The sequence below is a fragment of the Rattus norvegicus genome, chromosome 5 (genome assembly GCF_036323735.1).
Source record: "Rattus norvegicus strain BN/NHsdMcwi chromosome 5, GRCr8, whole genome shotgun sequence".
NCBI lineage: Eukaryota > Metazoa > Chordata > Mammalia > Rodentia > Muridae > Rattus > Rattus norvegicus.
The window spans coordinates 88,003,721-88,147,899 of record NC_086023.1 but is presented as its reverse complement, the minus strand read 5'-3'; positions in this window follow the sequence as shown (position 1 = coordinate 88,147,899).

The following is a 144,179-nucleotide window of genomic DNA, read 5'->3' as shown; positions in this document are numbered from 1 at the left end:
TTTGGTCTGAGGGGGCAGTGAAGTCTATAGATAAGGTAAAGCTAGTTCAGAGAGTCAACCAATGAGAGGCCTCATAGCCTCACACCTGTGAAACCTGAACTGCATTAAAATGCTTGATCCCTATGCTTTCCTTCTTTTATGCTTTTGCGTAATTTATTACATTCATTGTCTCCTTTTCTCCTTACAACTAGGGAATTCTTACGCACCTATCCTGATATGGTAGACTGTGTTCTCGCTCTTCTGTTGATGCAAGTATTCAGTGACTCTGAATGACTCATTTTCTCTCAAAAACTGTGCAGTCTCAGGGAAGGGGCACATGACTGACTCAGCTTTGATTTTGCACACAGACTGACATGTACTAGACACCTCAGTAACTATTTATTGATTAAATAAAGTAAAGGTCATCAAGATTACGTGCTCTCAAGCCTTTTAAAGTTATGTTAGCCTTCTTCCATGAAGACATAGTAAGGAAATGGTATAACAGTAAGGTGCTTTGGTTAAAACTGGGGCGTGAGTTCTAGATAATGTTTCTTCCAGCTAACATTCCTTTTTCTGGAACCTGTCTCTTGATCTTACCACCGTCATATAGCAATTCCAAGGCAGACCCAGGAAACACTTTTGTTTAAAGATCTCTGGTCTGTCAGCCTCATTTGAGGACTGAATTTTTACCCATTAGGCTCATGATTCTTAAACCTGGCTATGCAATAATGAGAAAGGTACAGATTATAAGAACCAATGTTAAGGATTCTGTAATTGAAGGGTCTGCATTGGGGCCTGAGAATATGCATTTCCAGTATTCTTACTAGAAGATGGATATGTTGATCTCCCCATTCTTGTAATCACATACACACACACACACACACACACACAGAGAGAGAGAGAGAGAGAGAGAGAGAGAGAGAGAGAGAGAGAGAGAGAGAGACATGCACACACACACCTCATGCTGTTCAATAAAAAGCAATTTTCAAAACTTTGACCTTTACCTTATAATAAGCATGGGAAATAATTCCAGATAGAGAGTAGAATATGTTAGAAAAAAATCTATCTCATAGGTAATTAAACCACAGAGGTAGGCTTTTTGTGCCTCTGCAGACATTCCCTATATGGAGATTACTTTCTCAAAAGCTGGCCTCATTCTTCTCTTGTAGCTTTTTATTTTTTTTTAAATTTTCTCTGATGATTAGTATGTTCTCATTGGTCTTAAAGTTGTCTTAGTTATAAACTTTTAGTATCCTCTGTGGTGCTTTGAAATTCACACATTCTAAAAATGATTACTTGGTTGGTTGAATCTTGACCATATGTTTAAATGGTATAGACCAGAAGGAAGGACATGGTTTCATTGGTTCTTACTTTGTTCTTTCCCATCTAGGAAATGAGATAGGTTTTCAGATTTGGCAGTAGATATGAAAACGCTGAACTCTATCTACCAACTCAAAGGGAGACCTCTATGGTGGCTATTTGTTAGCTCCACTACTTTCCCAAGGACTTTAGCTTCCTGTGACAGTTCAATTTCCCTTGAGGGCTAGAGAAAATGCTTCTAAGGGAGAAGATCCAGAAAGAAAGAGATTTCAGTCCAGAGGACCACTGCTTTTGGTCTCAGCTTCCTCTATTGTCTCCTCTTCCTCGTCTTCCTCCTCTCTATCCTCCCTCATAGTGTACAGTAAATACACTTATAACTGAGGGTATTTGGTACCCCAAAATTTTAGAACACTAAAGTGCTTCTGAATATATAATGACAAATATTAATTCAAAATAAGATATGTAATTAGCACAAGGTATTTTGGTACCATTTAACCACATTGTGACGTGTAAATTCATGGTGGCCTTGGTTTAGAATATAAATGTGTATTATATATGTCATCATGTCATGCAGTGTTAGTAAATACTACCTAGTATAAACTACCTGGGACCAGAATCAAACTAATATATGTCCTATATTGTACATTGCAATGTTTTTAGTGTGCAAAGTTTTCTGCTCTTATAAAAACAATATTTTCTCATCATCATACCTCAATATGGAAGTGAAAAATTATTATATTTGGGGATTATATTGTGTTAGGATGTCTGATTTAAAAAATTTCTGTTTATGTTGCTGAACTAAATGTCATGAGAATTATTAGAAAAAAATTTTCTTGGTATTAGGACAGCATTTTTAACAGTTTCTGAAATGGTTCTAAACTTACTTCAGCCATTTTGTTTCATGCATATACATAAAATAGCATCCTCAGGATTGCAAAATCAAATTATTGATCAACTGACGTAAAAAGCATTTAAGATGCTATACATCCTAAAGCAGCAGATATTAAGCCACAATTTTATTCTTTCTATGAAAATAGTATGCATGTGTTTTGTTAATAAACAAACTTGCTTTTGTTTTTAATAAATGATGAAATTTATATGTACATTGGAGATTGTTTTAAAATAATTCTCTTTGAAATTTTAAATTAGTAAATGCTTAATTTGTATGTCTACATTTTGAACGACAATAAAAAATTTTTCTGTCCATAATACAGATGGCTCAGCAGGTGAATGTGTTTGCTGATGCCCATCTGATAACAAGAGTTCAAGCCCCGAAACTCATGGAAAAAAGCTGTAAAGGTTGGATCCTATCTTTAATTTCTGTACTACCTCCATGAAATGGAAATGGGAGACAGATAACAGAAGAATAGCCTACAAACTCAGGGCCCACCTTGCTGTGCATACACTGGGGTGGGGGGCCGAAACAACAAGAGAAACCCTATTTAGACTGGAGAAAATTCACTCCTCAAAGTTTTCCTCTGACTTCCAAAGGCATACCAGTGTATATACATACCTACATGCTATGCACACATACATGCACATATACATTACTACTATTATAACAACAACTTCTCCTCCTCCTCCTCCTCCTCATAGTAGTAGTAGTAGTAGTAATAGTAGTGATAGTAGTAGTAGTAGTAGTAGTAGTAGTAGTAGAAGTAGTCATAGTCATAGTCATAGTAGTAATAATAAAACGTTAAAAAATTCTTTAGTCAAAAGGGATTCCATGTATAAAAACTTTTAAAAGCCCGTGTTTTGTTAACGTTGGGGGTTAGTGCTAATGAAATGGATTAGGAACTCTGTAGTTTAACTTGGAAACTAAGTTCTAGTTAAATTACTGGATGGTATCTTGGATACCAGTCTCTGCAGTTGAGTTAAAGTCTATCCAGAATAAGGACAGAAACTGCGAATAGGGACCCGAAGGTGGAAGTTACACACTGATCATACTGGAAGAACAAATACAAATAGCTAGGTCCTTGAGGCCTGCAGATTCAGAGCATAGGCTCCAGACCGACAAGTACATGAAAGAGAAAGAGAGGGGAGGTGCAGGGGTCTTCTTTCACATTTAAGTGGCTGTTATTTTAACTGTTACATTATGAGTCTGGCCAGTGCATTCTGTGCTAGATATAAGAAGTATCTTACGATACAATTTTCTATTTTCTTCTCTGTGAAATAAGGACAGATAGAGATATTATAAGCAGTAATAAATGTTGTATATATTCATTCCTGACATGGAACTGAGCACATAGAAAATCCTTTATACTTTTCTGATCTGTTTCATAGCTGTTAAAATTGTGTCAGGTGAGTAAAGCAAGACAAGAACCCAGATCTTTCCTCAAGTCTAAATGTTTTATTTAAGCCCTTTTATTTATTGTTTTAATGGTGTTGGGATTAATCTCATGTGCAGAATCAGGTATCTCTGAGCTATATCCACAGTCCTAAATATTGGTTACACTTTTTTTTGAGAATATAATGGAGGATATAGATGAAAGTAAGTGTATCAAGGTACATACAATGGCATCTATTTGTTACAAGTACTATGAGCCTGAGGCAACGGGAGCCTTGCAAATGTTTCTAGAAGAAAAGCAGGAAAATGTCATAGACCTGCGTCTGCATTTACCCAACAAGAAAGGCCTCTTAACCAAGTCTTGTCTTAGAGACCTGGCATGCTCAGAGAACTTCTGTTTGTCACTGGTTCTTTAAATTATCTGTCTATCTGTCTATCTATCTATCTATCTATCTATCTATCTATCTATCTATCTATGAATCTATCTACTATATATCTATCTATGTATCTATCTATCTTCTATCTATCTATCTATCTATCTATCTATCTATCGATCGATCTATCTATCTATCTGTTTATCTATCTATCTATCTATCTATCTATCTATCTATCTATCATCCGTCTGTTCCCATTTATACATCTGTCATCTGTGTGTATATCTGTTTTTGTGTGTGTTTAGGGTCATGTGGAGGTCACAGGATAATTTGGTTAAGATCCTCAGGTGCCATGTACCTTTGTGAAACTGTGTGTGTTCAGGCACACATGTATGTACAAACACACCTGGGTTGCTTTATAAATGTGGGTACTATGGATCAAATTGAGGCCCAGAGGATTGCAAAGCAAATACTTTATGGACTGAGCCTTCTCCGAAGGCTAGTGAATGGTTCCTAGTTCTGTCTCCTAAATGTTTTCCAAGACAGTATATGAATGATACACTAAAGCAGTTTCTTGGGCATGACCTACTTTTACAATTTGACTCTTTCCCGGTGATTATAACGAACCCTGAAATCAGACATTTCACCCTTGTTTGCACGATCAGGTGTAAATATACATTTTAATTATTTACATAATTAAGCCAGTGATTTGCTGCTGATCTGATATGTTTGACAATATTTCAGTGCCATCTGTTTCCTAATTGGACTTAATCTCCAAAATATGTTTCCAAAATAGCCACCAAATAATAACACACAAAAAAGTCAAGATATAAAACAAATCCTCCTCTCCTCTGTATTACACTTATGAATTCACAGACACACACACACACACACCATACATGCCACAATCTTTCTGTCATTGGCAGAGATTTTAGATAGTCTGTGAGTGTGGCCTAGTGGCTTGAATCATAATAAAGATGTCTCAGTTATAGAAGAAAAATAATCTATGTTGGTCCCAGGAGGGAGATTCAAGTATCGGTTTTCTGTGTGACCTCATTCAGGTTAATTTTCCTCTCTGGACATTAAATATAATATACATATAGCTCTTCTCTCCATCTGTTACATGAATGTCTTCATTGTGTCCTGGTTCTATCAAATGGATGCTACTTCTACTAGGCACCTTTTAAATTGATTGTGTTGCCCTGACAATGGCTAACTTTAATGTGAAACCTTGGGTGACCCCCTTCTCTTCATCAGGCCCGAGATTCATTATTACATTTAATGTAAAACATAACACCTAACACCGATTTTGGAACCTTGCTCTGTCAGAGTAACCTTGTTGCATGAAATAGGATTCTGAACCTAAAAGTGGGCTGGGAAATCAAACTTCCTGTTGGAATTTTGACTTAAGTGTTCCATAGCTTGAGGCCCTTAACAAAGTCTCCTCAACCCGTTTCTTCATGTGTAGAATGGGGTCAAGTTGCTACCTTCCTACTATGTATAAGTAAAAGAATGTCTAGCACACAGCAAAACCTTGCCTGAGGCTCATCGTCATTATTCTCAGGAGCTTGTAAGAGTTTCATGTAAAAACTTGCTTTGAAGAACCAGGAAAAATAATGGAATATTTTTATTTATTTCCCCGAGTAAGTGATAGGCATGCCTCTTTTCCTGCAGATATAAAACCATGCAACACAGACTCAAGGTGAGAAGAAAAAAGGAAAAAAAATGGAGGAAATGGTCAAAAAAGATCTAGCCATGCATAGTGGCTTCAGGAATTTTGATTTTGACTATAAACTAAGAAAGCTCCCGTGGTCTGTGAAAATGCCATTTTTGTGAGTAGAACATGTCATTCATGGGGTAGAGTTATCTACTGTGAGTAGCTCAAACAGAGAGCAGCAGAGTTCTGTTTCCCATATTCCCCAGTACACACACACACACACACACACACACACACACACACACACACACACACCTTAAATGAACACACACACACACACACACACACACACACACACACCTTAAATGATTCCTCTTGAACTCATCAGTATATTTAGTAGTTGGTGTGTACTAGGGTTTACAGTAAGAGGAAGAACCAAGCAATGTTCATGCTAATTAGTATCTGTCTCCATCTCTGTTTTGTAAGTGTTAATAGATATACCCAGGCCTCCACACGTTTTCTGTGCAACTTGATGTCTAATAGGAGGCAAGGCCATGGTGGTGAAACATATTTGTGGTTGCATTTCCCTCAAGACAGTAGGGAAGAACTTCGTGACAGGTCTGGTTGCAGAAACTTGATGGTAGCAAATGGATGCACACGTGGTATCAGCAACAGGGTACTTTCTGGTGAAGCCACAGCAAAAGCAAACTCCCTAAGGCTGGGTGCTTGCTTGTTTGTCTCACTTTCAGGGATACCAGGTGCTAGGACTTCAGTCTGTATTTGTTTTGTCTATTTGTGCTCACTGCTGATAATCATAGTGGCTTGGCTAATCATATTTCAACTCTCCTTTCATTTCTCATTAAGGCGAATCCAGTATGCAAGCATCTCTATGTAGTTATAATGTAGACATTAACAAAGGGTTGACTTGAGAAGACATCTGTGGTCAGACGCACTGAAGCAATACAGTATTAAAAAATGGACAAAATTTGCATAACGTCTCAGACCCTGTATTATATAGGTGAAAGGGCATTGGGGCTCTTCAAGAAAAGGAATGTAGCATATGGATTGTCTTTAGATTCCAGAACCTTAAAAAAACATAGGGGGTTGAGGTAAAGAAAAAATATGGGTGGCTGAAAAGTAGAGCTAAGACAGAAAGAGAGCAAGGAAGATGCTTTCATAAACAGCATCAACAAACTTTAGTCATCTACCTCCTAGAGGATGCTTCTGAAAACAGCATATCTGTTCACTATCAAATATACCACAAAGCAGATGAAATCCTGGATAAACTAAGATAAGGAATGAGGAAGCTAAATCTACCATAGATATGATTCTGTGTTGGCCTTGTTAACAAAATTTCTGTACTATAACATGTCAAGTGGCTTTGAGTCAGTCCTACTATGCTCCGTTTTCATTTGTTCTTTTCTTATAGTCATTGGAAGGTTGGTCCAGAGACCACGGTAGCCCACAAACATCACACATACTTCTTCATTTTATCCATCCCATGATCCCTTAGACATGAGAACATTCTTTCTTATTAGCAACAATAGTAATGGTAATTGCTAGGTAATAATGTTCTGCGTTTACAACACAAGATTCTTATTGTTGACTCTGAGCACTTTTTGTTTATGTATTTCTAACTATTGGGCAGGAGAGAAATTTCAGTAGATAGGATTGCTGATGTGTAAGCGAGCACACCTGACTTGGATCACTAGAACCCAAGTAAAGCTGGGTACTACAGAATATCTGTAATTTCAGCATGTTTATAGTGGAATGGGAGAAACAGGAAAATTCAGGCATTCTCACAGGCCAGATAGCCTCTCAAATAGGACAGAGAATCACAGAGACCTTTTATCTAACCAGGACCAAAATGTGAATTTTTCCTTTGAACTACACACAAACCATAGCATTCCTCCCCCATGTACACACACCTCAAAATGGCAGTGTATTTACAGGTATTTATTGAATATTAAAGACAGAAACAGTACAATACACAGGAATTGCATTTTCAGGTTTTTGAATATAGTAGAGAAGGAAGAATATACTGAGAACATCAAAAGATAAACAAGTAAAGGAACACAGTTGCTAACAGTAATGAATAATACACTGGTGTCTCACCATGGGCAGGTATTCCTGGTTCAATTATCATAGCCTACTTGTGAGGTGGACATTTATATTCTAATTACAGATAAATATATTCAGTGATTTTTGTTGTTGTTGTTGCTGTTTATAATTGCTAGAGATGAGACTAGACTCCAACTCTGACTTGAGAATTTGATATTTTTATCTGATCTGTGTTTCTTTTTGGTATTTTTAAACGAGTCCTGCCATTTGATGGGAGTGGGTGGTCTTCACATAGAGTGGTATTTGTTTTAAGCACTTTTCTAGAATGACTCTGAAGGCCTGTCTCCTTTCAGTAAGATAAAGGGTGCTTTAGATATTGAGATTCCCTCCCTCTACAACATCACACACATACACACACACACACACACACACACACACACACACACACACAAACACACACACACACAAGGGTATATGCCTCATGTCCCTCTGACTTAGGTCCTTCATTGTTCTGATCTAGTGACCTAATGCTAGATTAGATTTCTTCTTCATTGCATCATTGAAATGACAAATTACCTGTTAAAGCAAGACAAGGAAAAAAGGTTTCATTGTGACTCACAGTTTACGGATACAGTCCACCTTGTTAGGTTAGTCATGGCACCAAGAGTGTGCGGCTGCTCTTTATATTACCTCTGAAGTCAGCAAGAAGCACATGATAAATGTTGGGCTCAGCCTACTTCCTTCTTTTTATTCAGCTTTGAACAACAGTCTTTGGGAATCTTACCATCCACATTCAGGTGGACCTTCCTTCCTCAGTTCAACCTCTCTGCAAACCTTAAAGACAAACTTAGGGGCATGCTTCCATAGTGATCTAAATCCCGTCAAATAGACAATGAAAATAAACGTTCACATCAACTGTGAGATTTGCTACCACATACACTACAATTAGTTAATCTCCCTGCTAGGTTTGCAAGATTAGTAGTACAGGTGATAAGACATATGCTGGTATGTATCTTCAGGTTCCATTCTGGTTAAAAGGATGGGATTCAGATCATCAGTCCTCAAAGCCTCATATCTTCCTATTCCCCAGTAGTTCTTTCTTGGCTCTCTCTGGCCATTACTGATGGATCACAGTTGGTTTAAGGTAAATATAAAAGTGCAGTAGATGATTAAGTTTGCATGAAAAGAATTATAGCTATAACTGGGGCGGACTAAAATAGAATTGGAAAATATCTTAACATCATTTCTTATTTTCAATATAATCAATTTTTGCTGTAGTCAACAACAAAAACAACAGCAACAACAACAAAAATAATCAATAATTTTCAAATTCCTGCTATAAACCAGAAAGTATACCTTAGCTGGCAGATGTAATTTCATCTCAATGACATCTTTTAAAATCATGTCTAATTCGCACTGCCCATTTTGAGGAAAATAAAACTGAGTCTCAGCAGATTTCATTTAATCTTCAACACCCCGCCCCCCATCCCCGCCAGAAATTTCTGAGCTAGAATCGGAATGTAAGACTTCAGAGCTTGCGTCCTTCCCCAGTATGATCTATGACTCTATGGGTGGCAGTGTCAGAAATCGTCAGAATGAAGGGCTCCCTTTGGATATCTATTTTGGAATCCCAAAGCTCTTTGCTTATAAACATCTGCTCTGTGGTTCATGTAATACACAGCAGAGACTGTCAGAATCACAGAGCTGGTGGACTAGGATGAGTTGTGTCTAGCCAGACAGTCATGTGCCCACCTTACTCTGATTATAAATATAGCCTCTCAGCTAATGTGAACCCTGTCGTATTCCTCCACTTCCACAATTCTGACTTCAAATACATTTCCCTCCAGGCTGTCTGTCTTTCCTCAAACCCATATAAATCTTCAAACTTGTTTTTCTTCCCTGGATCTATTTTCCCCCACTTAGTATTGTTTTAAACAGGAACAAAACTGCTATTTTTCCCCTGTTAAATTCAGTTTAGTACCTCACTTAGACTTGCTGTGCCAATCAGAAAATAAAATACAACCACATCAGACAAACCTTTAAATTCAGCCCTGTCTTCATATTTTGCCATGTGAGTCTTGAAATTTACACAGCCCTGGCTCCCACTCTAATTGATTCTTCTAACCTGACTGTGACTTTTACCATCCTGTGGCTAGAACACTTGGCTGGCCTTATTTCTCCACTGTCAGAACATATATCACCTTTAAAGGGACCTACACTGTCAGGAAGTTTATGTCTCAAATTTAAGGTTTCTTGAATGAAACGGAACTGCTGAACAGTTTAGAGAGCTTAACATGAATAACAAAGCATTCAAACATCAGTCTTTCTCTTTCCAGAAAAGTTTAAAAATAAAAGGAAGACATTCACAGTTCTCTTTAGCATGGGCACAGCAAAGGCAACATACCTGTATCCCTTAGCCTTATGAAGCTTGTAACTACAGAATTTCCCCTGTCTTCAACAATTATGATACCACTAGACTTAGGCTTATAAAGAGTGACCCCCTGCCCTGCTTGTTCAAGGAATAAGAGATCGAATAAGATGAGCAAACCCTGAGAGATCGTAACTATTGTGGATAATGTGATTTGGGAAAAAGAAAAAAAAACACCCCAAAACAAACAAGTTCATGTGGCCCTGAAGAAAGATCTGCGGTCATTATGTGTGCAAATAATGTCCCAAATTGTAGAAATCCAGAGGCTTACTAGAACATACATCAGGATTGGACACTAGAATACGGGATTTTAGGTTCTCCTATGTCATTAGTTACACCATGTACTATGCAAGAATCACTCTTTTTTTTTAATTTATTTTTTTATTTTTTTATTAACTTGAGTATTTCTTATTTACATTTCGAATGTTATTCCCTTTCCCGGTTTCCGGGCAAACATCCCCCTAATCCCTCCCCCTCCCCTTCTTTATGGGTGTTCCCCTCCTTACCCTCCCCACATTGCCACCCTCCCCCCAACAATCACTTTCACTGGGGGTTCAGTCTTAGCAGGACCAAGGGCTTCCCCTTCCACTGGTGATCTTACTAGGATATTCATTGCTAAATATGAGGTCAGAGACCAGGGTCAGTCCATGTATAGTCTTTAGGTAGTGGCTTAGTCCCTGGAAGCTCTAGTTGCTTGGCATTGTTGTTCACAAGGGGTCTCGAGACCCTTCAAGCTCTTCCAGTTCTTTCTCTGATTCCTTCAACGGGGGTCCTATTCTCAGTTCAGTGGTTTGCTGCTGGCATTTGCCTCTGTATTTGCTGTTTTCTGGCTGTGTCTCTACATCTGGCGATCTACATCCGGCTTCTGTCGGCCTGCAATTCTTTGCTTCATCCATCTTGTCTAATTGGATGGCTGTATATGTATGGGCCACATGTGGGGCAGGCTCTGAATGGGTGTTCCTTCTGTCTCTGTTTTAATCTTTGCCTCTCTATTCCCTGCCAAGGGTATTCTTGTTCCCCCTTTTAAAGAACGAGTGGAGCATTCACATTTTGATCATCCGTCTTGATTTCATGTGTTCTATGCATCTAGGGTAATTCAAGCATTTGGGCTAATAGACACTTATCAATGAGTGCATACCATGTGTGTTTTTCTGTGATTGGGTTACCTCACTCAGGATGATATTTTCCAGTTCCAACCATTTGTCTATGAATTTCATAAAGGCATTGTTTTTGATAGCTGAGTAATATTCCATTGTGTAGATGTACCACATTTTCTGTATCCATTCCTCTGTTGAAGGGCATCTGGGTTCTTTCCAGCTTCTGACTATTATAAATAAGGCTGCGATGAACATAGTGGAGCACGTGTCTTTTTTATATGTTGGGGCATCTTTTGGGTATATGCCCAAGAGAGGTATAGCTGGATCCTCAGGCAGTTCAATGTCCAATTTTCTGAGGAACCTCCAGACTGATTTCCAGAATGGTTGTACCAGTCTGCAATCCCACCAACAATGGAGGAGTGTTCCTCTTTCTCCACATCCTTGCCAGCATTTGCTGTCCCCTGAGTTTTTGATCTTAGCCATTCTCACTGGTGTGAGGTGAAATCTCAGGGTTGTTTTGATTTGCATTTCCCTTATGACTAAAGATGTTGAACATTTCTTTAGGTGTTTCTCAGCCATTCGGCATTTCTCAGCTGTGAATTCTTTGTTTAGTTCTGAACCCCATTTTTTAATAGGGTTATTTGTCTCCCTGCGGTCTAACTTCTTGAGTTCTTTGTATATTTTGGATATAAGCCCTCTGTCTGTTGTAGGATTGGTAAAGATCTTTTCCCAATCGGTTGGTTGCCTTTTTGTCCTAACCACAGTGTCCTTTGCCTTACAGAAGCTTTGCAGTTTTATGAGATCCCATTTGTCGATTCTTGATCTTAGAGTATAAGCCATTGGTGTTTTGTTCAGGAAATTTTTTCCAGTGCCCATGTGTTCCAGATGCTTCCCTAGTTTTTCTTCTATTAGTTTGAGTGTGTCTGGTTTGATGTGGAGGTCCTTGATCCACTTGGACTTAAGCTTTGTACAGGGTGATAAGCATGGATCAATCTGCATTCTTCTACATGTTGACCTCAAGTTGAACCAGCACCATTTGCTGAAAATGCTATCCTTTTTCTGTTGAATGGCTTTGTCTCTTTTGTCAAAAATCAGGTGCCCATAGGTGTGTGGGTTCATTTCTGGGTCTTCAATTCTGTTCCATTTGTCTATCTGTCTGTCTCTGTACCAATACCATGCAGTTTTTATCACTATTGCTCTGTAATACTGCTTGAGTTCAGGGATAGTGATCCCCCCTGAAGTCCTTTTATTGTTGAGAATAGTTTTAGCTATCCTGGGTTTTTTGTTATTCCAGATGAATTTGCAAATTGTTCTGTCTAACTCTTTGAAGAATTGGATTGGTATTTTGATGGGCATTGCATTGAATCTGTAGATTGCTTTTGGTAAAATGGCCATTTTTACTATATTAATCCTGCCAATCCATGAGCATGGGAGATTTTTCCATCTTCTGAGGTCTTCATTAATTTCTTTCTTCAGAGTCTTTAAATTCTTATTGTACAGATCTTTTACTTGCTTGGTTAAAGTCACACTGAGGTACTTTATATTGTTTGGGTCTATTATGAAGGGTGTCGTTTCCCTAATTGCAAGAATCACTCTTAATCATGACTTAAATCTCAATATATGGATACTACTCCTCTGGTCTGATAATGAAATTAAACCCTTTAACGAAATGTTTTAGAAAACCCTCCTAAGGGCATGCATTAAGTAAATGTGGAGTTGGGGCTTGAGTCTGCCCTGTTAGCCTCACTTATTGTTTGGATATGGGATATGAATCATCTCTTTGAAGCATGATCCCAGAATTTGAATGTAAGGATGTAAAAGGATCTATACAAAGTAGAGCTTGCTAAAGGAGTGCTCGGAATTCTGTCCCCAGAATGCTGTTTCCTGTCGATTCAGTTCTCATGGGAACATGGAGAATGCTGTCTCCAAAAGTTGATGAAGTTCTCATGAGATCATGGGGGATAGAGTCCTGCGAAGGAATTGGTTCTTCACTTGGGACCATGGTGGGTCTGGCAAAAAAGTTGCTGTAAATGAATGATTCTGTTCCTCCGTTGGTTATTCTTAAGTTTCCTGTCTAGTTGAATCATTCCCAACTCCTGTGTACACTAGTGTCACTGTGATATTATTGCCCACAAAGTCTCACTGGAATCAAAAAGATATTGATACCATGAAGTTGAACATCTGAAACTGAACTAAAGACAAAACAAGACAAATATTTTATTTTTAAATATTTATTTATTATATATACATCATACAACTTTCTGCCTACATGTATGCCTGCAGGCAAGAAGAGGGCACAGAACCTCATTAGAGATTGTTGTGAGCCACCACATGGTTGGTGGGACGTGAACTCAGGACCACTGGAAGAGCACACAGTGCTCTTATACTCTGAGCCATCTCTTCAGCCCAAGATTTTTCTTTAGAAAGCACCTTGGATGCTTCATTATGATAGCAGAAAACAATATCACTGCTTCTACATTGGTTCATTGTGTTTACTTAACAAAACCAAGCCATTTCTCAACTGGGCATTAGCTTCCTTCTTCCTTGCGAAACTAAAGGAATTATGGATTTAGCTCAGTGGTAGAGCACTTCCCTAAGCAAGGAAAATGCACTCGGTTGGATCCTCCTCAGAGAAAATAAGGCAAAACAATACTAGAAAGACCTTGGGTTCCGGACCCCTTCGTTTAAGATTCAGAGTGCCATCAGGGGTTTTGTATTCTAGTGTAAGTTTTTTGTGATTTCTACATGTGCTAAATTGGATTAGACGTTTAACTCAAGATCAATGTTAATTGAATAGATGTGACTGTTGAGCATAATGAGGTGCTTACTTTTATTTGTAAAAAAATTATTACTGCAGGATGTAAATATGAAAATATTTGGTCATCTTATATTCTAGTTAAAAATATATGTGTATTCTAATGTGATATCAATTACCATTGATTAAAGCACTTAGACAAGAGGATCGAGGAGGTAAAGCTATCCATTCTGAGTGACATAAAGTTCAAGACTAACCTGGAAACCACGATCAAAGGGCTAAAATGTATATACTTCATACTTCTAGCTATTTCACAACTAGATGGTGGAGGAATATTGCAGAGTGAGTACAAACAGGAGAGTTCTTAAATCGTGAAGATCTATTGTTTACACCACTATTGGTAGTATCTTTTGGCAAGAAGCTCAACCTCTCTAAGATTCAGTGTCTCTTGGGAACCAGCGAGGTGATCACTTGTACTAGGTGTGAAACTGCCTGGAATATTAATGCCCATGAGTCACTTAGCATACTCCCTACCATACTGAACAGATGTTCAGTGCACACTGATTAGAGAGACAGAGGTTTTCTAGGTGATAGGTAGAGTTGCCTGGACTCTCATAGCTTACCTGTGTCTTGATCATAGGAAAGTAAGTTATCCCTTTAACATCCCAGTGTTCTTTGCTCACTTGACCTTTTCTGTCACCTTCCCAGCTGACAAAAAGATCAAGCATGTAAGAATTGAATCTTTCTGCTGGGAGGAACGAGGAAAAGGTACTCAGATGGAACAGAAACTAAATGATTTAAATGTCAAATTCATAGACCTTGCTTCACTATCTCTCATGCTCTGCCATGCCTTGAGTTGATATCAAGTGCAGTGTGCACCCAATTTACAGAAAGCTCCAGGTGTAAGGAAGTTAGCATTTATTTTTTATTGTGCCTTTAGAAATTTTTATAGCATCTACTTTGTGGCGGTTAACTACTTCTAGACATGGGCTTGTGCTAGAGAGTGGAATGGAATTTCTCTTTCCCAGCAGGTATTGGTTGCAAATAACTTTTTGTCTCACCCCAACCAAGAAGCTATTTGCAAAAGAAAGCTACGATTTTTTTAATCCTACTTGACAGTCCAGAAGACAGAGGTTCAGGGAAGATATTTGCACAAGAAAAGTCAAATAACCAATGTAGAAATGATAACAAAATGCATGCATTAAGAAATGCATATATATAATTTAAACATGTATTCAATTATGTATGCATTAATATTCATACATGAACACATTCATACAAACTTACATCACTTTTCTTCTTTGTCCAGTTTATTGTTCTAGCTTTTAAAATAAGGATTGATTGGGAAGCTATGATGCACAAAATGTTTGAAATGTTTGGAAGCCACACACTGGAACATATATTTAACATCTATAGTGCATTAAAGTTATACTTCTATATGTTAGTAAAATCTGATCTTTGTGTCTTCATTGTTTTTATCTATGTTTCGACAAACATCCTCAAGATGTTTATCTATAATGTTAGCCTGCCTGGAAAAAAGCTTCTGTATAAGACTACTGGGGTATCTTTTTCTTTTATCCACATACATTTTATTCTTTTCCAGTTTGCATTATGTATTTAAGAAATTTTAGTTGGGTTTGTCCCCATTACCTTTTCTCTCCCTCCAATCTCTCCTAGTGAAACGCTCTTCCTCTCTGCAAGTGTCTTTTTTATGTTCACATGTACATTTTCTGTATAAATTATGGGATTTCATTGCTTGCATGATCAAGGATAGAAGATTATTCCTTGCAACAGGGACAACTTATCACTGAAGAAAGTGACATCCTTTTTCCCAGCTGCCATTAAATTCCATTAGACCCTCACATGGAGGCCAGAAGCTCCTCTGCATCCAAAAAGAAGTATTTGCAGGTTCTATCTTTAGCAGATTTTGCACATGTGATCACAGCTGCAGTCAGTATAATTCAATGGGCTTCTCATATCCAGAAGATGTCTTTTTCGCTGTACATTCTTCTTCATTTAAGTCTTTTAATTCTTTCTGTTTTCTTTTCCTCAATGGTTTTGAACAGGGATGGAGTGATACAGATGTCTCATACAGAGCTAAAACCTTCCATTTCCACTTATTCTTAACATTTTAAATAGTTACAAGTTTCTGCATAGATTGCTGCCTGCTACAAGTAAAAGCATCATGAGGAAGGCCAACCTGATCAGCAATTGATGGACATAGAAATTAGTATTTGAAATATAGTTTGGAAATAGGATTATTAGCAAAATCATAGTAGAAGGTTTCTCACTAGAGCCTATGCCCTCCCAAGGGAAGGATAATGATTTAAGAGAGAAATTTATACTTTTTTTAATCCTTCTGGGAAATCTGCAATTTAGAAAGATTGAACCAACAGGATCATTTCTGTCTCCATCTGCACCCTGCAGCTAAGGCTTTCATACAGCCCTGGGTACCCAAATTCTGCCTGGAGAGAGCTGGTCTCCCAGGAGTGTTCTCATTTCTAAGACCATAGGTAAGACTAGTTTTTTTCCAATAACTGTCCAAAGAGGGACCCACTAGGAGCACAGAGGGCACAGGAACTGCAGAGCAGACTGGGACAGGACCCTCCCAGTCACCATCTGCAGCCCAGAGATAAGTCTGTCCCACAGTCCTCCATATCCTAATCCCACACAGAGTGAGTTTGTCTCCCAGGAGTGCTATGACTTCTAAGGTCACAGGCCCACCAGAAGGACAAGATCCAGCCAGAGACAGCAAGAACAACTAACACCAGAGATAACCAGATGGCAAGAGGCAAGCACAAAAAACTAAGCAACAGAAACCAAGGCTACTTGGCATAATCAGAGTCCAGTTCTCCCACCACAGAAAGTCCTGGATATCCCAACAAACTGGAAGAGCAAGATGTAGATTCAAAATCACATCTCATCATGATGATAGAGGATTTTAAGAAGGACATAAATAACTCGCTTAAAGAAATACAGGCGAACACAGATAAACAAGTAGAAGACCTTAAAGAGAAAACACACAAAAAAAAAATCCCTTAAAGAATTACAGAAAAACACAGACAAACAGGTGAAGAAATTGAACAAAGCAATCCAGGATCTAAAATGGAAATAGAAACAATAAGGAAATAAGAAAGGAAGACAACCCTGGAGATAGAAAGCCTAGGAAAGAGATCAGGAGTCACAGACTAAAGCATCACCAACAGAATACAAGAGATAAAGGAGAGAATCTCAGGTGTATAAGATATCATAGAAAACATTGACAAAACAGTCAAAGAAAATGCAAAATGCAAACAACAAGGAAATCCAAAACAAGATGAGAAGACCAAACTTAAAAATAATACTTATAGAAAAGAGCAAAGATTCGCAACATAAAGGGCCAGTAAATATCTTCAACAAAATTATAGACAAAAACTCACCTAACCTAAGGAAAGAGATGACCATGAACATACAAGAAGCCCACAGAACTCCAAATAGACTGGACCAAAAAACAATACAAAAAACCAACCAACCAACCAACCAACCAACCAACCAACCAACCAACCAACCAAAAAACAAAACAAAACAAAACAAAAAAAAAAACCCAACTCTTTATGTTACATAATAATCAAAACACAAAATGCAAAATGCAAAAAACCATATAGAAATATTAAAATCAGTAAGGGAAAAAGGTCAAATTACATATGAAGGCAGACCTATCTGAATTACACTAGACTTCTCACCAGAATCTATGAAAACCAGAAGATGCTAGGTAGATGTCATATAGACCCTAAGAAAACAAAAATGCCATACCATGCTACTGTATCCAACAAAACTCTCAAATAGCTGGAGTAAGTGGGATATTCCATGACAAAACCAAATGTACAAATATCTTTCTACAAATCCAGACCTACAAAGAATAATAACTGGAAAACTCCAAAATAAGCAGAGAAACTACACCCTAGGAAAAGCAAGGAAGTAATGGTCTTACAACAAACCCAAAAGCAGAAGCCACAGAAACATAATTCTACCTCTAACAACAAAAATAACAGCAAACTGCCATCACTTTTCCTTAATATCTTTTAACATCAATGGACTTAATTCCCCAAGAAAAAGACATAAACTAACAGACTGGACACATAAACAAGATCCAGAATTTTGTTGCTTACAGGAAATGCACCTCAGTGGCAAAGACAGATACTACCTCAGAGTAAAAGGCTAGAAAACAATTTTCCAAGCAAATAGTCCCAAGAAATAAGCTGGAATAGCCATTCTTATATTGAATGAAATCGACTCTCAACCAAAAGATATCAAAAAGGGTAAAAAAAAAGACACTTCATATTCATCAAAGGAAAACTCTATCAAAAATGACTTCTTAATTCTGAACATCTATGCTCCAAATGCCTGGGTATCCAAATTCATAAAAGAAACTTTACTAAAGCTAAAAGCATACATTGCACCACACTCAATAATAGTGGGAAACTTCAACATCCCACTCTCGTCAATGGACAGATCATGGAAACACAAACGAGGTCCCCAATATAGTGGTTAGAGAAAAAACTGTAGAAGTTGAAGTGGTTTGCAATTCATAGCAAGAACAACAATATAAAGCAAGTAGATACCCCAGATCTTCCAGGGACCCAACCACCAACCAAAGAGTACACATGGAGGGACCCATGACTCCAGCCACATATATAGCAGAGGATGACATTGTGTGACATCAATAGGAGGAGAAGCCCTTGGTCCTGTGAATGCTTGTTTCCTCAGTGTAGAGGAATACCAGGGTGATGAGGTGGGAGTGGGTGGTTTGTAGGGGGTGCATCCTTATATAAGCAGGGGGATAGGAGGGAAGGGAATCTGGAAAGAGGATAACATTTGAAATGTAAATACATAAAATATCCAATAAAAATCATTGAAAAAGGGGGAGGGATTAGGAGGATGTTTGCCCTGGAATAACAATAGAAATGTAAATAAGAAATACTCAAGTTAATAAAGATGGAAAAAATAATAAAAATAAAAAAATCATTGAAAAAATAGATCATACCAAAAAGATGCAGGTGGGTTGGAGTTAGAGAGTAGGATCATGATAGGAACTGGAGGGGTCTTTTGAAGCTGGATAGAGGGGAGGCTAATTTTTCCAGGAAAATCTCGCCTGGTTCATACCTTGCTTTTTAGGATAATAGTATCCACACTAGACTTCTGATGGTCAGATCTATAAAATAAACTTGTTTTTTTTTAAGTCACTAGATCTACTTAATTATAGCAGAAATTGATAAGTAATATATCTCTAATAATTGGTAGAACTTAGTTACCTCTAAATTAGTCTGTGTCTTTCTTCTATGTCACTCTTCCATAACCAGGAGGTTTATTTAAAATGTGAATCCACTAATGATCCTTAAGATTAAAACCTTCCACAGCTTTGTGTCATGAGTGGGGTAAATCTGAGACCCCCGGAATTAACATAACTTCTTGAAGAGAGGGACAGAGGCTAGCTGGCTTTTCCAATCATCCCTGAGGTAATAGAGAAAGATGAACCAGAACACCATGATCTGGCAAGGTCTCTTCTGCTATGTATAAAAAATTTTCATATGCTTTGATATGCATTAGTTTCTTATGAAGAAAAAAAATAAATAACTTTGTCTCTCAAATATGAGAGCAATTTTTCTACAGTGTCTGAAGTTTTTAGATGGAGGGCTGAAAGCATTTTTGGAAACTTTTCCTTCTTCTCAGAAACACACAAAGTACTGAAAAATCAATGACTCAAGGGAATTACCCAGGAAAAACAAGGACCCCTTAATACATAAATAGTAAGCGATGGTTAGCAAATAATATATGTACTTATTTATCCCTGGCTCTAAACATGAATGACTGCAGTAGCAGGCTAGAAAAATAGAGGTTTGAATACAGGACAAATGTCAGTAGATCTTCTGATTATCTAAGAAAAATTACAAATCCGGAGCTGTATGCAAAATACTAACTAAAAATTGCCAACAATAGATTGAAATGATTGTTTTAAGTGTGCAATGATCCAGTGAAATACTTCTGGGGGCTCAAAGGCCCAGGAAACTTTCCAGGATATCTCCCAACAGCTCTCCTGCAGCCACCTTTGCCAACCTGTAGATCTGGGCTCAGCTGTGGCTTCACTCTACTGCCATATCTTGTGTTCTTGTGTGTGCAGGGCTTTATGGTTTTGGAAAATACATTTATGTGGATGTCATGTATATTTGCACATGTATGGATGTGGAGGCCAGAGGTCTGTGTTAGCTGTTTAACTGTCTTCTGTCAAACGCTTCTTTATTTTTTGAGTCAGAACCTCTGACTGAACCTAGAACTCATCTGTTTGCTAGACAGTCAATGCCATAAGGTTCCTCCCTCTCTGCCCACTCTCAGTGCAAGGTTACAGAGGTTGCTGTGTGCTAAATTTCTGTTTGGGTACTGAGCCTCCAAATTCATATCCTTCGGGCTCCACAAGAAGTATTTTATGTGCTGAACTATCTTGCCAAGTGGGTTTCCAGATCATTATTCTAGCCAAGCTTTAGCCAGCAGAATGAATCTGTCAGGGAAGCTTACGTACAGGGCAGAGAACTCAGAACAAGTACTCAAGAACATAACCTTGAGATAGCTCGTGTTTGGATAAAGAGTAGTATGATATACGTTTGGGAAATGATGACAAAAAACGGTCTCTACCTTCAATCTAGTTAAGCCTGTATAGAGTTATTAGTGATCGAGAATTGATATTGATGATCAGTGAACTAAAAAGACATTGTTTAATGCAATGAGTACTTGGTGAGGGTTGTTTTGGTTCCAACACCCACAAACAAATATCCTTCATCATTTGGTCCATATTGAATGATTACTAATGGAATCAAATAAAAGTAACTATATGTGCTAGTTTTGTTTTGTTTGTTATTTTGTCTTCTTGACAAAGCTGGAGTCATCCTGAAACGGGCAACTTCAATTGGGAAAAAAAATCCCTATCAGATTGGCCCGTAGACAATGCTGTAAGACCTTTACTTAATTAGTGATTGATGTTGATGTAGAAGGGCTTAGCCTACTATGTGTGGTGGACTAACTACCCCTAGGTTGAAGTCCTCAGTTATATAAGAAAGCAGTCTGAGCAAGCCAATCATCATTTCCTCCATGGTCTCTGCTTCAGTTCCTGTCTCTAGACTCCTGCCTCCAGCTTCCTGCCCTGACTTTCATTAATGATGTCTTGGAAATATAAGCGGAATAAACCCTTTCTTCTGCAGCTTGCTTTTGATCATTATCAAACAGAGAAATAAGTATAGGGCAGGGTATATGAATCTGCCTGGGAATACTCTTCATCAAGGATGACTTCTTAGACAAAGTAACGAGAGGACAAATGTCCTCATGCTGTCTTCCTGATTTTGCACTGATCTTGGCTTGGACCTCGCCCCAGCAAGCATCTTGTGCTTAACTCTGGTTCTCTGATTCTGCTAAGAGGAAGAGTCCTCTCTGTTTCTTATGAAGTGGTCATGAATTATTTTCTGGGCATAGAAATGGTTCCTGTGTATAGTTTAGGGTTAGACACTGGAGGCTAGGCTATAGATGGTTTCTGTGCTCATGGCAATATGAGCCAATAGTGTGGGTCACAGTTTTCCAGGTTGAGCAGAAACAGAGAATAATAAATAATGAAGTTACCACCCTTTCTTCATGATCACTGCCCACTCAAGGATTCAAATCTGGCTAGCATCAGAATTTCTTTCTCCTCTCTTTATAACATTAAATTATTGTTTCCTGTTAAATCTTTTCACTGCATTTTCTCCCTTGAGACCTTCCCCAAAATACCATCTCCCTTGGGGTACCATTGTACTATTATGTTTTTGTTGTTGTTTTAACTAAATGGCATTTTGTGTCCTCTTTGGCCATTCTATGAAAAAACAGCTCAAAACTTTTTATTCCTCCTCTACTCTCTTTTCACTGGAATGCATCGAGCAAGCGTTTCTGATGTTTCATTTATTAATTCATCACAATACTTCCAACAGCACCTAAAACGAAGTTGGCAGTCCTTCACATTAATATTTACTGTGTCTGGTACTTAGGAGGTTCTAACTATGTGCCATTAACACTGTTTTTCTGTCACCTGAGTGTCAGTTACAACCTAAGGAAATAACTGCATATAGATCACTGCCACTAGGATGATGTACTATATTGAGGTTGCACTGTACATTTTTTTGTTCTATTAATTTATTTCCTTATTCACTTTTTACACCAATATCCAGAGCCCCTCTTTTTCTAGTTCCGTGCTCCCATAGCTCCTCCTTCCATTCCCCTTACTTTCACCTCTGGGAAGAGGAGGGCCTCCCCCCTGGGCATCACCCCACCTTTGCACAAAAAAAAAATCTCTGCAGGACTAGGTATATCCTCTCCCACTGAAGTCACACAAGGCAGCCCAATTAGGGCAATAGGATTCGCAGACAGAACATTTACAAACATTCCCGTCCCAGTTGTTGAAGGACCCCCATGAAAACTAAGCTTCAAATCTGCTACATATGTGCAGGCAGAGGGCCTAAATCTAGTCCAGGCTAGCTCTATTTTTTGTGGTCCCCAAGGATGAATGATAGCTGACTCTGTTGGTCCTCCTGTGAAGTGTTTATCCTCTTCATGTCCCCCATTCCTGCCTTCAACTCTTCCACAAGAAACCCTGAGCCCAATCTAATGTTTGGTTCTGGGTCTTTGCATCTGTTTCAATTGACTGCTTGGTGAAGGCTCTCAGAGGTGAGTATGCTAGGATCCTGTCTGCAAGCGTGCCACAATATCATTCATAGAGCCCCATGGGATGGGATTAATTTTGGGGCAGTGATTGGGTGGCCATTCCCTATGCTTTTGCTCCACCTTTGTCCCTGTGCATTTTGTAGTCTGGATTGAAGATTTATTTATTTAGGTATTTTATGTAAATGGATGTTTTGTCTGCACTCCAGAAGAGGTCATCAGGTCCCATAGGACTATAGCTACCGATAGTCGTGAGCCACCATGTAGGAGCTCAGAATTGAACTCAGGACTTCTGAAAGAGTAGCCAGTTCTGTTAGCCATTCACAACTCCTAACTATTTTTATTAAACTAATTAATCTACTCATGATAGTTCCTATTCTAGCTTGGAGAGGATTTCATATTAACATTGAGAAATTCCTTGCCTTATGTGTCTTTCCATCCATTCTCTGAAAATGTGGATTCTGTTTCTAATATCAGTCACTCATCTGCAATGATGCATTGAGATACTGAAAAAGGTAAGCTCTCTAGTCAAGTAAACATGGCTTCAAAACTCACTGTCTTGATTTACTGCCTCTGCAGGCATAGCTATCTCCCTTAATTTCTCTAAAACTTGCTTTCATGATTTTCAAGTTGAATGGAGCTGTCATGAGTCTTCTAGTGGCTTAGTCTAAATATTAAGTAAGGCTATACATTTCAAAAACACTAAGTATAGCAAATACTTAAAATAACAAATATTAATAGCATATGTTTTAAAAGTACTTGAAAGTTTTACTGTGTAATTCTAACACCTCCTACCCAATTTTTTCTGGGAGAGCATTTGCTTCCCTGTCAATAAATGTCCTGATATCAGTCTGACTTCAAAGTTGTATACTTTACCAGGGAAATGTTTATTGCAGATGTGTGAAGTGGTGATAGTGAATGGTCAGAGCTGGCCAGATGAGCTGTCACTCTTCTTTGGTGTTGCTGTTCCAATAAACATAATCACTTCAACTCACTTCTATGACCTCTGTTTCATCCTTTATCAAGAGTCCAGAGTTAATGAGCATATTCAGAATGCTCCCCTTTAGAGAGGGAGTCTAGACCCTCTGTGGTTACTCTCTAGTAATTCCTCTCTTGTTTCTAGCGTATTTAAAATCCCGTGTAGGAGGCAGGAGAGATGGCTCAGTCATTAAAGGCTAGGCTCACAACCCAAATCCCTTGCAGGAGAATGGAATACTTGTTGCAAGCAGTAGACAATCTACCTACCTCCCTCTAGGGCCCTGAACTTTTTGTATGATGTCCTTTTTATATTTCACACGATAACACAGCAGCAGAAAAGCCAGATCGAAATATCTCCCAGGCTTTATTGGATGATTGGTTTACACCCAAATCACAAAAATCTGATTATAATTTTGTAAATGTCTCTTCTTGCAAAGAGAGAAGCCCAGATTATTAATGGATATAAATTTAAATTACCAGGTGCATTTCTATTTTGTAAGAAATACCAATTCATGTTTACCAGTCAGTCTGTATAGTGTAGATACATAAACAAAATGGATGTGGGGTACCACATATTATCTATTCAGTTCCAAAAGAATTTTCACACACCATATGGCAAGCTTTTACTTTTTAATTCTCAAAGCTATTTTTCCACAGATGAAATTATAATTCTTTTCACCTTTCCCAGAGGGAATATCCTGAGTTTTGTAAAGATAGTGTGAAACTTAGACCTTAACTCAAATTTGTCATTATAACATTTGGTTACCTCCTCCATTGTCAAATTCAGCCACTAGCTGGTGAGAAGTTTGCAGAGTGTCAGGCCTCAGTTATTAATGATTGATTAAATGATGATATCAATGAAGGTCAAATGGTTTTGTGATCAATTTTTCACTTGAAACCCCATGTCCTTCACAGGAATTCAGTTTAGCTGGTTCAGTGGGCTGCACTCTGGTTCTGAATATACGACCAGATTTCTGCTTCTCGGGCCTCTTTTTTTTTTTTTTTAGTTTTATTTTTCTTGGATATTTTATGTACTTACATTTCAAATGTTATCCATTTTCCCCCCCTCCCATAACCCATCCCCTCATTCTGTGAGGATGCTCCCATTCCCAACAACCCACTCCAACCTCAATGCCCTGGCATTGCCCTACGTCAGGAAAACAAGCCTTCACAGAGCCAAGGGTTTTTCCTCCTACTTATACTGGACAATACCATCCTCTGCTACATATTTGACTGGAGTCATTGGTCCCTCCATGTGTCCTCATTTGTGGTTTAGTTCCTGGGAGCTCTGTTGGGGTATGGTTGATTGACATTGTTGCTCTTCCTATGATGTTGCAGACCCATTCAGCTGCTTCAGTTCTTTCTCTAACTCCTCCATTGGAGTCCGCTCCTTTAGTCCAATGGTTAACTGCCTCTTTCTTCATCTGTATCAGTAGGACTCTGGCAGAGTCTCTCAGAAGACAGCTATATCAGGTTCCTGTCAGCATGCACTTCTTGGCATCTGCAATATGGTCTGAGTTTGGTGGCTGTATGTATATGGGCTAGATTCCCACATGGGGCAGTCAATGGATGGCCTTTTCTTCAGTATCTGATCCACCCTTTGTCCCTGTATTTTCTCCCATGACTATTTTGTTCTCCTTTCTAAGAAGAAATGAAGCATCCACATATTGTTCTTCCTTCTTCTTTGGGCTTCATATGATAGGTGAATTATTTCTTAGGTATTCCAAGCATTTAGGCTTATATCCACTTATCTGTGAGTGCATACCATGTGTGTTCTTTTGTGAGTGAGTTACCTCACTCAGGATGACATTTTATAGTTCCATCCATTTGCCTATGAATTTCATGAAGTCATTGTTTCTAATAGCTGAGTAGCACTCCATTATGTAAATGTACCACATTTTCTGTATCCATTCCTCTGTTGAAGGGCATCTGGGTTTTTTTCCAGCTTCTGGCTAATATAAATAAGGCTGCTATGAACATAGTAGAACATATGTCCTTGTTATACTTTGGAACATCTTTTCGGTATATGTCCAGAAGTGGTATAGCTGGATCCTCAGGTAGTACTGTGTCCAATTTTCTGAGGAAACACAGACTGATTTCCAGAGTGTTTGTACCGTACCAACTTGCAATTCCACCAGCAAAGGAGGAGGGTTCCTATTTCTCCACATCCTCTCCAGCATCTGCTGTCACCTGAGTTTTTGATTTTAGCCATTCTGACTGATGTGAGGAGGAATCTCAGGCTTGTTTTGTTTTCCATTTTCCTGATGACTAAAGATCTTGAATACTTCTTTAGGTACTCTTCAGCCATTCAGTATTCCTCAGTTGAGAATTCTTTGTTCAGTTTGTATCCCATTTTTTAAATAGAATTATTGGATTCTCTGGAGTAAAACTTCTTGAGTTCTTTGTATACATTAGATATTAGTCCTCTATCAGATGTAGAAATGGTAAAGATCTTTTCTCAATTTGTTGGTTGCCATTTTGTACTGTTGACAGTGTCCTTTGCCTTACAGAAGCTTTGCGATTTTATAAGCTCCCATTTGTTGATTGTTGATCTTAGAGAATAAGCCATTGGTGTTCTGTTCAGGAAATTTTCCCCTATGGATATGTGTTCGAGGCTCTTCCCCAGTTTCTCTTCTATTAGTTTCAGTGTATCTGGTTTTATGTGGCAGTCTATGATGCGATTGGTCTTGAGCTTTATACAAGAAGATAAGAATGGGTCAATTTGCTTTCTTTTACATGCTGACCTCCAGTTGAACCAGCACTGTTTTTTGAAAATACCCAAATGCTCGAATTACCCTAAATGCACAGAACACATGAAACTCAAGAAGGATGACCAAAATGTGAATGCTTCACTCCTTCTTTAAAAGAAGAAAAAGAATACCCTTGGGAGGGAATGGGGAGGCAAAGTTTAGAACAGAGGCAGAAGGAACACCCATTCAGAGCCTGACCCACATGTGGCCCATACATATACAGCCACCAAACTGGATAAGATGGATGAAGCAAAGAAGTGCAGGCCGACAGGGACCGGATGTAGATCTCTCCTGAGAGACACAGCCAGAATACAGCAAATACATAGGCGAATGCCATTACTAAACCACTGAACTGAGAATGGGGACCCCCATAGAAGGAATTTTAGAAAGCTCTAAAAGAGCTTGAAGGGGATTGAGACCCCATATGAACAACAATGCCAACCAACCAGAGCTTCCAGGGACTAAGCCACTACCCAAAGACTATACATGGACTGATCCTGGGCTCCAACCTCATAGGTAGCAATGAATATCCTAGTAAGAACACCAGTGGAAGGGGAAGCCCTTGGTCCTGCCAAGACTGAATCCTCAGTGAATGTGATTGTTGGGGGGGAGAGCAGTAATGGGGGGAGGGTGGGGAGGGGAACACCCATAGAGAAGGGGAGCGGGAGGGGTTGGGGGATCTTGGCCCAGAAACCAGGAAAGGGAACAACAATATAAATGTAAATAAGAAATATCCAAGTTAATAAAGATGAAAAAAAAGAAAGAAAAAAAGAAAATGTTATCTTTTTTCAACTGGGTGGTTTTAGCTCCTTTGTCAAAGATCAAGTGACCATAGGTGTGTGGGTTCACTTCTGGGTCTTCAATTCTATTCCATTTATCTACCTGTCTGTCTCTGTACCAATACCATGCAATTTTTTATCACTATTGCTGTGTAATACAGCTTGAGATCAGGGATGGTGATTCCCCCAGAAGTTTGTTTATTGTTGAGCATAGTTTTTGCTATCCTGGCTCTGGTTTTGTTGTTATTCCAAATGAATTTGCAAATTGCTCTAACTCCATAAAGAATTGAGTTTGAATTTTGAAGGGGATTTCATTGAATCTGTAGATTGCTTTTGGCAAGATGGCCATTTTTACTATATTAATCCTCCCAATCCATGAGCATGGAAGATCTTTCCACCTTCTGAGATCTTTGATTTCTTTCTCCAGAGACTTGAAGTTCTTGTCATACACATCTTTCACTTTCTTTGTTACAGTCACACCAAGATGTTTTACATTATTTATGGCTATTGTGAACTATGTTGTTTGCTTAATTTCTTTTTCATCCTCTTTATCATTTGAGTAGAGGAAGGCTACTGATTTTTTTTTGAGTTAATTTTATATCGAGCCACTTTGCTGAAGTTGTTTAACAGCTGAAGGAGTTTATCAGTTGCAATGCTCCACTTGCCTGGTTATTCACTGGGGAACTAAGCAAGAACCTCTGGGCTACAACTCACTTATGCAACACACACACACACACACACACACACACACTTATAAACACATCATCAATATTCTCATCCTACTAAGTAGTCTGAAACCTTTGAGAGCTTTCATCAGCCTCCAATTTCTATTTTTTCACTTGTTTTTCCACATACATTTCACAGTGTCTTGTTCAAGCAAGCATACTGCTAGGCATCAGGAAAAATATAAAGAAATACCAAACATAAATCTTGCCCTTTGAGGAAAGGCAAGTAGGTGAAGAGAATTTGTTATTATCTATGTACCATTAAAAAGAGTCAAGTATAACCCCAAGTACACCAGCTATCATAATATATTTCATAACTGGGGCCTTGAAACAAACTAACAAACCAGAGAAAATACCAGGGTCAGGAGAATTCTCGATTGTGTTAAATGAAGAATTGATACGCTAGGAAGGAAGAACTAACTAGGCAAAAACCCAGAGTGTGGAGTATTGAGTCAAGATATAATGGTGCTGGAGAGCCCAGGCTCATTACTGCATCCCAAATTTCTGGGAAAAAATGGTGAAAGTATTCTTTATTTGTGGTTTTTACTATCCCGGAAAACCCTGTCCTGATACCTGGACTGTTTCCAATGGGATTAAGAACTTAAGCATACTCCCTCATTCCCTTATTCCTGTACCGGTCTCTCTGAGGAACTTGGGAGAAAACAGCAAAGCTCTGAGGAAAACTTTTGCCTCTTAGATGTACATCCCCATAGCCATATTTCCTGACCAACAGCCATTTATTGGCTGTTCCACACAGCAGGTAGGAAAGTACAGTCCTTCCCTGGGATGCTGGCATTCTCAGAAGACTCTCAGCAGGAAACTGGTAAGAAGTGGTTTCTGTGAGCCTAATAGAGACAGATAAGGAAGATCATAGCAAAGGACAGGCTGGCAACAGGGACTCTTGAGTGCTAATGTGACTTTTAAAATCCTGATGCTTTTGAGGTAGCTGAGAGTAGTAAGTTGTGCCAGAAGTTTAGACCTTTCTCACAAACACTGTTTTTGATAGTGACTTCTGTGAAGTTACGTTAATCTTCTAGCTACTCTCAGTTTTCCTTGTGTTGTGAAACAATCACTTATTGAAGATTGCAAATAGATGTTTTCTTAAATTTCTTAACATTTGGATAAGAAAAATAGTAGAATAATGTGTTTTAAAAATTTAAAAAAACTGATCTGAAGTTCTCTTTCTTCATTGGGTGTTTTGTGGTTTAGGTATCAGAGTAATCGTGGCTTTCATAGAATGAATTAGGTAGTGTTCCTTCTGCTTCAATTTGATGGAACAGTTTGAGGAGTGTGTGACCATTAATGATATTATAGTGTACTTATAGGCAGGAGCCTAGCATGGCTGTTCACTGAGAGGTCCAACAAGCAACTGACTGAGATAGAAGCAGATACGTACACCCAAACATTGGACAGAAATCGGGGACCCCTGTAGTTGAATTGAGAAAGGCTAGAAGAAGCTGAGGGGGAAGGTAACCTCATAGGAAGACTAGGAGTTAACTCCTAGTCAATCAGGACTCCTGAGTTGTCACAGATGCTGAGCCACAAACCAGGCAACATACAAGAGCTGGTATGAAGGCCACAACACATATTCAGTGAGGACTTCCTAGTTTGGCCTCAGTGAGAGAAGACATGCCTAACCCTTGAAAGACTCTCCAGGGAGTGGGGAGGCCTAGAGAGGTGGAGGGTGGCAGGACAACCTCTTGGAGACTGGGGGAAAGAGGAATGGGATGAGGAACTGTGAGAGGGTGGACCGTGAAGCAAGAAAGGACTGAACTATTAAAAAAAAGTAATTGAAAAATTAAAAACCTGAGACTGAGTGGCAAGAGTTTTAACTGTGGCTCTTAAGAAAGCTGGGTAATAAACTACAGGTTATATCAACCACTGGGAGCACTGTAATTAATATAGTTCTAAATAATGATAAGGGCCTGAGTTTGGATCCTCAGAACTCAGATAAAAACCTTCGTGTACCTGCATACACCTGCATTCCAAGTGCTAAAACACAGAAACAAAAGGATCCCTGGAGCTTTCTTGCCAGCTAGCTTAATCAAATTCCTGATCTCTGGGTTCGATAAAAGGTTTTGTCTCAAGAAATAAGGGAGAGCTGTTATTAAGGTTGTGGTAGATACTCTATATGGACTACTTCTGGCCTGTACACACACGTAACACACGTACACACACGTACACACACACACACATACATACACATACATGGGGGGTTGCTATAATTGAATATAAAAGTATGAATTAAATGTAATATTTTAATAACATACATTTATACACATATACTATATGTATGTGTATCCTGGCTTATAACATGCATGTGTTATTTCTAGAAGTTGTGCCCAGAATATTTAAAAATCTTGACCTTAGTCCTGATATGAATGACTTCCACAGCAATGATGTCATCTCTATTCTAGACCTAAAGGTTTATGTACATGTAACTTCTGAAGATTAATACAAGTGTGGATATTCTTGTACTGATCATATCGAATGAGGCAATCCCATAGGAGCACATCAATTACAGAAACTTCTGGACCTGTGTTCTTCCTCATTTAGTTACAATAGCATGATTTGGGTCTGGGGCATATAGAGATCTGTGTCTGGTGGTGGAGAAGCAGTGCAGAGTGGCACTGCTGGAATCTTTCAGGAAGGGATGGGCCCCTTGGGAATCCCAATCCAGCTGGAGAACAGAATTGCCATCTGGTAAATCACAAGACACTCTTGTTCTTGCCAGACGCACACTCTCACCATGGAAGTTACAGACAGTCTTCAACACATAAACAGGCTAGGATGCCAAAAGCGCCTGTGTAGCTCAGCTGTTTGGAGTTTGGAACATATCACCCCATAGAAACAAGGCTATAAATGGAGGTTAAGTTCCTATGTTTTAAAACTCAGAGGGTATGTGACACACTGTGTATTTTAGGTGGTGAGCTGAATAAGAACTGAGTAAGAACACACTTGCGAGCTGTGGGACCTAAAGCACACAGTCTTTATGCTTGCAGAGCCCAAGTTTCTCCCTTTTAAAGGGGGCCCAGTAATAGATGGATGTGTAGTGTTACCCAAAGCCTCATATGGTAATGACTTGTTCACCAGTCTATCACACTATTATGGCTAGCAAATGTTTAGTGAAAGACGATATACTTTTGAAGGAATCAAGGCATCAATGAAAATCACTTTAGTTCTCTCTCTTCTTCCACCCTTTCTGTGTGCATATGTGTGTCTGTCTATCTGTCTGTCTCTATCCCCATTTCCCATCATGGTGGCCTGTATCATTGCTAGCCCAATGGGCCTAGCTGACTATACCCTAAACCCTATGAGCTCAAATTAGCCTCCTCTTCAACCATTTAAATTTGATTCATTTGCATATTTTTAACAGTGGAAATAATTCTAATACAGTAAGGGTTACATTTTCCAGTAATATTGGAATTACTGTGAGTCATACCTGGTACCAAGTTAACATGATTGTTATTTTTATGACATTGTGATACAGAAATCAGTTATGGTCTTGAACACAGCAATTAAGTGACCTGGGCTTCAATTTATATCTCTATAAATCTGTCACAGCAGTATTTATATACTAGGGATAGTACACACACAAGTGAGGTCACAAACACAAAGTACTTAATACAAAACCTGACACAAAAATCAGTATGGGCAAGTTAGAGGAAGGAGGTCTTCCAGAACGGATGGCCAGGTTTTTATGAGTGGACCTAGTTAACCCTTATTAATACATGTACGTTTCAGAGAAACTGAATCAGCAAGTGTTATGCTTTCAACTGTTGTGCTCTCTCAAAATTAAGATTTTGAAACATATCCACTAATTTATAGTATCAAAATGAGTGTCATTTCTGAAGCAATCAAGTCATGAGTGCAGAAATGTCATGAATGGCCATAGTCACTTCAGATGAGATATCAGACAGTTATTTGTGCCCTTTCATTACATAAACATTACATTCACTTACTAGACTTTACACTGAAATTATTTGTGCCTTGACCTTGGATTTCTTTGACTCTAAAAAGAGAAATGTAAACTGTGTATGTGTAAACATGTTTGTGGAATGTTCTTACAGAAGCCCAAATAGACTGATACAAGTATTATTCAATTTATGTTTAATCACTCGCTTTGTTCCATATTAAAAAATGAATAATATGAATAAAATTTCTCAGCATAAAATGTGGGCTAGAAAAGTTGCCAAAGATGACAATCATATTGAACTGAAGAACGTTCTAAAGATGGTAAACCGTCAGGTAGATCAATGGAATAGAATTGAAGATCCAGAAGACGCTGAGATTACACAAGATACAATCCACAGACCACATGAAGCTCAAGAGGAAGGATGACCAAAGTGCAAATGCTTCAGTCCTTCTTAGAAAGGGGAACAAAAATATTTATAGGAGGAAATACAAAGTTTGGAACAGAGACAGAAGGAAAGCCATTCAGAGACTGCCCCACCTGGGGATCTAGCCCATATACATATAGCCACCAAACCCAGACAATACTGCAGATGCCAAGAAGTGCATGCTGACTGGAGCCTGATATAGCTGTCTTCTGAGAGGCTCTGCCAGAGCATGACAAATACAGAGGTGGACACACTCACAGTCAACCATTGAAATGAGAACCGGGCCCCCATTGGAGGAGTCAGAGAAAGGACTGAAGGAGCTGAAGGGGTTTGCAACCCTATAAGAACAATACAAAACAACTAGAGTTCTCAGGGACTAAACCACCATCCAAATAGTACATATGGACAGACCCATGGCTCCAGCAGAAGATGGCCTTGTTGCATACAAATGAGAGAAGAAGACCTTGGTCCTGCCAAGGCTCGATCCCCCAGTGTAAGGGAATGTCAGGACAGGGAGGCCGGAAGGGGTGTGTGGGTGATGGAACACCCTCATAGACAAGGGGGAAGGGGAAATGGGATGGATAGGGAGGTTATATACCGGAAACCTAGAAAGGGAACAACATTTGAATATATACATATATATATTCAATACAACATTTGAATATATATATATATTCAATAAAAATGCAATGACTTTAGGAAATTTTTAGGCAAATGGATGGAACCAGAAAATGTCAAACTGAGTGTGGAAACCCAATTACAAAGCAACACACATGGTATGCACTCATTGATAAGTGGATATTAGCCCAAAAGCTGAAATTCAAAAGATACAATTCATAGACCACTTGAAACTCAAGAAGGAAGACCACAGTGTGAATGCTTGACTTTCTTATAAGGGGGAACAAAATACTCAAGGAAGGAAATAAGGAGACAAACAGTGGGGCAGAGACTGAAGAAAAGGCCATCCAGAGACTGGTCCACCTGAGGATCCATCCCATAAACAGACACCAAATCCCCATCACTGTTTGGATGCCAAGAATTGCTTGCTGACAGGAGCATGATATAGCTGTCTCCTGAGAGGCACTGCCAGAGGCTGACAAATACAGTCATAGCCAGCCATTTGACTGATCATGGCATCCCCAATGTAGGTGTTAGGGAAAGGACAGAAGGAGCTAAAAAGGTTTGCAACCCATAGGAAAGACAACTGTATCAACCAACCAGCTGTCCCCACTCCCCAACCTCCCAGAGCTCCCAGGGACTAAACCACCAACCAAAGAGTACATGGAGGGACCCATGGCTCCAGCTGCATATGTAGCAGAGGATAGCCTTGAAGGGCATCAGTGGGAGAAGAGACCCTTTTTCCTGTAAAACTTGAGGCGCAGGGTGGGGCAATGCCAAGATGGGGAGGCAGGAGTGTATGGGTGGGTGGGGGAGAATCCTCTTAGAAGCACGGGAGGGTGGATGGGATAGGGGGTTTCTGGACAAGAAACCAGGAAAGACGATAACATTTGAAATGTAGATAAATAAAATATCTAATAAAAGAATAAAAACGAAATTCCATTTAAATCGATCAGAGGTGAGTTCTGGAGCAATTATATATTTAACATTCTCTCAGCTATCATATGGAGTAGTCATGGTTCATAACTACTTTTCTTAGCTTTCTGATTAAAAGGTAAAGGATACAAGGAAGTAGCTGGCAGAGCAGCAGGCATACACTCTCTAAACCTAGCTGTAGAAGTAAATGGATATAAACACATCGTCTATTTTCTTCCTCTAGGGGTCAGGTTTCTATATTATGCCTCTTTCCCTGGTGCATAGAGCTGAGCCCAAGGGATGAGTTAAAGAGAAGGAGCAGGTATTGCACTGGGAAATAGGAGCCAGTGACCAACGAGCCAGCCTTGAAACTGCTTTACACGCCCAGACATGAAATCAAATCACTGCTGACGAGTGCACTCAGGGAAAACTTTGTGAATCAGGTTGGAAATGAGTATATCCTCAGTGGAAAGATAGAATTTAGTGAACTATTGAAAAAGAGCAACCATAAAAGGAAAGTATTACCATTAAACATAGGAAGAAAGGGGAGAATCATAACATAGCAGATATACTCCTACTTTGCACTCATGATCTTTTTTAAGACTCATGAGAACTGTTGGCTGGCAACATTTTGTTTGTGATGGGACATGATTCAGACAATAAACACGTCACATGCACAGTGTCTAGTGATGCTGAGATCTTAACTGGGCTTGCTCTGAAATATTACCTGATGGGAAAAAAAAAGGGTAGACAAACACACCAGAGAAGCTGATCATGGAGAGGGAAAACAGTAGATTCATTGCAGAGGTCTGTTTAATCAATAATGTAGATGGTATTGTGTTGCTTTAAAAATATAAAAGTAAGAGGCTTTCTTTTACCCTGCACCATAGTGCCCTAAGATATCTGGTAGATATTTTCATCTCAGTCAGCAAAGCCTCTCACCTACTTTGCTCTATCTCATATCACATTGCCGATGGCTTCTCTCTGAGCCTGACAACAATTTCTCTACCTATCTAGTTCCCAAGGCAGGTTGCTACCATACACATGACCCCAGCTACCACATCCTCTCTTGAACTTAAATCGCCACATGAAAGAACACACAACACAATAACCTCTGATTCAATTGATAAGACATAATTGCCCACTTAGACATACAAAGCCCTGTAGATATCTATCCCTCAAGAATTCTCATAAATGTACAGAGAGGAATCGTAACATCTGCATCCATGTTCTCCCAGCCGCTTCTTTCTCCTGTGGTTCCAGTCTCCTCCTCTCTCTAAAACTTTTCTCCAGCCCATCCTTCCTTCTTGTCCAATGACAGGCCTCGTTCTATCTTGTACCTGCCTTCACTGTACGACATCATCCTACAGTAGCGGATCTCTAGTTTTGGAAGTTTACCTTGTAGGCCACAGGGAGTCACGTATTTTCGAGTGACATGGTAGATATAACCAAAAGAGCAGGGAGTTGAGAGCTAACAGAGTTGACAGGAGCCCTGGGGCAAGCTGTTTAATCCATAACTGGCCTAATGAGAAAATTGATTTTCCCATTCCTAAATTATTCTTGATGGAGATCAAACCCAACAATCCCACATTTTAGAAAAATCTTGTCAGCCTCATCATGAGCAAGGTTAGCAATTCAGTTTCACTTCTTTTCTAGGAAGACTTCAACAGGAAGTGTTTACTCAAAATCTGCTACATGTATGTTTGACTATTTGTACCCTGAGTGCATAAAAGTATTTGGAGAAGGATCTCTCTCTCTCTCTCTCTCTCTCTCTCTCTCTCTCTCTCTCTCTCCCTCCCTTCCTTCTTCCTACCCTTTCTCCATATGTTGTTATGTTGGCCAGAGTCAGAGCAAGATCAGAAACATCAGGAATTTTTCTCATTATTCAGCTCTCTTTGTGCTGAGCTGAAAATACACAGAATTACCTTAGCATTCCTAACATTGTCTCATTTTTCAAGCTGTTTTTATTCTTGGACTTTCTTTTCTTTTTTTAATCTACATCTAGTTTATCACCTTTCCCCCTTTTCTTTCTGGAAACATGATGCTCAGAATTGAACATAGCCATCCAATTAAGTCTTAACCACAGACAACTAGGACATCATAATTGTCTAGCTTGTTTTACATGGTTAACTCTTATTAATAGGTAGATGGTGAGGGAGTATGTGCATAAGAGGGCCACTTGAAATCTCTTTCGAAGCTGCATATGAAAGGTAGGCAGCAGAAACTAATAAACTCAACAACCTGCATTGAAAACATTCTTATTTAATTTGTGGATGTGTTTTATTTGTGGTACTTTTGTATTCAATTATGTTATTTCCTTGAACTGTACATATATCCCTGGTAACAATTTTAGGTTAAGCTTTTACTTAGGTATGATGTACATGAGATATCGGATCCAGAGTTTAATATGTTAAAGTTGAGAAACTGGTGAAACTGAAGATATTCTCTGCATAATTGTGCACTTAGAGAGAGAGAGAGAGAGAGAGAGAGAGAGAGAGAGAGAGAGAGAGAGAGAGAGGCTTCATGTTCTGTTTGAGATTCCAAAAACAGACAGTTTATTTTTAGGTGAGCTGGGAAGAAAGAGAAAGACTGAGAAAGGAGGTGTTGAGTTGAGTGACAGAAATACCATATGGAGGCTTGGCTAGAGGGGAGAGAAACCCTAGAAGGAAAGGGAGATAAAACACCAAGGCTGAGAAGGGGCCAGCACTTGCCAGAAGATGCCGTCTGCTGTAAACTCATACAGATCCGAGAGGTGGCAAGATAATATGCCCCTTGGATAAAAAGACAATCGTGAAACTCTATAAATTGTAGTACAGAACATAAAACATAAAGTTTGCCACTTGTGTCACCTTTGAGTGTGTAGTTTGATAAAAATTGAAGGTACTTTTCAGATCATTGTGCTAACACCACTCCATCTACGAGGATTTGTTTTTATCTTTTCAAATTGAAATTCTGTATCAATTAAATGATAATTCCCCATCTACTCTCTGGCAAAGAATATTCTGCAGAAAGCAAGAAAACATGCAAAGAAGGGACGCCTTCTATGAGGGCTTAACTAACTTCACCAATTTTACAAAATATCCTCTGTCACCATTTGCTCCATCCAAAGTTCAGTCTTTTGTTTTATGGTGACTGTAATTCTTCAGTTCTGTCTGATCTGCCCAAGCAGGTTGTGATTTTCCCGAGGACAGGAAGCTATAAGAGCTTGCTCTCACATGCTGTCTTAGGATTCCCATTGTTCTAAAGAGACACCATGACCAAAGCAACTCTTACAAGGACAACATTTAATTAGGGCTGTTTGCAAGTTCAGAGGTTCAGTCCATTATCATCGTGGCAGGACAGAGAAAAGTACTCAGGCAGGTATGGTGCTGGAGGAGTGAGAGTTCTACATCTTCATCCAAAGGAAGCCAGCTGCAGACCGTCCTCAGGCAGCTAGAAGGAAGGTCTCAAAGACCAACCCTATAGTGACTGACACACTTCTTCCAACAAGGCTATACCTCCTAAAAGTGCCATTGCCTAGGCTAAGCATATTAAAACTACTAATCATGCTCAGGACACCATTGGGTCCTGATAATAGTTAACTTTACTTAGGTGTTCTGTGTCACTTAGGAAGAAAAATTAACATCTACCTCTAGGATGCTTTAAGCAATCTTACAAAGTGTAAGTGTAATGTGTAACCAGGATCTGGGCAATTTAAAAAACCGGATCAGTATCAATTTGACAAATCAGTTTTTTTAAAATAGAAAGCAGCTTATTTACCTATGGCAAAAATAAAAGAACAACAACAACAACAACAACAACAACAACAACAACAACAACAGCAACAACAATTCATCTGGTAAGACTCAGGACTCACTGGTTAGTTTAACATCCTGTGGGGCGATTAGTGTAAGTGATGAGTAGTGGCCAAACCTTCTAATTATACCAGACAAAGAAAGAGACCCACAATTGGAAATGCTCTTCCAACATGCTTAAATTGGGAAATGAACTTTTACATGTCTGAAGCAACTTTATCTAACTTATCTAACTTCCAAGTACATAGAGGTTGACAGACATCAGTGTTATCAGTGGTGGTAACATAGCTTATTAGAAGAGGCATAAAATGAAGATCCAGTGATTAGTTCTCTCTCTCGCACTAATGACCAGTTTCCATTACTTAACTTCCCAGTGAGTCTCAGCTGCCTGTCTATGAAGCTCACTCAACTTCTCTTCACCATGTAAAACTTATAAATATCTCCTAGATTCACTCATTGATTTTTGGGTAAGTAACTCTACTTCATTTGGCTCCTGAATTATATACAATATATATATTTGAGAGTACAGTGGGAATGTACCTTTAGTATTTATTAAAGTGCTCAAAATCTTTGTTATCATCAGTTGTTGATCCTGTTAAAAATTCTAAACCTTTTTATTTAAACATTTTTGACTGGTCTAGTCATGGGCTTCTGGGCTGCTGTGTACCCTGAGCTCTCTCTGTATTTTCTGCAGAGAGAGGGGAGAGATGCAACTGGGTTTGTGAGCGACATTTAAGTCTCCTGTCAATTCTACTTTTACTCAGCCTAAGTTGAAGAAATCTAACTCCAGAAAACCCACCACTTTGATTGATATTTCATAACTTACCAGAAAAAATCTCAGTTATTTGCTTGAAGAAATTCTTTGCCATGCTATGCATAAAGCAATTGTATTAGACACACATTTTTCTGAAAATAAAAAGAACATGTTTAAGCATATTGTGATAGAATTATAATTTATGCAGTTATTACATTTTGGTACCAGATTTGACATAGAACTTTAGTGAAACTGTAACTACATAAAGCCCATATCTATCTATACATGTGGTTAAGAAACCTCATGGAAATGTGAAAGAGAACTGACTGATTTACTAGGCTGGTGAGATAAGTGATGGATTTTTTTTGATAAATTCTATTCTATTAATAGCAAATATGCACTCATCTGCACAGATACATAGGAAATCATGTTCTGTATAGTAGATTAAGCACTGACTTTAGAATCAGTCAAATCTAGGTTCAGAACTTGACTTTTTTTTGTACCTTTCTAGAATATTTTGGGTAAACATCCTCTCAGAATATGGTAAATGAAAAGTGTGTTCTTTTACAATCAAATTAAAAGGAATCAAATGAAAGCAGCAAATAGACTGAAACATTTCCAGCAGAATAATAAGATTCCAACCTTTTTCACTGGTCCTTGTTTTAGCTCACTGTATTCTAGATTTGGTAAGATACCTTACACCATCAATGATGCTGTTTTGATTTGAATTTCTCCAAGTACTGCTTCTATTTGAACAGGGTACCGATCTGAGATTTTTTTTTTTTGCAAAAGTTGAATTTCAACTTGGTTAGTAAACAGCATTCTTCCTTTTCATGTCTGAGTACAGATCATATTGATAAAGGAGCATCTGTCAAAGGGATTGACATTAGGTCATTATCTCTACTCTTCAGGACCCTTTAGAGAATTATTAAAAGATTCATAGCACTCTTCTATTCTAGTCTTCCCCTCACAGAAATTGGAGGTGCTTGAACTTAGGAATTCCTGCTTCCATGGGCAAAATGCCACCAAGAGAACTGAGTCTCTAATACCCAGTTTCCTCTTCTAAATATACCCCTTGAAGACAGTGATACTGTACCAAGTAGTTTGTTTGTTTGTTTGTTTGTTTACAGTAGCTTTCATATGACTAGTGCTCAATATATAAGTGTAACCAGTGACTATACACAGGCTTCCTCTGGTGAAATATTTAGCTGGTGGCTTTTATAGATGAATTATGTGGGCATATAGACAAAGGTAGTATGGGATAGGGTTACCAGGCACAGACTCAAAATTGAGACAGAGGCTTGGGAGGTTGCTTACTCAGTTAAGTGTTTGCTCTGAAAATCTAAGTGCCTTACTTCCTTAGAATTCCTATGAAAGCATTGGTTGCTTAGAGTATTAATATTTAGGAAGAAAAGGTAGGAGGCCTGTGTTTCCTGGCCAGATAGTCTAGCCACTGGTCAGAACAGTTAGAAACCTTGTATCAAAAGAAAGAGGAGAGTGGATGGGATGGTAGCTTAGTAGTTAAGAGCTTTGCCCACTCTTTAAAGACTAGAGTTCACTTCTTAGCACCCAAAGGGCAGCTCACAACCATCAGAAAGTCTTGTTCCAGAAGATCAAATGCCATTTCTGTCATCCATGGTTAGCTATGTGCATATGATGCACATACAGTCCTCAGTCCTACACAGATACAAATAAAATTTAAAAATAAATCTTAAAAAATAAATGAAATATGAAACAAGGTTGCTAAAGACTGAGGAAGATAAACTGACCCCAGGGCTGAAATTTGACCACCAAATGTGGGCGTACACACACCCATATACACTTGCATACACACATACAGTCACACTTACACACACACACACACACATTCATCCATGTTATTGCATGCACACATGCATACATGTTCATGGGCACACACGTATGCATGTATGTATGTATGTGCACACATACACACACCACACTCACAATAAGAATGTCTGTAGATGCATCCCATTTCTCCAGTTTGCCTGCATGACCTTGGATCACTTACTTAACCTCTACATAACATAGACTATCTATATAATGGAGTAGGAGCAGTAACTACTCATAGAGTCTTTATGAGGATTAAACAAGCTAATATTTGTAAAGCACTTAGAGCAGTGCTGACACATAGTAAAAATGTTTGCTAAACATAAATAAGTAATAAAGATGTAGACATTAATGATAGGGTCTCCCCACTCCACCAGCTCAAAGAACTTAGGGCACAGTGATGACATGCTGGACAATCACTATAAATGAGGATATTAGAGAAATTTTTCATTTCTGTGAAACCTTCCATCTCTTCATTTTTGTGTTGGAAAATTTTGTCTATGCCTGCTGAAAGAAAAGATTCTGAGATAAACTGCAGAAATTTAGTCTTCAAATCTACAGCTTTTTACATCTCGCCTACTATCCTAAATTCCTTGGTTAAGTTCCCAGCAAGATGAGGATTATTTATAATTTGGCCCTAACTGCAACACAGCAGGAGAACATGTTAATGAGTTCATTAATTAATTAGCTTTCATTTGCATAGTACTTTAGCATTTGCAAAGCCCTTTCAAATTCATTATTTCACTTTGTGATCACAACATTCCAGTGAGGAACAAGGCAAGGGGTTATCCAGATTTTCAGACAAGAAGTTGAGTTTCTATGGATCTAACTTGTTTGCCCTCTATGCTTGGTGCATAAGATCAAACCCAGCCCTCCTTTCATTTTACATAGGAAATCTGGAGTCTTGCAGACCCTCCTTTAAATCTGATATCTAATCTGTATTACCCATAGCGTCCTATTGAAGTTATTCAGGCCTCATGATCGTAAGTCTCCTAAGTCTTAATACAAAGATAAAAGTGGCACCAACATTATTAAGACTGTTCATAACAACCAATGTTATACAGAGAAATCATGTACTGCAATGTCTTGGCCAATGTTATCAATATTATAATAAACTCTTATTAATTACAAACAAGGTATGTAGGCTATGGGATCAACAAACGCAATGGGCATTGGGAAAAGAAAGAAGTGAGTTGGATGCCCATTATTCAATGAATCAACTGGGGAAGTTTTCTATGAAACAATGGAAATTGGTTTATAGGTGGAAATAGAAGTTACTAGGGAGAGCATGATGAAGGAAGAAAAACACAATGGCTAAAACTAGCCTACATTACAATAGTGGTGAAGTGTTTACTTCCTTTAATACAAGAACTACCTGCTTAGGGAGTTGGCAAAAGGCACCTAGGACTTCTGAGAATTTTGGGGATGGGAAGCTAATACAGCTAGATATAGTTAAATATAGTATAGGGCATCCATTGTTTGCCGTGGTTGTAGGCCCATCAGAATGTGTATTATGGAGAAAGAACCTCAAGATTGGGGGGTGGTAGTGTTTTGGTATAATGGTGATGACTAATTCATCATGGGTACCATTGCACCTTGTGAGAGAGATGGTGGTAGAAATATAGACATGGAGTGGATGGACTTTTTTTTAACTCCAAGGGGCTTAAATTATAAATCTATACAGGTGTAGACTTGTACCAGACTTCAGAGACTTTTATTCCACTGATATTTCTCTCTTAGATTCTGACCTTGTACACATGTGCACTGGGAACTCTGGCATGTGTTCTAAGTAATCTAGAATATGCAGGCAAACATATTCTTTCCACTGACAGACACAAAGCCATCAGTAAGCGTGTAACCCATCATCTCCTATACTATAAAATTCTGCTTAGTGAAATAACATTGGGAAAGGCTGTAATGGTACATTTTAAATATTAACTTGACTGGGCTAAATGATGTTCAAATTTTGTTTTTGGTTGTTTGTTTTTGTTTTTGTTTGTTTGATATTTTTATTTACTAGATGAGATCATCATTTGAGTTGGCAGACTAGGGAGAGAAGATTACCTTCACTAGCACAGGTAGATATTGCATAACATGTAGAGCTCAGCTTGAATTAAAACGTAAAGTAAGGAAGATTTTCTGTCTATATTTAAGCAGAGCCATGTATTTTCTGTTGCCCTCAACACTGAGTGCTGGTCACTGGAATCCTTTGTTCCGAGGTCTTTGGACTTGAAATGCACTACAAGCTTTCTTAGTTCTTCAGATTGCAGACAGCATATTTTATCAGCTTTCATGATCATAAGAGCCAATTCCTAGACTAAATTCTCTCTTTTTATCACTCTCCCTAAACAGTATAAAAACATATATAAGTGTATACAATGTAATCAACCAAGGAAACACGACTCTTTAAAAGATAGACTTCTTTTCGCTATGAGACCTTCTATTCAATCTGGTCTCCTGTGAGTTTACTTGAGCTTCAGACGCCGTCTTCTTTGCAACCCTGACAGGATTGTAAGATCAACACTAGGATTTTTTTTTTTGTAAAAATATTCCAAGTTCTGAGTCTCCTAGATTGGGTCTCCATCATAAAGACGGATTCAGGAGAGTTTTGGGAGATGTGTAAACATAGTTATTGATCAATTTTGACATTATGAATCACTAGGGAGTCTTTCTGACTTTAAGTACCCCAAAGCAGTTAGAATCTCTTGTTACAAAATGTGTTGAGTAGTAAGGAGTTTATTTCTGTCTCGTCTGTTTATTGTCATTTTGGATTTGCAAGCAATTCATAGTAACTTTTGTTGTGTCAAAAAAATTATTCCTTGAGAAGGAAATACTGCTCTGATGATCTCTTGGATTGCTATGTTGCTTAATTGTTTCTTAATAATTTCCATGTAAGTAGTAAAAAATACATTTAAAAATCTAGTTTCCCTTTTGTATAGACAAAGGTGTATCAAGAAGGTTACAACTTGCACTAATTTCACCTCAGTAAACATAATTGGGTCTTTAGTTGTTTGATAGAGACGGGGTTGATGCTCACCAGACTGTTATTCTTAGGACCTGAAAGGAGAATACATTTCTCTACATTCTTTAGAGTTAATTTAGAGACTTGGGACATGGATTTCACCAATCAATTATGTTTGAAGTGGTAATATTCAATTTCTTCCTCTTGTACCTTGAAGGTTTTGTGTTGAAGATGGGTCATTCCTGTGAAAAAGGCTGTGAGAGTAGAGAGATTTCATCATGGTGAGATTTATAACTTTGACCAGTATAGGTTTTTTTAAGTATGTGTTATTTCTGTGTAACTTCTAATTTTAGAAATATTGAATCTGGTGAGACATTTTTATAGCTGCTACTTCTATTTTATAAATCAATAGATTAACATATCTCTGTTGCATATATTTGAATTTGTAGCCATTAATGTATGTCATGATGAAAATCTATTATTAATGAAATCTGTAAGTTTGTTTTTCAAAATATTGTCTTTATTTTTGCTTTCAGTTTCCAGCAGATGCACAATTTTGTTGACAGTTATTTTCTCTCAGACTTTGAAGGTATCACCTAATTTTCTTCTGGACTCAGTGATGTCTGGTAAAATGTGATCTATAATGCTGACTGTCTTGTCTTTGAAGATAAACTCATTTTCCTCTTCAGTTTCTTTTGTTTTCCTATTGTTCTGTGTGTTTCTTATATATAGGTAGTATTCTGTGTCTGTACTGATGGGCTTTGCAGTGATTTTCCACTGTGTGACTTGATGTCATTCATCTACTCTTTTTTTTTCTTTCCAACTGCATATATGAACACACTTTTGGTTTGTTTGTTCTAAATGCCTTTCACAATTTCTCACTTCTTTTTCTATGCCTTGTAGTCTTTTATCTCCTTTTGGCTAAGGTTAGCTATTTTCTTCTGACTTACCTCTGCAATTTTAATTTTTTTCTTGTGTTCTTTCTAATGTCAACACATTCAATGTATCCCAGTTTTAATTATGATATGTTTACAATACAGAATTTCTATTTTATCACCTATTCTGGTGTTTAGTTCTTTGGTGAAACTATTCATTTCTTGGATATACTAACCTTGTAGACAAAGCATATTTTCCTTTAACAGATTAAAGGTTGATATTAGAAATCAAACGATACCGTACTGATTTGAAACTAACAATTTTGAACACTTCCTATATTTTTGTTCATCCTTATTTTTGAATGGAGTCTTTCAAAAACTCTAAGAGAAATGCCCTCTTTCTTGTGGGATTTGACCTCAAACTCTAATTATCTCATTCCTGTATATTCCTCTATTCAGCCCTTGTTCTCTGAACCACCACTTTATGATTAGACTTTTAGCCACCCACATATCCTTTAAATAGTCAGATGCCTAAAGGGGCAAATTAGTCTTGAACATTAAGCTTGTTTCTCTTCCCTTCTCCCTGTTCTCCTCCTCTCGTACCTCTCTCCCCTCTCCTCTCCTTCCCTCTCCTCACTTCTCACCTCCCCTCCCCTCCCCTTCCCTCCCCTCTCACCTCCCCTTCCCTCTCCTCTCCTCTCCTCTCCTCCCCTCTCCTCTCCTCTCCTCTCCTCTCCTCTCCTCTCCCATGCCCTCCCTTCTGCTCCCTGGCTCTCCAACCCCTCAAATACTCATGGTTCAAGTCTTGGTAGACATTTGAGATATTTATTAGGGTAGCTGCTTTCATAATGCATGTAATGGGCCTGTTTTCTAGTTGTTAGTCAAGGAATTCTTGGTCAGTGATGAATTAGCCAGAAACTGGATTTCTATCCTAAGCACTTTCTGGAAAAATCTTCAGATTTCTTTTATCTACTCTTTTTCCTTTTCTGAGTCTGGTTGCATTTAATGTAAATGTGATTCTTCATGCAGAACTGGGCAGTTATGTCCTCAGAATAGAATGTCTAAGAATTGGTATAATTAAGGGAATGAATCTGGTTCTTAAAACTAAAGAACATATCTTGGTACTGAAAAGTGTGCTTCAGATCTGGAAATGGAAACATGTGCTGAGGAAAGGGAGGGAGAACCATAAGTTTAGCACTGGAGTCTTGTTGGCTCTCACATCTACCTAGATGCCTCCAATTCTCTACTTAGAACTACCTCTTACCAGCCAAACAGAGCCAGAGAGCTGCCCTTTCATTTGGTAAAGGAGTCAGAAAACACACATTTTAAGATGCATCATATTGGAATATAAATATGTAAATACCACCAGCTGAGTGTGCTCAATGCCACCTGAAAGTATATTTCTAGAACTGACCTTAGAGTCTTTATAAGGCTTGACACATAGATGAGGAGCTACAGACAATTAAAATTTGCTACAAAAAGGATAAGGCCCTACTCCTAGCTATTCTATAACTACTCAGTACTAACTATGGAAACAATAGTGTATATAGCTGATCAGAACACTAACTTTGGTTATTTCTCTTATCACTAAAGTTAGGTTAAGAGCACCTGACATATTGTAGTTTTTACATTACTTTTGCAAGCAAACAAGGTTGGGAACTTATAACCCTGTAGCCTTTTACCTCTTGCTATTAAAGCTTGAACTAGATACTCTATATATGACACAGTTAAAAGCTCTTGTTTAACAAACTAGGAAAGTATAATTCATATTTGTTGTTATTTTTGAAAGCAGAATTTTTGCAAGGAAAATAATTAGTGCTTGAAAAAAACCTTAGAATGTAGTCTTTGTTATAACATTATGAATGTAAAATATATGCATTATATAATGTGTAAAAAACATGCTAAAATGTAAGCACACATAAAGAAAGACTTTTAGTCAAGAAATTGGATACAGAACATTTTGGAGTCATTAAAGGAACCTTTGAGTAAACCACCCAGAAAAGTAAGTAAAGCCGTCTCAGATGGGATCACTAATATTCCTGAAAGAGTAGAATATCCAGCTCTCTGCCGTGTGTGTGTGTGTGTGTGTGTGTGTGTGTGTGTGTGTGTGTGCGCGCGCGCGCGCGTGCGTGTGTATGTGATATATTTGGTAATTTCCCTAAATTGATTTAGTGAAGGCAAACTCTACCACTTACTACTGGATGAGTGCTTTCTATTAGTATTTTGTAAAAAGCCTTCTATCTTTACCTGTCAAGAGATAATTTGCTGGTATTATTTGACCATTGACATCTAAGTGCACAGACTCTTGGGATTAAAAGAAAGACAATATCTGAGTCAGATGTCAAGTCTCAAGTTTTGAAATCAAAACTCCCATTACTGTCTGAGTTAATTATCAAAGTGCATATCTGGAGAAAGTAATTTTATTTCATCCAGTGTCTTATAGGTTTGGACCAGGAAGTGGATTAAGACTGACTTTTTCCCTTTCTTTATTAGATTCTGTATGAAGAAAAAAAAGGCTCTCATTTTTTATTTGTATCAAATGTAACTCTGACATGCTATCTGCTGATATAGATGCAGTATACTTGCTAATTTGGATTCGAGTTGTTTTGTAACAATTTAGAACACAGATTGGGAATTAGCTATTCAGCAAGCCTACATTAAAATTAATTTGATAAAGTATACATTAACATCCTTGACACTTCTCTGAGCATAGATTTTAATAGATCAGAGTATGGGGGCATGACCAGTAAAATAAAAACCTCCTCAAAGAGACGGAGAAAGAAATTCACTATTCTACCCTCCCACACTGCAGGACTAAACCCTTTAGCTATCAGCATAGTACATCAAATTTAAGAGTCTTTAAATATTAAATATCAGTGTGCACCACGGAATGTAATAAACCCACTTTTCAAATAATGTTTCATTCCCCAACATCAAAATGTGTGAGGAGTTTTCTTTTAAATATACTGTAGAAGTTAATTAAGTTCACTCAAGTTTATTGCACAGGCTCACTAAGACTACATCCAGATATTTATGATCCACCCAGAATGCAACTCAGTGAAACTTTTGATATGTTGATAAGTGATAAGGATGTCATTTGAGGTTTATTTTTTAATAATAATTTAATTGTCATTGTAAAATGCCTCATAGTTAGGACAGATTAAATTGCCACCAAAACCATTACTAAAATTCATAACCTCTATAAATGTAAAGTGTTTGCCACTGTGTCATAAATAACAGCACTTGTTCCAGGAAAATGAGGTGCCTGAAATAAATTAAGAAAACCAAAACATATAAATGCATTAGATTGCAACAATTTCTGCTTGCTGATGGGAATACAGCTGAATTGGGAGGCAGATTCTTTTACTAAGCAAGGATTACTTATGATCTCAATAAATCTTAGGTCCTGGAGGATTTTGTCTGAAATTTTTTTAATTTTACCTTATTGGCATAAATGGAGGATACTTACTTGAGAAGTAAGAGAACCTGGGAACTTTAGAAGAAAGTTCATCACAAATAAGTTCATCAAGAAAGTTCATCACCTTTTCCAAGCTTCATCTAAAGTTTTAAGCTCTTCATCTGCTACATGGGATCAGCTTTTCCAGTCATCTTGAAGGCTGATTGCTGAGTTGTTTCCTTATGTATTTTTCTCTTTATTAATCTCAGTTAGTCATGCCATCTTCTCTAGAAATCATTTTTGTGGTTGCTTGGGTAAGCTTTGGCTGTTCTTCTCTTCCTGCCATGAGAAATGTCTTTTCTCATGACATTTATCAAGGGATTCTTGTTACTAGCTGAGAGCCTGGGTTTTCTCCTTAGGTCATCAGCTTCTCAAGGAACAACATTGTTATTCATTTTTTGTTTCTCTTGTGTATAGTATTCATTATTCATATAATGGGTGTGCAACAGGCTTTAAAGGAATAAGTAGGACTATATTGACCAATGAAGGATGTTGTCATAGGTTAAGGGTTATGCCATAGGTTAAAGGAAGATACTGTTTTAAACTGTGACCTTTTGGCATACAGCCATTCAGGATAAATGACAGGGCTGAGTTGATATGATGGATTCTTTGAATATCTGGTGTTAAGAGGTTGACATAAAGAACTGGCTAATTTATCCATAGAACTAGGATCTGTCTAAAACACAGTATACCTACAAATAATGAAGCTGCTTTGAAACTCCCACAGAGAAGTAAACACAGAGGCTATGTGTCATCCATCATTTGTGTATATATATATATATATATATATATATATATATATATATATATATATATATATATATAGTTCAGGGAGGTGATCACTCTAAGCATGGGTCAGTAGATTGAACTGATGTGGTAAGAAATGTTACCTAATTTACATAGTAAGAAAATCAGCATTATATTCAGAGCCAGAAGATTTGAATCTCAGCCTTGTTCTTGTTCTGAGATCATGAGTCTCTGTCTCTCAGTCCTTCTGTCTTTGTCACTGTCTCTCTCTGTTGCCCTCCTTCACTCCATCCTTCCCTCCTTCTTTCCCTCCTTCCCTTCTCCCTTCCCTCTGTCTTTCTTCCTTCCCTTCCTCTCTCTGTCCCTTCCTCTGCATGCCATAGGTTCCTTGCATGTAAAATGGAAAAGGTCTAATGAATTAAGATTTTATCTACTTTACAATAACTGTGACCCAGTGAATGGTAGGATGGGTCTGATAGATGAGGCAATTCCAGGTTGTAGATGTTGGTTGGGAGCTGCAGTTTTTACATTTGGAAATATAGAACATTATGTCATCAATGTTGGGAGGCAAGGATGACCTTGAATTTCTAGTTGAGTTCTTATTACCCTTTTCAAGTCAGAGCTTAACTAGAGAATGATTATAAACTCACAAGACAGTCAAGATAAAGAGAGACTGAAGAAGAATGAGAAAGTTAAACTTCCTGGCCCTCACAGCCAATTACAGAACATACCTTTAAGTCAGGGTTCCTGCTGGGTTTAACAACCCAGCAGGAACTAGCCTTGAAGAGGCTTCACAGTTTCTGTCCCAGACATGAGATAAAAACAAAAGAATCCCTATTAGCCTGTTGAAAACCCAGAGACAGTAGTGAGGAAAAATATTAACAGGTTGTGTCCTTTTTTTTTGTTTTGTTTTTTAATTCATTTTACATCCTGATCACTGTCCCCTGTCCTGGTCTGCCTTCCCATAGTTTCTATTTGTCCCCCTCCCCTTCTCCTCTAAGAGAGTAGAGGTCCCCTGGCCACCTAGGAATCCCACCCTGGAACATCAAGTCTCTGTAGGGCTAGGCACTTCTACCACTGAGGTCAGACAAGACAAGTGAGAACTGATTTCAGACAGGCAACAACTTTAGATATAGCTGTCTCTCCAGGCATTTGAGACCCACATGAAGATCAAACTGCACATGTGCTACATATGTGGAGGAGGGGGCTAGGTCCAGACCATATATGCTCTGTAGTTGTGTGGTCTTCCAGTGGAGTTCCTATCCTCCTCGGGGTCCTCAAATCTTCTCCCCAATTTTTCCATAAGAATCCCCAATCTCCATTCAATGTTTAGCTGTATCCTCTGCGTCTATCTGAGTCAACTGCTGGATAGAGCATTTCAGAGGACAGCCAGGATAGGCTCCTGTCTGCAAGCATAACATAGTATCACTAATAGTGTCAAGGTTGGGTGCTTGCCCATGGGATGTGTCTCTAGTTGAATCAGTTTTTGCTTGTCCATTCCCTCAGTCTCTGCTCCATCACCTGTGCCTGCATTTCTTGTAGATAGGGTAAATTTTGGGTAGAAAGTTTTGAGGGTAGGTTGGTGTCCTTATTGCTCCACTGGAGTTCCTGCCTAGCAACATGAGTTGGCCCCTTCAGGTTCCATATGTCCACTTCTGTGAATCTCAGCAAAGTCACCCCCATTGTTTCTTGAGCTTCCCCTGTCCATTCTCTGGCCTGTCCTCAAGATATCCCCTCTCCCCACCCCTGCTAGCCCAGTTGTTTATTCTTTCTCATGGCCATCTGGCTATATCCTCTTTCTCTCCCCACTCCTAATCTTGAAATATCCTCCACATTCCTTTCCCCATCCCCTTTCACACCCAATTGCAGAACAAGGGTAACTAACACTCCTCTATAACTTGTAGAAGTGTAAACTTGAAAAACTTTGGAAATGAATTTGGCGGTTTCTCAGAAAACTGGGAAAATCTCTACCTCAAGACCCAGCTATACCAATCCTGAGCATATATTTAGCAGATGTCCTACTATGCTACAGGAGCCTTGCTCAACTGTATTCATAGTAGACTCATTCTTAATAGCCAGAAACTGGAAATAACCTAGATGTATCTCAACTGAAGAATTGATAAATGAAATGTAGTGTATCTACACAAGGTTATACTATTAAACACATCATGGATTTTGCAGGCCACTGGATGAGACTTGTAAATATCACCCTGAGAGAGGACATGGATAGTATGTACTCACTCTTAAGTGGATAATAGCCATGAAATATAGGATACCCACATTATTGTCCATAGACCCAAGGAAGCCAAACAAGAAGAAAGGCCTGAGTAAGGATGCTTGAATCTCACTTATAATCTCATACCTTTTTAATAGAGTTTTTTGCCAGTGCTACAAATTAATGTGCATGTCACTTTAAAACAGAGCACAGAATTAAAGGACCCTAGTTCTTACTAAAGTGTAAGAGCTATTAAGAGGCTTAGCCTGGTAGAAAGTAGGTAGGTTATGAGGATCCTAAGGGCTTTCCCCAGCTTTATACCTACCACCTCAGGTCAAGATTAGCCCAAGTACCAGATCCTGCCTAGGTCCAGGCTAGGCCAAGTTCCATTCTTCACCCACAGTTATTGGGAGGAGCAGGGACATTCTTGAAAATTCACAGAATGTACTGACAGTCATGTAACCCTCTGGTCCCAGATAGAGCTCGAAGGCATGTCATATAAGTTTAAACTGTAAACTTGCTGATGTAACCTGTACCCCTAAAAAGTATAAAAACTGCTTGTTACAGCCATTCTGGGTCGCCTTCTAGTCACTTGCCACAAGGGGCTGATTGAAGGTTGACCCCGATGAGCCAGAAAAACCTCTTGCATTTGCATCGAACTCATTCTTGTGTCTTACTTGGGTTGTCTCAACAGTAGTTAAGACTCACTCCGAGTGTTACAGAATAAAATTCTAATAAAGTTGGATAGCAACATAGAAGTAGTCAGTAAACTGAGAGCACATCTGATTAGATTTTAAATCTTGTTTTTAATTTCTGTGGCTTTATTTTCCACCCACATTTATAGATGTGTTGGTTTAAAGTGAGTTTCTTGGTCTAATGGGGCCTGCGTACCATGTTCACTTCACAGCAGGCTTAGTTTGTCCTCTTGACTCCCTCTTACTTTCTATGGTTTTTTTCTTAATAGTCCTATGTTTATTGACTGTCAGTTGGTTTCTCACTCTGCCACTAGACCTATGGTTAACTTTATTTGATCCTCTTTACAATATTCAAGCAGAAAGCTCTTAGATTAAAGATATGCTAAGGCTGAGCTATACCACAACTAAAAACAAGGCTTTCCAGTAAATGACACAATTTTGGGACCACAGTGCGATCAAATATCTTGCAACATTTATGAATCTATTTTGGGAAAATGGCAGTAGGGAAACTTTAAATGTTTTATAGATAAAAATCTAACAAATATCAGAAAAAATATTTTAATATCCCCTCCAACTCCAAAATTTATTACGTATATGTGACTATCTTGTTTTTTCAATGAGAAAATTGTGGCTCCAGAATGAAAGAACTTTGCTAGAGAATTTGTGCTTAAGCTGCCTGCTCTTAGCTCATTCATCTACTAGTACATATTTTCCTTTTTTTCCTTTTTTTTTGATTTCTGACTTTATGTTTGCCCATACTTTACTGTTAAGAAATTTTCCATTAACACAATGCATTGATTCTAAGGACAGGAAAGGTCTCTTTATTGGTTGTGTGTCCTTCTATACACACAAAGTACGTTTATGTTTTTAAAAATTAAGGCCATATTCCAAATATTTTTGGTGCAGGACATCATGCCAGGAAATAATATGAGGTATAAGCAATGTTGCAATTCCTGGAATGAGGAAAAGGAGAATGCTAGAATACAAAATAGAAATACTTAACTTAGTCTGGGAAATGAAATGAAAGCTAAACTGTAATCTGAACAGTAAATAGGAGGTATAAGAAAATAAAATGAGTAAATTAAGGCATATGAATCTAGGTAGAAAAACAAAAGCTTAGGCAGGAAGGAAACAAGCTATATTTAGGAACCTGAAAGGTACTTGCTTTTGGAAATCAGACCTATGCAAGACTTCCTCTGAGATCTTGATAAAAGAACTAAGGGGAACATCAATTCTTTTTTTTTTTTTTTTTGTGTGTGTGTGTTTTTTTTTTTATTAACTTGAGTATTTCTTATATACATTTCAAGTGTTATTCCCTTTCCCGGTTTCCGGGCAAAATCCCCCTCCCCCCTCCCCTTCCTTATGGGTGTTCCCCTCCCAACCCTCCCCCCATTGCCGCCCTCCCCCCATAGTCTAGTTCACTGGGGGTTCAGTCTTAGCAGGACCCAGGGCTTCCCCTTGCACTGGTGCTCTTACTAGGATATTCATTGCTACCTATGGGGTCAGAGTCCAGGGTCAGTCCATATATAGTCTTTAGGTAGTGGCTTAGTCCCTGGAAGCTCTGGTTGCTTGACATTGTTGTACTTTTGGGGTCTCGAGCCCCTTCAAGCTCTTCCAGTTCTTTCTCTGATTCCTTCAACGGGGGACCTATTCTCAGTTCAGTGGTTTGCTGCTGGCATTCGCCTCTGTATTTGCTGTATTCTGGCTGTGTCTCTCAGGAGCGATCTACATCCGGCTCCTGTCGGTCTGCACTTCTTTGCTTCATCCATCTTGTCCAACTGGGTGGCTGTATATGTATGAGCCACCTGTGGGGCAGGCTCTGAATGGGTGTTCCTTCAGTCTCTGTTTTAATCTTTGCCTCTCCCTTCCCAGCCAAGGGTATTCTTTTTCCTCATTTAAAGAAGGAGTGAAGCATTCACATTTTGATCATCCGTCTTGAGTTTCGTTTGTTCTAGGGATCTAGGGTAATTCAAGCATTTGGGTCCTTAACCAGAGGCACAGTTGGCAAGGGCAAGACTAGGACTAAGGTCAGGAGGTCAAAGAAGGCAGAGTCTTTAGTTTCCAAAGAGCTACAGTTAACCCTCTCAAGGCCAGTCAGTATGCTCAGTCTGTGACATACTGTAGATATTTTTGTATTCCCTTTGTGTAAAGCTGCTTATTAGATTTTTGCTAATTTTGTCCCATTGTACCATGACTTTTATGCTGACTCTGCTCCATCTTCGCCTTGTAAACAGTTTGTGAGATATTTTATTTCTTAATAAACTTATTCATCAGCTCATGAAGATCACGTGATTCCAGTTTATAATTTTTATTTTCTTATCAATAGTCCTCCCTCTGTAAGCCTGGCATTTCAAGTCCCTCATTACTATGGACTTAGTTCAGTTTTATGGGCCTCAAAGAGAGCATTGTGGGAAAGAGTTGGAAGAGCTGTAAGAGCAGAGCAGAAACAGAATTGCATGCTTTGCTTGAGTGTGCAATAGACTCCAGGGATGTAGCCCTAGAATGTGTCACACAGGTCTATTATAAGAACAGGACTTTTGTTTTTTTGTTTTTTTTTTTTTTGTTTTGTTTTTTTGTTTTTTTTTCCGGAGCTGGGGACCGAACCCAGGGCCTTGTGCTTCCTAGGTAAGCGCTCTACCACTGAGCTAAATCCCCAGCCCCAAGAACAGGACTTTTAATATAAGTGGGTTGGATCTGCGTATGGATACAAATGAGACAATATGTTAGGAAGTGCAAAATTCAAAGAGCCCTACTAAAATCTTCAGCTTTTGAAGAAGTGATTTCATCCTGGTCTAGGGAGGGTATTACTAGTATGTATAAGAATATTGTTTAGCTTTGTGAGTTTTTTTTTTTAAATCTTGAACTGAATTAGAAGCTGTGTGAACTTGGTGATTAATTAAAGATGAGAGGTGGTGAATAAGATAGATGAGCAAATATTACTCTGTTTTCTGGCCTGACAACAAGATAAAAATCAAAAGATACCATTCATTGATGTTGGAGAAACAAGAGAAAAGGCATATTTTTAACAACGGAATTTCTGAAAAAAATTTTTTTTTTCAGAATCATTTGTGAATTCTAACCACTTGTTCAATTAATTTGTCAGTCACTACACAGAACAAAGTATTTCCAAATGAGTTTAGGTCTCATAGAAAGAAAAAGGATCATTTACACAACTCTGTATTTATCTATAAATGGGATGTTAAGGTCTGTCTGATTAAAATGGAGAATCAGCAATATTTTGAAACAACTGCTTTGTTTCATATGGTTCATCAAGTTTTATAAGTCTAGCCTCTCACACCTTTTGACTGTAGGATAAACAAAATAATAAAAATACTTTAGAAAGTATTTGTGAGCCATTTGGATTTTATGTATTTTTGATGACTCGGAAAAATTGTGGAATAGCTTCGGTTTCACTGTGTTAGCTTCTACTGAAGTACTGGTTTCAGAGAAGAATTTTTGGAGTACATTTGTTTAAAAATACATTCAAATAAGTGTGACCAGAAGTTTGAAGAGACATAATGATGTAAGACTCTCTTAAAAGAATTTGGAATATCATCTGGAAAAATACAATACAGGACTGTGAGCTTATACGATAATGATGCTTGCGTGTAACACTGAGCACCTGAGAGTGATCCCTGAGAACCACATAAATAGCCAGTGGAGTGGAATGTATCTGTAATGTCAATGTTTCTATGGTGAGATGGGAGAGAGAGCCAGGGGAATCACTCAGAAGGTTCTGGCAAGCTAGCCTAAAGTACACAGAGAAGTAGCAGAAAGAAAAAGAGAGACAATACCTCACAGAAAGTGAAAGGTGAGAATTAACACCTGAAAAAGTTCTCTGACCTCCACTTATGTGCCCTGGGTATGCATATAAGCAAATTTACATATCCGAATACACTCGTTTACACACACACACACACACACACACACACACACACACACACACACACACTTAACAAGAAATATAATTCATGGGCATAGAAATGGTTTTAGTAGGTAAGAAGTAGATGGGGTTCTGATAAAGAAGTGTGTAAGTAAAGAATGAGAGAAAAGGACATCGCTGATCCCAGTCCACAGCTCCCTGCTCCCAAACCCCAAGGGAGAAAGAGAGGATCACCCAGAAGTGTGGGCAATCCTGAGACTGCAGGGCAGGAGATACAGCCACTTCTGCCCACCTTTGCCCACACCCTTGGCCCAAGAGGAAACTGTGTAGTGCTGCTGGACACGGGAAGATTGCAGCAGTCAAGCTGCAGAAGCCCTGTGGTCCAGACTGCAGCCGGATCTGGAAGGACCCGGTCAAACAGCTCTCTGCACGCAAATCCCATGGGAGGGACAGCTAGACCGCCAGAGAGGCAGACACACGTGGGAGACCAGAGGAGACTACTCTCTGCCCGAATAAATGACCCTAGAGGAAAACACCTAGCACCATCTGGGCACCCTTCGCACAAGGACCTAGGAGAAGTAGGTGCAGGCCCTTCTTGTTCCCACCCACAGGGGCAGCTGAAAGCCAGTGGACAGGAATGACTACACTTCTGAGAGCAGAAAATTCTGTTCCCATAACTGACTGAAATAAAACAGGAAAACAGATCTGCAGCTCTCCTGACACACAGGCCTATAAGAAGGTAAAGCCACTCTCAGAAATAGCAAAACAAGTAAAACCAGAGACAACCTGATGGCGAAAGGCAAGCACAGGAACGCAAGCAACAGAAACCAAGCCTACATGGCATCATCAGAGCCCAATTCTCCCACCATAGCAAACACTGAATATCCAAACACACCAGAAAAGCAAAATCTAGATTTAAAATCACATTTGATCATGATGATGGAGGACTTTAAGAAAGATATAAAGAACTTCCTTAGAGAAATGCAGGAAAACACAAGTAAACAAATAGAAGCCCTTAGAGAGGAAACACAAAAATCTCTGAAAGAATTACATGAAAACACAATCAAACAGGTGAAGGAATTGAAAATGGAAATAGAAACAATAAAGAAAGCACAAAGGGAAAATATCCTGGGTATGGAAAACCAAAGGAAGAGACGAGGAGCCATAGATATAAGCATCGCCAATAGAATACAAGAGATAGAAGAGAGAATCGCAGGAGCAGGAGATTCCATAGAAATGATCGACACAACTCTCAAAGATAATGGAAAATGGAAAAAGTTACTGGCCAAAAACTTACAGGAAATTCAGGACACAATGAGAAAATCAAACCTAAGGATAATAGGTATAGAAAGAGCGAAGATTCCCAACTCAAAGGACCAGTAAATATCTTCAACAAAATCATAGAAGAAAACTTCCTTAACTAAAGAAAGAGATGTCCATAAACATATAAGGAGCCTATAGAACTCCAAGTAGATTGAACCAGAAAAGAAACCTCTCCCGTCACATAACAGTCAAAACACTAAATGCACAAAACAAAGAATAGTAAAAGCAGTAAGGGAAAAAGGTCAAGTACCATATAAAGACAGACCTATCAGAATTACACCAGACTTCTCACCAGAGACTAGGAAAGCAATAAGATCCTGGACAGATGTCATACAGACTGTAAGAGAACACAAATGCCAGCCCAGGTTACTGTATCCTGCAAAACTCTCAATTAACATAGATGGAGAAACCAAGATATTCCATGACAAAACCAAATTTACACAATATCTTTCTACAAATCTAGCCCTTCAAAGGATAATACATGGCAAAACCCAATATAAGGAGGCAAGCTACACCCTAGAAAAAGCAAGAAACTAATCATCTTAGCAAAAAAAATAAAGATAAGAAAAGCACACAAACATAATCTCACATCCAAATATGAATATAACAGGAAGCAACAATCACTATTCCTTAATATCTCTGAACATCAATGGATTCAATTCCCCAATAAAAAGACACAGATTAACAAACTGGATGCGTAATGAGGACCCAGCACTTTGCTGCCTACAGGAAACACACCTCAGAGACAAAGAGAGACACTACCTCAGAGTGAAAGGCTGGAAAACAAATTTCCAAGCAAATGGTTTGAAGAAGCAAGCTGGAGCAGCCATCCTAATATCAAATAAAATCAATTTTCAACCAAAAGTCATCAAAAAAGATAAGGAAGGACACTTCATATTCATCAAAGGAAAAACCACTAAGATGAACTCTCAATCCTAAATATCTATGCCCCAAATACAAGGGCACCTACATACGTAAAAGAAACCTTACTAAAGCTCAAAACACACATTGCACCTCACACAATAATAGTGGGAGATTTCAACACCCCACTCTCATCAATGGACAGATCATGGAAACAGAAATTAAACAGAGAAGTAGACAGACTAAGAGAAGTCATGAGCCAAATGGACTTAACAGATATTTATAGAACATTCTATCCTAAAACAAAAGGATATGCCTTCTTCTCACCACCTCATGGTACTTTCTCCAAAGTTGAACATATAATTGGGCACAAAACAAGCCTCAACAGATAAAGAAACACAGAGATAATCCCATGCGTCCTATCATACTACCACAGGCTAAAGGTGGTCTTCAATAACAATAAGGAAAGAACGCCCACATATACATGGAAGTTGAACAATGCTCTACACAATGATAACCTGGTCAAGGAAAAATAAAGAAAGAAATTAAGACTTCCTAGAATTTCATGAAAATGAAGGCAAAACATACCCAAACTTATGGGACACAATGAAAGCTGTGCTAAGAGGAAAAACTCATAGCTCTGAGTGCCTGCAGAAAGAAACAGGAAAGAGCATATGTCAGCAGCTTGACAGCACACCTAAAAGCTCTAGAACAGAAAGAAGCAAATACACCCAGGAGGAGTAGAAGGCAGGAAATAATCAAATTCAGAGCTGAAATCAAACAAGTAGAAACAAAAAGGACTATAAAAAGAATCAACAAAACCAAAAGCTGGTTCTTTGAGAAAATCAACAAGATATATAAACACTTAGCCATACTAACCAGAGGACACAGAGAGTGTGTCCAAATTAACAAAATTAGAAATGAAAAGGGAGACATAACAACAGAATCCGAAGAAATTGAAAAAAAATCATCAGATCCTACTACAAAAGCCTATATTCAACAAAACTTGAAAGTCTGGTGGAAATGGACAATTTCCTAGACAGATACCAGTTACCAAAGATAAATCAGAAACAGATAACCCATTTAAACAACCTCATAAATCCTAAAGAAGTAGAAGCAGTCATTAAACGTTTCCCAACCAAAAAGAGCCCAGGTCCAGACGGGTTTAGTGCAGAATTCTATCAGACCTTCATAGAAGACCTCATACCAATATTATCCAAACTATTCCACAAAATTGAAACAGATGGATCACTACCGAATACCTTCTACGAAGCCACAATTACTCTTATACCTAAACCACACAAAGACACAACAAAGAAAGACAACTTCAGACCAATTTCCCTTATGAATATCGACGCAAAAATACTCAATAAACCTTCAGAGAGGCAGACAAGCCTGGGAAACCAGAAGAGACTGCTCCCTGCACACACATCTCTGACGCCAGAGGAAAAAGCCAAAGACCATCTGGAACCCTGGTGCACTGAAGCTCCCGGAAGGGGCGGCACAGGTCTTCCTGGTTGCTGCCTCTGCAGAGAGCCCCTGGGCAGCACCCCACGAGCGAACTTGAGCCTCAGGACCACAGGTAAGACCAAATTTTCTGCTGCAAGAAAGCTGCCTGGTGAACTCAAGACACAGGCCCACAGGAACAGCTGAAGACCTGTAGAGAGGAAAAACTACACGCCCGAAAGCAGAACACTCTGTCCCCATAACTGACTGAAAGAGAGGAAAACAGGTCTACAGCACTCCTGACACACAGGCTTATAAGACAGTCTAGCCACTGTCAGAAATAGCAGAACAAAGTAACACTAGAGATAATCTGATGGCGAGAGGCAAGCGCAGGAACCCAAGCAACAGAAACCAAGACTACATGCCATCATCGGAGCCCAATTCTCCCACCAAAACAAACATGGAATATCCAAACACACCAGAAAAGCAAGATCTATTTTCAAAATCATATTTGTTTTTTTTTTTTTTTGATTTTTTTTTTTATTAACTTGAGTATTTCTTATATACATTTCGAGTGTTATTCCCTTTCCCGGTTTCCGGGCAAACATCCCCCTCCCCCCTCCCCTTCCTTGTGGGTGTTCCCCTCCCAACCCTCCCCCCATTGCCGCCCTCCCCCCATAGACTAGTTCACTGGGGGTTCAGTCTTAGCAGGACCCAGGGCTTCCCCTTCCACTGGTGCTCTTACTAGGATATTCATTGCTACCTATGGGGTCAGAGTCCAGGGTCAGTCCATGTATAGTCTTTAGGTAGTGGCTTAGTCCCTGGAAGCTCTGGTTGCTTGGCATTGTTGTACTTTTGGGGTCTCGAGCCCCTTCAAGCTATTCCAGTTCTTTCTAAGATTCCTTCAATAGGGGACCTATTCTCAGTTCAGTGGTTTGCTGCTGGCATTCGCCTCTATATTTGCTGTATTCTGGCTGTGTCTCTCAGGAGCGATCTACATCCGGCTCCTGTCGGTCTGCACTTCTTTGCTTCATCCATCTTGTCTAATTGGGTGGCTGTATATGTATGGGCCACATGTGGGGCAGGCTCTGAATGGGTGTTCCATCAGTCTCTGTTTTAATCTTTGCCTCTCCCTTCCCTGCCAAGGGTATTCTTTTTCATCATTTAAAGAAGGAGTGAAACATTCACATTTTGATCATCCGTCTTGAGTTTCGTTTGTTCTAGGGATCTAGGGTAATTCAAGCATTTGGGCTAATAGCCACTTATCAATGAGTGCATACCATGTATGTCTTTCTGTGATTGGGTTAGCTCACTCAGGATGATATTTTCCAGTTCCAACCATTTGCCTACGAATTTCATAAACTCGTTGTTTTTGATAGCTGAGTAATATTCCATTGTGTAGATGTACCACATTTTCTGTATCCATTCCTCTGTTGAAGGGCATCTGGGTTCTTTCCAGCTTCTGGCTATTATAAATAAGGCTGCGATGAACATAGTGGAGCACGTGTCTCTTTTATATGTTGAGGCATCTTTTGGGTATATGCCCAAGAGAGGTATAGCTGGATCATCAGGCAGTTCAATGTCCAATTTTCTGAGGAACCTCCAGACTGATTTCCAGAATGGTTTTACCAGTCTGCAATCCCACCAACAATGGAGGAGTGTTCCTCTTTCTCCACATCCTCGCCAGCATCTGCTGTCACCTGAGTTTTTCATCTTAGCCAATCGCACTGGTGTGAGGTGAAATCTCAGGGTTGTTTTGATTTGCATTTCCCTTATGACTAAAGATGTTGAACATTTCTTTAGGTGTTTCTCCGCCATTCGGCATTCCTCAGCTGTGAATTCTTTGTTTAGCTCTGAACCCCATTTTTTAATAGGGTTATTTGTTTCCCTGCGGTCTAACTTCTTGAGTTCTTTGTATATTTTGGAAATAAGGCCTCTATCTGTTGTAGGATTGGTAAAGATCTTTTCCCAATCTGTTGGTTGCCGTTTTGTCCTAACCACAGTGTCCTTTGCCTTACAGAAGCTTTGCAGTTTTATGAGATCCCATTTGTCGATTCTTGATCTTAGAGCATAAGCCATTGGTGTTTTGTTCAGGAAATTTTTTCCAGTGCCCATGTGTTCCAGATGCTTCCCTAGTTTTTCTTCTATTAGTTTGAGTGTGTCTGGTTTGATGTGGAGGTCCTTGATCCACTTGGACTTAAGCTTTGTACAGGGTGATAAGGATGGATCGATCTGCATTCTTCTACATGTTGCCCTCCAGTTGAACCAGCACCATTTGCTGAAAATGCTATCTTTTTTCCATTGGATGGTTTTGGCTCCTTTGTCAAAAATCAAGTGACCATAGGTGTGTGGGTTCATTTCTGGGTCTTCAATTCTATTCCATTGGTCTGTCTGTCTGTCTCTGTACCAATACCATGCAGTTTTTATCACTATTGCTCTGTAATACTGCTTGAGTTCAGGGATAGTGATTCCCCCTGAAGTCCTTTTATTGTTGAGGATAGCTTTAGCTATCCTGGGTTTTTTGTTATTCCAGATGAATTTGCAAATTGTTCTGTCTAACTCTTTGAAGAATTGGATTGGTATTTTGATGGGGATTGCATTGAATCTGTAGATTGCTTTTGGTAAAATGGCCATTTTTACCATATTAATCCTGCCAATCCATGAGCATGGGAGATCTTTCCATCTTCTGAGGTCTTCTTCAATTTCTTTCCTCAGTGTCTTGAAGTTCTTATTGTACAGATCTTTTACTTGCTTGGTTAAAGTCACACCGAGGTACTTTATATTATTTGGGTCTATTATGAAGGGTGTCGTTTCCCTAATTTCTTTCTCGGCTTGTTTCTCTTTTGTATAGAGGAAGGCAACTGATTTATTTGAGTTAATTTTATACCCAGCCACTTTGCTGAAGTTGTTTATCAGCTTTAGTAGTTCTCTGGTGGAACTTTTGGGATCACTTAAATATACTATCATGTCATCTGCAAATAGTGATATTTTGACCTCTTCTTTTCCGATCTGTATCCCTTTGATCTCCTTTTGTTGTCTGATTGCTCTGGCTAGAACTTCAAGAACTATATTGAATAAGTAGGGAGAGAGTGGGCAGCCTTGTCTAGTCCCTGATTTTAGTGGGATTGCTTCAAGTTTCTCTCCATTTAGTTTAATGTTAGCAACTGGTTTGCTGTATATGGCTTTTACTATGTTTAGGTATGGGCCTTGAATTCCTATTCTTTCCAGGACTTTTTTCATGAAGGGGTGTTGAATTTTGTCAAATGCTTTCTCAGCATCTAATGAAATGATCATGTGGTTCTATTCTTTCAGTTTGTTTATATAATGGATCACGTTGATGGTTTTCCGTATATTAAACCATCCCTGCATGCCTGGGATGAAGCCTACTTGATCATGGTGGATGATTGTTTTGATGTGCTCTTGAATTCGGTTTGCCAGAATTTTATTGAGTATTTTTGCGTCGATATTCATAAGGGAAATTGGTCTGAAGTTCTCTTTCTTTGTTGTGTCTTTGTGTGGTTTAAGTATAAGAGTAATTGTGGCTTCGTAGAAGGAATTCGGTAGGGCTCCATCTGTTTCAATTTTGTGGAATAGTTTGGATAATATTGGTATGAGGTCTTCTATGAAGGTTTGATAGAATTCTGCACTAAACCCTTCTGGACCTGGGCTCTTTTTGGTTGGGAGACCTTTAATGACTGCTTCTATTTCCTTAGGAGTTATGGGATTGTTTAACTGGTTTATCTGTTCCTGATTTAACTTCGATACCTGGTATCTGTCTAGGAAATTGTCCATTTCCTGAAGATTTTCAAATTTTGTTGAATATAGGTTTTTATAGTAAGATCGAATGATTTTTTGAATTTCCTCCGAATCTGTAGTTATGTCTCCCTTTTCATTTCTGATTTTGTTAATTTGGACACACTCTCTGTGTCCTCTCGTTAGTCTGGCTAAGGGTTTATCTATCTTGTTGATTTTCTCAAAGAACCAACTTTTGGTTCTGTTGATTCTTTCTATGGTCCTTTTTGTTTCTACTTGGTTGATTTCTGCTCTGAGTTTGATTATTTCCTGCCTTCTACTCCTCCTGGGTGTATTTGCTTCTTTTTGTTCTAGAGCTTTTAGGTGTGCTGTCAAGCTGCTGACATATGCTCTTTCCTGTTTCTTTCTGCAGGCACTCAGCGCTATGAGTTTTCCTCTTAACACAGCTTTCATTGTGTCCCATAAGTTTGAGTATGTTGTATCTTCATTTTCATTAAATTCTAAAAAGTTTTTAATTTCTTTCTTTATTTCTTCCTTGACCAGGGTATCATTGAGTAGAGCATTGTTCAATTTCCACGTATATGTGGGCATTCTTCCCTTATTGTTATTGAAGACCAGTTTTAGGCCGTGGTGGTCCGATAGCACGCATGGGATTATTTCCATCTTTCTGTACCTGTTGAGGCCCGTTTTTTGACCAATTATATGGTCAATTTTGGAGAAAGTACCATGAGGAGCTGAGAAGAAGGTATATCCTTTTGCTTTAGGATAGAATGTTCTATAAATATCTGTTAAGTCCATTTGGCTCATGACTTCTCTTAGTCTGTCGACATCACTGTTTAATTTCTGTTTCCATGATCTGTCCATTGATGAGAGTGGGGTGTTGAAATCTCCCACTATTATTGTGTGAGGTGCAATGTGTGTTTTGAGCTTTAGTAAGGTTTCTTTTACGTATGTAGGTGCCCTTGTATTTGGGGCATAGATATTTAGGATTGAGAGTTCATCTTGGTGGATTTTTCCTTTGATGAATATGAAGTGTCCTTCCTTATCTTTTTTGATGACTTTTAGTTGGAAATTGATTTTATTTGATATTAGAATGGCTACTCCAGCTTGCTTCTTCTGACCATTTGCTTGGAAAGTTGTTTTCCAGCCTTTCACTCTGAGGTAGTGTCTGTCTTTGTCTCTGCGGTGTGTTTCCTGTAGGCAGCAGAATGCAGGGTCCTCGTTGCGTATCCAGTTTGTTAATCTATGTCTTTTTATTGGGGAGTTGAGGCCATTGATATTGAGAGATATTAAGGAATAGTGATTCTTGCTTCCCGTTATATTCATATTTGGATGTGAGGTTATGTTTGTGTGCTTTCATTCTCTTTGTTTTGTTGCCAAGACGATTAGTTTCTTGCTTCTTCTAGGGTATAGCTTGCCTCCTTATGTTGCGCTTTACCATTTATTATCCTTTGTAGTGCTGGATTTGTAGAAAGATATTGTGTAAATTTGGTTTTGTCATGGAATATCTTGGTTTCTCCATCAATGTTAATTGAGAGTTTTGCTGAATACAGTAATCTGGGCTGGCATTTGTGTTCTCTTAGGGTCTGTATAACATCAGTCCAGGATCTTCTGGCGTTCATAGTTTCTGGCGAGAAGTCTGGTGTGATTCTGATAGGTCTCCCTTTATGTTACTGGACCTTTTTCCCTTACTGCTTTTAATATTCTTTATTTTGTGCGTTTGGTGTTTTGACTATTATGTGACGGGAGGTGTTTCTTTTCTGGTCCAATCTATTTGGAGTTCTGTAGGCTTTTTGTATGCCTATGGGTATCTCTTTTTTTTAGGTTAGGGAAGTTTTCTTTTATGATTTTGTTGAAGATATTTACTGGTCCTTTTGAGCTGGGAGTCTTCACTCTCTTCTATACCTATTACCTTAGGTTTGATCTTCTCATTGAGTCCTGGATTTCCTGTATGTTTTGGACCAGTAGCTTTTTCTGCTTTACATTATCTTTGACAGTTGAGTCAATGATTTCTGTGGAATCTTCTGCTCCTGAGATTCTCTCTTCCATCTCTTGTATTCTGTTGGTGAAGCTCGTATCTACAGCTCCTTGTCTCTTCTTTTGGTTTTCTATGTCCAGGGTTGTTTCCATGTGTTCTTTCTTGATTGCTTCTATTTCCATTTTTAATTCCTTCAACTGTTTGATTGTGTTTTCCTGGAATTCTTTCAGGGATTTTTGCGATTCCTCTCTGTAGGCTTTTACTTGTTTATTAATGTTTTCCTGTGCTTCCCTAAGTGTGTTCATGTCTTTCTTGAAGTCCTCCAGCATCATGATCAAATATGATTTTGAAACTAGATCTTGCTTTTCTGGTGTGTTTGGATATTCCATGTTTGTTTTGGTGGGAGAATTGGGCTCCGATGATGGCATGTAGTCTTGGTTTCTGTTGCTTGGGTTCCTGCGCTTGCCTCTCGCCATCAGATTATCTCTAGTGTTACTTTGTTCTGCTATTTCTGACAGTGGCTAGACTGTCCTATAAGCCTGTGTGTCAGGAGTGCTGCAGACCTGTTTTCCTCTCTTTCAGTCAGTTATGGGGACAGAGTGTTCTGCTTTCGGGCGTGTAGTTTTTCCTCTCTACAGGTCTTCAGCTGTTCCTGTGGGCCTGTGTCTTGAGTTCACCAGGCAGCTTTCTTGCAGCAGAAAATTTGGTCTTACCTGTGGTACCGAGGCTCAGGTTTGCTCGTGGGGTGCTGTCCAGGGGCTCTCTGCAGCGGCAGCAACCAGGAAGACCTGTGCCGCCCCTTCCGGGAGCTTCAGTGCACCAGGGTTCCAGATGGTCTTTGGCTTTTTCCTCTGGCGTCAGAGATGTGTGTGCAGGGAGCAGTCTCTTCTGGTTTCCCAGGCTTGTCTGCCTCTCTGAAGGTTTAGCTCTCCCTCCCACGGGATTTGGGTGCAGAGAACTGTTTATCCGGTCTGTTTCCTTCAGGGTCCGGCGGTGTCTCTGGCAGGGGTCCTGCAGCTCCTGGGCCCTCCCCTATGGGAGCACAGAGGCCTTATACAGTTTCCTCTTGGGCCAGGGATGTGGGCAGGGGTGAGCAGTGTTGGTGGTCTCTTCCGCTCTGCAGCCTCAGGAGTGCCCACCTGACCAGGCGGTTGGGTCTCTCTCTCACCGGGTCTGGGAGCAGAGAGCTGCTTCAAAATCATATTTGATCATGATGCTGGAGGACTTCAAGAAAGACATGAACACACTTAGGGAAACACAGGAAAACATTAATAAACAAGTAGAAGCCTACAGAGAGGAATCGCAAAAATCCCTGAAAGAATTCCAGGAAAACACAATCAAACAGTTGAAGGAATTAAAAATGGAAATAGAAGCAATCAAGAAAGAATACATGGAAACAACCCTGGATATAGAAAACCAAAAGAAGAGACAAGGAGCTGTAGATACAAGCTTCACCAACAGAATACAAGAGATGGAAGAGAGAATCTCAGGAGCAGAAGATTCCATAGAAATCATTGACTCAACTGTCAAAGATAATGTAAAGCGGAAAAAGCTACTGGTCCAAAACATACAGGAAATCCAGGACTCAATGAGAAGATCAAACCTAAGGATAATAGGTAGAGAAGAGAGTGAAGACTCCCAGCTCAAAGGACCAGTAAATATCTTCAACAAAATCATGGAAGAAAACTTCCCTAACCTAAAAAAAGAGATACCCATAGACATACAAGAAGCCTACAGAACTCCAAATAGATTGGACCAGAAAAGAAACACCTCCCGTCACATAATTGTCAAAACACCAAACGCACAAAATAAAGAAAGAATATTAAAAGCAGTAAGGGAAAAAGGTCAAGTAACATATAAAGGGAGACCTATCAGAATCACACCAGACTTCTCGCCAGAAACTATGAAGGCCAGAAGATCCTGGACTGATGTCATACAGACCCTAAGAGAACACAAATGCCAGCCCAGGTTACTGTATCCAGAAAAATCTCAATTAACATTGATGGAGAAACCAAGATATTCCATGAAAAAACCAAATTTACACAATATCTTTCTACAAATCCAGCACTACAAAGGATAATAAATGGTAAAGCCCAACATAAGGAGGCAAGCTATACCCTAGAAGAAGCAAGAAACTAATCGTCTTGGCAACAAAACAAAGAGAATGAAACACACAAACATAACCTCACATCCAAATATGAATATAAAGGGAAACAATAATCACTATTCCTTAATATCTCTCAATATCAATGGCCTCAACTCCCCAATAAAATGACATAGATTAACGAACTGGATACGCAACGAGGACCCTGCATTCTGCTGCCTACAGGAAACACACCTCAGAGACAAAGACAGACACTACCTCAGAGTGAAAGGCTGGAAAACAACTTTCCAAGCAAATGGTCAGAAGAAGCAAGCTGGAGTAGCCATTCTAATATCAAATAAAATCAATTTCCAACTAAAAGTCATCAAAAAAGATAAGGAAGGACACTTCATATTCATCAAAGGAAAAATCCACCAAGATGAACTCTCAATCCTAAATATCTATGCCCCAAATACAAGGGCACCTACATATGTAAAAGAAACCTTACTAAAGCTCAAAACACACATTGCACCTCACACAATAATAGTGGGAGATTTCAACACCCCACTCTCATCAATGGACAGATCATGGAAACAGAAATTAAACAGGGATGTCGACAGACTAAGAGAAGTCATGAGCCAAATGGACTTAACGGATATTTATAGAACATTCTATCCTAAAGCAAAAGGATATACCTTCTTCTCAGCTCCTCATGGTACTTTCTCCAAAACTGACCATATAATTGGTCAAAAAACGGGCCTCAACAGGTACAGAAAGATAGAAATAATCCCATGCGTGCTATCGGACCACCACGGCCTAAAACTGGTCTTCAATAACAATAAAAGAAGAATGCCCACATATACGTGGAAATTGAACAATGCTCTACTCAATGATAACCTGGTCAAGGAAGAAATAAAGAAAGAAATTAAAAACTTTTTAGAATTTAATGAAAATGAAGATACAACATACTCAAACTTATGGGACACAATGAAAGCTGTGCTAAGAGGAAAACTCATAGCGCTGAGTGCCTGCAGAAAGAAACAGGAAAGAGCATATGTCAGCAGCTTGACAGCACACCTAAAAGCTCTAGAACAAAAAGAAGCAAATACACCCAGGAGGAGTAGAAGGCAGGAAATAATCAAACTCAGAGCAGAAATCAACCAAGTAGAAACAAAAAGGACCATAGAAAGAATCAACAGAACCAAAAGTTGGTTCTTTGAGAAAATCAACAAGATAGATAAACCCTTAGCCAGACTAACGAGAGGACACAGAGAGTGCGTCCAAATTAACAAAATCAGAAATGAAAAGGGAGACATAACTACAGATTCGGAGGAAATTCAAAAAATCATCAGATCTTACTATAAAAACCTATATTCAACAAAATTTGAAAATCTTCAGGAAATGGACAATTTCCTAGACAGATACCAGGTATCGAAGTTAAATCAGGAACAGATAAACCAGTTAAACAACCCCATAACTCCTAAGGAAATAGAAGCAGTCATTAAAGGTCTCCCAACCAAAAAGAGCCCAGGTCCAGACGGGTTTAGTGCAGAATTCTATCAAACCTTCATAGAAGACCTCATACCAATATTATCCAAACTATTCCACAAAATTGAAACAGATGGAGCCCTACCGAATTCCTTCTACGAAGCCACAATTACTCTTATACCTAAACCACACAAAGACACAACAAAGAAAGAGAACTTCAGACCAATTTCCCTTATGAATATCGACGCAAAAATACTCAATAAAATTCTGGCAAACCGAATTCAAGAGCACATCAAAACAATCATCCACCATGGTCAAGTAGGCTTCATCCCAGGCATGCAGGGATGGTTTAATATACGGAAAACCATCAATGTGATCCATTATATAAACAAACTGAAAGAACAGAATCACATGATCATTTCATTAGATGCTGAGAAAGCATTTGACAAAATTCAACACCCCTTCATGAAAAAAGTCCTGGAAAGAATAGGAATTCAAGGCCCATACCTAAACATAGTAAAAGCCATATACAGCAAACCAGTTGCTAACATTAAACTAAATGGAGAGAAACTTGAAGCAATCCCACTAAAATCAGGGACTAGACAAGGCTGCCCACTCTCTCCCTACTTATTCAATATAGTTCTTGAAGTTCTAGCCAGAGCAATCAGACAACAAAAGGAGATCAAAGGGATACAGATCGGAAAAGAAGAGGTCAAAATATCACTATTTGCAGATGACATGATAGTATATTTAAGTGATCCCAAAAGTTCCACCAGAGAACTACTAAAGCTGATAAACAACTTCAGCAAAGTGGCTGGGTATAAAATTAACTCAAATAAATCAGTTGCCTTCCTCTATACAAAAGAGAAACAAGCCGAGAAAGAAATTAGGGAAACGACACCCTTCATAATAGACCCAAATAATATAAAGTACCTCGGTGTGACTTTAACCAAGCAAGTAAAAGATCTGTACAATAAGAACTTCAAGACACTGAGGAAAGAAATTGAAGAAGACCTCAGAAGATGGAAAGATCTCCCATGCTCATGGATTGGCAGGATTAATATAGTAAAAATGGCCATTTTACCAAAAGCAATCTACAGATTCAATGCAAACCCCATCAAAATACCAATCCAATTCTTCAAAGAGTTAGACAGAACAATTTGCAAATTCATCTGGAATAACAAAAAACCCAGGATAGCTAAAGCTATCCTCAACAATAAAAGGACTTCACGGGGAATCACTATCCCTGAACTCAAGCAGTATTACAGAGCAATAGTGATAAAAACTGCATGGTATTGGTACAGAGACAGACAGATAGACCAATGGAATAGAATTGAAGACCCAGAAATGAACCCACACACCTATGGTCACTTGATTTTTGACAAAGGAGCCAAAACCATCCAATGGGAAAAAGATAGCATTTTCAGCAAATGGTGCTGGTTGAACTTGAGGTCAGCATGTAGACGATTGATGTTTGATCCATTCTTATCACCCTGTATGAAGGTTAATTCCAAGTGGATCAAGGACCTCCACATCAAACCAGATACACTCAAACTAATAAAAGAAAAAGTGGGGAAGAATCTCAAACACATGTGCACTGGAGAAAATTTCCTGAACAAAACACTAATGGCTTATGTTCTTAGATCAAGATTCGACAAATGGGATCTCATAAGGCTACAAAGCTTCTATAAGGCATAGGACACTGTGGTTAGGACAAATCGGCAACCAACATACTGGTAAAAGTTCTTTACCAATCCTACAACTGATAGAGGCCTTATATACAAAATATACAAAGAACTCAAGAAGTTAGACTGCAGGAAGACAAATAACCCTATTTAAAATGGGGATCAAATAAGGGAACTGAGAAGGGGACCCTCATTGAAAGAATCAGAGAAAGGACTGAAAGAGCTTGAAGGGGCTCGAGACCCCATATGAACAACAATGCCAAGCAACCAGAGCTTCCAGGGACTAAGCCACTACCTAAATACTATACATGGACTGACCCTGGGCTTCAATTGCACAGGTAGCTATGAATAGCCTTGTAAGAGGAAGAGGAAGCCCTTGTTCCTGCCAAGACTGATCCCCCAGTGAACGTGATTTTTTGGGGGATGGCAGTAATGGGGAGAGGACGTGGAGGGAAACACCCATATAGAAGGGGAGCGGGAGGATTTAGTGGGATGTTGGCCCTGAAACTAGGAAAGGGAATAACAATCAAAATGTAAATAAGAAATACCCAAGTTAATAAAGATGGAGGAAAAAAATGGGCTTCAGAGCTAAACAAAGAATTCACAGCTGAGGAATGCCGAATGGCTGAGAAACACCTAAAGAAATGTTCAACATCTTTAGTCATAAGGGAAATGCAAATCAAAACAACCCTGAGATTTCACCTCACACCAGTGAGAATGGCTAAGATCAAAAACTCAGGTGACAGCAAATGCTGGCGAGGATATGGAGAAAGAGGAACACTCCTCCATTGTTAGTGGGATTGCAGACTGGTACAACCATTCTGGAAATCAGTCTGGAGGTTCCTCAGAAAATTGGACATTGCACTACCTGAGGACCCAGCCCTACCTCTCTTGGGCGTATACCCAAAAGATACTCCAACATACAGCAAAGACACGTGCTCCACTATGTTCTTAGCAGCCTTATTTATAATAGCCAGAAGCTGGAAAGAACCGAGATGCCCTTCAACAGAGGGATGGATACAGAGAATGTGGTACATCTACACAATGGAATATTACTCAGCTATCAAAAACAATGACTTTATGAAATTCATAGTCAAATGGATGGAACTGGAAAATATCATCCTGAGTTTGGTAACTCAATCACAGAAAAACACACATGGTATGCACTCATTGATAAGTGCATATTAGCCCAAATGCTCGCATTACAACAGATGCACAAACACATTAAACTCCAGAAGGATGAGGAAAATGCAGATACTTCACTCCTTCTTTAAAAGGGGAACAAGAATACCCTTAGGAGGGGATAGGGAAGCAAAGTTTAGAACAGAGACTGAAGGAACACCGATTCAGAGCCTGCCGCACATGTGTCCCATAGATAGACAGCCACCAAACTAGATAAGATAGATGAAGCAAAGAGGTGCAGGCTGTCAGGAACTGAATGTAGATCTTTCCTGAGACACACTGCAGGAATATGGCAAATACATTGGTGACTGTCAGCAGCAAACCACTGAACTGAGAACTGGACCCCTGTTGAAGGAATTAGAGAAAGCACTCAAAGAACTGAAGGGGCTTGAGACCCCCATATGACAACAATGCTCACCAGTCACAGCTTCCAGGACTAAGCTACTACCCAAAGACTATATACATGGACTGAGCCTGGGCTCTATATTCATAGGTAGCAATGAATAGCCTAGTAGGGGCACCAGTGGATGGGGAAGCCCTTGATCCTGCCATGGCTGGACCCCCAGTGAATTGTTGTGGGGAGGGCAGTAATGGGGGGAGGATGAGTAGTGGAACATCCACATGGAAGAGGGGAGGGGAAGGGGTTGGGGGATGTTGGCCTGGAAACCGGGAAATGGAATAACATTTGAAATGTAAATAAGAAACACCCAATTTGATAAAGATGGAAAAAAAAAAGAAAAAAGAGAAAACTATGGTCTTTGAAGTATTGTATAAAAAAAGCATGAAAGAAAAAAGCAATTATATATATCTGTGTGTGTATGTGTGTGTGTGTGTGTTTGTGTGCATACTCACTATAAGTACATATATAAATTATGTATACATATTATGAATTATATAATGTACAATTTTGTTAAGCCAATGAGATTTGAGGACACCTTGTACAACTGAACTGTGTTTCCGTTATTATACTTACTCTGCTTTACTCTGCTTTCAAGATTTCTTTTGCATATAATTGTTTTGTAGAAAATTGTATTCTACCACTTTCTTCTTCTCCTATGTGGTAAAGTACTTTTCTTCCTGTGACTTGTTTTCCTGCTTTTCCAATCAGCAATGGCAGTATTATTTAGTCTATGGTGCTGATTGAAAAATAAATGACATAATCCATGTAAAGTAATGTCTGGATCAACGGTAGGCAGAATGAGCAGCAGCTTTTGTCCTTGTCTAACATTGAACCATGACAGCCCTGGGAATTAATGTTAACTAATTATCTCATAGTTTTTGTGAAGTTATTTTAGAATATAGATAATAAAAAATACACAATGAATCCAGGACATATTTTCATAGAATTGAGACTGACACACACATTTTTGAAGATAATACTATAGGGCTAAAGATGACATACACCACATAGGTTTATTGTTATGAAAAATTTGTTTAAAACCTTACCACTGAAATAACAGAAATTGAAGCTTTAAAACCATCTGTTCTGAGTGTCATGGCTCGTACATTTCTTGTTACTCAAATCTCTTTTTTGAATAATCATGAAATATGCAAACTAACTCCATACCTTACAAAGGAGCCCAGCAACCCAATGTGTTGTGTATTCGTCCAGTGTTTACTGGCATGTCTTGTTAGCTGGCCTATTAAGATTGTAACTAATTTGTTTTCCACCATGTTGTAGAAAGGCCACAGATGTTGGCCCATGACAGACTTCTTGGAATTCCTGATCTATCCCTTATGTATACCACAGTCAGTGATTCACTATGTCTCAAAATGACACTATAAGGTAATGATGAAGATCTTTTCTGTTTCTTCAATACAAAGTAACTGATATGATATGCACTGAGGAAATTGTAACATGCTTTATATTTTGATTTTATGTTATATACTTGTATAATTTTACACATAAATAATTATATACACATGTAACTAAGCATGTGGATTAGATATTTATCTCCCCCTTGTTTAATTTATATTTTATGGTTACATTTTGAAATTGATAAATCTGTGTCTTATACTATGGAGAATAATGCAGAATTTTCATCAGATATCTTGAATATTTAAGAACAACAGTCTCTTGTCTTAGATGCTTTGATTAGTATACTAGTATATGTTCTTCTTTACTTATTATTTACTTATTATTATTTTCTTATTATTTCCCAAAGGAAAGCAGGATGAGGTAGAAAATGTGTAAACCAAGAAACAGGTTTAGCTTTGAGTAGCAGAGAGCAAAAAATCCAGTTTAAATTAAACTTTCATTCTCTATCATGAAGAGATAACTGAAAATAGGTAGTTTCATAGCTAGCATAATCACAGCAAGATTTAACCAAGAATACAAGATTGTGTCTTTCTTTGTGATTCTAAGGTATTAAATTTAACCCAAGACTACTTTATGGTCACATATAGTGTCTAGTTGTTCAGCTGTTCACTTTATAATGCAATTGGTGAAAAGAGGAAAGACAGAGGTGCTTAAAAAGCATTGTAAAAAGTGATTCAATTGTTCCTTAAATCCTCTCTTGAGATTCCATACACCAATTTCTTGCAACATATTGACTAGAACTTGATCATATAGTTGGTGATCTCTAGCTCCAAGGGAATCTAAGAAGTATAGGTTTTTATTCTTGGTAGCAGTGTTACAACATAAAAAAAATAGGGCAAGATGATGGATAAGAATGGAAAACACTAGCTACCTTAGATATTACTAAAATATTTCAACTCATGAACTGATGCCATTGATGCACAAAGTCTCCCGGGGACCGAAGGTTGAGTAGAATATATTGCCATAAGCAAGGATGATAGTATGCATAGGAAACATTGGCCTAGTGACTATCATTAGCATAGTTTGCACTCTAGATTTGCTGTTTGTTGTCAAACCTGTGAGAGTGATAGAATTTTAGAATTTGAGCCTGAGTCTTTCGGAATAGCATTATTTTCTACAAACAACAATGGCAATTATTTGCAATTTCAAATCATTTTCTAATTTGGCATTACTCTCTCCCCCAAAATATGGGGTGGGCAAAGATTATTATCATCTTTATCTGACATTTGCAAAAAAAAAAACTTAGAGAGGGTGAAACAAAATGGATAAGGTCACATTGCTATCAAGTGGAAGAGCTGAGATTTAAACTTTAGCTTCCTGACTCTTAAGTGTTCATCTGTTTACATTGCACTTGACAAGCACTCAAAAATAGTGTGACTTTGGGGTCAGGAAAACAATGTGGACTGGAATTCATTCTCTACCCTTTTGATATAAAATGCAGAAGTAACAACTTTAGGGAGGGGCAGTCCTTTTAATGTTAATATGTGTATAGGTTCTTGTTAGCACTACCAGGGTGATATAGGCTTCACAGTGTAGCTAGTGCAGCATTTATGCCTGTGCTCATATAGATGGTCAAAAGTCACAACTAGAGTGCAGTGCTGCTAATGACAGACATATGAGTAAGAAAAGTTTTAGCTACAATGACCAGAAAACATAAAGATGGCTTGAGAACAAGTACATCATTTTATCTATTGAGAAGTTCAAGTGAATACTGGTTTGTTATGTAGAAGCTCCTACCCTACTTTCCTATGACGTTATTGACTTCCTGCTCAGGATACTCACAATACACTCTATGGCTATTTCAGTTGTTACTTATAGATAGGTCCTATCTATAGACAGAAAGACACAATCTTCAATTAAGTCCATCTTAGAAAATTATGTTCTTGCCTAGAAGTTCTAGAGCAACCCCCACCCCTTTTCAATGTTAGTGATCAATACTGATCCACATGGCAGTAGGCTAACTAACTAATCATGGGAAGGGGAAATCTGATGACAGTCATGATATAGTCTTGAGAGATGTTTTGCTGTAAACTTCCTAAGGCATATTTTTGCATGACAGGGACTATTAAACTTTGAAATGGAAATTATGAATAGTGGATGGTCAGTGAACAGACTCTCCCTAGGCAGATTTCTGATGATGACTAACCTCCATATTCTGAGATAAGGAAAACTGTGGTTGAACTGGCCTAAGACTTATCAGTTCAGTGCAAATATCTTTTCTCTAGAAAGGGCTTTTCAATCTTGTTAGTGTGTGTGTGTGTGTGTGTGTGTGTGTGTGTGTGTGTGTGTGTGTGTGTGTGAGAGAGAGAGAGAGAGAGAGAGAGAGAGAGAGAGAGAGAGCATGCACGCACATATGCTAATAGAAAGGGAAAGAAACAGCACAGGAGAAAGAGGAGAAAGGAGAGAATAAAAATTGGGAGAAGAGAAAGAATATCTGCTAGGTATCTTGTATGAAACATTCTTGAGCACTATAATAACCATAATATGTTTTTATTTATTTGTAAATAAGACTAAAACACAGCAGAAGCTCATTGATTTCAAATCACTTGATCTTTTCATTCCATTTGGTAGTCCTAGAAAAAAAATATTCTAAACCAAAACAAGGTTGAGAAAAAAGAATTAGCTAATTTGAGATGAAAAAATATATATAAGTAATTCTTGTATTTTATTTTACTATGCAAGATGAATAAAAGTATTGTATAATTAGTGCATAAATTACTTACAAGATTGAATACTGTTTCTTTTAAATTTATATTTTGCTAAGATTTCAATTGTTCAGATGATAGAAAACAAACATTTCCAAAAAGTTTAAAGATGACATTTGAGTGGGTTTCTTTCAGTGTTGAGAAGAGATGAACACAGACCAGCAGCAAGATGTGTTAACAGAGGTCAACCGTCGGATTGCATCTGCTCCAGGACTGATGCCATTATCTTGATTTATGAACCATTTAATCTAGTCTGTTCTCTTTATCACTTTCAGGATGTTCATAAATATGTGAGGCTTTGAGGGCAAAACCGTGTCATATTGATCTCTGTGTATCCCCACATTGCTTACCACTGGGTTTGCTAGTCATAAGCACTCTATGAAATTTGACTGCACTGAACATAGAAATGGCAAGTGGATGCCCTTGGACCTTGAGATCCCTGGTTTGCTTATCCTTATGACATCCTTGTTTATGCCAAAACACATTTGGCACACCTTTTGATTTTTAGAGCGTCTATCTTGGGGAAAAGAGAAATTTAAAGTGATGGAAAAATCATTATACTATTTTCTTTTGTTATTATTGTTTTTATATGACAGCATAGACTGAAGCAAGAAATTCAATGGTATTGCCCAAAGCTATGGAAGTTTTGTCATCACCAGACCAAAGTTTCAGTTAACTAAAACTTTCGTCAGCATCCTGTCAGGTGGTTTGCCATTCAAAGAGACTTTCTCAGTTCAAAGATGTATCCTGCTTCTTCATGTCTGTCTGAAATTTTACCATTAAATTTGGACAGATATGATTCTTTTTAAGAATTTCAGGCATGAGTATACTGTATTTTCATCATTTCCAATCCTCTTGTTTCTCCTCTAGTTCCTCCTTCCTGTGCCCACAAACTTAACCTCCACTTCACTTCATTACCTCTTCTTTGGTATATATGTATACATATATATATATATACATATATATGTATATGTATATGTGTGTGTATATAATATGTTAAATATATGTATATATATAAATGCTATATATACTCTGTATACTAAACATATATCTATATAAAATATAATATTACATAAACAGCATATATTATATATAAACTCATATAAGTATATCCTACCAAGTCCAGCTAGTGTTTCCCATTTGCACATGTGTTTAAAACTGACCATTAGGATTAGTAAATGTGTCAGGATTTTGTATTTGCAGAAAACATATTCTGTATAGTTCATTAACCTTTAATTTACATGACTGTAGTTCTCCATCTTGAAGTGAGAAATTATTAAATTTTCTTACCACATTGGCATGAAGTATATGTATGGTCTTATGCAGTTCTTGCTTAGGTAAATAGGTTGCTCAGATTCTCAGAGTGCAGCCTCACTGTTGTGTCTATATGATATCATCTTATATCAGTTGTCCCAGTTATCTGTCTCTTACACTCTGTCTGCTGCCTCTTCTGCAATGGTCCTTCAGCCTTAGATGTAAGGGCTGTGTTTTATGTGTAATAATTGGGCATAAGTGCACCACAGTCACTAATTCTCTGCTGTTGACCAGTTTTCCCTTATTCTTCCAAAAAGGATGCTTCTTGGTGAAATTTGCAAACTAGTTACTTATCTATGGGGAGAAGATTAAGTATTTAGAATACAGCTGGAGGCTATAGCAATTTAGGAAAATGTAGTGGTAGTTTCTTCTCTGTGATATATAACTTCTCTAGCCTTAGGTTCTTTTCACCCTTAGCAGCTTGCAAAGCATCTTCTAATTGCTTGCAGGAAAGAGGCTTGCAGATCAGTATCAGCTTGATTCTCCCAGTTGGGTAATGAAAGTATGTGGAAAGTATGTAAGTCTTCAGTAGTAGGATCTTACCTTGGGATACAACCGAGGAGAATAACAATAGAGTGGGTAACTAAAATTACACTTGCATAACATTTTTCAAGTTTACAAAGTACTTTAGGCATCTCATTTGATCTTCAGAGCTACAGGGAGTATTGGTCAGGGCAGGCATAATTAACCCTGTCTTGGAGATTAGGATACTGGCTTTCAGAAAGGTTACATACTTTAGACTCTATAAACTCTGATTATTCTGTTTGCAAATGAATCAACCCTTTCTTTGTACAGTGCCTGCACACCTTGTGGACTTTTCCCTGCTTCCACAGATTGAAAGATCTATGTCCTTGGGCATTTAATATACTCTAAACAGCAGTTATGATCTAAATGTTTAACGCTTCTAGGGGAGCTGAAGTTAGTCTGTCTAAACATACATCTAAAGTTGGATGATATCCATGTTGTCCTTTACAAAGAGTCATGCAGTCTCCTTGAGTACTTCACTGACATTTTTTGTGCATTTTATGTATGTTTGTAAACTCTTTGCCAACAAAGCTTTCTGTCCTTATCATTCTTGCATCTCATCCACATCCTCCAGCTGTAACAAAAGCTCAATTAAGTTTTGTTGAATGAATAAATCAGAGGGTGAATGGTTGGATGAGTTTCTAATAAAATCTTCAAATAGCACTGTCTTGTATCTTTCAGAACTACTGACCTGTCACCCAAGGTATTTTTAGTTGCCTATTTATTTTCTTTTGGTTGGCATTTTTGAATCCTTAATGCAAATATTTTTGAAATACAAGTCAAGTGTTGCTGCTTATAAACTGGATGCATATCATCTGTGAGTGTAGGGAGATGTGTGATATGAAAGTGCAATAATCTGTGGAACAGCCAGCAGCAGGGATAGATAACTGATGCCTACTTAGAGACAGATAGTAAAGTCAGGGACGACCAACAGTAGAATTTCATATTAGAAAAAAGAATGAAGCACAATGATCAGTTTTGGGAAATGACTATGTAGGCAGACAGAAGTAGAACATTCTAAGGATTAAAGTTAGTACATGCCAGCACACAAAGCATGCATTTACATCCTGTATTTACTAGCTCTGTGATGCTGGGAATTGTTCCCATCATGCATTGCTCTCATATAGGATCTAGGTATTAAGAAAAACATTAACTAGGTAAAAACCACCTGGATAGTTTTATCCTACTATAAATTACATATGGTGGCTAGAGAGATGGCTCAGTGCTCAAGAGAAAGGTTGCTCTTCTCGAGGACTGGGGTTGAGTTTCCACCTAGGTGGCTCACTACCACCCTTATCTGCAGTTTCCAGAAATCCAATGACCCTTCATGATTTCTGTGGCTGCTAGGCATGAGTATATGCAAGAAAACACTTATAAACATAAAATTAATAAGTGTAAACATTCTGTGTGTGTTTGAGCATGTGTACCTACATGCATATGCATATAGAAGTTGGAGGATAACCTTGGGTATTATCCTCAAGAATGTCATATACATCTTCTGGGACAGGTCTTCTTATTGGCTGACTCTCCTCAAGTAGGCTAATCTAGGAGGCAGCAAGCCCCAGGGATTTTCCTACCTTCATTCTTCAGGGCAAGAATTATAAGTGCATATTATCTTACCCAGTTTTGTTTACATAGGTGCTGGGCCTCAAAATTAGATGTTTGTATTTACAAAGCAAGCACCGTAGTGACTGTGCTACCCATAATTTGCCCTAGTTTTCGTGATCAGACATTGGTGAGCTGCTAACCTGGATAAGAGCCTGAGGTGCCTCCAGCACACAGTGCAGTTCCATCTCAGTCTTCGGCCCGACACGTGGATAAAAGTGACAGTGTGCTGCAGGGAGTAGTGAGCATGACAGGATGAAATGATTCCATGATCTCATTTGTTCACTGTCAACTTCTTTCAGGTCCAGACAACTTCTTTGAAGCCCTGCCTCCTTTACATGGTATAGGTAAATCAGCTTTCCTGCCAATATGTGGAAGTGTCTGCAACAACAACATCTTTAGTTCATGGGCCTCAGATTTGAAGTTTATTATAAAAAACTGACTTCTTTTGGTATGGTATGACTCTGACATAAAGCTCAACCTACATTTGTTGTTGTTGTTGTTGGTAGTGGTGGTGGTGGTGGTGGTGTGTGTGTGTGTGTGTGTGTGTCTGTGTCAGGGTGGGGATGTTTGGGGATTTTTTTGTTGTTGTTGTTTTGTCTTGGAGATTTTTCTAATTATCACCACTGGTTCTCATCCCAGGCATTTTTGCAATACTCAAACATAACGAAGGGTAGCTTTGGATAAGAGTTGCAACCATAGCCTATTATCCTCTCTCTCTCTCTCTCTCTCTCTCTCTCTCTCTCTCTCTCTCTCTCCCTCTCTCTCCCCCTGTTGCACACACACACACACACACACACACACACACAGATCCTTTCTTTGTTATTATTTCTTCACTAACATGTAGACTGTCATGGAAACCCCAAATTAACCTGAATTACAGAGCAATTCATATCCTCCTCAGATACTTTGGTGTCAGCTGATATTCAAGTCTGAATTCTCATCATCCCACCTACTAAGGAATATCTCTTCAAATAAAGATCCTTCTGCACTCCATCATCCCCCAAATCTACTAGCAAGTCTACAAAGTTTTATGAAAACTTCAATACATGTTATTTCGATCATACTTGATTTTTACTCCATAACTCCCCCTAGCTTCTATTAAGCAACCTTCACCTGGGGATACCAGTTCTTTTCTACTATCATGGAAATGCCTTACAGTACCTAAAACAAAGCACAGCTCTGCCATTTTCACTGGATATCAAGCTAAAAGCCCCTCACATGGCAGAAAATTCTAGCTCCTCCTGCCCAGTTGACAGTGATAACTTCTTCTGAATGGAGGATCTAAAAATTCCAGGAACAAAGAGAACAATCAGGCAATAAATCCCTGAAGAGGAGCCATCCAAGTGCACAAGGAAAAAGATGAAGCAGAAAACTGATCTGAACATTTCTTTCCAGACTTTGACACTTTCTCTCCACCATGCTCTGATAACTCCTCAAAGGCCAGACTTTCTGTGCATGTGAAGGAGAAAATGAATGTCTATGCCCTCTTTTGTTTTCTAGGATTCCTCTATGTATTTTACTGAAATTTTTCAAAGTGATAAGCATCATTGTAAAAGAAAGGCAAAGCAAAGCAAAGGAAAACAAAATCTCCCTTTATTTGTCAAAGGCAGAGGGGCTTAGGTTGAAAGATGCATCCATTACTAAATTGTTACCACCTCCCTTAGAGAACTATCCACAAAGGAAAATGTTTACATATTCTTATAAATGGGAATTAGAACTCTGAGTCAAACACTGTTCAAGAATACATAAATCCTGGTCCAAAAATAACCATGGACATTATAATCTATACCCATTAAGCAAACAATTTTTCAAGCGATTTTATTATAATAAATCCATATTACAAAGACAAACTACAGGATGCCATTTAGGTAAAATAGGAAGCCTTGAGGCAGCAACATGTTGAGGAGTGCACATTTGAATTGGCATCTGATGGGTTATTTATGGGTTGTACTATATAACTTATTTGGGGTCAAATATTAACATCAATTCTATTACAAAGACATTTTGTAGATGTGGTGCAATTTACACCCACTGGACTTTAAGTTAAAAACAGCTACCATGGAATAATGTGGACAAACTGTCTTCAAACTGCAATAGATTTTAACACTAGAAGGTTTTACAAAGAAAAAGATGTTATGTTTCATCCCCATACAAAAGGCTGAGCTGTCTATTTAACATATCAGAGCATATCTGTTTGCCAGGGTTAGCCCAGAATCATACAGTTAGTACCTGGTACACAGCATGGCTGTCATATGGCATTGGCTGCCCTTCCCTCTGTAATCCAAAGCCCTTTTGTCTTTGGACTCCTGGCTGTTCCACCTGATTCCCTTTCACCCTTCCTTTCTCCATACAACTCATCTCACTATCATCATGCTCACTCTGGACTGTCCTGGATATCCCTGCCTCTACCTATGCTGTCCTTTTGATCTACAGTAAATGTTCTCCTCCACCATACCTAGGAGCACCTTTCCTTATTATTTTTCTTTATTTTCATTCAAAATTCTTATTCAAAAAAATCATCAATTCTATGCTGTTTTGGGAGCTTTCCAGAGAATTCTCTCTCTCTCTCTCTCTCTCTCTCTCTCTCTCTCTCTCTCCTTTTCTCTCTTTCTTGTGTTTGTGAATTCTCTTTCTCCCTCTACACACACACACACACACACACACACACACACACACACACACACAAACAGATGGAGGAAGGAGAAAGATTATATTTTTGTATGTACATTCACACATATATGTCATACCAACATAACCTCTCATTAGCATCTGAAAGTAAGTGATGAGAAGTTTTTATTTTGGCCAAGAGACCAGCCAATGTGAATGTCTTCACCATCTCTTCTCAATGCCAGTGGTTCCTCCAACAACATGCTTCAGCAACTCAGAGGATTTCTTCCACTTATCTACCTTGTAGTGTTATTGATTCAAATGGAGATCCTGAAGGTGATGATTGTTTTACTGACAAGCAAATCAGCAGTTAGCCCAAAAAACCTTTCTGAAAGACTGGCCTTTGAGTTTGGAGTCTAATGTCATGTTGTAGCATAGACCTCTATTTCTTTCATAAAACCCTTTATTAAAGAAGGCTCTGTTTATTCTGGGACTCAGTGCTGTGTTTTTCTATGAAATGTAAAATTATGTTGATAGTTCATATATTTGGGTGCTCTTTGTTTTACATACACTGTACTAAATGCACAGGCATTAGTTCTGCTAATGTCCTGGCTAATCTAAGGTGGAAAACATTTCTGCCTGCATACAGTTTACCAAGGAGGGACTGGACAAGTGAGGATAAGCTTAAAGTCCCAAAGCAAACACATCTCTGGTGCATGCTTGGGCTCAGGTAAAAGTTCAATTCTTCAATGCTTGTTCATAATTACACCAGAAAAATGATTAATGTGGCTTCCACTTATAAGGATGCTACAAACACTGCCTAGTGAGAAGATGTTAAAAGCTACAGAACCACAAGAATGGGAATTATTAACTATTTCCCTTGGCCTCTCAGCATAAGTGTCTGAGATGTTCACCCCATTTTTCCAAAACTTTGATTCATTTGTATTGAATTTTTTTCCCTTGACTTCCCAGGTTCTGCAAAATCTCATTTCATCCTGATCTTGTGAAGAAATCATTTCATCTGTTGTTGGGTGAAGACTGCTAAGGCATTTAGGAGGTATGAGAGACCAGCAATCTGCTTTAAATGCCACAACTGTAAATTGTACCCAGGTTTATGTAAGACCATCTAAACAGGAGCCTACTTTGTCAACTCCATGTCATTGCTCCTTTCCTCCCTGCATATGTGCTTTGATCAAGGCAGGTTGAGTCAGCATCGCTTCTGGTCTGACCTGTTGTATCATCACCATAATGGAAACAGTGTTTCAATGCCTTTTAACAAATGTATACAAATCAATTTTGAAACATGCTGTTCAAGTTTCAATTTAGATTTATGAGTGTGACCTGCCTCCTCTCTCCCCCTTCCTCTCCCTTTTACTTCTTTATCTTCCCTTCTTCTCCCCTCATTCCTCCCTTCAGAAACCTATTTAACTTGCTCAGATGTAAAGTACATGGAACCGTAGAATACTGTCCCTGTTTTTACTATCTTCCTAATCTCAAGGAGCCATCTTGAGCTTTTCTTTTCTTTTCTTTTCTTTTCTTTTCTTTTCTTTTCTTTTCTTTTCTTTTCTTTTGTCTTCTTTTCTTTTCTTTTCACTGAATCTAAGGGTTTTTTGGTTTGTTTGTTTGCTTGTTTTTTGTTTGTTTTTCAGTTACGTCCCTACTTTCTGGTCCATTATCTTACAGCTGAAGCCCATGTTGCAATGGTACTGAAAGTATTTTGTTGTTCTACTTGTTCTGGAAATAAACTCTTCAGGTCCACATACATACATAGTTCCTGTTTGCTTGATGGATTGAGTTTCCATGTTTCTAAATGTCTGTGGAGTTTAAGAGATACCCAGACAGGCATTCCAGTAGCAAAGGGTTCTTTACACAGAATCTTGTGATTCACTTAAATTGATTTTACATTAGATACATGTAACTTTCTGCCATGTACTTAGACTGCAATGATTAATCTCATAGCAGAATTCATTGGAATATGTTATTTTTCCAGACCAGAATTCATAAAGATAACTTTGAGCAGATTTACCAAAGCTTGGGATGAGGAGGTTAGAGGCAAGGGGAAGTGATCTTATAGAATACTGTAAAAACCCCTAAAGGTGTCAGCTCCACAAAAACTCCAGGCTATGTTCACAAGTGACAGAGTGTGAGACGGATCTGGAAAATTTTGGGCATATGGAAAAGAGACTGACGGAGGAGTCAAAGCCATTGAGGGCTATAAAATCCTACATACTAGAAGAGAGGCATGAAAAACAGAAATAGGACTTTTGATGCTATGAGTTTGATATTATGAGTTTTCAGACATTTTGGTGTGGCCTAAGGCAAAAAGCGTTAAAAACCTCCAACTTCTACTGTTATTATGAAGGAAGACAAACAGAAGATTACATCTGATACTCCATGACGTCTAAGTCGAAGTTCACACGCCATACTTAGATTCCTTATGGTGGGAACTTTGGATCTTCTTTGCATCCTAGAATCTTGGTTTATCCTTGAGTTTCTGCCACTCAGTTCTTCATTTTTTTGTGCCAAACATGCGTTTTGGGAAGCATGACTGCTTGAGCAAAACAAATACTATTAAAACCATGCTCAACTGAATAAGCTACATAAAAATTTCCCAAATCATTTACCTACTCAACTAATCAAGTTAGTCTGCATCTCACAGCAGAGAAAGATCTGGCAGCATAGACATCAATAGAAGGCTATGACAGTTTTGAGTTAAGGTATGTTTTGTTTGACATACATTTAGTCACTCCTGCTCTTTTGGTTGTCTGCTGGTCACTTTCTTATAATTTCATATGAAACCTATACTTTTCACCAAGGTTTCAATATATATCCTATAGACAACAGACATTTAAAACTTTCCCTACCTCCAGCTACTTTATATTTCTTAGTTGGGGAACTTAATTTGTATTTAAACAACAAGGAAAGACTTAACATTGCCAATATATTGATTGTCTGTGTCTTTTTTATTCCTCATTTTCTCTTGTGCTACTAAATTTTGTATCTCACTAGCTATATCTTGTTATACTTTGCCTATTTCTTTTCTTCCTTTTTTATGCTACATATGTACCCTTTGAAGGTGGCCTGGGACTTTCATGAAGCTTGAGGTTGTTGTATGATAGTCTTCCTTAATAGGGGAAAAACTTAAATTTACAAGAGACAACATAGAATAATGAAAGTCACCATCAAAATGACAAATATTACAAATATGTAACTAATCATCAGAGCACATACAATTTAAGCCATACATTGATGAAACTAAAGGGCAGATTGAAACCCATATAATAATACAATGAGGTATCGATACATTATTTTTGTTATTAATAGGACACAGAAAGGGCATAACCAAAAAGAAACAGTAGCTATGAATAACACCACCATTAACCTCAGACATAAGAAGTTCTACCCAATAGAAACAGAACATACCATATTTTGAAAGGTACAAGGCATGTTCTTTATGATAGAACATATATTAACAAAACAAGCAGCCTCACCACACTTAAGACCATAGTTATACAAAGTATCTCTATTGACCTCAATGGAATGAAACTATAGACATGCAGCAGAGGGATACACTAAAGAAATTATTCATGTGTTGAAATTCCATATCACTTATGAACAACCAATAGTTCAAATAATCAAAAATAAAATCAGAATACACACACAGCATAACAAAATAATAAGATCAAAAAACACTGCATCATTATACCTCGGCATCAATGGCTTCTTATCCCCAATAAAAATAAAAACACTAACAAAATGTACATAAAAGCATGATCCATTGTTTTGTTGCATCCAAAACAATTCACCTTAACATCAGAGATAGACATCACCTAGGGTAAAAAGATGGGAAAAGGCATTCCAGGAAAATGGACAAAAGAAGCAAGATGGTGTAGCCATTTTTAATCTAACAACTTATATGTCAAACCAAAACTAATCAGAAGAGATAGGGGAGGATATTATATACCCATCGAAGGAAAAAATTCAACAAGAGGACATTGCAGTTATTAACATCTATGCCCTAGAGACAAGAATTATAAAGATTATAAAACAAAAATCCCCCAAACAATTCAACAAAACTACTATTACAATATAAGTCATATATCGGCATTCACAGACCAAACATAGGAGAATTTAATACCCCAATCTTGCCAATCAACAGGTCATACAGTTAAAAAAAAGAAAAAAGGAGAAATGCTAGAGCCACCAGATGTTTTAAACTAAGTGGACATACAGATATTTACAGAACATTTGACCCAAACTCAAAAGAATATATCTTCTTCTCTGCAGGCCATGGAACTTTCTCCAAAACCGACCATAACATACTCAAACACAAAGCAAGTCTCAATTAACATAAGAAAAGTAAAATAGCACCATGCATCCCATTGGACCACTATAGGTTAAAGTTGGATATCAATAAGAACAGAAACAAATGGTAGGCTTACAAGTTAATGGAACCTGAACAACTCTTTACTGAACGAAAAAGATGCATCAAGATAGCAATTAAGAAAGATACTTAAGACTTTATAGAATAGACTGAAAATGAATACACAACATCCCAAAACTTATGGAATGCATTAAGGTGATTTTATGAGAAATGTTCATAGCACTAACTGCCTATATAAAAAGTTGGAGAGATCTCATACTAGTAACTTAACTCAGGGATTAAATCAATAAAATAGAAACAAGAACAACAAGGAGAATAATAAACAAGTCAAAGAATTAATGAAACAAAGAGTTGGTTTTTTTGAGAAAATTAGTATGAATTATTCATATAAACAAAATCATAAATTTAATGGGGACTTAACAGAAAACTGAAGGAAATCTTGAGAATTATAAAAATATATGCTAAAAAGTTATAATCCACAAATTGGAATATATAAAAGAAACGGGTAAGCTTCTCAATAGGTGCTACTTATAAAAGTTAAAACAAGATCAGAAAAACAATACATACAGATTCATAACCCTTAATGTGATAGAAGCCGAAATTAAAACATTATGCTTTCAAAATAAGCCCAGGGACAGGTGGTTTTTGTGGAGAATTCTACCAGACTTTTAAAGAAGAGTAACCTGCCGTACTCCTCAAATTATCCCATAAATTAGAAACAGAAGGAACATTGTCCAGTTCATTTTATAAAGCCATAATTATGCTGATATCCACATTGCAAAAAGGCGCAACAAAGAAAGAGAAAATTTTCTTTTGAACATAAATGCAAAAATTCTCAATAAAATAGTCACAAATTGAATCCAAGAACACATCAAAAAAATGTCCACTATGAACAAGTAGGCTTTATCCCAGAGATGCAGGTACAGTTCAACATACATGAATAGACAAAAACCACATGATCACCTCATTAGTTTCAGAAAATACCTTTGCCCAAATCCTATACCGTCTTATGTAAAAGTCATGGAGAGATTAGGGATACAAGGAATATATCTTGCTATAATAAGGTCAGTTCACAACAAGCCTATAACTAACATTAACTTAAATGGAGAGAAACTAAAAGCAATTGCATTAAACTGGGGAACAAAACAAGGTTGACCACTTTCTATATCTACTAAATACTAAACATAAATTCTTACCTAGAGCAATAAAACAATTGATGGACATCAAGAGGATAGATATTGGAAAAGTAGAAATTAAAGTAATATTATTTGCAGATGATATGATAGTATACATTAATAACTCTAAAAATTCCATTATGAAACTCCAACAGATAAATGCTTTCAGCAAAGTATCTGGATACAAATGTAACTCAAAAATCAATAGCCCTCGTATATACAAACAGACTGAGAAAGAAATATTTAGATAAAGAAAACATTTCATAATAGAATCAAGTAATATAAAATATCTTGGTGTAACCCTAACCAAACAGGGAAAGACTTTTATGACATGTTAAAAATTTCAAATCTTGGAAGAATAAAACTTAAGAAGATATGAGAAGATGGAAAGATCTCCTGTGCTCATGGATCAGTAGGTTCAATACAATCCTCATTGAAATTTAAGTGTAAGTGTTCACAGATCTTGAAAGGACAATTTCGAACTTCATATGAAAACAAACACACAAAAAACAGGTTAGCAGAAAACTTTTTGAAAAATAACAGATTTGCTGAAGGTATCACCATGTATGATTTCAAGTTGTAATACAGTTATAGCAATTTATAATAATAATTATAATTATAATTATAATTATTATTATTATTTTACAAAAACAGGCACAGTGATCAGTGGACCCAGACATCAATCCAGACTTGGAGCCTGGTTTTTCATAATGAAGCCAGAAATACACTCTGAGAAAAAAATGACACCATTGTCAACAAACATTGGTGGTCAAACTCTATGGCTGAAGTTAGACAAGTTCAAATACTTATCATCCTGTACAAAACTCAAGTCCAAATGGATCAAAAACCTCAACATAAAACCAGATACACTGAAGTTGATGGAACAGAAAATGAGAAATAACTTTGAATACACTGGCACAGGAGAGGACTCAGAACAGAACACTCTTAGCATAGGGACTAATATAAAAAAATGATAAATAGGAACTCATGAAACTGAAAAACCTTCTGCACAGCAAAGGCCACAGCCTACAAAAGTGGAAATTTTTTCACCGGCTACACACTGCTAGAAGGCTAATATCCGAAATATTTAACAAACACAAAAACCTAGGTATCAAAGCGAACAAATAGCCCAATTAGTAATGAGGTGTATGTCCCATCAGAGAATTCCCAAAGGAGGATACTCAAATGGCTGAGAAACACGTTCAGTCATTAGTGAAATGCAAACCAAAGCAACTACTGTAAGATTTCATTTGAGCAGAGACCCACATTCAAACATTATGGGGAGCTTGGAAAATTCTAAGGAAGAGGAGGACAAAGGATTAATGGAGCCAGAGATGTCAAAGATACCACAAGCCACAAGGAAATATATAGAAGCAACTAATCTGGTCCCTTAGAGGACCACCGAGACTGACCCATTCTTACTTTGTGGTTTCCAGGTTGCATTTATTTTTCTGAAGAGAGTCAAGATGAGGTAACTTTAAATGTTGCAGATAGGTCCAAACTCACCAAAACAACGGGTTTTCCATTTTACTGCAGGGATGTCAATATACACTTAAAACTGAGTATCAAGGGCTTCTTATATGGGTTATGTGGAATATACGTGTCAATATTTCCCCAAATAATATTTCAAAGTAAAAATTAAAGTGATGAAATTATTGTACTTAACATAGCACCACATATAAATACAACCAATGAAATCTTTTAAAAGTACAACCCTCAAGTTCACTGTCCATTTATTCTGTCCTCTCATCCTGAAAAAATAATAATTGCATGACATTTTGGACTGTTAAAAACCTAAAGGATGGGCTGGAGTGGTGTCTCAGAGGATAAGAGCACTGACTGCTCTTCCAGAGGTCCTGAGTTCAATTCCCAGCAACCACATGGTGACTCACAACCATCTGTAATGAGATCTGATGCCCTCTTCTGGTGTCTGTGAAGACAGCTGTAGTGTACTCATATAAATAAAATAAATCTTAAAAAACAAAAACAAAACCAAAAAACCTAAAGGTACATGTACCATGTGACCCAGCTATACCATTTCTGTATAAGAACACGAAGAGCTTCCATTCAACCTACCAGACATGAGCTTTTATAATATTAGAACAGCTCTGAATTGATTTTTAAAGAGTTAACTAGTTCTGCCACAGGGGTTTCTTTCTGCTTCTAGAACCCCAGCACCTGGGATCAATGCCTGAAGTCAGGAGATAGGTGAGGATGGAAGAAGTTATTCAGAAATTTGCACAGTTAGGACAGCTGGTAGGACATCCAAAAACTATTAGAAAGAAATCAGCAGACAACTTCAGAATGAACAATTGCGTAAAACATCCAGGGTGTAAAATATTAATGGAACCAATGGTTGGCTTCCAAAGTACTTGAGAATTTTTATTGATGCCAAAACTTTTGAAAAACAGTTAAGCAATGTTTAAAAAAGCTTCACTGTGCACCCAATTTTGTGTTATTTGTGAAATACTTGGAGGAGCCTCGGACAAAACAGCTCCTCTGCAGGGGTCCATTAAGAACAGACCCCATGCAGTTTCCTTTTTATAAAGGTGGGAAGAAAAGCTGAGTAAGAGTCTCATCAGGGAAGTGAGAAAACTGTGCAAGTGTTTCCATACTGCATGGAGGTACACTAGTCACTCTTCTGGAAAAGGTTCCAGGGTTGTCATTAGAAGAATGAGTGAAAGCATCTTATGTATGGAGATCACGGTTTGCATTGTAACGAATAACACACAGAAAAAATCACTTATCAGTTCTGATAAAGGAACAAGAGTATGGTTTGGAGTTGTGTCCAATTATTATTGAGAAATGCGACCCTCCATTCTATTGCCAATGAAATGATGAGGAAAGGAAAGGAAGAATGGATGAGAGATGAACTTAGGGAGCTTATTGCAATCCTGGTTCTGTGATAGATGCTTGTAAACATTCTTCTCTTAAATATGGGACATTATTATACCTTTGCCTGAAATTATAAAAATGAGATTAAAGGTACTGAATAAATTGAATTAGGGTATACAAATGATGTGTGTCTATATCTGGATTTGAATCCATGTCTTTATTTCAAAGGTGCTCAAGGAAGAAATTTTCATATGTGCATGTAACTTAATTTTGACATTCCTCATATTGATCTCTTGTCCCCACTCTTCCCTCTTTTTACCATGCCTTATTTTCCCAAATAGACTCCATATCTCTTTCTTCAACAGGAGATACAATTTTTCAACATAGAAAACAAAGAATTTTGGGTTGAGATCCAGGCATTTTTAATTCTAATATTTATTCAGAGACTTTTAGTTTTATGGATATGAGTTTATATAACAGTTGCTAAAATCATTTTCTGAACCATATTTTCACAAATTATAATCTTCCCTTATTCAGATCTTTTTCATAGAGGTCAAAGAAGTGCAAAGTGATCAAACAAAAATGAAATTAGTAAACCATTAATAATTAAAGAAATATTAAACAAGGAGAAAAAAGGTGTTATGAATCCTAAACCTGACTTCAAATTATGCTACAAGGCAATAGGGATCATAGCACCATGTACTGATCAAAGAAAAAGATCTTATAAGTCAAAGATAACATTGGTTAGAAATAGATATTCACATTTGCAATTAATAGATTTTAAAGAAGGATATCAGTAACACTCATGGGGTAGTATCTTCAGTACATGGTGTAAAATACCTGGATATCCACATGCTTAATGATGAAAGTATGCACATGTCTCATACCACAAGAAGTAAAATGGATTAAAGACAAATCCAAGACCTAAAATTGTGCAAATTCTAGAATCAAACATAAAAGAAAATCTCCATGATTTGGTTTGGGAGATGATTTTTTTTAAGATATGTCACCAAACGCACAAGTAACAAGGCAGAGATAGACAAATGAGATGACATTAAAATGCATTCACATTCACATAAAAAGAAATGGTCAGAAGCGAGCAGACAAAGTTACATTATGACAAAGATATTTTAAACTCTATGTCTAACAAGAAGTGAACATCCAAAATATGTAAGGAACTAAAGAAACTCAATAACTGAAAAATAATCTCATTTTAAAATGGGTAAAGGACTCAATTAAAGATTTCTTTAAAAAGCATGCAAATGCCAACTGAAAAATGATAAATGTTCAGAGTAAGTAATCGCCAGAGAAATGCAAATTAAGCCACATTTAGACATTACTTCACATATGTTAGAATAGAGATGACAAGAAATAGGTGATTTGTGGGGATGTGGAGAAATGGGGACTTATTACTCTGTTATAAGGAATCGAAATTGTTGTACTCATTTAAAAATGCTTTTCATGAAGGTTGAAATGATATAGGAAAATCTCCCCTCCCTACCAAAAAATAAGAAGAGTGGTTTCCTTATGATCGAGAAGTCTCAATTTGGTGTGTTTTCAACTGAAAGAAAACCTGACTGTCTGCCTTCCTCCTTCCTTCCCTCCCTCCCTCTCGCCCTTCCTCCCTCCCTCCCTTCTTCCCTCCCTTCATTCCTTCCTTTCTCTCTCAATCCCTGATTTATATCATCCTTCCTTCCCTCATGATTTCTTTTTCTCCTTGCTCTCTTTTCCTCTCCCTCCTCTCTGAGAGTTGAACCCAGAAGCTGACATATTTAACTGGAATGTGCTACTGCTGGACTAGATCTCAGTACTCCTTTGTAGGTGTAGAATATCTTCTCAATGTGTGTAAGTAGTATACCATAATCATGTTATTCAGAGATGAGCTGCACATCCATCAGGAGCCTCAAGGAAAGCAGATATACATGTAAATATGACTAGAGATTCAAATACTTGGTTGTGAAACAAAAACATATTCAGCCATATGGGGTAACACTTGTGTTATTATAGATAGACTTGATTTTTCAGGTAGCTGTGTATGTTTCTTCCTGGACAAACCTCAGTTACTATTAACAGCAAAATTGCTAAACAGATATGTAAAGTTCTTTAGAAAAAACTCAGCAGGTGGTTCCAACTGGCCTTCAGTGTAGTGGTTTCAGGAACACTGTCTATTGTACTAAAATTTGTATGGCCTGTGACCAGTGCTGATGGTTCTCTCCCTTGTCTGTCCTTTGCTTCTGCCTTGGATCTCATTCTTCAGGTAGGCCTGCTTGAGTCCTTCTTCGGATGCTTGGACTTTATAGAGAATTTTATTAACAATAAAAACAAAAATTATATTGTGGTCACACTTCTTAAAAAGCCTCAGCATCTATTAACATATTTAATTATCCCAGTAAGCTAGTAAAATAGCAACTGATTATTTCACTTCTCTTTGACACACAAGGATTTTGAGGTATCAAGGTTAAGGGACATGACTAAGGAAATCTTTTTAATGACTCAGCAGGGATTTCAACCCAAGCCTTCTCAGTGTAGAGGCTGTGATATTACCAACTTATTTGGTTATTCTAAGAACTTTACTTTGTGAACTTTCTAGTCATTTTCATAAGTAATTGTGATAGATATCCATGAGAAAATAATGTATGGCTCAAATATATTTGGGCAATGTTATACAAGATTTCCAAGTCTATGTGATTAGTGGTATATATTTGAATATTAAATACTGTTAAAAGACAAGAAAAAAGTAATGTTTCTTTTTTGACTTAGAACTTTTCCAATTTCAGCTATAGATCATTTGTTACCATTGAATACTCACTTCTGTAAAATGTAACACAAATATCTCATAAAAAAAAAACGAGGAAATATTGCCTCATCTTATATTCTGACACTTGACCTTTCAGAATTAAATTTTTTATTCCCTGTAGACTGGCACATAATCATTAGTTGTAGTTTGTGGAGGCCTGTTGCTAGCTGGAGGGACTTTTAATATTCTATATGTTAAGCACGCAAGAGCTATCCTCTCTCCATAATCAGTGACTGAGGAGAGTGCCTTCAGTATTTCTTAAAATCTCTCTGTAGCAAAATACCCAAGCCTGATGGTCCATGGTGATCTGTATATCACTTACATTGTATTTTCCTTTTATACTGCAAGCTTTAAATGCCCTCTGGGCATTGATTATTTATTAGTCTTTGAAGCCCCTAATAATTCCCTCTTAGAAAATGAGCATCTTTGAATCAAGTTATTTGCAGTGTGTTATCTATCAGCGGCTGCTCAGATTATGAAACACTAATAAGAAATTAATTATCTAACACAGCTGGAGAGAAAACAGAAAAATAATGATAGACAATGATAAGGAAACATGAAGCAAGTTGTATCCAATGAGAATGTCAAAGATCTGCTTCACACTATTTTTCTTTTGAAATCTTCTCTGTATGTTCTAAGTAGTTTTCTCTGTGGCATTTTATCTCAAATATAAACATAGTTGCCAGCCCCCTATCAGTCTTTTCCCTGTCTGGACAATACACAAGAGGGAGTGGATTAAGCAGGGATAGGGTTAATTTTTTATCTTTCCCTGAATGTCTGAACCTGAATCATTAATGATGATGTCCTTAATCAAGTCCCTTAATCCTCACGAATCAACAACCTTGTGTTTCAGAAAGTGAAATCATCATTTAGGAAATGAATGATAAAGTAGTAAGGTAACTACAGGGCTTTGGGAATTCAGAATAAAGGTTAGAAAATGTCATGTTCTCTAGTAACAGGAAGAGAGGCATGGACAGCAGTGGCTATGTATTATATAAAACAAATAAAACAGAGATATGAACTACAGAATTGGGCCAATAAACTCTTATGAGATGGTGACCTGGGAATGATTTATGAAAGTGACATTGAAATTGTGGTTTAAAGGTAGATAGGGAATCTGTCTCTGCTTTCCACTTGGTCCTCATCTCCGGCTCGAAAGACCTCTGCTTGCTCATTTTCAGACGCTGTGGTTTTCTATGACTTCTACCTTGGGGCCTTTGCACATATTAATTCTTCTCAGGATTCTTACTTCTTTCTCAGAATCTTCTTTGTCTTACTCGTCTTTTAAGAAACCTTTCTGATGCACCTGATATGTAACTTACATCTGTTACATTTTGTTTTTCATATGGAGCTTTGATGTTTCCATCCATAGCATAGAACGTGGCTTTCCCTGTGCAAATTTAATGTGGTGTTGGTTTGATTATTTTAGTTATGATTTTCTTTTTTACTTTTTTTGACATTATTTTAGAACTCAAAAGAAGTTACTAACTGGTTTGTTTTCTTTATTGCTGGAGTCCCAAATCTCTTTCAGTGCCTTCTTTTCTAATCATCAGTTATAAAGTGAATTAATGAAGTTCATCTAGATGAGTACACTGACTTGAGAATCCAGAGTGAAGGTTTATGGTATAGAATCAATTGGTATATAAGTTATTGATATATCATGAGTTGAATTATAATGTGGATCTATCTCTCACTCCACCTAGGAAAAGGAGATTCTCAAATATGTTTAAGGATGAAAACATAGCATAGCTATGAAAGGATAACATAAGCATCGAAGCCAACAAGAAGAGAGTCTTGACTCTTCACCTTCTATTTGGTCTTGTAATTAGAAACCCACCCTTATGCTGAGTGTTGGCTTTTGGTTTTAGAACAATTTTTCCCCTCCTTGCTCTTCCTTAGGTTTCATTCCCACATTTCCCAGTACATCAGCATGATAGGTCTCAAATGGGAAGAATTATGGCATGAGTCAGGATTATGGGTCTCAAGCTGGTCTTGAGCTTGCCTTGATTTAACATCTAGGATGCAAAGAAGTCTAGAAACTTTAGACACTAACTATATGCTAGCCAGTGACCTAAAAATGTTCATGCCTTCTATAAATTGGTAGTCTCATTGATAATCTGTGAGGCATATTCTATGTCATTTCTACTCCATTGAGAGCATAACTCATGTGGTGATGCGGAACTGAACAAGTCAACTTCAAAAATGAAGAGGGAATCTTTCCCATTCTGCATTTTTGTCTCTTGTCCTACCACATGTCTGGGTGAGCAATCTACAGCCATTGTGAAAGGCTGCCCAAAGATTCTATGACCGAGATGTCCAAAAGAAGTGTACTACAGATCTGTGGAGTGAGCTAAGCCATACAGCTTGTACTTGGTGTTTGGAAGGCAGGGCTTTTTGTTTTTATTTGTTTACTTTGTTTCTTTGAACATTTTATGTAATATATTTTAGTCATAATCACCTTCCCTGGCCCAACTCATTCCAAAGCCACATTCTTTTCTTCGCATCATACATTGTGTTCTTTTTCCCTCAATCAAAGACATAATGTGATAACCAAATATTTTTGGATGTCTGACATGCCTTTGGTGCATTATTGTCTTATCAAGGATTACAGTTTTACAGAAATCTGGCTCAAGTTCCCAGCAGCTAACATCTGCAACTATCTTTTTAGCTAGTTGGATGGAACTTTGTCCTCAACTCTATTTCCATACTGGCATTTTGTTTGGCTTGGGGTTTCAGTGGACTGTGCTGTGGATTCATATGTGCACCTGCCATGCTGTGTCCAGAATGTGTGGTTTCCTTGACATTCACTACTGCTCCCTCTTACATTTTTGCCTGCTCCCTGGTTTGCAATGCCTTTGGAAGGGATAGTGTAGTATATAGGTTCCATATAAGGCAGAAACTTCTGAGACTTCTTATTCTCAAAACCATGGAAAGTTGTGGAGCTCTGCAATGATCATCATCTACATCAAGCAGATGTTACTTAGTGACAGTTGAAATATGCCTCAATCTATGGTTATTGTTATACCATTAGGAGATGGGCAGATACATGAATATAAAACAGAACATAGTAGTAGTAGGTTCTGATAGGATCTGATCTATATAGTGATAAGTTTTTGGCCTAATAATGGTGCCAGATATGAAGAAAGATGCTATGATTCTATAATAAAAGATCTTAGAGGTTCTACCAGAGAATCGAGTTTTGAATGCTAAGATAAAAGCTACAGTCTTCAATCTTGGAAAAATGGAAACATGGAGCTGCTAAAACAAAGAAATGGTATATAAGAAATCACAGGGACAGAGAGGACCACCTGGAGACCAGGAGCTGTGGTCACCAGAGGAAGAGTACTGCAGCCATAGGTTGTGGGGCCTGAGACAAGTAATGAAGGTAGATATTCATAGGAGAGTCACTATGGGGTTAGAATTGAGAGGGCCTAGCTACTACTGGAAATGGTGAAAGTTACTAGCTTTGTATTATAGTGAGAAATACATCCCATGGCTTTCAGTCTCAGACTGGATCTCTTGCATTTCAGGAATTGCACTGTATGTGATTGAATATATGGTTGGTGGTATGTACATATGTCTTTAGGTATGTGTGTGTGTGTGTGTGTGTGTGTGTGTGTGTATGTGTGTGTGTGTGTGTGTCTGAAAAGGACAGAGGTCAACCTTACAGATCATTTGACAGGCATTAGCTACCTTGTCTTTTGAAAGTTAGTTTCTCACTGGCCTGGAACTCTCCAAGCCAGGATGATTGCCAGGTAAGCTGAAGAGATGGGCCTACTTCTGCTTCCTCAGTGCTATTATCCCAAGTCTCTGCCACCATGCCTGGTTGAGCTTGCTGTTTTTAATGTGGTTTCGGGACGTGAACTCATGTTCCCATGCATTCACAGAGAACAGTTTTCCAACTGAGTTATCTCCCCAACCCAGCAAGTGCACTTGTAATGACTGGACACTATTTATTAACACTGCTTTACCAAGAAATATAAATTACTTTCATCTCTGAAGAACCATGAGTTCCTGGGATTATCTGATGAAAAGGAATTCTTGTTGATATTAAGATGGAAATTACATGTGTTTGATGTTAGACTGCTACTCTCATACCTGTCTAGATTAGAGTGCAATGATTGTATCCCTATGTCTCCATGACATAAGATTGTGGCTTTATTACCTTAAGGTTTATGCTCTACTAAGCTTCCTAAACGGATTTATGCAAAAATAAAATGTCAATTAAGGCAAATTATAATACAGTAAAATGGATTTAAAATTAAAATGAGGGAAGTGTGTTTCCCATTCTTCTTAGTTGAACCAACCAGTTAGCACAGAAATTGTCTAGTATATTTATACATTTGTACATATGCACAGTTGTTTTTCTTGCTACTGAATATAGGAATGGATTAATAGATATCACTAGCATAGCATTCAGTTCTATTTTGAGTCCTCTGGTGGCTCACTAGAAAAGAGAACTATATAATAGAATCTACACAAAAGGACTGAAGCAAGTCCTATTTTGTCAGATGGACATTCTTTCAGGATAGTGAGACAATCAGTGAAGGATTTGTTTTAATAGACTCTTGGGTATGAACTCTTACATTAATAATGTTAAGTTCTCCCCCCACTACTTCCTCTTAAAATACGTGTGTGTGTGTGTGTGAGTGTGTGTGTGTGTGTGTGTGTATGTCTGTGTGTGTCTGTGTATGTGTGTGTGTGTGTGTGTGTGTGTGTGTGTATGCGTGTGTGTGTGTTTGTATTTAAAATGTGGGATATGGCCAAGAAGGTAAGCAGAGTTCCCAAGTTTTTACAACAGGGAAGGCCAGAGCAGACTCAGGTTTGCATAAAGAACTTTAGGGGGCAGGCATGTGGTAGAGGAACAGGATGTCAGGCCTGGTAATACCCTTCCCCAAATAGGGAAGTACCTGGCCAAGACCCACCCTGCTGTGGGCCAGGATAATGTCTACTGCACATGTTAGCACCAGGCCCATGAACATATTCACTCTCTGTGTTACAGTCTGAAGCCGCATTGATGTGGGTAGGCCATGCCTCTGACAGGAGTCAAAATAATGCAAATGGCCTCTACTTGAGTCCCTGGTAATGTCCATACTCTAAGTAACCTTTGTAGTCCTTGTGTGAGTCCATGATCCTATCGAAGCAGGGTCTCTGCTGTCAATAGAGTGTAGAGGGACATTATCTGTGCTTCTACTGACTGTAAGAAGCAAGGGGGATACTTTTGCTGTGATATCCATGACTGCAGATGCATAGTTGGGAGGGATGGGCACGGAAGGCTTCTATGACAGCTGCGACCCACTTCCCCCAACCCCAATCAAACCAAAACAAAAAGAAGTAACAGCCTAGACAGAAAGCTTCTAACAATAAATCTTCAAGAGAACTGTGGAAATGCTGAAGAATAGTTTTCCACAGTTTATGGACTTATGGAAGAGGTAGGGTATGGTAGAAATCGGCTTTATTTAAGGTTCAGGCCATTTTTTGTTTAACCATGTACCAGTAAGTATATAGATAATCCAAATTGCTTACTTTTTTCTTTGTTTTATTTTTCCTTCTTTTTTCGGGGAGGGGGGAAGATCTTGATGTAGGAGGCAGACATGCAAAGACTGGGAAATGACTGTGACTGGGGTACTTGACGTGATACTGCCAGAGAATCTATAAATATGTTATGTGGGAAAAAGAAGTTTACAAGTTAGGGGATTATATATTCATTTTATTTAACTAGAGATAAAACAATAACAACAACAACAACAACAATAATAACAATCTAAAGATGTTAAGAGGATTAAATGAGGTAATGAAGCTAAATGCCTTTAGCATAGTAGATGCTGTAGTAAATATGCTTAGGACGTTATGGCCTTAAAGCAGAAGTGATCTGATACAGTTGTACAGAAGTAATGCCATTCTCAAGGTTCTTTTCTTCACTTACTACATGTTCCATCCTCTCTCTATGCCCTGTTAAAACAGTGTCCTGTGAGCAGCACCACTGATAAGAGAAAGACCTTATTTTAACTTCCTTTTCACCTTCTCTAAATTCAATGAGACCGTCTCTCTGCAGTCGTTCTACTTGACAATGCATCTTGAGAAATGCACATTTTCCTGCTTCCCTGCATGACAGTGTGCTTGAGGTACTATAGTAAATCTTAAGACTTCCTCTAGATGGCAAGTGTCTCTAGAGAAAGTCTGATGGCTTTCCTTCCGTCCTTTCTTCAGCATAATTCAGTTTCTAAACATTTAAGCTTGGAGCAACTTGGTACATTCCAGGCTCTGACTGAGAGCAACGAACAAACAGACTAAGTTTCTAACCTTGCAAATTCTAACTTCCAATGGGAGCAACAGATAAATAAATAGACTTGCTGGATTCAGACACCAAGCAGACCACAAAATTGCACAGTGAGCATCGAGTGGGGAGTCATTGATTTGACTTTAGCAATGGATGTTAGAGGAAATAACTTGGAGAAAGGTGTTGTCCCTGTTGTTATTTAGGAAAAAAGAAAACAAATGATGACAACAAAAAAACATCTAGCTAGGGAGAAAACATAAGGAAGACCAAAGACTAACTGTTTATAGGGTTCAGATATCAGGAAGAAGGCTCAAGTGAGTGTGATGAGAGAAAAGAGTGAGCTTGATTGAGACAAGAGTTTATCTAAGAGGAAACTCTAAAACTTTCAATGATGATTTTAAATGTCTTTAAGTTCTCCTCCAGGCAAGGCCAAATTCAGATCATCAAGGTGCTTTCAATGCCTACTATCTTAGAAGATACAACGTCTTAGAAATATTGAAAGAAATAAATCCCAATACAGAATGTGAAAGTATATCTAACTTGGGCCTGAGATGAACCTTGGGAAGCAAATCATGAGAGTGTCACATCATGGGTGACCAGTCTACTATTTACAGAAGTGGTCAGAAATCAGATGGATCTCACGCAGTTATGTTAAGATTCAGATTTTGCCTTCTTAATCCAAGATCTGGGGTTAAGAGCCTAGTAAAACTAGTATGTATTCCTTTACTGAAAACTTTCCACTCTCTCATGACCTCCCTGCTTCATCTAGTCATAAACTAACCTATGGATTTACAGAGGCATAGTATAATGGATATTTCTAAATGCCAGCTTCCTAGAACTTCTTGAGTAGAGTCACTTGGCAAGAGAGTTTGAGAGGTAGATTGCCCAGATCAGGTTAGCTTGTGGGTATATTTGTGGGATACTCTTCTCATTGGTTTCATTTGTGAGAAGAGTCACCTTGAATGAGAATGGCACCATTTCATTGGCTGGGCCTTGAACTATGTAACAACTGAGATTAAGAAGCAGTCATGTATTTGTTCTATTTTGTTCCTGACTGTTGATGTCATCTGACTGAACTGTTGAGTCACTGCCTTGATTTTCTCAAAATGATACAGAGATGCAAGATAGTTTAATGGCTAAGAGTAATAGTCTTCCATAGAAGTTGAATTTTGTTCGCAACACACATGTGTGGCCATTCATGGTGACCATAAGGATTCATCTAAACTCAAGAAGATCCATTGCACCTTCCTGCCATCTCAGGTTACATGTATTCATGTGACATACAGACACACAGACACATCCCCAAACAGGAAAGGACATAGTGTCACCTGTCGTTATAAGCCAAAATTTTCCCTATGTTTATTTTGGCAGAGTATTTGTTCCAGAAATAAAACTAGGATGCACAGGGAGTCACCTTAGCTCACTGACATTGTACTCACATTATACCACTCTGTTGCTAGAACAGTGCTGACAATAGCCAGTCTTTAACTAGCACTTACCACTCACATTACCCAAGAAACCAGCTAAGCCCTTGGAATATGTCATTAAAGTTTCTTCTCTTGGTAATGCTAACAATCAGGCATAATTATTAGCTTCACTTTTTTAGATGAAAATAAAATAACTGTTCCAAAAGTTTAAGAAATTTGTCCAAGGTCACTCTACAGGAATCTGAAATTATGCCCAACTTTGAGCAATACCTATTCTCCTCCAAATATACAGATTGGAGACTAAGTCAGCCCACTAGGGGACTTGGGAAGGGATAAGGTGGAGTTCCTGACCTTGAGAAGGTTGCTGTGTGGATGTGTAGCTTGTCTTAGAAAAGATCAGCACCTGCCCTACCCTCCCTGGTGGGCTGAGGGACGAGCTGGACTCTGTCTGATATTTCAGCAATTTAACATTGCAAAGGTTTCAGTGGAGGAGAAGTTGGTCAGGAGACGCATCCAGTACTGTGGATCTGCACTAGCATCTTGGGAGAGAGCAGTTAAGAAGCAAACACCCCATAGGCAGTTAAGAGGTTCTACCTTGCCAGGGGGAGATAAGTGGAAATTCTGATTTCCCTAGACCAGACTATTGAACCACATTCCAGGCTGCGGTTATTTATATTCCCTGAACAGCATTGTTTGCACAACCTGCCCTGATGCAAATCAGCACTTGGAAGCACTGGAGGCTGCTTGGTGTGAAGCAGGAGGGGGCTGGGGGATTGGTTTTAGTCATGTTGTGTTAACACAGCCACACATGGCTGCTCACACCCCTGCAGACGGAGGATAGAATAAGAACATGCAGTTTGAAAAACACTTGCTCCGTCCTGCCTGCCCGAGAGACAACACAAAGAGTGGGTGGGTTTTTATGATGTGAATTTACTCCTTCACAACTGGACCCTGATCTTTCTTCACCAGTCCTGTTCCTCATAGCATCTTCCACCAACCCTTTCTTCAGCATGCTCAGATATGGACACTGTTAACCCTGAATGAGACAGGCTTTTTGTGCTCCGCTCAGACCTCTCCCTCTGTTCAGTATGCCCTTTCCTTTCCTTTTTCACAAAATGTCTGATGTGTACCAATGACAGGGCACCAGATGGCCTTAGAGAGAACTCAGGCAGAATTCTTATTGTATGCAAATATTTGTTATGTTAGACCTGAGTCAATTTAAACAAAGACTGAATATATAATAGTAAAAGTAGAATAGAGACAGGGCAAATACGTTGATGATAGTACAGGGATTACTGCCTTTTGGGAAACGGTGCTCTTATTTATTTATAATGTAGGAAATAGGATTGGAATTCTTTTTCTTTCTATAATACCTAACCCAGACTCTGAGGTTTACAAAACTGGTTATGAATTTTTCCTTCATAGGTATGGCTCATGGTCTCACATGATTTTCAGAACTTTTTTGCCAATGCCCAAATCCTGCAATCCTCAGTGAAAACTGCCATGGCTCACAGGTAAACCTTCCATGTCTCTAGTGTCATCTATTTACCCATTCCATTCACAGTTCCTCCATTTCTCCTTTTAGACCACTCTTCTTTGTACTTATCTACCCTAAACTGTGGTAATTGCTAACCTGTTCACTAAACCTTTAAAGATTTTTATTTTTAATTTGTGATATAAAAATGGAATTGCATAGAATATAATTTTGAAAGCTTTTATTAAAAATGCAAAACCCAAAACAACTCAATTTAATTGAGATCTAACCAAATGGCTTATGCAAATCATTGTTTTATTCTTTTTCCATAAATGAATAGTATTATGTAGTTTGACTATTGCATAGTTCAATTACTCATTAAATAAAGGACATTTGGATTGTGTCAAGGTTTGTATTAATGAGAGTAATGCTGTTATGACATTCACATACAGCTTTTTATGTAAATATATTTAATTTCTATGAGATAAACATTCAATTTTAGATTGTTATGATAAGTGCATGATTAATTTTATAAAAGTATTCTATTCCAAGTTGTGGATAGAGTGATGAGTTCAGATTTTAAGACTATATCAATTGCTCTTGCAGAAGATCAGGTTTGTACTAAGTACTCATGTCCAGATGTTTACCATCACTTGTAACTGTAGCTCCAGAGGATCTGATGAACTTTTCTGGCCACTGTAGATACTTGGGCTCTCTCTCTCTCTCTCTCTCTCTCTCTCTCTCTCTCTCTCTCTCTCTCTCTCTCCCCTTCCCTCCCTCGCTCCCTCTCCCCCTCTCTCTAAAGTACTCACTTCAATTTTAATTTAGTTTGCCATTGTTACCATGCCCTATTTGTTTGAGATTGTTTGTTCTAACATGGAGTCTTACAGTATAATTCAGGCTATCCTGAGCTCATTATTAATCCAGAGTTCTTGTACTCTACGATCTCTTTCCCAGACTCTCAGGAGTTGTTCTTACAGGCATGTACCAGTGTGCCAAACTGCTTTATTTAATATTTGACACCTGATTTATAAATAATTTCTCCCAGTCTACCTACATTGTCTTTTCTTTAATTTCACGGTAACTTTTACCATAAAAACTTCTGTTTTGACTTGATCTGATGAATCCATTTTTTTCCTTGTCTAAAATTGACTTATGTAGCCTTAAGCCACAATGATTTTCTCATTATTGATATTAGTTTTATATTTTTATGTTTTATTTAATTCTATAATCCATTTTGACTTAATTTTATGTAATACATGAATTTTAACTTAGGGATCATTTCTCCGTGTGGATATCCTGTTGCTCTAACAGTAATTTTAACATTATTTATTCTCACATCAATCTACATTCCATTATATTGTTTTTGTACTGGTAAAAAAATTAGCAGGGTTATATTTGATAGTTCTCTTTTCTGTATCCTCTATCGCAGTGACCATGATTTAGCCATCCTTAAGACTGAATAATTTTGCTTACACCTGCAGAACTCCCTTTAAAGGCCTTTGGAGATATCACGTGAAGCCTACACATCAATTTGGGAAAATTGAAATTTTTATTACATTGAATTTTATTATTGAGAAATACTGTATGTTTAACCTATTTCTTTAGGCCTTTGATTTCATCTTTCTCCCTTTGTCCCCATGTCTCTTTTTATAATTTCTTGATAGATACCCAGGTTTAATATAATTCTGAAAGGTATGTGTCCGAAAGCAACCTTACTGACATACAGTTGAAGTATTACAGTGGCTACATTAGTATGTGATAAACTTTAGGGTACCCATTTCCTTGAATCTTACCTCTTCTAGAAGGCTGTATTTCTTGGCTTGTGGAAACATTTGCCTGTTCTCGAAACCAATGACACACAGTCAAGTCTTTGTCATACTTGTGTATCTGCTTCTGATATTTCTGTCTTACTCTTGTACATTTGAGGAGCATTGGTTACGTGGCTCAATTAGAATATTGTACTCTTTTTAACCTCTAGTCAGTTGATTAGGAAGCATGAGTTGATGTAACCTTAGTTTCTCTTTGATCCACAAAAAAGACACAGTCTATTAGAAAGTTTCTGGTTTGTTTGAAAGATTTGAGCACTAGAACTACCTAGGTACTTTTTCAAATGTTAATTTTCTGGCCTAAGACTATTTTATTGAAACATTTATACTGATGTACAGAATAAATTATATGTACTTCACTGAAAATTTTCCTATTGGCTCTAATTTTCAGCCCAGTTTCAAAATCCATTACTGGAGCATCCTTGAACATTCAGTGTCTCCTGAAATGTCAACTTCATCTTCCTTCTGAAATGTATAGTAAACAACACACAGAGATTCTCAAGGTGCTCTGATTCTGGCTTTTCTTTTCGTTCATAAACAGATTTCCTTGCTTTCCCCCTATTCTTATGGTAAAAAAATCCTGACAAAAGTGACTTTGTGAAAATAACGTATATTCTGACTTATAGCCCAATATATATTCATCGGGACATGGATGTGAAGGCAGGAAGATCTCAAATCAGCTAGTCATAACGCATCTAGAAGTAGAACGCATAGAACAATGAATGAATGCTATGGTTCAGTTTCCTTTCTCCATTTTTTCTTATAAGATTCATCCGGAAATAATTCCATCAAATTTGTCAAGTGTTTTCTTATCAATTTATATGATCAATGTAATTAAACTACAGGCATAACTAGAGGAACATCCTCCAGATTATTCTAGATTTTATCAGGCTGATAAGATTAACCATCACAGAGATTTGAGACAAGGAATCAAGTTCAGGAAATAGCAGTAGGACAGTGCGAGGCATGATGGGGAAAAGCTCCTACTGAGGCTTTTCTCAGGGCCCAGATGACCACCACTGAGGTTTATCCAGAGTACGTGGAATCTGTGCCTTGCCTCATATGAAAACAATGCTCCAGAGTGGTGGTCACTTAGGCCCAAAATAATCCTCAGCAACCAGACAATTTTGCCAGCATTTGTAACAAGACGGTATGCACTGAAAAGATATAGCCTGAGGAAGTGGATATCACCACCTATGTCTGCTACACTTTGTTAGGCAACACCTTTACTGAAGTTACTAAGGAAATAGAAGTCACAGAGTAAAGAGAAGATTTTTGTTCTGATGGCTTGCATTGACCAAGAACAAGGACCCTAGCTTCTCTTAGCCTCTTGAATACAGAATCATTTCCTTGGTAACCCTTTAACTTAATTTTCCATGCTTAGCATCTTTATTGTTTATGTGTATGTCAGGGAGATTCAAACTCATGTGTTTATACATGTGCAATAAATATTATACCCATTTAGCCAGAGTCACGTGTCTCAATGATAGCCATATTAATTGTGTAGTTGTATATCAGTGTATGTCCTTTAAATGCTAGTTTTTGTCTTCTGGCAAAAATAGGAACTAGCAAAACTACGTTCAAAGACATGACATTTATTCCACTCTTGGCTTTAAGAGTAATGTAGAATGTCTTCAAAGTTAAATCAGAGCATCAGATGTGGCACTGAGTGAGCTTCCTCTTTAGACGACAGAACTGAAAACAGATCATTGAGGCTTATGCTATGTTCACCTTTATCTCTCTGTCACTAGCATCTTCTCCCCTGGCATCAACAGGACCCTTGTTTTGTTTCTGGAGTCAGCTCTCCAGTCAGGGTTTATTCATACTTGTTCGGTCCCATTTTTGGCCACAGGGTCTATGACTTACTTGGGAATATTAGCTACTGACATTGAATTATCAGGCCCAGGTTTTTCCCTTCCCTTGAGACCAGCTCAGGGAACTTGAGTTGATTTCAAATCACAAGTTTGCCTTTTACCCATTGTTAAATCTCATGGTTGTTCTCGAATTCCAAACTCAATGTTTGCCCTCCCCTTTCTCAACTAGTGTATGTTCCCAAAGAAAAAATAATGGAAAGTGGCTCAGATTTACAAGTGTGGTGCTGAATTGGGGGTTAGGAAAATAGTGACATGCAAACAATGAAGCTTGCTGTATAGTCTTCTTTTTAGTAAGCAAGATTTTCCATAGTGTTATTCACAGACATGCAGTTACTCTTGACATTCCCCACTCTTTACCCAGAGCCCTCTTTAGCATAACACATTCTACCGTCTACCTGTGATGCAATAAATAGGCATGAAAAGGGTCTATCTTATTCAGCAAACCTATTCTCCGAGGTGTTTTCTTTTCTCTATAGAAAATAAAATGGGCATTGTTGCCTATGCATAAATTGGGCCAGAAACCTTTTAGAATGCTGCTGATTTTGTGTATGTCTTATGAACATTCATGCACTTATCTCTAAGCCAGCCTGATACACATTATGCTGTGCTAGCTAAATGTTAAAGTCACCCCTGAGTCACCCCAACAAAGTGCCATTTTTCGACAACTTGAGCTTATCATAAGCTTTATGTACAAAATCAGGTATATGAGATTGCTTCTTGTCCAGAGTAGGAAGGTGGACCTGCCAAACAATTTAACTTGAGAGAAGCTTCTACGTCTATTGTACCTCTGCTTTCCCTGCAGGACCTATTACTGAGCTGGAGTTGAGACAGAGTATACATGGCTCATAGATCATAAATCATTGTATATGGAAGAGCCTTGAAAAAATACTCAAAAGCCCACTCAACTGTGCTTAAGAAAACTGAGGGCCAGAGAGTAAAATATTTTCCCCAAAATATGTAGCTTCCTTGAACCAGCCCTCAGAGGAAGACTCAGCATATAGCTTTGCTATCTCCTTTTGGATAGAAGTCTAACTCACTGCCTACACTCAGAAGTGAACAGTGCTAGTTGTGGTGAAAACAAATATCTTAACATGGGAAAACTGCTGCTGTAGAGCTATCTTGACTGTCTCCCAGTGGTCATTTGATCAAGGCTTGGTCTCAGGATTCTGTCTTCAGACATGGTAGAAAATTTAAGCTATAAGGCCAAGGAGAAAGTCTATAGGGCATTGGAAATATGTCCTTAAAGGATGCAATAAAGCCTTCTTATCTACTGCGTTACACCCTGTACATAAGATAAATGATTTTCCTGTGTAAGAAAACATTACTTTTAGTCTTTAGGCCAATGTTACTAGGTTGTGGTATTTCTAAGAAGGAATTTTTCAGCAGCAGTTCAACTAGCCAAGCTCTGTGCATTTGAATCTCCCCATTGATCTTATATAGAAAATGTAAAGACCTAATAAAATATGGTCTAGGTCACTGGGATCAAAGCAATGGGGACAGCTGATTAAAATCTAATGTTCCCTGATTATATTTAACATAAACATTTTTTAAATAAAAGTTGAACATAATAGACACATAGAAAATGACACTAAGGGTTGCTTTGAAGAGTTTTAAAGAATCAAAACAAAACAAACTAAACCAAACCAAAAATCATCTTTTAAAATTATTATTATTAAATTATTCTATTTATTTATATTTCTAATGTTTCCTCCTTCCTGATTCCTCCTCACAGAGTTTGTCAACCAACCCCTGCCCGCCCCCATCTCCTTAACCTCTGAGAGGGTGCTCCCCCACCCACCTACCCACCCACACCTGACCCACACACCAGCATCCCCCTTCTCTATGGCATCAAGTTTCTATAGTATTTGGCTCATCCTCTCCCACTGAGGCCAGACAAGGAAGTTTTCTGCTACATATGTGCCTGGAGCCACTGACTGTGAGCTCCCAAAGCTCTGGTTTAGTTGATATTGTTGGTCATCTAATGGGGTTGAGATGGACCACAAGCAACATCATTGATGTTACAATAGCATTTGAGAATGATGAACTAGAGAAGTCCAAAATTAAACTGTTGCCTTAGAGTTCTATTGCTGTGAATAGTACCATGACCAAGGCAACTCTTATAAAGGTAACTATTTAATTGGAGATGGCTTACAGTTTCAGAGGTTCAGTCCATTATCATCACTGTGGGAAGTATGGCATTGTACAGGCATACTTGAGCTGGAGGTCCTGATAGTTTTATATCTTGACCAGGAGATATCCAGGGGAGACTATACCATACTGGTAAGACATATATATGTGGTGTGTGTGTGTGTGTGTGTATTTATCATACATAATGACTGCATACTTCCTCTTATAAGGCTTTACCTACTCCAACAAGGTCACACACACCTTTTAATAGTACCATTCCCTATGTGCCAAACATTCAAACATGTGACACTATGAGAGACATACTTATTCAAACAACCACAACTGTTTTAATTTCCAACATAATAGAGGATGTTATCAGGTTACAATAACGGTAAAAATGAAGAGAGAATGTCCATACCATATTGTCACTATTATGCAGTACAAAAATATTGTGTTTATAAAATGACCACAGGAAGGCAGACACACTGTAGGTAGAGAAAGTGGGCTGGGAGAAGACATATCAATACACTTGGTGGGAAAATTCCAATGATGCTTGTTTAGAAATTGTTGCAGTATCAGGTCTTGGAACTCATGAATAAAATTCTTTCTATATTTTGACTCAAAAGGAATAAAGATTTATTACCAGCCCAACCAGAGAAACAGTATTGACCCAAAGGCTATTTGAGATTTTTAACACTCTGGGCAAGAATATTTATTGCTTTTAATTACCATAAAGTAGCAAGGATCTTGTTTTAATAGATTTTCTCCCACTCTTATGATTTTGCTTTGCAATTTGAGGTGTAGGAAAGAAGAAAAATGCTATTTCAATCTTAAGTAAAAATTCTCAGACAAAAGTGATAAATTAGAAATGACCGTGACTTGTTTTCAATCTCTTTTTACTTTCTCCTCAATCACAGGAAATCAAAATAATATTCTGAGAGTGGGTGTGTATGTGGTTAGAGGGGAGGGTTGTGGATGTGGCTCTGGTTTGCTTCATGACCTTCAGTTCTGTGAATTCGAGGCACTGCATTAAAAGGAGGGCAAGAACCACTTGGGTTAGAAAAGAGGCACACACTTAACTCTCTCCTTCCCACACTTTTAGTTTCCTTGAGGCAAAAGAGCTTTGTTAGGTCCAGGACTTATTCATTATATCTATTTGACTAACATAGAAAATGTCTTTATTCTCCTTAACTTCAATTTTCTCATTTACTGAATGGGGAAAGTAATCCCTTAGCAGTATTATTTTAATTATTAAATTTGATAATGGACTTTGTAATACTTCACAATGTTCATAGTATACATGTAAATGATAGGTTCTTTCTTTTTTCTCTTTTCCTTCCTTCCTTTCTTTCTTCCTTTCTTTCTTCCTTCCTTCCTTTCTTTCTTTCTTTCTTCCTTCCTTCCTTTCTTTCTTTCTTTCTTTCTTTCTTTCTTTTTAACAGTTTTATCCATAGATCACAGTTACTCAGTTGCTCAGCACCACCTTTATTCCTACCCACAACTCAAAGAAGGAATCACTAAATCTGGGTGTTGTAGCGCACATCTGTAATCTGAAGTCTTTGGAGTTAAAGATAGATATTGAAACCAGGTCTTGGCTAAACAATGTGCTCCAGAAGTATAAGATGATATTCAAACATTTGTTTTAGTCTTTAGCCCAATGCTGTCAAATCATGCTTTCCAAGGAAGAATTCTTTAGATGCAAGTCACACATTTTATATGTGTGAGTGAACATAGGGGTTTTGTGGGGTTAAATGAAAGTCATTGTAGCAGTTGAAGGCCATGTGCTAGCAGCTAATGGTACATGCTATTGTAGTGTAAGTTCTCTTCATGCTATGCTGTCAAGAGGGAATTGAGAGTGCTTGGAAATAGTGTTTGGGGATCCACTGAGAAAACACTCAGTAAGTGGTGTAGATCTTCAGACAAGGGATCCATAGGGTATTAGGTCAATTTAAAATATCACACCAGATGCGGCATGCAGAGCCTATGGTTTCCCTATCTCTGCCTTTTCTATTGCTGCTATACTTATCCTACCCTGGCCATGTCTCAGTGAAATCACAATCAAGTGACCAATATTTGGTTATTTTATAAAGAAGTTTTGATTAATGCTAAATCACCTTCAATTTTCTCTCCCTTTCCCCTTTCTTATTTAACTTGTAGTTCTCCCTTGTTCATGGAGCTGTTTCTACTGGCTCTAAATTCAGGGAACCTGTGGTGCATAGGAGGAGAGAATACACTTCTTTGAAACTCACCTAGGCAGCAAAAAGAAAGGGAAGTCTTAATTTGAAAAAGGATGAAACAACCTTGCAATATCACCAACAATGCAGGAGTTTTCTCCACATCCTCACCAGCACCTGCTAGCACCGGAGTTTTTGATCTTAGGCATTCTGACTCATATAAGGTGGAATCTCAGGGTTGTTTTGATTCACATTTTCCTGATAATTAATGATATTGAAGAACATTTCTTTAGGTGCTTCATGGCCATTCGATATTTCACAACTGAGAATTCTTTCTTTAGTTCTGTACTCCATTTTTAATAAGGTTATTTGGCTTTCTGGAGTCTAACTGCTTGAGTTCTCTTTATATATTGAATATTAGCTCTCTATTGGATATAGGATTGGTAAAGATCTTTCCCAATCTGTTGGTTGCCATTTTGTCCTAATGATCATGTCTTTGGCCTTACAGAAGCTTTGCAGCTTTATGAGATCCCATTTGTAGATTCTTGATCTTAGAGCATAAGCCATGGGTATTCTGTTAAGGAAATTTTCTCCAGTGCCCATGTGTTTGAGATTCAGTTTGTATATATCTGGTTTTATGTGGAGATCCTTGTTCCACTTGGAGTTGAACTTTGTACAAGGAGATAAGAATGATCAATTTGCACTCTTCTACATGTTGTCCTCTAGTTGAATGAGCATCATTTGTTGAAAATGCTATATTTTTCCCCCACTGGTTGGCTTTAGCACCTTTGTCAAAGACAATATGTGTGTGGGTTCATTTCAGTCTGCTGGTTCCTCGGAAAATTGGACATAGTACCACCTGAGGACCCAGCCATACCAATCCTGGCCATATATTCATCATATAACAAGAACACATGCTCCATTATATTCATAACAGCCTTATTTATAATAGCCAGAAGCTGGAAAGAACCCAGATGTTCCTCAACAAAGGAATTGATATAGAAAATATGGTGCATTTACAAGGTGGAATACTACTCAGCTATTAAGAACAATGATTTAAGAAATTGTTAGGCAAATGGATGAGACTAGAAAATATCATCCTGAGTGAGGTAACCCCATCAGAAAAGAACAAATGTTATGCACTCACTGATAAGTGGATATTACCCTTTTTAGACTAATATACCCAAGATACAGTTCACAGACCACATGAAATTGAAGAAGAAGGAAGACCAAAATCTGGACACTTAGAAGGGGGAGAAAAATACAGAAGGAAATATGGAGACAAAATGTGGAGCAGAGACTGAAGGAAAGACCATCCAGAGACTGACATATATGGAGATCCATCCCACATGGATCCAAGAGATACATGCTGACACGAACCTGATATAGCTGTCTCCTGAAAGGCTCTGCCAGAGCCTGACAAATACAGATGCGGATGCTTGTAGTCAACCATCGGTTTGAGAATGCAGTCTCCAATGGAGGAATTCAAGAAAGGACTGAGGTAACTCAGAGGGTTTGCAATCCTATAGGAAGAACAACAATGTCACCCAACCAGATTCCCCAGAGCTCCCAGGAGCGAAACCACCAACCATAGAGTACACATGGAGTGACTCATGGCTCAATCCGTCTGTGTGGCAAAGGATTGCCTTGCCGAGCATTAATGGGAGGAGAAGCCTTTGGTCCTGTGAAGTCTAGATGCCCAGGTAGGGGAATGACAGAGTAGGGAGGTGGGGATGAGTGGATGTGGGAGCACCCTCATGGAGGCAGGGCATGGACAGATGAGATAGGGAGTTTCTGGAGAGGAAACCAGCAAGGGGAATAATATTTGAAATGTAGATAAAGAAAATATCCAAGAAAAAAGAAATGAGAAAGAAAAAAAGAAAAGTGATGAAACAACTCTTTTCTTTAGTATTCATTATGTACCAGGCACTTTAATAAGTGCTTCATAGAGAGACTACAGACATTATGACATTCACTGGTCTTAGAATCATGGTCTAAACTCTTAATTTTCTGGACTTCGATGTTATTTCCTACACAATTGTGATAACGACATTTAATTTGATGTGTTTAAGATAATTAAGTGAATGGATACTTTGAACACATATAAAAGATTATCTGTTTTATTGGTAGAACTTCAATAAATGTTAGTTAAGTGTACCACTATCCCAGTCTTCTTTGGCCTTCACAATAATCCGAAGTGATCAAACTCATTATCTTTATTTTACAGACAAAAACCAGAAGCTTGAAAACTGGCCTAGCTCACACAATAGCAACATCAGAGAAAGAAGCATTCAATTTGTGTATATAATGAAGCTTCATTATTTACATTTTATGTCCCACACTAACATAACTCCACAAACAAAGATGTACAGGATAGATTTTCCCTTACGGAGTAGAAAGGCTAATTAAAGAAAATTTTCCACAGAAAATATTTTTCAGAAAGGAGGGAGGATGAAAATATCTGGTTTTAATTTGTTAAGGGGTGATGGAGCGTCTATCTAAGTAAACCTAGAAAATGTTATGGTAATTTACAGGGAGCATCACAAGTATCTGTTAACTTAGAATAGAGCAAAACACAATAAAGTCTAATGAGGGTCACTTGCAGGTAAAACAAAAGCTTAGAGATCACTATGAGAAATTACAGAATATGAAGGAAGGCTGAGAGCATGCGGGCCTCAATGTCGGCTATGATTATTGACTCTGGTGGACTACACAGATGCTATCCATTAGGTTATCACAGGAAGAATGAAGTATGGTTTCTGGACAATGTTTCAGGAGACCTGAATTTCAATCTTGATTCTGTCACTAGCTCACTGGGGGAATATCCTGTCCATCTTTGTAGTGTAGTTTATTTATGAACCAGTAAGAGCAAGTACTGGAAAGATTTTGAAACTGTATGCCCCCAAAGGCGTTCAAGTCAGAAAGCCTAACAGAATACTGTGTAGTGACGCTACATGGCTATTGAGCAGGGGATGATCAGAAAATAGACTTGTTCTTAGTCCCATGGCAGTAAGATGGTTGAGTCTGCACTGGAATCCAAATGTTCGATTACAAACCATTACCTTCCCACTTTCATGCTAGGGACAACAGCAAGTCTTTCCCATTCTCAGACATTAGGTGAGGCCATTTAAAAACCATCCTTCTCCAGTGATGTCTCCTGCTAGCCCAGTCACTCCATACAAACTTTATTTTCCACTTTAATTCAAGGCCAGAAGTCAGTCATAAAGGTTGTAGGTGAATGCTCATATCTTTGATCTGCTGATTTTTATTTGATCCTGTGCCCACTTTTAACCTATTAAGACTTAGTTTTCTCACCTACAAAATGGAATAAGTATGGTGCAGTTATCTCATTGCTGAGTTATCAGGAGAAAATTGTGAAGCCTCTACAATGTGTGTAAAGTTTCTGTCAGGATTTAATTCAGAGCCTAACAAGCAGTGGAAGATAAAACACATGATTTTTAGAATATTGCTTTTCTTTTTCTCTAGATAATTTCTGGAGAGAAGATACCTCAAACTTTATCTTTCTCAAAGAAAATAGCAAATTCACACATATGTGTTGCTACTACTTGATATAATTAGAGTAGTAATTGTTAAAAAGATTAATGCTTTCTGGTTTTGTGTCACCCCTTCCTTATGAGAATAGCAAGGACAAATTCCATAGAAGTGTTTGCCTTTATGAAGTATGACACACACATCAAGAGTTGGATGAAGAGGGGCTCTGTGTAAGCAAAAGAGATCAAAGTCAATTTGACTTTGTGAAGATTTAGAAAATAAAAGTATATCTCAGGCTATTTAAAGTGTGCTCGTTGAAGTATAGCTAATAGAGAAGATTTAAACCAATTTGCCCATAAATATACTAATTTTTATCAGTTGTGAAATTCTAAGATTTTGTGTGGGACACATATTATAGTATAATGTATGGCAGTGATCATATTTAAGTGACTGTCTTAGTTATGGTTCTATTTCTGTGACAAGAAAACATGAACTTGGCAACTCTTATAAAAGAAAACATTTCATTGGCCCTGGCTTACAGGTTTTGAGGTTTAGTTTATTATTATTATGGTGGGAAGCGTGGTTCGGTCATGCTCAGGCTGCCATGGTGGCAGAGATTGATCTGAGAGGTCTCCATCTGGATCATCAGGCAGCAGACAGAGTGCCACACAGCCTGGCTTGGGCTTCTAAAGACTCAAAGTCCACACTTAGTGACACACTTCCTTCAACCAGGCCACACCTAATCACAGTTGGCCACACCTCCCAGTAACACCACTCTTATCAACCTATGGGAGCCATTTTCATTCAGACTATTCCAGAGACAGATAATACAGATTGAAGGGCTGAGATGTGAGAAATAACAAGGATGTTTAGGATGAAGTATGGAATGGTATCCAGGAAGGAGAGATATGGTGGCAACAACATATGTAAAAGAAACAGAAGAGATATAAAGAGGGAATCAGGAAGAAATAGGAAATATACAGAAACAATGACAGGAGACAAAAGAGAAATGATAGAAAATGCAACAGAGTAAATAGAGGAGGAAAACAGAAAGGAAGGAGCCAGACTTGTTTTAAAATGGAGTCTTAAAATACTGACTTTGGACTTGTTCTTCTCTATCTTGACTAAAGAGTTCAGCAATGAGTTTAAAGGAGAGGCCCAGCTGTGCTGTTAGCTTGCCTACTTCTAGTTGCTCCTGCTGGGAAGATGCTCTCCGCAGATTAGAACCAGCCAGTGATACTTCTTTCTTCCTTGCCTAACAACTCGCCCTTGGAAATGTTGTTTCTGGTTCCTGCCTTTCAATTCTTTGGGAATAAAGAAAATAATAAGAGAGAAGATGAATTGAGATTCTTTTATATTTTCACTGAAAATGACCATAGACAGAAAACTTTTCTAAGTCAATGGCTCTCTTGTGGGGTTTTACATTGCTTCTGTACCAGCAATCAGCACAACCAGACGTTGTCTCCTTTATCTGGGGGACCCCTTTAGAGCCTGGTGCAGTGCCTTTTCTTCTACTGATGACAAATAGATGTTTGTTAAATGAATAGGACTGCTTTCTTGCTGCCCTTCTGGACTAAATAGAAAATCGCAGAATGAACAGGTACATTTTGTTGATGTTTGACTTGACTAGACTTGGGTGAGTATTTAACAGAATGAAAGATGGAAAAGACTAAAGTTTACAGAGGTCAAGTTAGCTTCCTGTCACTCACTTGACTAAGAGCGGAGTCAAGGCCACCCCTACTCAGTTCTGCAGTTCCTTCTCTGGTACTTTCATTTCTTTTGAATATTGTGGCTCAGTCTGTGAAGCATTTTTCTTCGCTAATGAATCTATAGCTCACTATAAATTAGACCTTTTTCTATCCTTTCAATGTTTTTAATTTACCGATTAAATACATATATGCCTCTTCTCTATCTACAGATGCCATTACTCAGAATACTTAATAATCATTATAGAAAACTTTCAAAGGATTGTCTGATTTCTTCAAAATGTGAACACACACACACACACACACACACACACACATACACGGTTTCCATATGTCAAAAATCTTTAAGTAAGGATATATTTCCAAAAATAATGCAAATGAATCTAATAGTTATTAAAGATAGTATTTGTACTATTATCCATGTGTCTGGAAAAAGATTTCACACTCATGGTCTTATTTTATTTTTATACTAGCAGTATTAAATGATGAAGAACAGAGACATAGAAGTTCTGATACACAGCCAACAATAGCAGGCTTGTTCTGTTTTTATATAAATACGATTTAGATTTAAGACACCAGACATATATTCTGATTGACTTAATAGCTGTTCAAATGACTGGGGTTTGGGAAACCAAGCTATGATTTTAGATATTCTCCTAGCATCCATTAGCTTTGCAATTTGTATCACATTTCTTAGGCCTAGTTTTCTCTTCTGTGGAATGTGAATTCATGTAAGATCTCATAGCCATTTTGCAAGATTCAGTGATCCTACATGCAGAGTTCCGAGTGCAAAGTAGGTGTTCAGCTAATCTAAACTATCTTCATATGGCAAAAATCCCTTCACCACATTCAGTGATTTCAATATTTCTCCATTTTAGATGTACGTACAAAATTTTAGACTTCTACACATACAGGAATTATGTTTTTACAGTTGGTAGCAGTTAGCCTGCCCCTTTCCACTGCGTAGTGCAAACTCACCCACTTCTCAATTCAAAGACAGTGAATGCTGATTCATGCCTTTGCCCCATCTCCTGTCTAACCCTGTTTCTGTATCAGAGGAATAAGTTTTCTGCCAGATAGTCTCCTTTATAAAAGCTGTTACATTTGTGATATTTTTTCTGCTTCAGCAAGCCAAGCTCTCTACTGTAATGAAACATAAATCATCAGCAACTCTGCTTGGTCCAGAGGAGAGTCAGCACCAAACAGAAGTCTACGAACAAGCCGAAGTTCTAACTTTCCTTGGGATAAGAGAAGACAGGCTTCTCTTTGCTCTGGGGACTTATGAGCATCAGGAAAATTGTTGGGTCAGGAAGATGCTCTCCAGACAGGATAGAAAGAGACTGGATGCTTAGGCTGGGCTCTGATCTTAATTTAGCATTCGACCTTGGAGGGAAGAGGTTACTTTCTTCTGGAGTTTCAGTTTGCTCACCTATAAAATAAAGAAGCTGAAGTAAATGATGTCTAAGGAACTCTGAGCTCCTGAATTTTATTGCTTCTGTGACTGAAAATCTGTCAAAGCCCAAAGGAGTTAATTTTAATGATTAAATTTTTGACACTGTAGGGGGGATAACTGGAGCACATAGTCAGTGGCTTTCAAATCAATTTACCTGGTGACCCCCCAAACTCCTAATTGCATAGAAGGGACTTTAAGCAACCTACAAAAAGACTGAATCATAAATTAGACATGTTCATAACTAGAGATTTGTATGAAACAGATATTTTATGGGACATAATTGCATAGGATCAGCACAGAAAAAGCTAGCTCACTTACCATTCTACAACCTAAATCCTGTAGTACCTGAAAAGGCTGTATTGCACTTTGAAGCATGAGCAAAATAAAAAAAATTACAACTCAACAATCTGGTGTCTTAGACTTATCTTGGTAAATTGTATTGCATGATGTATCATGGAGTCAAGTATGCACTTATTTCAATGCCAAACAATTCTGATAAACACTTCTATGGTATACTGATGCTATGGGAATTGACAAAAGAAACAGCACATAATAGATATGTGTATGGTCATATGTAATAGCCATAGTAATAGAGATTAATCTGTAATAGTTTCCATTTAAAATCCATAAAAATATTCTGCATGCCTTCACTTTAGAGACACTTAAAACCATTGTTTGCGGGTTGGGGATTTAGCTCAGTGGTTGAGCGCTTGCCTAGGAAGCACAAGGCCCTGGGTTCGGTCCCCAGCTCCGAAAAAAAAGAACCAAAAAAAAAAAAAAACCATTGTTTGCAGGAGGGGAAAATGCCGTTTGTTACATATATGAATGAAAAAATCCTTTAGAGAAAACTCATTATTGGAGTTAGTTGCTTAGTCGTTGCAGTTGTGCTCACATCCAATGGTCAATTAGTACCAACATTTTAAAATCTCTATTTTGTAGAGGAGGCTACTGTGTCTCAACGAGGTTGTAGATTTAGCTAATGCCATAGCACTTACAAGTGGAGAAATAGTCTCCCATGCAAGAATGTTTGATGGCACAAATTCATGTTATTTATTTTTATCACTGTCTGTGGAATTGTTGCAGTGTTATAGCAAAACTAAAGCATGGCCCAATGACTGTGTTCTTCACTACTCTAACTCTTTCTTTCTCTCTCTGTCTCCCTATCTCTCTGTCTCTCCATCAATCTCTGTATATCTGTCTCCCCCTCTCTCCCTCCTACCTCTCCTTCTCCCTCTATCCCTTCCTCCTCTCCCCCTCTCTTTTTCTTTCCTTTCCTTCTTTTTCTTGCCATCCTATTCTCTTACACATTATATGTCTGCTTGCTGAAAACAATTGAATGTCACACAGCATGTTTTGCTGTAACTAGGAGCAATAGTTTCTCTGTAACTAGGAGATTTTATTATTTTTATTAGCTTCAGGAGCTAATCATAGATAGTTTACTTTTAATTTTTGAATAAAGCTGGTACAGCCTAAAAAAAATGAAAGCGAATCTCTCTTCTACATCATATATTTCTCTATTTCAAACAAAATTGTTATCATAATATTGTTACCTTCCTAACAGCCACAAGATCATTAAGCAGCTTCACAATTCAACCTCTGGGACGTTCAGAAACACCAAAGTTTATTGATAGAAAATTAATGTTTCTCTCCAAATGTTTCCACAATCACAAAGCAAATAGTTGAATTTGACAAGATGAGAGTATAAATCTGTCTTTAGGAAAAGGCTTCTGCTATAGTAACCCAAAGCAGTTTGCCTAAATTCAGAGACTAGATTAATTACTATAATGAAACAAATTTGGATTAAAATACCTGGAAGGTTGGACTAAGTAAACAATATAACATATTTTGATTAGATGTTCACCATGTGTTGTTTTGGTGCCATGTCTGTAGAATTTCACTTGAATATAACAGTTTTTGGTTTGTCTTCTGTTTCTATTTTTTTCAGTTCTTTCCAAATATTGTGAATCAAGTCAACTTGGAATATTTTCTAGACAAGTAAAGTGGCTTAATTCTGTGTTCCTAGACATAGTTTGCTACACAGAACTGGTGGACTGTTATCAATTTATGCATAAGAATTCCATATAGGTTTCTCTTCTTAAGGATCAGCATTTAATTGATGTTGATTGCAAGAAAAAATATATCAGTATAAAAAATGCAAGATATGAGGAGTCTGAAATTTGCAGATGGATTCCAACTTAATCATCCCATAGGAAAGTTATTTTAGCACACAGTATAGCAGGAAAAGTTCAAGTGCATTAAATGTCTGTGTAGGATTACTTAGTGGAATATAATCCTTTGTTCTAGTTATTCTTTTTTATTGGATATTTTTATTTGCATTTCAAATATTACTCCCTTTCCCCGTTTCCCGGATGTAAACCTCCTATCCCATTCCTCTCTCCTTCATTTATAAGGGAGTTCTCTCTCCCCAGTCAACCACCTTCAGGCCTCAGTGCCATGTCATTTCCCTATACTAGTGGGTCCAGCCTTGTCAGGACAAAGGGATTTTCATCCCATTGGTGTCCAACAAGGCCATCCTCTGCTACATATGCAGCTGGAGCCATGGGTCTGTCTAAGTATACTCTATGGGCAGTAATTTAGTCCCTGGGAGGTCTAGTTGGTTGGCATTGTTTTTGTTGTGGAGTTGAAAGCCCCTTCATTTCCTTCAATCCTTTCTCTAATTCCTCTGTCAGAGACCCCATTCTCAGTTCAATGGTTTGTTGCTAGCATTCACCTCTGTATTTGTCACACTCTGGCTTGGTCTTTCAGGAGACAGCTATATCAGCATGCACAGCTTGGCTTCATCAATATTGTCCAGTTTTGGTGACTGTATATATAGAGACTGGATACCCAGGTGGGGCAGGCTCTGAATGGCTATTCTGTCAGTCTCTGCTACAAATTTTGTCTCCATATCCCCTCCTATGAATTTGTTGGTTCCCACTTTTAAGGAGGACTGAAACATCCACACTTTGGCCTTCTTTCTTCTTGAGCTTCATGTGGTCTATGTATTATATCTTGGATATAATTGGATGTATTATATCTTGGATATCTCGAGCTTCTGGGATAATAATATCCACTTATCAGTGAGTGCATATTGTGGGTTTTTTTTTGTGCTTGGGTTTCCTCACTCAGGATGATATTTTCTAGTTGCATCCATTTGATTATGAATTTCAGGATGGCATTGTTTTTGATAGCTGAGTAGTACTCCATTGAGTAGATGTACTACATTTTCTGTATCCATTCCTCTGTTGAAGGGTACCTGGGTTCTTTCCACCTTATAGGAATTATAAATAATATTGCTATGAACATAGGGGAGCAGGTGTCTTTGTTGTATGTTGGAGCATCGTTTGGGTATATGCCCAGGAGTGGTATAGTTGGTCCTTAGGTAGTGCAATGTCCAATTTTCTGAGGAACCTCCAGACTGATTCCCAGAGTGATTGTACCAGATTGTAATCCCACCAACAAAGGAGGAGTGTTCCTCCTTCACATCTTTGCCAGCATCTGTTGTCACCTGAGTTTTTGACCTTAGCCATTCTGATTGGTATAAGGTGGATTCTCGGGTTGGTTTTTTTTTTTTTTGGTTCTTTTTTTTTTTTCGGAGCTGGGGACGAACCCAGGGCCTTGTGCTTCCTAGGTAAGCGCTCTACCACTGAGCTAAATCCCCAGCCCCTCAGGGTTGTTTTGATATGCATTTCCATGATGACTAAGGCTGTTGAAGACTTCTTTGGGTACTTCTCAGCCATTTGATATTCCTCAGATGAGAATTCTTTGTTTAGCTCTTTATCACATTTTTAAAAGCGTTATTTGGCTGTCTGGAGTCTAACTTCTTGAGTTCTTAGTATGTATTGGATATTAGCCCTCTATAAGCTATAGGAATGGTAGTGATCTTTTCCAAACCTGTAGGTTGCTGTTTTGTCCTAATGACAGTGTCCTTTGCCTTACAGAAGCTTTGTAGTTTTATGAGGTCCCATTTGGTGATTCTTGATCTTAGAGTATAAGCCATTGGTGTTCTGTTCAGGAGAAATTTCCCCAGTACCCATGTGTTTGAGGCTCTTTCCCAATTTTTCTTCTTTTAGTTTGAGTGTATCTAGTTTGATGTGAAGCTCCTTGACACTTGGACTTAAGCTTTGTAGAGGGCAATAAGAATAGGTCGATTTGCATTTTTCTACATGCTGACCTCCAGTTGAACCAGCACCATTTGTTGAAAATGCTATCTTTTTTCCAGTGGATGGCTTTAGCTCCTTTGTCAAAGATAAAGTGACCATAGGTGTGTGGGTTCATTTCTGAGTGTTCTATTCCATTAATCCACCTGCCTGTCTCTGTACCAATACCATACAGTTTTTATCACTATTGCTCTGTAATACTGCTTAAAGTCAGGAATGGTGATTTCCCCCAGAAGTTCTTTTATTGTACAGAATAGTTTTCACTCTCCTGGGTTTTTTGTTATTCCAAGTGAATTTACAAATTGCTCTTTCTAACTCTGTGAAGAATTTAGTTGAAATTTGGATAGGGATTGCATTGAATCTGTAGATTGCTTTTGGCAAAAATGGCAATTTCTACCATATAAATCCTGCTAATCCACGAGCATCGGAGGTCTTTCCATCTTCTGAGTTCTTCAATTTCTTTCTTCACAGACTTGAAGTTTTGTCATACAGATCTTTCACTTGCTTGGTTAGTTACACCCAGGTATTTTATGTTATTCATGACTATTGTGAAGGATGTTATTTCCCTCATTTCTTTCTCAGTCTGTTTATACTTTGAGTAGAGTAAGGCTACTGATTTGTTTGAGTTAATTTTATACCCAGTCACTTTGCTGAAGTTGTTTATCAGGCTTAGTAATTCTCTGGCAGATCTTCTGTTGTCGCTTATCATATCATCAGCAAATAGTGATATTTGGCTTTGTTCTCCCCAATTTCTATCCCTTTGTTGTCTGATTACTCTGGCTAGGACTTTTGAGTACTGTATTGAATAAGTAGGGAGAGAGTGGGCAGCCTTATCTCCTACCTGATTTTAGTGGGATTGCTTCAAGTTTCTCTCCATTTTTTCTGATGTTGGCTACTGGTTCGTTATTTATTGCTCTTAATATGTTTAAATATGACCCTTGAATTCCTGATCTTTCCAAGATTTTTAAAATTAAGGAGTGTTGAATTTTTTCAAATGCTTTTTCAGCTTCTAACGAGATGATCATGTGTTCCCCCCCCCTTTGAGTTTGTTTACATAGTTCATTACATTGATGATTTTCCGTATATTGAACCATTCCTGCATCCTTGGAATGAAGCCTACTTGATGTTGATGAATGCTCGTTTTGATATGTTCTTGGATTCAGTTTGCGAGAATTTTATTGAGTATTTTTGCGTTGGTATTCATATGAGAAATTGGTCTGAAGTTCTTTTTTGGTTTTGTGTCTTTGTGTGGTTTAGGTATAAGTTTAATTGTGACTTCATAGAGAGAATTGTGTAGTGGCCCTGCTTCTATTTTGTGAATTGTAGACAGTATTGTTGTGAGTTCTTCTATGATGTCTGATAGAATTCTGTACTAAACCCCTCTGTTCCTGGGCTTTTTTTGGGGGGGGGTAGGAGACTTTTAATAATTGCTTCTATTTCTTTAGGAGTTTTGGGGATGTTTAGATAGTTTTTCTAATCCTGATTAACTTTGGTACCTGGTATTTATCTAGAAAATTGCCCATTTCATCCAGATTTTTCAGTTTTGTAGAATATAGGCTTTTGTAGTAGGAGCTGATGATTTTTTTTAATTTCCTCAGATTCTAGTGTTATGTCTCCATTTTCATTTCCGATTTTATTAATTTGGATACTCACTGTGCCCTTTGGTAAGTCTGGTTAAGGGTTTATCTCTTGTTGATTATCTCAAAGTACCAGTTCCTGATTTTGTTGATTCTTTGTATAGTTCTATTTGTTTCTACTTGGTTGACTTTAGTCCTGAGTTTGATTATTTCTTGCATTCTACATCTCTTGGGTGTATTTGCTTCTTTTGGTTCTAGAGCTTTTTGGTGTGTTGTCAAGCTGCCAATGTATGCTCTCTCCAGTTTCTTTTTGGAGGCACTGAGAGCTATGTGTTTTCCTCTTAGCACTGCTTTCATCGTGTCCCATCAGTTTAGGTGTGTTGTCCCTTCATTTTCATTAAATACTAAAAAGTCTTTAATTTCTTTCTTTATTTCTTCCTTGACCAAGTTATCATTGAGTAGAACATTCTTCAACGTCCATGTATATGTGGGCATTCTTTCCTTATTGTTGTTATTGAAGGCGAGTCTTAGCCCACAGTGATCTGATAGGATGCCTGGTATTATTTCAATTTTGCTGTATCTGTTGATGCCTGTTTTGTGACCAATTATGTGCTCAGTTTTGCAGAAGGTACCATGAGGTGCTGAGAAGAAGGTATATTCTTTTATTTTCAGATGACATGTTCTATAAATAGCTGTTAAATCCATTTGGTTCACAACTTCTTTTAGTTTCTCAATGTCTATGTTTAGTTTGTTTCCATGACCTATCTGTCCATTGATAAGTGTGGGGTGTGAATTGTCCCACTGTTTTTGTTTGAGATGCAATGTATGCTTTGAGCTTCAGTAAGGTTTCTTTTATGAATGTAGGTACCCTTGCATTTGGAGCATTGATTTTCAGGATTGAGAGTTCATCTTGGTGGATTTTTCCTTCCATGAATATGAAGTGTCCTTCTTTATCTTTTTAAGTAGCTTTTGATTGAAAGTTGATTTTATTTGATATTAGAATGACGACTCCAGCTTGTTTCTTGGGACCATTTGATTGGAAATTATTTTCCAGCCTTTTACTCTGAGATAGTGTCTGTCCTTGTCATTGAGGTGTTTCCTGTATGTAGCAAAATGCTGGGTCCTCTTTCTGTATCCAGTCTGTTAGTCTATGTTTTTTTTTTTTTTTAATTGGGGAATTGAGTCCATTGATGTTAAGAGATACTAAAGAACTGTTATTGTTGTTTCTTGTTATTTTTGTTGTTAGAGGTAGAATTATATGTGTGTGTCTCTCTTTAGGTTTTGTTGCAAGGCGATTACTTTCTTGCTTTTTCTACAGTGTAGTTTCCCTCCTACTGTTGGAGTTTTCCATTTATTATCTTTTGCAGTTTTTCTTTTTGCAAAACTGTTGGTTTTGCAGAAAAATATTGTGTAAATTTGGTTTTGTCATGGAGTATCTTGGATTCTCCACATATGTTAGTTGAGAACTTTGCTGGATATAGTAACCTGGGCTGGCATTTGTGTTTTCTTAGGGTCTGTATGATATCATCCAGAATCTCTGGCTTTCACAGTCTCTGTTGAAATGTTTCATATATTTCTGATAGCTCTACCTTTATGTTACTTGACTTTTTCCCCTTAATGCTTTTAATATTCTTTCTTTGTGTTGTGCATTTGGTATTTTGTCTATTATGTGGCAGGAGGAATTTATTTTCTGGTCCAATGTATTTGGAATTCTGTAGCCTTCTTGTATGCTTATAAACACCTCTTCTTTAGGTTAGGAAAATTTTCTTCTATAATTTTGTTGAATGTATTTACTGGTCTTTTAAGTTGGGAGTCTCTCTCTTCTAAATATATTGTCCTTAGGTTTGATCTTCTCATTGTGTCCTGGACTTCCTGGATGTTTTAGTTTAGTAGCTTTTTGTGTTTTACAGCATCTTAGGGTTGTGTCAATGTTTTCTGTGGTATCGTTTGCCCCTGAGATTCTCTCTTCTATCTCTTGTATTCTGTGGGTAATGCTTGCATCTATGACTCCTAGTCTCTTTCTTAGGTTTTCTATCTCTAGGGTTTTCTCCCTTTGTGCTTTCTTTATTGTTTCTATTTCCATTTTTAAATCCTGGATTTTTTTTCAATTCCTTCACCTGTTTGATTGTGTTTTCCTGTAATTCTTTAAGGGATTTTTGTGTTTCCTCTTTAAGCGATTCTACTTGTTTAGCTATGTTGTCCTGTATTTCTTTAAGAGAGTTATTTATATCCTTCTCTTTTAATTTTTTCTTTTATTGGATATTTTTATTTATGTTTCAAATGTTATTCCCTTTCCCAGTTTCCTGGACATGAGCCCCCTAACCCATTCCCCTTCCCTTCTTCTATAAGTGTGTTCCCCTCCCCATCCACCCTACTTCCTGCCCCTCCCAACATTCACCTACACTGGGAGGTCCAACCTTGGCAGGACCAAGAGCTTCTCCTTCGTTGGTGCCCAGTAAGGCCATCTTACGCTACATATTCAGCTGGAGCCATGGGTCAGTCCATGTACCGTCTTTGGGTATTGGTTTAGTCCTTTGGAGCTCTGGTTGTTTGGCATTGTTGTTCTTAGGGGTTTCCAAGCCCTCTATCATCATCATGAGATGTGATTTTAAATCTGAATATTGCTTTTCTGGTGTGTTGGGATATCAGGCATTTACTTTGGTGGGAGGACTGGGCTGTGATAATGCCAAGTACTCTTGGTTTCTGTTGCTTAGGTTCCTATGCTTGCCTCCCACCATCATGCTGTCTCTGGTGTTAGCTTGTCATGCTGTCTCTGACAGTTGATTGACCCTCCTGTACGCCTGTATGTCAGCACTCCTGTAGACCTCTTTTCTTCCAGTCGATCTGGGAACAGAGAGCTTCTCCTGTGTTTGTGTCCTAAAGCCTCCATGATGGCCCTTGAGGCAGAAGAGTTGGTGTTACCTCTGCTCTCAGGTGTATCTGTGCTCCAGATGACTGACTTTCATTTCTGGGCTCAGGTAGAAACCAGAAGGGTCCTGTCCCTGACTGCCCCTTGGTTCCTGTATCCAGAGGCCACTAGGCATACTCCTCTTGGGCCAGGAATGTGAGCAGAAGTGGTGGTTTCCCCTGAGCTCTTAGGATTGTGAGCAGTTCTGAGAGTTCAGCTCTCTTTCTCATGGGATTTGGGTACAGAGAGCTGTGGGAGCAGTTCAGCTCTGGGACAGGCAGAAACTGGAAGTCTCCTTTACTAGACTGCTCCTGCCTTTGTGTGTCCTGAGGCCACTTGGCAGGTTCGAAAAAACCTGCAGAAGAGTTGGTCTTACCTCTGCTTTCAGGTGTGTAAGCACTCCTGGTGACTGTCTTTTGGCTCTTGGAGCAGGCAGAAACTGGAATTGTCCTACCCCTGAGTGCTCCTAGGTTCCTGTGCACAGAGGGCACTGGGGGCACTAGGCAGGTTCCTCCTGGGTCAGGAATGTGGACAGAAATAGTTATCTCCTCTGAGCTCCCATGATTGTCTGAACTTATACGAGTCCAGCTCTCTCCCTCTCAGGATTTACCTATTCTTTATTTAAAGATAAACTTAACTTGTTTTCATAATTTACAAATTATAATTAGTCATTGCTGTGAGGTACAACATGTTAATTTATACAAAGAGTATCTAATGATTAAATCAGCTAATTGCTATATCTATCATTTAGTTTACCTATCTCACTCAAAGTTTGTCTCAAGAGAGACTCACTCTTTCATCAGTATTTCATGAATTAAATTTACTTTCCCCAATTTAGTTTTTTTCTCACCCTCAAGTACTCTTGCCATTTACATTACAATATAGATATTTCTTGGGAAATAAAGCTTACTAGGACAGTTGGGCTGGAAGACTTAATCTTTGTCCTTCCTTTACAGAGTTTCATGATTTTATTGTTCGCTTCAATGACAAAAGTAACAGTAAGACTGCCTATGATAACATAAGTAATTAATCCTTTATATAAGTTGCATTCTCTATAGAAAAAATAAATCTGTTTCCACTTTACCACATTTTTGCATTGTTCATTGGGGTTTATATCTGGTCACAAAAATAGAAAACTCATCGATTTAAGTATAAGTTAATTAGCTAGGAATGAAAGGAGAAAAAGGTAGATCCTAAGAATATGTATAAACAGTGAGAGTTGGAATCACCCTAACGTAGGGTTGGCCAAAGTTTAAAGATCATCTCTCAAGTTATTACATTTTCTTATAACTGTTGTAAGTACCTATAGGATAGCTGGAATATACTATAACTGTTTTATTGTTGGAATCCCTTTCTAGTTGCAAATGCTTTTCACTAATGAGAAGACAGGAACAAGTGTGAAGATAATAAACAGAATAATCAAAATACCAAATATTTATTGAACACTTAAGACATTTTATTAGGAACTGTGGGTGATGCAGATAATTATCATTTACATCCTACCTTTACAGCAAGCAATGCCCTAGCAGACATAAAACAGAAACTACAAATATGCAACCAACAAAGTAAAATATGATCAATGCCACCTGATTAGTGCTGTTAAATTACTCCGGAGATAATTTAAATAGAAAGAAATACTTGAGGCTAAAGAGATAGCTCTGTAGGTAAGAGCATTGGCTGCTCTTGAAGAGGTCCCTGGCTCAGTTTTCAATACCTACATGGTGATTCACAGACATCTTTAACTCAAATTACAGACAACCAACAGACTGCCTTTCTAACATCCAGGGACACAAGACAAGCTCATGGTGAATATATATACATTCAGGGTATGTCACCATGAAGGGGATATGATTGAGGTAGAAATTAAAAGAATGAATTTGGAATTGGGAACTTTATTCTTAGTTCTACAAAACTAAACAAACTAAAACAGCATGAACAGGACATTTGTCAGGAAATACAAAGTTTAGGGTAATCTTCACTGTAGTTTCAATGAACTAGAATGTGGAATTTGATTACAAGTATAGATTGAGGTAATTTAAGTGAGAGGTTGGAATTCTCAGTTAAGAAATTTGAACTTTATGTTGCAGTCAATGGGGTCTTAATAGAACATTTCACAGAACAATATGGAAAGATCAATTAGGCATTTCTATTAAAAATAGAGTAGAATGAAAAGGCTCAAGAGGTGTATGTTGAACGGGGAAAAGTAGAAAACTATTTATTGGAGGTTTTACTGTGAGCTAAGAGTTTGGCTAATTGTACTTGTTTTTTTTGTTTTTGTTTTTTTATTTCTTCAAATGACTGTCTTATTTTTATCCACCACTTTTATATACAGGGCAATTTTAAAGATGACATCAATATACACAGTGGTAGAAAGCCCAATGCTAAAACTTACATTGGAAGTGCTTCTTAGCCCAAATTCCTTCCACTAAATTGGTTTATTTTCAGAAAATAGACCAAAAGAAAAATGAACTGAACCTTGAAATAGGGTAAAAGTTTGGAAATGGCCATGTGAAACTTTCTTTGTGAAATAGAGTTAGTTTCCAACTTGGGGACAGATACAACCACTGTATCTGGCAAAAGATGTAACTGACAAAAGATGATAAAAGAGAAGTACTTGCCTTTAAAAGAAACAAATTATTTTCCTTAGCATGAGTGGATTGGCCACAGGGTTACAAGATGAGCTTTTGACATGTTTGCTTATGTGCGAAGGAAGTAAAGAATAACTAACAGGTTTTAGGCACTGAAATGTGTTTATTCAAAGGAGAACACACTCACAAACACACACACACACCCCTAACCCCCCCACACACACAGAGTGGGGGAGGGGAAGAAGGAGAGGGAGAGGGAGAAACAGTGGGCAAAGAAGAGACAGATAGAAAGATGATGAGAGCCCACCCAGCCAGGAGCACAGACACCTTCCAGTCTTCTAAACTAAGAAGACTTTGTGCATTGGCTCTGCAGCCATTTCCACAACACCCAGAGGGAGCCCAACTCCCAAGTGCTCCGAAATGCTCAGGATCATAGGAGGGGAGATAACATCTACCCCAACTCCCAGAAAAACTCGTTCCCCCAGGATCTAGGGTCACAGGAACCTCCACCAAACCAGGGGCATGAGTTCTTTCCAGTTTAACGCTGGCCCCATTGCAAACCTGAGGGGCTAGCTCTGCATCCACTCTTAAAACACTCAGAGGAAGCCCAACTCCCAGGTGCACTGAAATGCCCAGGTTCACAGGATCATAGAAGAAGCTCAACTCCTAGGAGGTCAGACACACCCAAGAGCACTAAATCTCTGACTTACTGAAGATCACAATTGAGGCTACTACATCTTTGCCAACACCCAGCATAACTGAGGCCCCCCACAGGAACAGGGAAACTCAAACCCCACCCAGACAGAGGCATGGTTTCCTTCCAGTTTGAACCTGTGCCTGGAGCAAACCCAGGACTCTGGCTCCCCACCCACTCCTACAACATCCCGAGAAAGCTTGACTCCCAGGAGCACTGACATAAAAGGATCTCAGGATTGCAGCGACAATTGTACTCTGAGGGGTTCGAATACAACCAGGATCACAGGAGTGAAGGCTCTAATCAATGACAGCAAGGGCAGGTAGCACTAGATACAACCCTGTGGTGAGAGGCAAGCACAGGAACATAAGTAAGGAAAGAAGGCAACTAAGCACCATCAGAACCCAGTGCTCTCACAAGTCATGGACACTGAATTACACTGGAGAAGCAGGATTTGGATTAAAACCACATCTGGTAATGATGATAGAGGACTTTAGGACATAAGTAACTCCCATAAAGAAATACAGAAGAAAACAGGTAAACAGGTAGGAACCCTTAAAGAGGAAACAGGAAAATTCTTTAAAGAACTACAAAACAAACAAAACAAAACAAAACAAAACAAAACAAAAAAAACCCACAAACAAATAGGTGAAGGAATTGAACAAAATCATCCAGGACTTAAAAATGGAAATAGAAATAATAAAAAATCACAAAGGGACACAAGCCTGGAAATAGAAAACCTAGGAAAGAGATAGGCATTCATAAATGCAAGCATCACCAACAGAATACAAGAGATAAAAGAGAAAATCTCAGGTGCAGAAGATACCATAGAAAACGTTGACACTACCATCAAAGAAAATGCAAAATGCAAAAAGCTCCTAAACCAAAACATCCAGGAAATCCAAGACACAATGAAAAGACCAAACCTAAAGATAATAGGTGTAGAAGAGAATGAACATTCCCAACTTAAAGGGCCAGTAAATATCTTCAACAAAATTATAGAAGAAAACTTCCCTAACGTAAAGAAAAAGATACCAATGAACATACAAGAAACATACAGAACTCCAAATGGATAGGACCAGAAAGGAAATTCATCCCATCCCATAATTATCAAAACAACAAATGCACAAAACAAAGAATGTTAAAAGCATTAAGGGGAAAAAAGTCATGTAACATATAAAGTCAGACCTATCAGAATTGCACCAGACTTCTCACCAGAGACTAGAAAGCCAGAAGATCCTGGGGAGATGTCATACAGACACTGAAAGAATATAAATGCCAGCCCAGGCTACTATACCCAGCAAAACTCTCAATTTTCATAGAAACCAAGATATTCCATGACAAAACCAAATTTACATAATATCTTCCTACAAGTCCAGCCTTAGAAAGGATAGTAAATGAAGAACTCCAAAAAGAGGTGGGAAACTACACCCTAGAGAAAGGAAGAAAAAAAAAATCTTCCAACAAACCAAACAGAAGAATCCCACAGAAACATATTTCCACCTCTAACAGAAAAATAACAGGAAACAACAATCACTTTTTCTTAATATTTTTTAATTTCAATGGACTTAACTCCCCAATAAAAAGACATAGACTAACAGACAGGATATGTAAAGAGGACCCAGCATTTTGCTGCATACAGGAAACAGACCTCAGTGACAAAGACAAACACTCCCTCAGAGTAAAAGGTTGGAAAAAACTCTCACCAATGGACAGATTATAGAAACAGAAACTAAACAGAGACACAGTGAAACTTAACCAAAGTTATGAACCAAATGGATTCAACAGATATTTATAGAACATTTCATTCTAAAACAAAAGAATATACCTTCTTCTTAGCACCTCAAGGTACCTTCTCCAAAATTGACCATATAATTGGTCACAAAATAGGTTTCAATAGATACAAGAAGATTGAAATAACCCCATGCTTCCTATCAGATCACCATGGATTAAGGCGGGTCTTCAATAACAACAAAAACAACAGAAAGCCCACATACACATGGAGCTGAACTATGCTTCATTCAATGATAACTGGTCAAGAAAGAAATAAAGATTTTTTTTTTTTAGAATTTAATGAAAATGAAGGCACAACATAAAAAAACTTATGAGACACAATGCAGTGCTAAGAGGAAAATTCATAGCTCTGAGTGCCTCCAAAACAAAACTGGAGTGAGCATACACTAGTAGCTTGATAGCACACCACTGAGATTCTATGTTACACCAGTAAGAATGATGAAGATAAAAAACTTAGGTGAGATCAGATGCTGGATGTAGAGAGAGAAGGACACTCCTCTATTGTTGGTGAGTTTGCAAGCTGGTATAACCACCATGAAAATCAGTCTGGTGGTTCCTCAGAAAACTGGACATAGTACTACCTAAAAACACAGCTATACCACTTCTGGTCACATACCGAAAAGATGCCTCAACATATAACAAGGATACATGCTCCAGTATGTTTATAGCAGCCCTATTTATAAAAGCCAGAACCTGGAAAGAACCCTGATCTGCTTCAACAGAAGAATGGATACAGAAAATATGGATTATTTAAATAATGGAGTACTACTTAGCTATTTAAAACAATGACTTCTTAGGCAATTGGATGGAATTAGAAAATATCATCTTCAGTGAGGTAATCCAGTCATAAAAGAACACAAATGGTATGTACTCACCGATAAGTGAATATTAGCCCAAAAGCTCAAAATACCCAAGATACGACTTACAGATGCTTCAGTCCTTCCTACAAGGGTGAACAAAATTCTCATGGATAATATGGAGACAAAGTGTGGAGCAGAGAATGAAGGAAAGGCTATCTTGAGATTGTCTAACTGGGGTTCCATCCACATACATTCACCAAACCCAGACACTATTGCAGGTGCCAAGAAGTGCATGCTTGACAGGTGCCTGATGTAGCTGTCTCCTGAGAGGCTCTGCCAAAGTGTGACTAGTACAGAGGTGGATACTAGCAGCTAAACATTGAATTGAGCACAAAGTCCCCAATGAGTTAGACAAAGAACTGAAGGAGCTGAAGGGGTTTTCAACCCCCTAGGAAGAACAACAATATCAACCAACTAGACCCCCCAGTGCTCCCAGAGACTAAATCACCAACCAAAGAGTACACATGTAGCAATCTATGTCACTAGCCGAAAATGTAGCAGAGGAAGAACTTGTGGAGCATCAACGGAAGGAGGGGCTCTTGGTCCTGTGAAAGCTCTAGGCCTACGTATAGGGAAATGCCAGGGTGGGGAGGCAGGAGGGAGTGGGTTGGTGTGGAGCACCCTAATAGAAGCAGGGGAAGGTGGTAGGGGATATGGGGTTCCAGAGGTGAAACTGGGAAAGGGAATAACATTTGAAATTTAAATAAAGAAAAACCAATAAAAGAAAAGGAAATTGTAAATTCATGGTTATTTAATTTAAGAGGTAAGATGGGAAAGACCTCACAAAATACAATATACCTGATTTGCTGGACATTAAAAAAATGATAAACTAAAAAGATTTAGAAGACTTAGAATTCATGTTTCTGGAATCGGAGTCACCAGTTCAAATGTCATACAGGGTTGTTGGGAATGAGACAAGGGTATGGGGCTGAAAAAGAGAGGAGTTTTGTTTTGTTGTTGTTTTGTTTTGTTGTTGTTCTTGGTGGTAGTAGTATTGTTTTTTTTTCTTTTTGCTTTAGTTAATTTTTTGTTGTTTGTTTGTTTTGTTGTTTTTTATGAATGTCAAGAAAATGGTGATGGAAACCAGAGAATTGAAAAGTATTTATGAAGAATAGCATACTTAATTCAAAGAAGAAAACCCTGAAAATGATATGTTTGCGGGAAGAATACTGCTAAAACATGAAAAGGGAACTCAAAACTAATGAGTAAGGAATTGGGAAGGGTGGTAGATTAACATTTGTATATTACTGTTTAATAAAGGAAAAACTTCTGTTTTCAAGGGTATAAAGAGTATTTCACAATTTGAGGGGTTTCATAGGACTGAAGACTAAGAAACTGATTTTTATGTCTCAATTGAATGAATTATGGTAGAGCCTGTACAATGTTCAATGATACCATGTAATAATACAGATTTCTGAAGGGCAAACCTGATATAAAACACTTGCTTAAAATTATTAAAATCACTAATTATCTAGTAGAAATATGAGGACTGTGTTATTTAATGGACTCCAAATACTAGCCAAATGTCTGTTGGAAAGCAAGAGCCCCGCATTCATTTTAAAACATTCCTAATGGAAGGCCAGCTGCTGTCCATGGTACTAAAAGAGTCATCTGGCATTATAATATTGTTACAATATGACCAATATAGTTGGAGTGAATTAGGTTTTTCATCACATGCCTCTATTTGGGAGATTCATCTTTCACTCAGATGAGATTTTTCATATGTATTCATTTCCCATCTGGAAAACTTTTCACAGTCCCTAATGGTTAACATCTAGAAATCACTTTTTCTTTCTTTCTTTCTTTCTTTCTTTCTTTCTTTCTTTCTTTCTTTCTTTCTTTCTTTCTTTCTTATTCTCTCTCTCTCTCTCTCTCTCTCTCTTTCTTTCTTTCTTTCTTCCTTTCTTGATAAAGAAATTCCTTGTAATTTGAGTTTAGGAAATTAAGATGAGTGGAAAGCAGGAAATGGAAAATGGAAGACATGTTTAAAATGTTATACAAACTTTTCTTCCAAAAAAAATTTATTAACGTGCAAAGAATTATTTTCTGTTGTACTCCTTACCCAGTAGCATTCTAAAACTCAAAATAAGTCAAAACAGTGACATTTCAATAGTGTCTTAAAAGTTACACTTGACCAAACTGCCCTGAGCAGCCTGCTATTGCAGGCAGACCTCTGTTCTCTTGCTACCTCCTTTCCCACCTTCATCAGACTTGAGACTCCTTAACCATATGAATTAGCTCCATTCCACACCAATATTCTATGCTTTCTGTGTCCTCTGGCCCGAGTCAAGCTCCCCTGTGGAGCCTACATCTCAGGGGTACCTCTGTTCCACTGCCACTTTTCAGAACACCATTATCAGACCCGAGGCTTCTAAACCATAGAGACATGTAGATCTGAAACCATAGAAGTCCAAGACAGGAATCAGAGATCTGCTACATCAGAAGCATTGAGGTTCACCCCCTCCCAATACCTACCACAACAAGAACATCCAGGGACCAAAAGAAAACCTCTTTTGAGAGCTAGAGACCCTCAAAAGAAAACCATGAACAAAGTTGTGGCAATATGACACCTGCAAAGCACTGCTGTCCAACTACAGCAAGCCTTGGATATCTTTTTTATTTTATTTTATTTTTTTATTAACATGAGTATTTCTTATTTACATTTCGAATGTTATTCCCTTTCCCGGTTTCCAGGCAAACAACCCCCTAATCCTTCCCCTCCCCTTCTTTATGGGTGTTCCCCTCCCCATCCTCCCCCCATTGCCGCCCTCCCCCCAACAATCACGTTCACTGGGGGTTCAGTCTTAGCAAAGCCTTGGATATCTTAATACATCTGAACCACAAGAAAATGACTTTAAATGCAATCTCATAAATATGATAGAGGTCTTTAAAAAGGAAATGAATAAACATTTAAAAGAATATAGGAAAATACAACTAAATAGAGGAAGAAAATATATAAAACTGCACAGGACCTAAAAGTGGGCATAGAGACAATAAAGGAAACACAATCTGAGGGTATCCTGGAAATGGAAAACCAAGGAAATAGAACAGGAATAACATATCACCAACAGATTTCAGGGTATGAAATAATCTCAGGCATACAAGATACAATAGAAGAAATTGATACATCAGTCAAAGAAAATGTTTAATTTAAAAAATTCTTGACAAAAAACATCCAGGAAATCTGGGGTACCATGATAAATCCTAACCTAAGAATACTAGGCAGAGAAAATTATGAAGAATCTCAGCTCTAAAACCCAGAAAAATTTCTCATCAAAATTATAGAAAACCTTTAGCCACCTAAAGAAATAGATGCCTGTATAAATGCAAGAAGTTTATGGAACACTAGTAGACTGAACCAGAAAAGAAAACCATTCCACCACATAACAAAAGACAAAATTTACAGAACAAAGAAAGATTATCAAAAACAGAACAGGAAAAATGCCAGGTAAAATATGAAGGCAGACCTATCAGAATTATATCCAACTTCTCAACAAAGACTCTAAAAGCTAAAAGGACCTGGAGAAATATCAAATAAGCTCGAAAGAAACCACTAATGCCAACCTAGACTACTAGTAAAATTCTCAGTCACTGAAATGGAGAAAAGATATTTCAAGACAAATCCAAGATCAAACAATATTCACAAATCTAGCCACACAGAAAATACTAGAAGGAAAACTCCAACTCAAGGATGATAACTATTTCCAAGAAAACGCAGGGAATAAGTAAGTCCATGCAAGGAAAAACAAGGAAAGGACACGTGTGCACGTACACACACGTGCACGCAGCGCACGCGCTTAGGGAAACAACACCCTTACAACAACCACGAATAATATAATATACCTTGTTGTAATTCTAACGGAGCAAGTGAAAGATCTATTTGACAAGAAATTCAAGTCTCTAAAGAATGAAATTGAAGACGATATTAGAAGATAGAAAGATTTCTCATACTCTTGCGTAGGTAGGATTAACATAATGAAAACATGCTACATCTTACCAAAAGACATCTTACCAAAAGCAATCTAGATTCAAAGCAATCTCCATCGAAATTCCAACACAATTCTTACAGACTTTGAAGGAACAATTCTTAAATTCAGAAAAAAGAAAACAGTTACAAATTACCATGTACTTTCTTTCAGAAAAATATTACAAATAACCATGTATTATCAACATCATTAATATAGGAGCCTCAGTTATACAGCATAGATGTAGCTCATTAAAATGCATTTTTAACTGTCAGTAAAATGGACAATTCTTGAGAGAGTATAAATTTATTATTCAAATTTGCATAGATGAGAAACACATGGGTAGTTGACAAAAATGTTGTTAATTTAGATTGAGTACATTTTCAAAATAGTTTTTCAGCAATAATATATACACACACATATATGTTGTATACATGAATACACATAAACACACACACACACACACACACACACACACACACACACACCACAGTTTGACTCACTACTAGACCAGATTAGGTCAAAGTAATGCCAAACATAATATTTAAGCACACGAAAGGGAATGGCATTATCAGAAATGTTAAAACCTTAGAAGATAATTATCTTTAACACGTAAAACTAAAATCTTACATGGGGAAATCCTGAGAGATGTCTTTCCCATGTCATACAGAGAACACATAGAAAGGTGAGTTCAGTGGAGGTTGACTTTACATCATACAGCAATGATGTAAACTTCAGCTAAAATTGCATCTCTTGTCTCCATTGGTATTGTTTCCTGCTGAAAAGATATTGTCCTGAAGAAGGCAGCGAAGTTTTCAATTGTTTCTAAAAGGAATCATGTGCATAGAAGAATTAGAAGACATGCATGGCTGGTTTGCTTATACAGTAAGGACGGACTTTACTGAACTTATGTGTGTGCATGGAAAGAGTAAGTCCATGTGCAGAGCCAATGTGTCCAAGGAGCATTTTGTTCTGAAATAACAATTTTAAAACAGGGTATCAGCTATTCATCACAAAGGAAAACTTCAAAATATAGTAATGATTATAAATTTGGACAGCATTCACAGACCTCTGTAAAATTGTTTGCAATTTCTCCCTGTAATATACTTTTGTGTGTGTCAAATTTTATTTTTTAGGTTTGTATTTTATCAGTTTCCGCCCAATACTTTAAGTGTCAAGACAATCTTTTTCTTAGAATTTGCTATGTGATGCATTTAATATTTACATTGTGCATCATACTCAGTGAATCATTATAAAGATTTAGAAAATATTATTTTTTCTTGTAGGTCTACAAATCTGACTCCACAAAATTTGCATGACTATGATGATGACTTCATAAACATCACACATGTATGTGGGAATGCTGAAGGTTATTAATACTGGAAGAGATTTTCTTTCTTCTCTGTTCCAGCTGTGGACTAGGCAGTTATGCAAGATATTAGATGATGATGATGATGATGCGACTGCAAAATTGGTGGTAACTCAGAGTACAGGATGGTATTTTGCTTTCAAAAGTCCAAATATTATTTTTAAATGTGTGTGCATGCATGAGTGTATACATGTGTGTGTGTGTGTGTGTGTGTGTGTGTGTGTGTGTGTGTGTGTGATGTGTACATGGAGAGACTGTGGAACAGTCTGATGCTGAACTGAACGTGAACCTCACATGTTTAAGTAGGTTGCCTGGTCATGAAGCTCCTGACCTCCTGTGTACCCCAGAGCTAGAATTACAAGCACATGTAGCCATTCTCAATTCTCAGCTTTTAATTTTGGTTCTTATGTTTGTGGAACAAATTCGTTTATCCAATGAGTCATTTCTTCAATCCCACATTTTTTGTTTTTGACAGAATTATAAACATATATTACATGACAAATTAATAAATAATATATTAAACTAACATATATGCACAACTGTTTATAGTGTTTATGCTCTCTTTTATTGTTTATTTCATTATGGGAAGTAATCTTGCATATCTCAAGTACAATCATTTTTAATACTGGAAAGAATGCCTTCCCAAGAATTGTCTTACATATATTCTTTTACTGATATATAAAAGATAAGTCAGGCCAGGTCTGTTATCCATGATCCCAAAGGGAGAGAGAGGAGAGTCACAATCTCAGGGAATGCCTGGTTTACATATTAAGTTCAAAGCCAGATATTGCATCTAGCCTGAGATTCCATAAAATAAAAGCTTTTAAAATTCAGTTATGGGACAGTGCGTGTTTTGACGCACGAGGTTTCCATCTTAGTCCTGATGCCTGTGTAAAAGAAGCCAACAGTAATGTTGTAAATGAGTAGTGTGAAATAGTCATAGGTGTGCAGTTGTTTTACTGGATTAAACATATCTATTCTCAAAGATGCATCCTGTCTCCATGACAGAAATACTCAAAATCATATTTCCTTTATTTTGGAAATGTATGGTACAAAAATCACTAAATAAACCCAACCCACTCCTCGATAGTACCTCAGAGCTTACTCTTGCCTAATTATAACTTAATGCCCACTAATTAGCTCTTTCTCTATGTGCTGCCCTTACCTACTGCTCTCTCTAGATTTTGGCAAAAACTATTATATCCTCAAGGACTTGGAAACAACAGTGTGAGGTCATGTAGAACTTAGTTTTTTTCATCTGAATCATCTCACTTACCACAATAAGAGATCTCCAATACTCTTTGTGTTGTCATAAATGAAAAGATTTTATTGTAATGATAAATAGTATTCCACAGGATATATATATATTATATATAACATTTTATCCTTAATTAAATGTTGATTTATAGTTATTTTCATTTCCTGACTTTTATCATTCATACAACAATAATACGAGAATACAAATGACTTTTTGACACATTAATTTTGTTTCTTTCAATATGTGTTCAGAAGTTAAATCGATAGATATTATACCACCTATATTTTTAATTTTCTGAGGAACCTCCCTGTTTTTCACAGTGGCTGTGCTAACTTGCATTCTTACCAAAACAGGGCAGGGTTCCCATTTGTCTACATCTGTGCCAGCAGTTCTTGTCTTTCTGAGAACAGCAGTTCTAAGTGAGTTGACATCTCATCGTAGTTTGGATTTCTCCCATGAATGCAGATTTCTCATCATCTTAGAACCATTTACAGAAACAAATGTTCTTTCTTCAGTGTAGCCTCATAGAACTTTTCTTTAGCATTAATTCCATATAGTACATACACAAATCACATCTGGTTCTTTTCTACTGATCTCTTTTCTGTTTACATGATAAGACCAATCCGTTATGGTTATGACGGCATTGGTTATTGACATTTCTAAGTCTGTAAGTATGATAGTTAATATTTCAGACAACTACAGTGGCTTGAGAACCAATTACATGATGAGTAAAGTGCACCCCTGGGTGTGTCTGTAAGGCTATTTCATAAAATGTTTTTCAGATAGGATTCACTAAGGGAGACAGACCTGAACAGAGTATGTTTGTCACCATGATTGCAAACAAATTCTGGGAGTTCAGAAGGAATAACAGGCGGAAGAAAAAAAACAGCTAATGAGTGTATCCTTCCTCTTTACCTCTTGACTGTTTTATCTTAATCTCCCTAACAACATAAGCTGATATCTTGAGACTTTGTGCCAAAACAAACCTTTTGTCTTATGTTTCCTTTAATTAGATATATTGTTATAGGCACAACAAATATTATTTACATATGTAGTATAGCTAATTTCTTCTTGAATTATTCTTTATCAAGATTGTTTTGGCTATGAAGGGATTTTAACAATTATTATTCTTTCCTAAATTTAGTATTGTTTTTTCTAGTTATGTGAAAAATGTCATTGATATTTTTATAGAAACTAAACAAATACACAAATTAATTTAGGTACTATGAGTACAAGATGTCTTCTTACAGCTTTTATCATTTGTATTTCCTTTATACTTTATAATTTTTATTGCAATTGACTTCTATTTAGTTTCTTCATATATACTTTTTTAGTATTTATTTTAAACAATATTCCTATTTTTTATTTCTGTTTCATATAGCATGTTCTTGGTGTATGACAATGACACTGAGATACATACACTAACTTTTGCAATCTTGTTAACTTTGTTAATTAACTTTGAAGATTTTCTTATAGAATCTTTGGGGGTTTGTTTTCATAATGTCATGTCATCTGTAAACAGTCACAGTTTGATTTCTTCTTTCTAATTTTAATGTAATTTAATTTAATACTAATTTTTACTTAATTCCTCTGGCTGATACTTTTTATATGGCATTGGATGAAAGCAGGCAGCTTTCTCTCTGCCCAGATCTTAGAAAGATGCTTTCTTATTTTTGCCCAAATAGTTGATGCTATTTTATGGTCAATTACATATAATCTTTATTAGTTATGACATTATAAGTATTAAATTATTCAATTGTATTAGTTAATTTGTCTTAATTTATACTATAACAATTAAATTAAATCTATTCATTGGTATTAAATATATTGTTATATGTTCACTGTACAATGTGCATTTTGATTACTCTCATTTCTACTTTCTTATCTGCCTCACTTAACTGAAACCTCACTCTCCCATACAAATCACTTTCCAATGTCCATGTCTTTTTGGCTTGTTCTGTGTCTGACTGACTTTAAGCAGGGGTGCCTCCATGGCTCTGAGTGTATAAGAACCGACTGGAGTATGATTAGATCATCAGTGGGCACATAGCTCCCTGGTATTTTCCCATTGCTGTGAGATCCACTATGACTCAAACAATTTCTATGATTATATCTCATCATTGTTGGATGTTAAGACAGAAACCAAAGAAGAAGCAGAGTCAAGAAAAATGCTTAGGTCTTGCTTCACATAGCTCTCTTTACTTTTAAAAAAAAATTATTGGTTATTTTATTTAATTACAATTCAAATGTTTTCCCCCTTCCAGCTTTCCCCTCCACAAGCTGCTTATCCCCTCTTTCATTACCCCTGCCTCTATGACGGTGCCCCTTACCTGCTTGCCCACTCCTGCCTTAGGAGCCTAGCATTCCCCTATCCTGGGTTATCAAGACACCACAGGACAAAGGGACACCTCTTTAAAGTGAAGAAATCCTCTGCTACATATCCAGCTCGAGTCAGGGGTACCCCCTGTGTACTCTTTGGTTTGTGGTTTAGTTCCTGGGAGCAATGAGGGTTCTGGATGGTTGATATTGTTGTTCTTCCTATGAGGATGCAAACTCCTTCAGCAACTACAGTCTTGCCTAACTTTCCCATTGCAGTACCTGCACTCAGTCCAATGTTTGGCTGTCTACGTCCACATCTGTATTAGTCCTACTCTGGCAGAGCCTCTCATGGGACATCTATCTTCTGTCAGCAAGCACTTCCTACCATCAACAATTGTGTCTAGATTTGGTGTCTGCAGATGGGATGGATCCCTCAGTGACGCAGTCTCTGGATAGTCTTTCCTTTTCCCTGCATTACCTTTGTCCCTGCATTACCTTTGTCCCTGCATTACCTTTTGGCAGGAAGTATTCTGAATTCATATTTTTGAGATAGGTGGGTGGGTCGCCTCATCCTTCACTACAGGCCATGCCTATCCACTGAATATGGTCTCTACAGGTACTATCTTCCCTTTGTTGGATATTTTAGCTAAAGTCCTCCCTGTTGGGCCCTCGGATCTTCTTGGGTCCCTGGCATCAGGGACTTTCTACTGTTTACCACCAGTACCCTCTCCTCCACTGCTAAACACCTACTTTCAAATTTCTGACCCTTTGAACATCTTCCCAATCTGCTATCATATTTGAACTGCCCCCCCTTATCCCTTCACCTCCTCTCTCCCTCTCAGATCCCCCTCTGCCCCACTTCCCAGAGATTATTCCCTTCCCCCTACTGAGTAGTTCTATAGCACCCAGAGTTTATTGTGTTCTTTCTTCTTGAGTTTCATATGGTCTGTCAGTTCTATCAAAGGCATTCAGATCTTCTTTTTGGCTAAAATTCACTTATCAGTGAGTATATACCATTTGTGCTCTTTTGTGACTGTGTTATCTCACTCACGATGATATTTTGCCTGCAATTTCATAAAATTGTTGTTTTTTTTAATCTTTTCTTTTTATCTTTATTAACTTGAGTATTTCTTATTTACATTTCAAATGTTATTCCCTTTCCCGGTTTCCGGGCCAACATCCCCCTAACCCCTGCCCTACCCTTTCTATATGGGTGTTCCCCTCCCCATTCTCCCCCCAATTACCACCCTCCCCCCAACAATCACGTTCACTGGGGCTTCAGTCTTGGCAGGACCAAGGGTTTCCCCTTCCACTGGTGCTCTTACTAGGCTATTCATTGCTACCTATGAGGTTAGAGTCCAGGGTCAGTCCATGTATAGTCTCTGGGTAGTGGCTTAGTCCCTGGAAGCTCTGGTTGGTTGGCATTGTTGTTCATATGGGGTTTCAAGCCCCTTCAAGCTCTTCCAGTTCATTCTCTGATTCCTTTAACGGGGGTCCCGTTCTCAGTTCAGTGGTTTGCTGCTGGCATTCGCCTATTTATTTGCTGTATTCTGGCTGTGTCTCTCAGGAGAGATCTACATCTGGTCCCTGTTGGCCTGCACTTCTTTGCTTCATCCATCTTATCTAATTGGGTGGCTGTATATGTATGGGCCACATGTGGGGCAGGCTCTGAATGGGTGTTCCTTCTGCCTCTGTTCTAAACTTTTCCTCCCTATTCCCTGCCAAGGGTATTCTTGTTCCCCTTTTAAAGAAGGAGTGAAGCATTCACATTTTGGTCATCCTTCTTGAGTTTCATGTGTTCTGTGCATCTAGGGTAATTCGAGCATTTGGGCTAATAGCCACTTATCAATGAGTTCATACCATGTGTGTTTTTCTGTGATTGGGTTACCTCACTCAGGATGATATTTTCCAGTTCCATCCATTTGCCTATGAATTTCATAAAGTCATTGTTTTGATAGCTGAGTAAATATTCCATTGTGTAGCTGTACCACATTTTCTGTATCCATTCCTCTGTTGAAGGGCATCTGGGTTCTTTCCAGCTTCTGGCTATTATAAATAAGGCTGCTATGAACATAGTGGAGCATGTGTCTTTGTTATATGTTGGGGCATCTTTTGGGTATATGCCCAAGAGAGGTATAGCTGGGTCCTCAGGTAGTTCAATGAACATTTCTTTAATGCTTCTCAGCCATTTGAGATTTTTCAGTTGAGAATTCTCTGTTTAGCACTGTAACCCATTTTTAATAGGGTTATTTGATTACCTGGAATCTAAATTCTTGAGATCTTCACATATTTTAGATATTAGTCCTCTATCAGTTATAGGGTTGGTAAAGATCTTTTGCCAATCTGTGGATTGCTTCTTTGTCCTAATGACAGTGTTCTTTGTCTTACAAAAGCTTTGGAATTTTGTGAGGTCCCACTTGTCAGTTTTTGATCTTAGAGCACAAGCCATTGGTGTTCTGTTCAGGAAATTTTCTTCTGTGCCAATATGTTCAAGGTTCTTTCCCACTTTCCTTCTATTAGTTTGATTGTGTCTGGTTTTATGTGAAGGTCCTTGATCCACTTGGACTTGAGCTTTATAAAAGGAAATAAGAATGGGTCAATTTGTGTTGTTACTAAAAAGCCACACAAAGACCCAAAAAGAAAGATAACTTCAGATCAGTTGATGCAAAAATACTTTATAAAATTCTTACAAACTGAATCCATGAACACATCAGAATTATCATTCATGATGGTCAAGTAGACTTCATCCCAGTAATACAGGGATGGTTCAATATATGGCAATCCATCAACATAATCCACTTTATAAACAAACTCAAAGAAAAAACCCACATGGTCATCTTGTTAAATGCTGAAAAGGCCTTTTACAAAATACAGCACCCCTTCATGCTAAAAGTATTGGAGAGAAGAGGTTCTAAGGTCCATGCTTAAATATAATGAAAACAATATAGAGCAAGTCAATAGCTAACATCAAACTAAATGGAGAGAAACTTGAAGCAATTCCCCTGAAATCAGGAACAAGACAAGGCTGCCCCCCTCTCCACCTAGGTATTCAGTATAGTAGTTGAAGTTCTAGCCAGGGCAATTAGCCAACAAAAGGAGAACAAATTGGAAAGGAAGAAATCAAGATATCACTATTTGAAGATGATATGATAGTATATATGTGATTCCCCAAAAATTCCACCAGAGTACTCCTTCAGCTGATAAACAACCTCAGGAAATAAAATTAACTCAAACAAACCAGTAGCCTTTCTCTACTCAAAGGATAAATGAGATGAGAAAGAAATTAGCGAAACAACACCCTTTGCAATAGTCACAAATAATATGAAATGCCTTGGTGTGATGCTCATGTAACTTTAAGACATATGACTTTGTATATAAGTTTTGAAATCTTTTTGAATAATGATTATTTATATTCTTAGCCCCGTTGGTACTCTAAAAACATGCACACACACACACACACACACACACACACACACACACTCACATTTACATGCACATATGTATCCACACACATATATATGTATACATTTATGTACATATGCCCTCTAACATCAATCATTAACAAGAAATTGACCCCACAGACTTCCGTAAGGGATAATTTGATGGAGGCATTTTTTTTGTCCAAATTTAAGTTCTTTCTTTCCAGGTGACACTAGTTTGTGTCACATTGGAAAAACAACAACAAAAACAATAGCAATAACAACAACAACAACAACAACAACAACAAAAACGAATAAGAGAAGTCAACTAACAATCACTAGTGAAGATAATAACTTCATTTTTATATTTGTTTTTAGAGTTATGATTTGTTATATGCTTAATCTCTTTGGTACTCAAGTATTTAGGCAATGGCACCCAGGATTATATCTTTGCTTTAAACCCAACCATAATAGAGAAAGCTCACTTCATTTTTGTTATTCGAAATCATGTATTTTGTGAGTGTATGGTATACTTATCACCAAGAATGAAATACATACAGAGTTCATTATGATATGCTAAGAGATATATTATATATTGATAAAGGATGGAGCTTGCTGTTGGGAAAACCATTGCCCATTTGCATATACTCAGTAGATAGTACAAACTTTGAAGTCAGTATGTTGTAATAAGCATTAGTAAAGACTTGGCCTTTTAAGAAGACAGATACAGTGAAATAATGACTATTTACACAACAAGTATTGATGAGGGCATACAGTATTTGATGCTCTTGTGGAAATATTAGAGATAATTACCTAATTCTACAGACTCATAGGAGACTCTGGGAAGTGATATCATCTC